General features: G+C 43.9%; 2 protein-coding genes across 4 annotated transcripts in view; both read right to left on the bottom strand.

Moving 5' to 3' along the window:
- Positions 1 to 42,173: 42,173 nt before the first annotated feature.
- On the bottom strand, positions 42,174 to 94,340 carry Tnfrsf11a (TNF receptor superfamily member 11a). The gene is made up of 10 exons (XM_059280207.1): positions 94,323 to 94,340; positions 74,262 to 74,343; positions 72,762 to 72,887; positions 68,856 to 68,999; positions 64,519 to 64,612; positions 62,447 to 62,541; positions 61,308 to 61,421; positions 57,739 to 57,791; positions 54,894 to 55,674; positions 42,174 to 42,684 (listed from the first exon to the last, which is right to left on the bottom strand). The coding sequence occupies exons 1-10, from the start codon at positions 94,338 to 94,340 to the stop codon at positions 42,332 to 42,334; spliced, it is 1,860 nt and encodes a 619-aa protein (XP_059136190.1). The 3' UTR covers positions 42,174 to 42,331.
- A 34,919-nt stretch (positions 94,341 to 129,259) lies between these two features.
- Relch (RAB11 binding and LisH domain, coiled-coil and HEAT repeat containing) overlaps positions 129,260 to 144,179 on the bottom strand; it is a 95,405-nt gene continuing 80,485 nt past the window's right edge. For all 3 annotated transcript variants that reach the window (XM_059280082.1, XM_059280083.1, XM_059280080.1), the window contains exons 25-29: positions 143,403 to 143,541; positions 138,592 to 138,708; positions 134,155 to 134,243; positions 133,530 to 133,600; positions 129,260 to 130,925 (exon numbers count right to left, since the gene is read on the bottom strand). In XM_059280082.1, coding sequence (XP_059136065.1) covers positions 130,805 to 130,925; positions 133,530 to 133,600; positions 134,155 to 134,243; positions 138,592 to 138,708; positions 143,403 to 143,541 — 537 coding nt within the window. In that variant the 3' untranslated portion in view covers positions 129,260 to 130,804. The remainder of the gene's footprint in view (positions 130,926 to 133,529; positions 133,601 to 134,154; positions 134,244 to 138,591; positions 138,709 to 143,402; positions 143,542 to 144,179) is intronic.

Raw genomic sequence — 144,179 nt, 5'->3', positions numbered from 1 at the left:
TGCCCATCCCTGTAGTAACTTTTCTCTGCTAGGTCCCTGCCTGTAGCTGCTATACTAAGTAGTGTCAACTGGTAGATGGACACAGCCCAGTCTTCTCGTCACACAGCTCTGCAGGCCTGAGTCTGACATGAAGGTGCCACTGTGGCTGTTCTCTGTCTGGAGAGAGTGTTCATGTCTGTCTCTGTCTCTGTCTCTGTGTTGGTGGCAATCTCTCCTGTTCCTCCAATCTTAGGGGTCACGTGGTGTCCTTAGTGTGTGTTCTCATGGTCTCCCTCTGTGCACATCCGTCTTGGCCTGTGCGTCCCTTCCTCTCTTCTTACAGGACACTGCTCATACTGGATCGGGGTCCACACTCCTCCGGCATGACCTCACCTTAACTTGGTTGCATCAGGAAAGATCCCATTTCCTTCAGAAGAACTGGAGGTTAAGACGTACACATCTGTCCACAAGAAATAGGAAGGGACACGTCACGAGCCACAGGTCCTAACCCGATTACAGTGCAGGTTCCCACATTCCCATTTGTACGGACCACTGTGAACGATAGGCATGCCAGAGGAGAACAATGTCTCACTCTGACCTTGGTTTGATGGCGCAGAAGTATAGATATTTATCATTTATTTTTGTTTTTAAATTACATGTATATATGTGTGTCAGTGTGTGGGGATGTGCACATATGAGTACAGGTGCCCACAGGGTCCAAAAGAGTCTCAGAGTTGGAGTTCCAGGGCAGTCATGAGCTGCCTGACGTGGTTGCTGGGAACCAAACTCAAGTCCTCTGCAAGAACAAAATGCTCTTTTAGCCACTGAGCCACCTCTCAGTCCCCCGAGAGATGCTTTTCCTCAGAAAGGCTGTTGGGGCCTGATATGTTTTGGGGAACACCTTTAGGTTTATATGTCACTAACTTTTTACCTGTTGTGCTTGGCAGGTGTAGAGAAAACAGCTCTACCCCTTTGCTTCTCCTGACACAGAGCCCACTAGAAATGTATTTCCTCTGAGCCCCTTTATCCAGGACTCCTCTTTTGTGGACACATTATCTGTTCAATAGATCGCTCAGTTGAACCTGCTCTAAAGCATGCAACACTCTGACTGCTTACACACTGCAGTCCATGTTGCCTTGTTGCTGAGGGTTTAAGCATGCATGCAACGGTGAGTGCCCTCCTTAGGGAACATGGCACTCTTCCCCAAAAGCGGCAGCTCAAGCATCGCCTGTGACTTGCTGATTATTTCCTTATGCGCAGCTATGGTGCTAGTTGCTTTGTGTGCAATATTTGGTTTAATCCCTGAAATAAACATGGTATAATTTATTATTCCCATTTTACAAAGGAAGAACCTGAGACTTAGGTAACTAGGCATCTTGCCCCAAATTGCAAAGCTTTTTGTAACAGAGCTGGGGTTTAAAATCACATATATGATTATAAAGCTCAAAAATATATTTATTAGTGATTTCTACAGTGACTAACCAATCTCTCTCTCTCTCTCTCTCTCTCTCTCTCTCTCTCTCTCTCTCTCTCTCTCTCTCTGTGTGTGTGTGTGTGTGTGTGTGTGTGAGTGTTGTAGTGTATTATACATGTATGCACCATATTCTCTTGAAACACTGTCTCTCACTGAACCTGTACCTGGGTTTGAGGCAGGCAGGCATAGAAAATAGTTGAGCTTGGGACCCCACTGGGTTTTGGTTGTGTACATAAATTTCCTCTTGTATTAATGCATGGGGCAGCCCAATTCCTTCACCTGCAGGCACTGTGCACACATACACCCTCCAGGCAACACATCTAGCAACCTCAGGGCTTCTCAATCCCCTACCTGCACTGGGCTACATATACTTCCATATATAATCTTCCTCACCCCCAGTGAGAGTCTAACTCGAACAGTTTCTGTTCAAGTGTATTTCCAATGTATGTGGATATGGAAAACAGAAGGGCCCATCCAGCCTCAACTAGTTTTAGGGGTGTGTTCTTCAGTAAACTTTTCAGCAGAATCCTCTGTTGCCTATGCATAATTTGGCACGCAGATGATTAAAATCAGATGCATTCTGGGAAGAGACCTATCCAGTAGGAAAAGTGAATATATGATCTAATCTATCAATCAAAATAGAGAAGCATCCATTCTCTGCCCCTAAGTAACCAAACTCCTCCTGAGCACCAAAAAGAAAGCCTGAATAGAAGCTGGGGACCGGGGATTCTCTCACTCCTGTGGCCCACTATCAGTCTTAACAGTGTGTCTTTTGCAAATCTGTATGAGTTCTTCTTTTCAGTTTCTCAGGTAAGTGGCCCCAAACCTGGAAACACCTGGCCTAGACCCCGACCACTGTAAACAAGCCGGCTACTGGCAAGCCCTAATGGTCTTCCTGTCTGTAGCCCCATCCCTCAACTGCTCTGGGGTTGAGTGCTGGGTATTTGAACTTGGGTCCTCACATACAAGGCCTTGCCTTGCACAGCAAGCCCCCTCACCCACTGAGCCATCTCCAACCCCCTCCCCACTTTTTGTTTCCTGCACCCGTAAACCTCTGGCTTACAAGAAAAGCAACCTAAGTTTAGTTGCGTAAGGAGAATCTAATTCCAGTCAGGGTTTCTATTGCTGCAATGAAACACTCAGACCAAAAGCAGCGTGGGGAGGAAAGGGTTTATTTCACTAACGCGTCCACACAACAGTTCATCGAGAAAAGCAGTTAGGGCAGGAATGTGGAGGTGGTGGAGGAGTGATGTTGGCTGGCTTGCTCCTCATGGATGGCTTCTTCCCGGAGGGGAGGCTTTCTTATAGCTCCGAAGACCACCAGCCCAGAGGTGTCCCCACCAACTATGGGCTGGGCCCTCCCGCATCCCTTATTAAGAAAATGCCCTGTAGCTTGCCTATAGCCCAATCTTACAAAGTCAATTTCTCAGCTGAAGTTCCTTCAACTCTGATAATTATAGCTTTTGTCAATTTGACATGGTCCAAACCCTTTTCAAAAGCCCCATGTTTTTCTGTTGACCACTAGATGGCGCTATGCCAATTTTCTCTCCAAAAGATCTTCAGCCCTTCAAAATAGTTAATGAACTCTTGGTCTGTCTTTGGGCCCTCCAAAGCCCAAATAGACTGCAGAAATAGAATCTGAAGGAGACCAAACAAACACAACTTGGGCTATTGAGTGTTTCTCTGGGCTTTATAAAAAGTAAAATAGTTGCATAGAGATTGTAGATGATAGTGAACCAGCCATTTGCTGATACACAATACAGTTTTAACCCATAAAGAACCATACCAAGGTCGTGGTCATCATCATCACAGGATAATTTATTATTCACTGCAATCCAGGTGAAGCTGTGGTAGATTCTGTAAGTTAATTTCTAGTCTCTACAGACTACAGGCCTGGAGTGTGCGGTCTGTGAGTGTACACTCAACCTTGTTGGACACAGAGATTCATCTACTTACAAACACACATCAATGTCGGCCTCCAAAGCCCTGTCCTGTGTTAAGCATGGTGTATGTACCAATGAACCAAAGGCTGAGGCCCCCTGCGCACACCATGGCCTGTGTTATGGTAAGTATGTTGCAAACATATGATATAGGTCCTGGGAGGGAGGGTGTGTGTGCTCGCATGCATGCATGTGTGTGTGTGTGTGTGTGCTTGCACACACACACACACACACACACACACACACATACACACAATCAGTTCTCATTGCTTGCCAATTCCCTATTACCCTCTTCACAGAAATGAACTCATGATCTCAAAATCAGTGCTTGTGGCTCTTCTGCGTCATTTGAAACGCAGAATGGCTCAATTATGAATCACCTGATGTGCCCAATTCTGTCTTCTCAGTTTACTTTTCAAGCCTTAACTGATTTATCTCTCCAGTCTACTTAGTACCACAGATTTATATTTTTTTTATAATGATTCTGCTGCTTATAGTGCTAAATGCTGTCTCATGAGTCAAAGCCCAGGATGACCGAAATGTGTCTTCTTGAGAAAATATATGTGCCAGAGAAGGCTGGTTGAGGCAGGAGTTAATTGATTAAACTGATTTGATTTACTAGTTCCATGCTAGTGAATTGACAACAGGTATTAAATGAGGAGTCTTTAAAAGGAAAATACACACAAAGTAGGGCTGTGTGTCGACTGTACATGAAGGAAAGCATGACCAAAGGATCACAGAGTCCAACCTGTGCTTCCCTTGGGGCGATGATTTAATATTTGCCAGTCTTCATGGTGACTGATAACTACTGTGACTAGCAAGCATTGACTCTGTGTTTGTGCTTGAGTGCCCCTCAAGTGCATAAATGAGAAGGATTGCAGATGAATGTGAACAGGACTGCCATGGATGTAATATCCCTGTGGCAGCTGGGTGAGCTCTCCAATGAGTCACATGCGCATAGGGAGGAGGAGGGGCCTTATGGAATAAGGTCACTAAACTTGGAAGAAAGAAGTTACTGGATATGGAAGGGAATTTCTGACTGGTAGTCCAAATGCACTGATATTGACATCTTTCATATAAGGCAGGAAGACACAGGTAGAAATAAGGAGAGGAAGGAAGTCAAGAAAGAGTTGGCCAGTTAGAGGTCACAGTCTGCCGTAGCCTGGAAGCTTTCTCTAAGGTTGGCAATATGGAAAATCCCTCCTTTCCCAGCAAAGCTCCCTGCTCTCTACCTGCCCTTATCTGGAGAATGTCCCTGGGCCTGGAGGACTAACCTTATCTAAAAGCTGTCTCTAAGCCTGATTTATCTTTAGCTTGACCCTTGGCATAGATTACTGCTAAGACTTGTGTTAGGAGCTCTGCTGTAGGACCTTCTGCCACATACTAAACCTTGTGATTGGAGTGTGCCACTTGATGTGAATTAGGGTTTGTACTCAGGCTCCCCAAGACTATATATTCTTTATACTCCGGAATAAAATTGAGCTGATTCACTGAAACTTGTCTCCTGGAGGGCTGTCTCAGTTTGTGCTCATGGACCACGTACAAAGCTTTCTGTTTCCCTTTCTGCCTCTTTCCTCTCTCAGACTGATGGCCAACAGGACAAGAGGGAAGGAGGACTGTTATGAAACGGTGTGTGGGAAACCTTGGCGGGTTGGGCCAAGGTGCCCTGGTGGGTGAGGGAGACATGCCATGCAGATGTGGGGGTGGCGGAGGTGGACTGTAGCATGGAGTGGTGGAAAGTTACTCACACCATGCAGATGCATGTCCATGTGGAAAGTTTATTATTAAAGAGGGGTAGGAGAGAGAAGAGGAGAGGAGAGGAGAGAGAGAGAGAGAGGGGGGGGGAAGGAGGAGGAGAAGGAGGAGGAGGTGAAGGAGGAAGAGGAGGAGGAGGACTTTTTTCTTAAAGGGGACTTTACATAAGATGACGTCAGGATGCTGGGTGGGTCTCCAAGGGACAGTTCAGAATACTAACATTCTTCTATTTTTGCTTGTTATAAAAAAGGTGAGTTATGGATAGCGAGTAGGGGAATAAGGGCCCTGAATTCTTGAGACTGCTTCCTGCTGATTTGGGGGTAAAGTGGGAGGGGGAAATTGGAAGTCTGTGTCACACACAGCGGGAGGTGTGAGTGAAGAAGCATTCAGTTAGCTGTCATCATGGAGATCTCTGGCATCTGTTCCTTGAGGGAGCTGGGAAGGCAGCTTGCTAGGAGAAAAATTAGATTGTTGTCATTGGCCTCATGAGCGGGGCTAGCCATGGGAAGAGTGACAACTGCCAGAAAGAGTGGGATGGAGAAGTGCCCTGGGTGTACAGAAGAGGCAAGGGTGAATGAGGCAGACGGAAGAGCAGATACACCCTTCAGTCTGGAGTGGTGGTACCAGCAGTGACGTTCCGTGAGCTTGGGGGGATGGCACGTCAAATTGAGGGATGATGTGTTCAGGAGTACACTTTTGCTGTTTCTCTGGAGGTGGGAAATGCCCCCATTGGCATCCTCTGTTGGTGGTTGGCATCTTCAGAGCTGGTGCAGAGGCTACATATCTGGAGGACCCCCTATTGATTGGCCTTGACACAAGTCTGGCAGGAACCTGTAAGTGCATAAAACAACTGGAACAGATTTGCATCTTTATGTCATAGAAAAAGGCTCTGGTTTTGGGTTAAAAAGGTATGAACATTTTTTAGGCCTCGTTTCAGCCCAATGGAACACATCTTTCAATCTATAACCAGAGGAAATTTACTGAATGGAAGTGGTTTAATGAGTGAAGAAGGAGGAGGGAGGCTTCCCCCCCTCTCTAATGCTAGCCTGTCTCTAAACCTGGGACCAGTAAAGTCCACAGAAATCTTGAAGTTGGGGGACAGAACTGTCAAAACTGGCAAACATCATCAGATCTGAGAAGGATAAGTAAGTGGGCAGAAGTGAGACAGCTTTCCTGTCTTTATATAAACAAACCTTAAAGCTGCTTCTTTTTGTCTAATTCACCAGGAGATACTGAGAGCAGTATTAGCTCTGAGAGAATGAGGCTGTGAATTTTACATAGAGAACTGAGAAGGCAGCTGAAGCAAAGCCTGGTTGTCAGATGGCATCAGAGATCTGAGAAGGATAAATTATACCTGAGTTAGCCATTGAAAGTGACAGAGACTTACCTGCTGGCTACCTAGACAGCCACCCCAGGGTCCTCCATGGTCGTTGAGGGCAGAGGTCTCAGGGCAGCATCAGTCTTTGTCTGCCTGACCTAGACCTGCCAGGCCTCAGAAGATCCGACAGCTGTGGGGTAGGAACTTATGGGAAAGACCAGCCTGCCTTGTCTAGGCAAAAGTGAGGCGATGTGTTCCCACAGTCCTGTTGTCCACGGTCTGAAGAAGGCCCTGCAGCAGTAGAGATTCTTCTGTGCCCATCTCAGTTGCTGGTGCTTCCACTCTGGGGCAAGCTCTGGGTGGAGGCTCTTCTGTGCCCAGCCGTCTTCTTTGGAGGAAATAAGAATGCTGGCAGAAGCCAGCATGTCTCTGTATCATAATAAGCTTTTTAATTAAACATTTTAAATGCCATATTCTGCAGATCTCTGAGCATCTGAGAACTGTCTGTCCATTAGGTGTGAATGATTGACTATTAACTAGTATTCCGTAAGTCTCCAATATGTTAGTAGCTTTCATGAGACTAGGACTCACTGTCTCCTGAGAAGACAAAGAAGAGTGACAGGAAAGATCCCAGGGCCGAATGGAAACAGGAGAAAAAGGACTTATGAGTCAGGGTATGGCCCAACTCTAAGAAAAAGACCCTCTGAGAAAAGAACCCTCTCAGGGGACCAGAAACTCCATCATAGAATATATATCTTGTTTATAAAATATTGTATTTATCAAACATATGCTGTCATTTATTTAAATTCTCTAGAAGCTTGGTGTTGAGCACTTGGCAAAGACATAGGTGTAAATCTCTGTGTTAGCTTTTGTTATCTGAACAGATAAATTTCATACCAATCTAAGATATTTGAAGCTTCTTGTTTCCTTATTTAGAAACAGATAAAATGAACAGAGAGCCCCTTAGGACTAAATGTAGTTTTTTTAAACCTTACTTAACCTCAGTAAAAGATGACTGCCAGCCATGTGGCTGTCTACATCATGATGGGGTCAGAGGAACAAAATCAAATGTTATTTAGGTTTAATTTTGAGAGAATATAAATTAAATCTGGTCATATAGTTTTCCCAGTTAGTTACAGCTTAATGAAATTAGCAAGGACAAGGAGGCTTACATTCTTAAGCCTGAATAGACCTTGAGTAAGGAGAGACATTCTTTAAGCCATTGACAGTGATATCTACATCTGTTACCATTTTAAGGCCCTGTAGTTTTGATCTGATCTTTGAGTACAGCCAGATTATAATTCTGAATAATTTATATAGAAATAATAATTTTTAAGGTCATATCTTAGGTTCTGCATAGAGAAGGTCAAGTGTCTTATCTTAATTGCAAAAACATTTTAGTTAATAAATCTATCAGTTGACAATATTGGGTCCATTTTCCTGGTATATCAATGGGCATTAGGTAGCCATTTTCTCCCCTGTGCCAAGAGTCTACCTTTGACTTAGCCTTTTAGCCTGTTTTGGGAGCAGGGAGCACAGGACAATGTATTCTCTTCCATAACTGCTTCAAGCTGAAATGGGGCACAGGTGGTCAGAGCCCAACAAAACTGAGAGACTAGTCAAAGATAAGGAGGGAATGTAGGCAATGGGACATTAACCAGAAGCATCTAATTTGACCCAACTGGAAACAAGGAGCATTCATATTGGCTGGCTTGGTCCATATCAGCTTTCAGTAATTCCATGGCTCACAGGTTGAAGTTAGTAGCCGATGCCTGGATGTGTCAGTCAGCTAAATGGAAGCCTGCTGAAACAGATATAAAGACAAGAGTTAAAATTCATGAACTTATTTGGAACTTTTAGGCCCATGGTCTTAGTAATTGGGAAGGGGGGAGGCCAGGAGAGGAGAGAGGAGAGAGGAGAGAGGAGAGAGGAGAGAGGAGGGGAGAGGGGAGAGAGGAGAGAGGAGAGAGGAGAGAGGAGAGAGGAGAGAGGAGAGGGGAGAGGGGAGAGGGGAGAGAGGAGAGAGGAGAGAGGAGAGGGGAGAGGGGAGGGAGGAGAGAGGAGAGAGGAGAGAGGAGAGAGGAGAGAGGAGGGAGGAGAGAGGAGAGAGGAGAGAGGAGAGGGGAGAGGGGAGAGAGGAGAGAGGAGAGGGGAGAGAGGAGAGAGGAGAGAGGAGAGGGGAGAGAGGAGAGAGGAGAGAGGAGAGAGGAGAGAGGAGAGAGGAGAGAGGAGAGGGGAGAGAGGAGAGAGGAGAGAGGAGAGGGGAGAGAGGAGAGAGGAGAGGGGAGAGAGGAGAGAGGAGAGAGGAGAGGGGAGAGGGGAGGGAGGAGAGAGGAGGGAGGAGAGAGGAGAGAGGAGAGAGGAGAGAGGAGGGAGGAGAGAGGAGAGAGGAGAGAGGAGAGGGGAGAGAGGAGAGAGGAGAGAGGAGAGGAGAGAGGGGAGAGAGAGAAGAGAGAGGGGGAAGGGGTTTCTTCTTAAAGGGGACTTTACATAAGATGATATTAGGACGCTGGGCAGGTCCCCAAGGGGCGGTTCAGAATACTAACAAGGTCCCCCACAGGAAAACTGTTTTCCCTCACTACAAGCACCCACAGAGCTGAGGGGAGGGAGGAGCACACTGCCCATCTCTAAGGTGAATGAGAAAGGTCAATTGCATCACCGTAGGTTTTGGGACTGACCTTTAGAGAAGGTAAAAATTTCAGAAATAATTTCCTCATGATTTTTCGCCCATTGTCTGTTTCTCTACCCTAACCAGAACTACATTGCCTTGATAACTACAAAAGTATTTCTCATCAGATTTGGAAATGGAGTGGAGAATTGGGGTGTGTGAGTGGCTTCCTTCCCACAGAGCCCACGTGGGAGAAGAAGGTAAGAAACGTCAGCTAGACAATTCCTAGAGCTCTCCAACGAGAAACAAGAGCACTCCTTTAACATCTAGATATGGTTCCAAGATGCATAGTGTCCAAGGTCAATGGCACCCAGCTATTCAAAAACACTCAGAACTGGAGCCAGGTACGGTTGGCACACGCCTTTAATCCCTTCACTCAGGGCAGAGGCAGGTGGATCTCTGTTGAGTTTGAAGGCAGCCTGGTCTACAGAGTGAGTTCCAGGACTGCCAGGGCTAGACAGAGAAACCCTGTCTTGAAAAGCAAAACAAAACAAAAGCCACACGGAACTGGACCTCTAAGAACCGCTTGAGGAAGCTCTCTTGATCAGGAATTATGAAAAATGTTGAGACCAACCTAAAGGACTCTATTTTCCCACCGGAGTCCGGGAACCAGGAAGACGACTCACAGGCTGGAGGAAAGTAGCGTGTAAATACCTAACATGGAACCACTCAATAATGCTTTTGTTCTCTATCGGGAAAATGATCTTCTTACTGAGAAAGTATAATAAAAAGAAGCTTAGAGAGATGTGAAACCAGAGAGGAAGCCCTGCAGCTTTAACATTCTGATAAATGCCGAGATAGTGAGAACAGTCTGACAGAGCTCAGTGGGGGTGGGGGTGGGGGGTGGGAGCCAGCGCAGCGGAGGAAGCAGGGCACCACAGGAGAAGAGGCGCATCTCCAAACGGTCTGATGTCTGAAGAACAGAGGCAGGTAGAACCTGGGAAGGCTAGACAAGTTGATGGTTTTTCCTGGCTAAATATTGGAACCATTAAGCAGTTGTAGGTATAAGCCTTAAGAGTGGGTGAGGTGGCGCACTCCTTTAATCCCAGCACTCGGGAGGCAGAGCCAGGAGGATCTCTGTGAGTTCGAGGCCAGCCCGGTCTAGAGAGTGAGTTCCAAGACAGGCTCCAAAGCTGCTACACAGAGAAACCCTATCTCAAAAAACCAAAAAAAAAAAAAAAAAAAAAAAAAAAGAAGAAAAAAAAGAGTGGGTGGTACCAAGATAAACACATTTTGTCTTTTTGTGTGATTACTACTAGAGTGGAGGTTCAAAGAGACCATGTCTGTGGATAGGGAAACACGAAATGGATAACTTCATGTTATAGGCACGTGTTGAGCAGTACCTGACTTGGAGCATAGACAAACTGACAGTATTGGGCCTTCCCAGTTCTAAAACACAGGAAAATCAATGCTATATGAATTCTGAGCAGGAGGCTGAGAAGTTGAAAATTTTCAATGATTGTGTTTGATGGTGGACATACATAGAGAGGCCTGATCTTGATGGTGGGCGTACATAGAGAGGCCTGATCTTGATGGTGGGCGTGCATAGAGAGGCCTGATCTTGATGGTGGGCATACACAGAGATGCCTGTTCTTGATGGTGGACATACATAGAGATGCCTGTTCTTGATGGTGGACATACATAGAGAGGCCTGATCTTGATGGTGGACATACATAGAGAGGCCTGATCTTGATGGTGGGCATACACAGAGATGCCTGTTCTTGATGGTGGACATACATAAAGATGCCTGTTCTTGATGGTGGGCGTACATAAAGATGCCTGTTCTTGATGGTGGACGTACATAGAGAGGCCTGTTCTTGATGGTGGACGTACATAGAGAGGCCTGTTCTTGATGGTGGGCGTGCATAGAGAGGCCTGATCTTGATGGTGGGCGTGCATAGAGAGGCCTGTTCTTGATGGTGGGCGTACATAAAGATGCCTGTTCTTGATGGTGGACGTACATAGAGAGGCCTGTTCTTGATGGTGGACGTACATAGAGAGGCCTGTTCTTGATGGTGGGCGTGCATAGAGAGGCTTGATCTTGATGGTGGGCGTGCATAGAGAGGCCTGTGCTCCTGAGTGACTCCACGAGATGAAATCCAGGAATCTCACCGAATCTGCTCAAAGCAGGTGCTGGTATGTCACAGCAGCGCTGCTCTACAGCCAAACAAAAGAGGAGCAGGGTGGGGAGACAGCTTAATGGGCAATGTGCTCGTCAGACAGGCATGAGGCCCTCGGCTTGGGTCCACATTAAAGGCTAAGCGTGGCTGTGTCTATCCATCCCCCACAGCTCGCAGGAAGAGGGGGGATGGAGAGAGGCAGAGCTCCAGTCCCGTGAACTCCAGCTCCAGCGACAAGCGCCTGTCTCAAACAACAAGACCAGGGAGATTGCTCAGAAGTTCAGACCTGTCAGAGGACCAAAGCCTGGATCCCAGCACCCACATTAGTTCACAAAATCACCTGTAACTCCAGCTCCAAGATATCTGTCATCCTTCTTCTGACCTCAATGTGTACCTGTACACACATGCACGTGTACATGCACCTACACACACATGTAATATATTTCAAAGCATTTGAAAATATAAGGGAGAGAACAATAAAAGACGACACTTGATGTTGATCACCAGCCTCCACATGTGTGCACACACACAGACATACAGCTGTACATACGTGTGCACATACATACACCACAGACACATACACAAAGGGAAACAGCTCAAGTGTTCAGTGGGTGAATGGGTTAAAAATGTGGCACAGTCACATTTTAGGAGGAAATATACATTTTGTCATTTGTAAATGCCTCCTAATGAAAGAACAGCGAAGAGAAAATGTGCTATATCCATATAATGGGATACGCTTTTGCAATAAGAAGGAGTGAAAAGATGTGCTCTAAAACACTGATCCATTTTCAAAATGGTTTTCACCCAGAGAAGAAAGCCATGGAAGACTGCACGGTCCTAGGAACAGATAGATTTAGGGAGAACAGAGGATCTGGGGTGGCCGAGGTAGGTGGAGGGTCATGGTAGTAGAAGCATGCCTCTTTGGGAGTGATGAACAGTTTCAAGTTGAAGGCGGCAATGGCTGTATGCCTGTGTGAGCATATAACCCCGACCATATTGCACTTTACATGTATGTGTAGGTTATCCGGCGTGTGGACTTCATCTCAGCACACTTCCTTAGTGGCGAGCTGCCGGCGGAAACATACTGAACAACTGCAGTGTGATCTCTCTGGTCCCATGGAGGAGGTTCCATTGATGTATGTGTTTCCTCACCAGCCTGCCACGTTATATCCTTGAAGAACAGAACTGAGTTGTCCTCTTTCTACTTCCAGCCGCCAGCACAGTTCTTAGCCCGGGAGATCGTTCCTAAGTGTGGTGGAGAAGCAATTCCTGAGCGAGTGCTTTCTGTAAACACACGCCATTGGCTGCTTCTGTAAAGGGGAGGGCTCACACAAAAGACCCACAGTCTGGGCCGGTGAGATGGCTCAGTGTGTAAAGGAACTTGACAACCTGTGTTTGATTCCAGGGACCTACACAGTAAAGGATTCACACAAATTGTTCTCTGACCTCCACACAGCAACACTGCACACACTCATGTATGTGCAAGCACACACAGAAATAGATAAAATATATATATATATATAATTAGAAAACAGTTTTAAGACGCACTTTACAATGTTAAAGTGCTAAATTTTATCAAAATTAAACAAAATAATTGACAGTTTCATTTTTTCAAACACTTTTTTCATTGTTGAAATACAAACAGATTACACAAACAACGTGCAGACATTCCTTCTGTGTGGGCAGGGAGAGAAAGGACTTTCCAAAGTAAATTCACATGGTTTCAACCAAAGTTATGATGTCTTTTTGCTGCTTCATCTTTTGCTATCAAGCACTAGAGTCTCATGATTTCATCAAGGGCCTCTGAGTCCAGAATTTGATTCAATTTTATTAAAGAACATCCCCTGACTACTTGATGGGTATGGATGCCTCTGTTGGCAGTCAATGGCAGATGTTGCTTAAGAAGGCTCTTTGAAGCATCTTGTTTCTCATTTTTTGTTTTTGCTTTGGTGAAAGAGTGTATATTTAGAATTATCCAGCTGGACTCATTTTAGATGATCCCAATTTTATTGGCAACATCCAGAGCATCATAATCAGGAGCCGGCCCAACACATGCCTTCTCCTCTCCATCAGCCTCATGAGGGTGTTGACTTTGGCCACATCAATGTCATAGTTTCTTCATAGCCTATTCCATCTGTTGCTTGTCGGCCTCAACATCCACAGTGAACATCCACAGCATGTTGTTGTCTTCTGTCTTCTTCAGGGCTGACTCAGAGGTCAGGGGGAGTTGGATGATGGCATAGTGGCCAAGCTTGTTTCTCCTGGGCGCACTCTTTCCAGACTATTTGGGCTGCCTCCAGAGCCGCAGTCGTGGGCCGTCGGAAGGTGGGTGACATGCAGATCTTCTTGTGGCTGAGGATGCCTTTCAGCACTGCCTTCTTGGCTTTCAAGGCCTTTGCTTTGGCTTCAGCTTTGGGAGGGGCAGGAGCTTCCTTCTTTGCTTTCGGCAAAAAGGCAAAGTATCTTGTTTTATGAATGGTGGATATTCCATTTTCATGAGCTCATCCTGCCTCAGCTACTCTGAATGAAGACTTAACCATTCAAGTCCATCTGTAAGAGGGAAAGCAACTCCCTATCAATATGCAGCATGGCCAGGGAGCAAGTTTTCTTCTTTGACAGTCCAATGGTGTTACATCCAAAGGAGTCCTTTCTTAGTATATGGGTTGCAGTTCATGTGTGGAGAGGGAGATAAATCTTCACTGAAGTGCTATTTTTCACTTCTCAGAGAAGCAAAACCCAAAAGTGGAGTAACATACTCTTGGCTGGTGGGATGCTCCATAGTGCAGGCCTCTCAGAGAGTTTGGAAATAGCTAGCAAAATTACATGCACTGCCTTCTGGTTCAGCATTCTCACCACTAGGAATCACTTCCAAAAATTATCCTCTCAAAAATAAGACAGGCATGCACACTAGGACTTTCCTGCTGACGTGGAGAGTGTTAAAGACCAGGAATAGCCCAGTCTCCTCAGCAGGGGGCTGGCTGAATGAAGGAAAGCTCACCACCATGTACTAGAGCACCCTGAGTGAAGTTCTCTGTGTACTGACGTGGAGTGAGAGTCATTTCCAAGTGCAGCCCAAGTACAGGAAGTGTGTATGACGGGAAAAGCACACACGTCTGCTTGCTTTTGTAAAAAATAATTAAATAAATGAGAAATTACTGTAGGGAAAAAAATACAACAGAGAGAATGTGATAGACATCGCAGGATTTTCTGAAGTGACCTTGTTTTGCAGTGTGTGTTAATACTTCAAAGCACAATTAAATAAAAATATTTTTAAAAATACAAAATATACATGCATACATACATACATACACATGCACACATGAATACATACACACAAAAGAAGCAAAAAATCTGTAGTCTTAATTTGACTTATAAATATCAATATGAACTCATACTCATATAGTGTTTTAAATATTTCTTAGTTTTCTTCACTAAGAGACCTAAAAATAATGATCGTGAATGGCCAACTCATGAAGAATAGTCACAGGGCCCAGACTGCTCTTTAAATTCTATTTCACATGCATGGGATGAAGGCTTCTGAGGAGTGACTCATTATCTTCAGAGATAGGAGCTGTGCAAAGTAACTGGGCAATATCAAAGGCTCTGTTTAAAAAACACAGGAGGGAAGGGAAAAGCCCAACATGCTAAGAAGAGACTATTTGACTATCAAGTGGAGGAGGAGGAAGAGGAGGAGGAAGAGGAGGAGGAGGAAGAGGAGGAGGAGGAGGAGGAGGAAGAGGAGGAGGCTGTGGCAGCCTACAAGGCTGGAAAGATGGCTTACCAGGCAAGAGTGCTTGCTGCTCTTGCAGAAGACTCAGGTTCAGTTCCCAGCACCTGCATCAGGTGTTTCACAAACACCTGTAACTCCAGCTCCAGGAGATCTCAACAAAGGCATCTGTTGGTACACACGTATGTGTTCAGGGGCATATATGTGCATAAAATAAAAATAAATCAATTTATGTTAAAATCCATGTGTTTATTTAAAAGCTTAGTCATCTTAGGAGGTGGCTAGGGTAGGTACCCCCTCATTATTTTAAAAACTGGTAAGTAAGGAAAAGAGTCAACTATTTACCCTACCTTCTCTGTGTAAATGACACCTCCAAGGAGCAAAACATTTAGGAAAGGCTATTCTATGTAGGAGAACACCTGTTAAGATTTACAAAAGGAATGAGCCTTACAGAAAATAGAGGACCAAGAAATATGCTCAATGACACTGAGCGACAATCTCTTCAGAACTGTGGGAAATATACAGGACAGCTGACCCAGTGGTATTGTTTTTATTTACTGTTTATTAATTGTACAAGGTGATCATTTTCATTATGACAGTTCCATGCACGCATACAATGTACTTTGATTGTATTCATCCCTCGACTGTCCTCTTCTCCTTCCATCTTCTGCGCCATTTCTGCTTCCACATCTGTTTGTTGTTTGTTTTGGCTTGGTTTTTTTGTTTTTTGAGACAAGGTTTCTCTATGTAGCCTTGGCTGTCCTGGAACTTGCTCTATAGTCCAGCCTGGCCTGGAACTCACAGAGATCTGCCTGCCTCTGCCTCCTCAGTGCTGGGATTAAAGGTGTGTGCCACTGTTACCTGGCTTTTAAAATGAGGTTTGTTTGTTTTTTAAGGTTTGTTTATTTTATGTGCATTGATGTTTTACCTGCGTGTATGTCCGTGTGAGGGCATCAGATTTCATGGAACTGGAGTTACAGACGGTTGTGAGCTGCCATGTGGATGCTAGAAATTGAACCCAGGTCCTCTGCAAGAGCAGTCAGTGCTCTTAACCACTGAGCAATCTCTCCAGCCCATTTCCACATCTTAATAGTCTCCTTCTCCTTTCGTGTCCTTTCTGACTTTCCACACACTCTACATATGAAAGGGAAAAAAATGTTCAGCACTGGTCTTTGTGAGTCTGGCTTATTTCACTGAACATGATCTCAGTTCCAAGCATATAACATGATTTTGTTCTTCATGACTGAATAAAACTCTGTTGTGTATACAGATCTCATTTTCTTTACCCATTAGTTATAGGACATGTAAGACTAATATTTGTTCATTCTCTCTCTCTCTCTCTCTCTCTCTCTCTCTCTCTCTCTCTCTCTCTCTCTCTCTGTGTGTGTGTGTGTGTGTGTGTGTGTGTGTGTGTGTGCATATGAATATGGTGTATGTACACTTATGTGTGCAGCTATGGGCACCCATGGATATGTGTATATGGAGGCCAGGGGAGGGCATCAGGTGCCCTCATCTACAACTCTCCATGTATTCCCTTGAAGTATGGTCTCTCTTAAGATTTGAAGTTCCTTGTCTTTCCTGCTAAGCTGGCAGCCCCAACCATCCTCCTGTCTCCACCCTCCCCTTCTCCACTCAGAGTGCCAGGTTTTCAGGCTCTTGAAAGATCACAGCTAGCTTGTTATGTAGATGATGGGATCTGAACTTAGGCCTTTATGGTTGTACAGTAAGTGCTCTCTGCCACTGAGTCACATATCCAGCCATAGAACCATTATTCCTTAATAAATAAACATCAAGACAAGAAAAAAAGTGGGATGGGGTATATAGAACAAAGCCTACTGAAAAGGCATACCAGCTGAACGCAAAGTGTGAATCTATCTTATTTTGGGTTCTATGCTGGATACACTGTTAACTACTGATAAGAAATTAGTGATATCTCAGCAATAATTATCTGACGATAAAGAGTTGTTAATATTTTGTATGTGATTATGACATTGTGATTTTTTTAAGTGGCTTTGTCTTTGGAGATGCAAATGAAAATGTTGTTTAGATGAAATTATATGTGGGATTGTCTGAGTTAAGGTTTCTATTGCTGTGAAGAGACATCATGACCACATTCCTTATAAAGGAAAACATTTCACTGGACTGGCTTACAGTTCCAGAGGTTTAGTCCATTATCATCTCGGCAGGACACGGTGCTATGCAGGCAGACATGGTGCTGGAGAAGGAGCCCAGAGTCCTACAACTTGATCTTCAGGCAACGGAAGGAAAAACTGTCACACTGGCCAGACTTGAGCTTATAAGACCTCAAAGCCTGCCTCCACAGTGACACACTTCCTCCAACAACCTCATGCAACAAGGCTACATCTCCTAAAAATGCCACTCCCTCTGGGCCAATCATTCAAACTCATGAGTCTATGGAGGACATACCTATTCAAACTATCACAGGGATTTTCTTTAAAATGACCTATTAGTGCTCAGCAGTTACGAGTGTGGATTGCTCTTGTGGAGGACAGGAGTTTGGTTCCAATACCCATGTTGGGGTGTTTACAACCATCTTTAATTCCAGCTCCATGCACACCTGCACATGTATGTCCACACTCACACAAATAAAAAATAAAATCTTAAAATAATGTGTCAGTGATGAAGAGAAGTTGCTAAAGTACAGAACAAATGAGACTGGTCAAGTGTGAGTAATCAGGCTTGGCTGACATCATCAGAGGGACTCTATGTTATTTTACTATGTTACTTTTCTATGTTATAGGCTCTAAGTTAGAAGGTTTCTTAAGGAAACGTAATGAACATTAGCTTTTCTTTTTCATGATTCCCAAGAATTTTCCTGGAATATTACTTAATGCTCCTGAGACCATGCTTGTCCCTGAATCTGTAATAATAAATCAACCTATGACCAAGCCATCTTTCATTCCTGCTTCTAAAGCTTAGAGTCTAAAGTGTTTCATGTCCATTGAAAACATGTTTCATTTTCTAACCTAGAGACAAAAAACACTTTGTTTACTGCTGTGGGTCTTCAAAGACTCCAGCTGAGTGGAGTTATTTGAACCAGGAGGCTTCTTGTTGCAAAGTCAAGAGTGATACCTCTTGCCAGGTAGAAGCACAAATATGTTTTGGCTCCCCAAGAGACTTGTCAGCATGGCTCCTGAACATAGTCAGCTGAACCTTTGTCCAGTCCCTTGGCACTGAGTTCAGACAGTCCTTGAACCCAGTGGGGCAGCCTGGAGTCTCAGGGTGCTGAGTCACTCTATGTCACTGAACATGCTTGATACTCCGCCTGGAATCGATCTGCAATGAGTGAGATGTTTGCCCCTTGTCCTCATTTCATTTTCGTTGATGTGATAAAATATCCAGACGAAAATCAGCTTTGGGAGAAGGGTTTGTGCCACGTCACAGTTCCGGGTTACTGTCCACCACTGTGGAGAAGTCTCAGCAGCAGGAGCTTGAGGCAGCTGCTCAAGAGGATTCAGTCACAAGCAGAGAAATAAATGCTCTCCTGTTGTCTGGACTCGGCTTGGTTTCCCCACTCTAAGGATAATTTTATTTTTAAGTATGTGTATTTCTTTTGGGGGAGGACATGTTCGTGTGAGTGCTGGTGCCCCTGGAGGACAGATGAGCATGTCAGATCCCTAGAACTGGAGTTCCAGGTGGTTGTGAACTATTTGATTGCTGGGAATTGAACTTGGTCCTCCTCGAGTTAACTCTTAACCAGTGAGCCATCTCTCCAGCCCTCTTGCCCCGTCCTTACATAGTCCAGGATCTATCTTTAGCTATATGTTAATATATAAGTATTAGGTTCCAGCAGCTGTGACATGACCTCCATTTACCCAGACTTGCTGTACTCAGCTTCCTGTCTGTAACAAATACCTGAGATAGTGTGGCAAGAGACAATTTATTTTGGCTTGTAGCCTTAGGGATCTCAGTCCGTGATTGGCAGCCATGTCGCTTTGGACCTGTGGAGCACATGATGACTAGAGTGTTTGGTGGAGCAAAATCACTTACATCATGGCCAGACAGTAAAGGAGAGCCAGGGGAGGCCTGGTGTCCCACAGTCCCCTTGAGGGCATACCACTGGTGACCTGAAAAGCCCCACCTCTTATAAGCTCCACCATCCCCTTGGGCTGGAGACTAATTTTATAATACATTGACTAGGGGGTGCATTTACCCCAATCCTAACAGCTTACCTATCCCACACATGCACACATACCTCTCTCTCATGAAGATATTATGGTCCAGATCTGGGTTTTACATTTTAACATTAAAATACAAAATTCATTTTCTCAGTGACATAGGCCTCATTTCAAGTGCTTAGTAGCATCTGCAACCTGTGGTGACAATGGGGACAACAGACAGCATTACAGTATTCCCACCACCTCAGCTCAGTCTGTAGGACTGCTCTGGTCTGGAAGCTTGCTCCCAGCCTTGACAGTATTCCCAGGCTTTCACATGTATCCTAGCTGGCATAACTTCCTGTTTTAGCCTAAAGAAGTGAAGTCCCACTGACATCACACTGGCCTCACCACCCTCTGTGCCAGTGTCTGAGTGTGATGTCCACATTTGCCAACCGTGATGGTTAATGTCAATAGACTACTTGATTAAGGAATGTTAAGGTATTAATTCAGGCACACCTTTGGGGGTGTCTCTTGGGTGTTTCCAGAGAGGTTTAACTAAGCAGGGGAAACTCATATGGGTGGCGCCATCCCCTAGGCTGAATAACAAGAAAGGGAACTGAGCACCAGCACCCCTCTCTCTGCTCCATGACTGTGGATGCAGGGTGATGAACGGCTTCTCCTTTGCTACTCCTTCTCCACCACCATGGACCATCTCTCCTCAGGCCATGAGCTGAAACAGATCTGCTCTTCTCAGTTGCCTTTTGTCAGGTATTGGTCCCAACAACGAGAAAAGAAACTGATACACAAGTGTGATGTAGAGGGCTGGACTTTCCTTCTTACCTGGTCGCTCTGCTGACTTGTTGTGAGTTTCATATGTTATGCCCTGTGTTTCTTTATCACAGTCACAGTGGTGAATGAAAACTGTCAAAGTGAGAAGAAAAATACACAAATACTAAAGAGATATTTGAGAGATGTCCACTGAGGTACAGTGGCTGATATGGCCAGTTTCTTATGTCTGGTTATTAGGCAGATGTGGATAACAACTTGGTTGTTAGTGATAATATAAATTATGATATCAATAATGTATTGGCAAGAATCACAGGAAGTTGACATGTGCTAGGGTCACTGTAGCCAACAGAATTGATTTAATCCTCTATAGCTTGACAATGAAGTAAACTGGAAATGAAGGAGACTTTGCCCAGTTAAGATTTCAGTCCCAGGGTAGGAAAGCTGTGGTTGCACTTTGGTCTGCAGTTGGCTGGTTGTTGGTTCTGTGTCTCCCCAGGAAGCATGTCAGACTGCAGAGATGATAACTTAGTGTGGTGCTGGGGCTTCTGGGGGCTCACCAGGGCCTCTGGAAACACAGTGTGTTAAGTATGGTTGTGTACACTTGTAATCCTGGAATTTAGGAAGCAGAGGCAGGAGGATTGCTGTAGACCTGAGGCAGCTTGTGAAGTCCAGGCCTCCTGGGGAGCAGAGGCAGGAGGATTGCTGTAGATCTGAGGCCAGTTTGTGAAACCTAGGCCCGGGGAAGCAGGGGCAGGAGTGAAGGGTTTAAATTTTCCCGTTTTTATCATTGAATTTAGGTTTCAGTTCTCTGAGAGGGGCAAACAGGTGTCTCTCCCCATTAATTAATTTATCAACAAATGACATTCTGGGATAAGGGAGAGGGCATGAACAAGGCCTGAGTCAACCCCACAATGTCTCAAGGACCATTCCTGCAACCCTCTTGAAACTTACCCAAGTACGTCCAAAGATAAACCTCAGCCAGCTAAAAGCATACTAATGTAACTGCTGCTTGCTTAACCAATTATGTTTGAGATGACCTAACGTCCCTAAATCCCCCAGCTGTGCTTAAAAGGAGCCTGTAAGCTCCTCTCAGGGTCGTTGCCATTTTGTACAGGCGAAGGACGCCGCATGCATGCTGGAATGTCAATAAACGTTCTTTGCTCTTGCATCCTATTAAAGTCTGGGATCTTTCTCCAGCATTTCCTCTGAACCTTATGGGAGGCCAGTTTGTAAAATCCAGGATTACCATAGCTCTGGGGCAGCTTGTGAAGTCCAGGCCTCCTGGGGAACAGAAGGAAACTTGCCCCGGAAGATCAGAAATTGTCACAGAAGAGTGCATTATGTTCTTGCCCAGGCAATTCACAGAAAAACTCCACCAATGACACTTCTGAGAGATTGCTTTTCTTTAAGAAAAGCCTTTTTAAGAAGGTTTGCCCAGGCAGGCATGGTGGTGTATGCCTTTAATATCAGAACCCAGGAGGCAGAGGCAGGTGAATCCCTGAGTTGGAGGCCAGCCTGGTCTACAGAGCGAGTTCTAGGACAGCCAAGGGCTACACAGAGAAACCTTGTCTCAGAGAGAGAGAGAGAGAGAGAGAGAGAGAGAGAGAGAGAGAGAGAGCGCGAGCAAAGAAAGGGAAAGGAAAGAAAAACGTTTGCTTAAGGAGCCAGAATTTCCCTGAAAAAAAAATTACAGAATATTCCTGGCACATGTTTGACATTCCAGCACACGCTAACCTTGGTAACTAATAGTTAGAATACATCATCTTACACAGGAAGGTGCATGCTTTATGACTTTCAATTAATATTCAGAAATATGACTGGTGTGGAAATGAAAAGATTTGAGCAGAAGCAATTGTGGAGCCCTTGAAAAGTGCAGTTGAGAAAATATACTGAGATGATTGGAACATGAATTATGAAATTACCTTCCAGCTTGACATTTGAGGAATCTCTTATAGTCAAACATTCCAAAAGAAAGGACATCTCTTATTAGATTAAAAGACCAGAATCAGGGCAAAAGTATGACATGAATTGGAGCAAGAAAGAAGTCTTAGCAGGTGCAGCTCTTGGTTGACCTTTGGCATCAAGGTAAATTCTTCCCGGCAAGGTCTTGGGTCTTTTGTGAGGTGGGAGACTGCGGGAGGATAGGGACATAGGATTATGCACTCATTCTTTTAATTAATTCTTTATCCAACTGATTATGTCTGTGGGAGGCTGGAGTTCTCTACCCTCTCACAGCCTTCCTTTCCTTCTCTGTCCCGGCAGGAAGGGGGTCTTGGAAAGACAGCATGTAGTAGGTAGCCATTCCAGCTTTGATCTGAAAGTTCCAACCCCCATTGAGGCTTAGGTAACTGTCACGCCTACAAGGCGGGGCCAAGAGAGGGCCCTGAAGACCCGAGATCCAGATGTGCGTGCTCTCTCTGTTCCTGGACCCTGGACGGTGGAGGTAGACCTAGCAGAGTTCTCCAGAGAACACCGCCCGGAACACCGCCCGGACTGTGACACCGCCGGCTGGACTGTGACACACCTTCCCCAGACCCTGCAACCTACCTATCCCTTCATTTGTAAGTTACGCCACTAATAAACCTCCCTTTTAACTAAGTGGAGTGTCCTTAATAATTTCACCAGTAACAGCAAGCTAGGTAGAGGGCCCTTTGAGGAAGGCACCAAGGAGTCCATGAAGAAGAGTTCTTGGGGAGGGGTAGCTGAGAGAAAAGAGAGCAAAAATCTCATTGGCTGCTGAGGGCCAATCACGGATTCCCAGTGCTTCAGGGAGTTACTGTGCTGACTCCAGGATTTTCATTCCCCCACCCCCACCCCTGCCCAGAGCCTTAGAAGCTTTCCATGCAGGTGTTTTTCAGCAACTTCCTGTAAGAACTGTCTACTGGAAAGCCTCACAACTGACTGTATGGACACCGCAGAGAAAACCTGAAGCCTGATGAGAGAAAGAAGCGAAATGCCCACTCCCTGCTTCCTGCCAGGCACTGCCTGGGAGCCTTCACTTTTCTCCACAGATGTTTTGGAGCTAGGTCGTAATCTTAGTAAATGTGCTTGCTGTGGTAGGTAGCAAGTGGGTCCTTGATGTCCACAGTTGTGTTAGCCTTGGGTTACTGTAACCAAGTACTTGCCGTAATTGACTTACATGACAAAAGAGTTGTTTGGGCTCATGACTTTGGAGCTTCCATCCTAAGATCCGGTACACCCATTTTTCTGGTTTCTACTGGACGAGCCAAGTGGCAATGACAGGGGACGTAGGATGGTGTGGACTGCTGACTTCGTGACCAGAGAGTGCAAGAAAGTGGGAAAAGCTGGGGCCCGTAGTATCCATGAAGAGATGTTCTCAATGACCCAAAGACATCCCATTAGACCCCACTTTCAAAGGTTCTGCTACCTTCCAATAATGCCACCCAGGCCAACAAATTTTTTTTTCCTTTTAAAGATTCATTTTTCTTATTTCTTTTGTGTGCATGCATGCATGCCACAGTGCATATGTGGGGGCCAGAGCACAACTTGGGAGAGTCAGTCATCTCCTTCCACCATGTGGGTCTCCAGGAATGACGGGAACTCAAATCTTGCAGCTTGGTGGCCAGCGCCCACCCACTGAGCCATCCCACTGGCCTGGAATAACGTTTTCTGTCCCCAAGATAACCTGGGTCCTGCAGGACAGTCACTCTTTTGGGAGCCTGATGGGAAGGGGTTCTAGGAAAAGATTGAACTAGGACTCTCGGGGTGGACAGGTGATTGATCCTGGCTGAACTGGGGAGCCTCGGTGTAATTGCTAATGCTCTTTGCAGTGAGGGAAGGGAGTGGGAGAATTAGTGAAGACAGTAGAGTTGAAGTGATGTGAGGTTAGCTTTGAAGGTGGAGGAAGTGCCAAGCCAAGAGAGGTAGACAGCCCTGGAAGCTCAGAAGGACCTGAGAAGAAGCAGGGCCCTGCTGGTCCCTCAGGCTTGCAGCAAGCACTTCCCCTTGAGTTCAGCCCGGGAGACACACTGTAGATATCTAACCTCTACAACTATAAAATAATACAGGAGTGCTATTTTAGGCCACTAAGTCTGGTCATTTTGTTACAGAACAGGAACAGGCTGGCTATCAGCCAGATGAGGCTATGTTCAAATCCCTGACAAATTCAAAATATTGGTCTAGTGAGCTGACTCAGCAGGGAAGGGCATTTGCTGCCAAGCCTGATGACCACAAGCCGGAGGGAGAAAGAAAAGTGACCCCTCCAGGTTGTCCTCTGACCTCTACGATCAATACGGAAGAGCTGGCCCCACAGCCGAGGAATGACATCTCAGGGTGGTGAAAAGGGCAGCCTGTCCAGCCCAAAGAGCTGATAGCTCTCCTAATTTACACACCAAAGTTATCAGTGTGTGGGCAGCTGAGTCCTACTGACTCGACTCTATACCACGGCCTCCCTCAAATAAAAACAAATATTAAAGTGTCTCAAAAGCTCTCTCAGAAGGAACCTGGGGACTGGTCCCAAATTTATTGATACCACAAAATAAATAGTTCATGGGTGATGACTCCACAAAACATATGCTGGTAATCTGTTTCTTTCTTTGTTCTCTCTTTGTCTCTCTGTCTCTGTCTGTCTGTCTCTCTCTGTCTCTCTCGCTCTCTCTGTCTCTCTGTCTCTGTCTCTGTCTCTCTCTCCCTCTCTCTCTCTGGTTTATGCATATGTGTGCACATGTGGAGACCAAAGGTCAACACGGCTGTCTTCCTCAGTTACTTTCCACCCTAGTTTTTGAGACAGAACCTCTTCACTGAACGTGAAGTTGGCTGTTTTGCCCACAGCTGTCTGGTCAGGAGCCCCTGGGGTCTGCCTGTCTCTGCCCTGAGTGCTGGGGTCACAGGAGCCTGCAGCAATGCCTACCCTTCACATGGGAGCTGGAATCAGAGCTTAGGGTACCGTGCTCATACAGCAGGCACTTAGCTCTCCGAGCAATCTCCCCAGCTCCCTGGAAAGTTCTGAACTAAACACACACAACTATGTGGAAATGTACCCGGCCAGCCCAGTGTTTCCAGTTCCGTTAGAGTTAATGACCCTAAAGAAGGAAGTGCTTGGTATTTTCCTGACTGTGCTCAAGTGGACCCCTCCCTTAGAACCCTTCCTCGTGGCCACCACCCAAGAAAATGCCATGGCAAGATTTAATTATTAATGACTACACAAGGAAGAACAGACTTAGAATATGGAAGTCTCCACCACGTGGCCAGAGTGCATCAAGGAGGGCTAGGCTTAGTAAATCAAAGTATGAAGACCAGATCAGTCTAGAGCTCAGAGGAATGAGAAATTGTTTTATTTTATAATATTCGCAACATAAAAATACTAAAAATGTAGCAGTTCTTCTGAAAATCCATTGGGCCATCTTGAATTTTCCTGGGAACTCTAGTGAGGGAAGCCTTTTTAGAGGGCTCTTTCTGATTGTTGGGGAGGCAACTGTGGAGTGTTGGGAAGACGATAAATGCTGGAGTTAAGCACATCTGGAAGGACTTTGGGTCTGACACCTTGACTGGAACCATGGCTCACTTTACCTGTCTGACCCTTGGTTCCACAGCTTTCTTGGTAGCCCTCTATAAGATTACATTTGAAGATTCACGAAACAGATTCTAGTGCTCAAGTGAGCACATAGTAGTTGCTTAAGAAAAATGTCGGTTCCATCCCATCGTTCTGTTATTCCTCTTTTTAAAATATTTGTTTAGTGTATGTTTGTGTTTATGATTTGTGCACGTTTGCATCAGGGGCATGCGTGGAGGTCAGAGAACAATCTTGGGTTCATTGCCTTCAACCCTTTTTAGAAGATGCATGCACCAGGTAGCTGGCCCTTGAGCCTGGGGGCGGGGGGTCTCCTGCCTCTGTGTCTCATCTCTTGCTGCAGGGGTGATGGGATCATGGGCTTGCATGGCTGTATCCTTTCACAGGTTTTTCTGGGTGTACACTTAGCTTGTCAGGCTCGCACAGCGGGCTTCTGCCTGTTGATCGTCTCCCCTGCTGGGGTCAGCCACTGAGAAAATGGGTCAGTTTTCTGGAACCTCGGTGGAGACAGTGACTAGTTTAGCCTTTTGTACAGCTCTCCTCTTCTGCCCTCAATCTGTAGGGCTCTTCAGCAGCTCCTAACTGAGCTGACAAATAAACTGTCCTTACTCCCCGCAGGGCCTTTCAGCTACTCAACACTTCAAGAGGCCACACTGGGGAGAATAAACCCAAAGGCCTTGCTCGACCTAGTACTCCAGACACTCCACAGTTTGGGTTGAGACAGTGAGCTGAAATCCTCACAGAAAAACCTAGTCTTCATTTGTAAAGTCTGATTTTACGTCGTTTAGTTCACTGGGCAGCAGGTCAGGGAGGGTGGAGGAGCCCTGCCCAGGGCACTGGCCTCCTCAGAATCATTCACTGTCCCACTATTGCTGAGTATGTTTTCATTTTATTTTCAGTTTCCCAGGCTAGTGAAGAACTGTGGACCGATGCTCCAAAGATGCCGTGCTTCAAGCTGTGAGCATTAGTCTTCAGGTTGGTTTACAGAATTATGTTTGTTACCAAGACAATTCTCTAGTTTTGCTACATTTGGGCCAATGCTAATTACTTAAAATTACTTGGTAATATGCCTGTATTGACTGAAACACAGAATCGGTTTGTTTAGGCTCTGAGGGAGCTGGAGGGAAATTTGAGGCAACTCACTGTGCTGATTGTCCATATGTCATTTTAAAAGCAGATAGTGTATCATATAGACAGATAACTTAAAACAAAAACAAGGCATTTCCTAGAAGAGAAATGAGACCAGCCCAAGTTTGCCATTGTTCTAATCATGGCTTTGTTTTTCCCCAGAGCACAGGAATCTTCATTTAGTTTTTTCAAAGCAGTATTAAGGAAGTGGAACATTTCCTGTTAATGAAAAAACAGCCTAATTTAAATGTTTAAAAATACTCTGGATCAGTTGCTATCCTATCTAGTGGTGTAACAAGGATATTGTCTGGAAGACTAACAAGAAGGAAAAAGATGTCACTTAAGGGCACAGTTCCACGAATTACCCCAAAGAATACTTTATCTCTTTACTCATTTCTTTAGATTGCTGTGAAGCCCATTTCTATGCTTCCTCACTTCTAGGAGACAAAACGATACCAACTCCACCCATCATTAGCAACTGTGATGGCTGTTTTCAGTCGTTTATAGGAATTTCCAGTTGCTGGGAGGATATGGGGCAATCAGACCTCTCCTGCATGGCTATTGTAAACTGGATGTTTGACCCCTCCCCCCCAAATTTCCAGTTGAAACCTCACCCCAAGGTGAGCGATGGTATCAGAAAGTGGGGCCTTGGGGAAATGACTGGATTACGAGATGACTGGACTATGAATGGGATTAGTGCCCCTATGAAGCAGGCCTGATGGGATAGCCTGGTTCCTTTCATTGTGTGAGGACACAGCAAGAGCTGCACAGTCTGTGACCCACAGGAGCACTGTATGGTCCCAACCCAACCAACCCAATCACCCTACCCAGCCCAAACAATCCACTCAATCCTGTCTTGGACTTCTGTGGTGGTTTGAATCAAAATGGGCCCTATAAGTTCATAGGAAGTGGCACTATTGGGAGGTGTGGCCTATTTGGAGTAGGTGTGATATAGCCGGATGTTTCTGTGGTCTTGCCCAGCCCTGAGGTCCAGACAAATCTCTCCCATACGAGGTCCTGCAGCCGCTTATAAAATAATTACTCAGAGGCTTATATTAGTTACGAACTGCATGGCCTCTGGCTTAAGCTTCTTGCTAGCTAGCTCTTATAACTTAACTCAACCCATTTCTATTAATCTATGTCTTGCCATGTAGCTTTGTGGCTTACAGATACTTTCACATCTTGCTGGCGGCAGTTTGCAGGAGAAGTTTCCCCCACTCTCCTTTCTTCTTCTGTCTCTTCAGTTCGAATGCATCACCTAATTCTGCCTTGCCATTGGCCAAACAGCTTTATTTATCAACCAATCAGAGCAACACAAATTCACAGTGTACAGAAAGACATCGTACAACAGTGTGGCCTTGTTGGAGAAAATATGTCACTGGGTATCTTAGTTAGGGTTTCTATTGCTGTGAAGAGACACCATGACCATGGCAACTCCTATAAAGGAAAACATGTAATTGTGGTAGCTAACAGTTTCAAAGGTTCACTCCATTATCATCATGGGGGGAAAAAGAGTGGTGTGCAGGCAGACGTGGTGCTGGCTACATCATGATCAGAAGGCAACAGGAAGTGGACTGTGATACTGAGAGAAGATTGATAGAAGAACTCAAAGCCCACCCCCATAGTGACACACTTCCTTCAACAAGGCCGCACCTACTTCAAGAAGGCCATACCTACTCCAACAAGGCCACATCTCCCAATAGTGTCACTTCCTTTGGGGGCCATTTTCTTTCAAACCACCACACTGGTGGTGGACTTTGGGGTTTCAGAAGGCCAAGCCAGGCCCAGTATCATTCTCCTCCTGTTTCCTGCCAATCTGGATGTAGAACTCTCAGCTACATCTCCAGTACCATATCTGCCTGCATGCTGCCATGCTTCCCACCAAGACAATAATGAACTTAAACTCCAAACTTTAAGCCAGCCTTAATTAAATGTTTTCCTTTACAAGAGTTGTTATGGTCATGGTGTCTTTTCACAGCAATAAAACCCTGACTAAGACAACTTTCCAGACTCTAGAACTGCGAGAAATAAATTTTTATTGCTTATAAACCACTGAGTGAAGTTTGAGTACAGAAATTTAAATTTCAGATGTAGTTACTAGAAAATTTAACTTTCATTAGATAATTTTTTAAACTTCAGTTTTATGAAACAAGCAAACAAAAAAATGCACCCAGACTGTGGCATGTTGTTCTGGCAGCTCGAAGGACCAGAGCAAACAATCTATTGTTCCTACTCCTGGGCACACCTGCCCGCACAGAAGCGTGCAGGAATGTTGAAAACAGTCTTGTTATAAGTACCTTAAACTGAAGTAACCCTAATGCAGCCAGACTCACGAACAGATAAACAAACCACACAATGAGGCCAGGGTGAGGGGAGCAAACTGACCTCAAACAACACTACTAGGTAATAAAACTGACACAAGTAAGAGATAACATGCAAAACACACACACTGCATTAAGTGAAAAGAGCCAGGCCCAGGCGGCCACATTCTATCTGAAGAGCATGGGCAAAGCCAAGCCACAGAAACAGAGAACAGAACACTACTGCCAGATGTGGAGGTAGAGGAGCCAGCTGACTACCAAGGAGCAGGAAGGAACGTTCTACAGTGATGGATTGTCCTGTCTTGCCTTGGTGCTGCTAGGACTCCATATATTAGTCAGAATCCACAGAAGTGCAGACCTTAAAAAGGCAAATTTTACTATATGTAAATGATACTGACTCAGTAAAAGTGATTTTTTAAAAATGAGTCATTTTGAGACCTCGTGGGTATTATTGCAATGCTAAGTAAGCTTTCGCTAGAAGGCCTCATGTACCAGATATGGTGACACACACCTTTAATCCCAGAGCTCAGGAAGCAAAACCAGGCAGATCTTTATACGTTTGAGGCCAGCCTGGTCTACATAGCTGAGTACCAGGCCAGCCAAAGCTACATAGTGAGATCTTGTCTCAAAAAAACAAAAATTAAAATAAAATAAAACACTTGATATAAACAGGATTGGGGAAGGCATATCTATGGAGGAGGGGGACAGTTCCTCCTCCGCTTTGTAAAAGACCATCCACTCTATGGCTCCTTTGCCTGCTTGAGTGTGAGATAGGGCCTGTGGTTGACAGAGACCCATGGCCGACTACAGCGTTTGGTAGATGTTCTCCATACTGTGGACATCTGTCCACTGTCCACATCAACCATGTATGCTTGGGTACAATGGGTCACTCAGGCAACCACTAGGCTTGTATTTGTTTTCTTGATTTTAAAGAGCTCTTCTCTTATGGCTGTTCTTCACATGTGATAGCTCTTCTGAAGTCCACAAGGCCCCGAAGCACACAGCCAGCAGCATGCAGTAACAGGTCAACACCTCTCAGCTGTTACGAGCAGGGCCACACCCCTTTTGTTATTGCACATGGACCCACACTTGACCTGGGTGCTGAAAAGGGGGAAATCCATCTCATCTTTTTTATAGAAATGAATTTTGAGAGCAATCGTCAGGAGTCCTTGTCTGTAGCGCAAGATTGTTTTTTTTTTTCTGTTGTTGTTGATTTTCTCTTATTTCCAGTCTTAGATATGGTTTCTATTGCTGTGATGAAACACCATGACCAAAGCAAAGGTTTGGGGAAGAAAAGGTTTATTTGGTTTACACTTTCACATTACTGTTCATCATTGAAGGAAGTCAGGACAGGAACCTGTAGGCAGGAGCTGAAGCAGAGGCCATGGAGGGGTGCTGCTGACTGGCTTGCTCTTCATGGTTTGCTCAGCCTGCTTTCTTATAGAACCTAGGACCGCCAGCCCAGGGATGGCTCTACCCACAACGGGCTGGGGCTGGGGCTGGGCCCTCCCCCATCAATCACTAACTGGGAAAATGCCTTACAGACCTGCCTACAACCTGACTTAATGGAGCGTTTTCTCAGTTGAGGTTCCCTCCTTTCAGGTGACTTTGGCTTGTCTCGTGTTGGCATTTCCTGTCCCCTGAAGCGTCCCTGGTTCTCACTTTCCTTTTGGGCCTTTTGGAGATCTCCTGGGATAGAACTGTTCCCATAAACAGTTTTCTAGAATGATCACAGTCGTAGTCCTCCTGACCTAAAATGCTCCATGTGGGAACTCAGGAGCGGCGGTGATGGGGCGGGACCCCCGTCTGTCAGCTCACTGCTTGATTTGTCTTAAAGGATCTTGCAATCATCTTATGTTTCAGTCTGCTCTGTGTTATCTTCTTCACAGACACTGCCTTGCCCTCACCTGCATGAGACCTCTTTAGTTTTTGTTTTCATTTGCTGACCTGGTCATTCAGCTCTCAAATCTTTCCTTCAAACCATTGTGGCTGTGAGTGAACTTTGGTCAGTGTGTGAAACTCAGTGAGAAATCATATGCTGGGGACCTCAACCAGTCAACAAGATTGTCAGATTCCATCACTATGACAAAATCCCTGGAATAAACAAGCTCACTGGGAGCTTTTTTGACCTGTGGTTCCAAGGTCTTGGGCCGCAGCTGGTTGGCTTCATTGATTTGAACTGGAAGCAAAGCATATTATGATGGTGGTAGGCGAATGTCGTCAATAGGATATGCTTATGTCATGATCTCTGGGAAAGAGTAGAAACAAGATTTACCCTTTAATAGCATGCCCTGAGTGATCACATCCTCCCAATAATCCACTCAGCTATGAACTCAAAGTGGATTAATCTGCTAATGAAGTTAGCACCATTGTGATGAAGTCACCTCAATGTCACTGTGTGAGGACCCAACTTTGAACACATAGGCCTTTGAGGAACATTTCTTATCCAAGCTATAGAGGGATTGGAGAGCATTGCTGAAGGCTTTGGAATATCATTTGCATTCAGTCATTCATCATGTATTGACTGAACATGGACATATATGGAGTGCTGAGGGGCCTGCTGAGTGTGGTGACAGCTGCATCTGCTGTGGTGGCCGGTTTGTGGCCACACAGTGCTCTAAAATATAAACTTACCATTATAATCTGGAATTCATTTTGTTAAGGGAAAGTTCCTGCATCACTGTGCTCTGTAACGGTCCTGATCTGGTCTGTGGGAGAGAAGGTGGATGCCCTGCAAAGTATCTGACCTTTGGATTTAACTGGTGAAGAAGACTGTAATCAGAGAAAATGGCATTTCTCCTGAGGTGGGAGAGAAGACCAATGCCATGGACGGTGAGGGGAGTTGGGTGAGATGTAGCCATGGGTGAAGGGTCACATGCATACTGTATAGTTTGGTGTGTGTTCCAAAGGCAGTGGAGAGTGATGGAGTTTGAGGCGGGAATGATATGATGGGTTTCATTCTCATTTTATATTTTCAAGAACACACACTCTTGCTCTTGGCTCTCTTGGCTCTCTTGGCTCTCTTGGCTCTCTTTGGGTCCCTTTCTTGCCCTGTTTGTCTCTCACTCTCCCCGCTCTCTCCTCTCATGGCACAGTTCAGTCTGCCGGCCATTTTCAGTCTACTGTTTTCTCTCCCTGCTGTGGACTCTTCCAGATGCCTCTGGATGTTCTCTCCCTCATGTCTACAATAGAAACCTTCTCTTCAACAACACAAGAAAACAATACATACTCTTGGGAGCAGTGCTGTGACCATACGCAGAATGTTCTGATCCTTCCTTTCCTCTCATCTACCCATCTCTGGCCCGGTCTACTTCACTTCTTCAGTTTTCCTGTAAGCACAGAGCCTGCAGATATGGCATTACTTGTATCTAATGCTTCTGTTCTAGTCATCAGAACCCTTGCTAAGTCCACAGGGCACATGTTCTCCTTTTAAATGCCCAGAAGGCAAAGAAAGACTGATGACCACAGCTGTCCTCCAGCTGTGGCCTCTGGTGTCTGCTGAACACCTACTTATCCCTAGACCCGTATGGACACTTACCTGCAGCCAAGGGGAGGCCTGGCCTCCAGAGCTACAACCCCACTGACCTCACTGATCTGCCATGGTCTGCCAAACTGAGTCAGGGGTGGCCTGTCAGTGGTGGCCTGAAGCTCTTTTTTTAGACAGAGTCTCTCTATGTAGCCTTTACTGTCCTGGAACTCCCTGTGTAGATCAGGCTGGCCTCAAACCTATGGGGATCCATCTAACTCTGTGTCCTGAGTGCTGGTAAAGTCATGCACAACCAAGCCTGGCTTAGGGATCCTCTTGAGTGAGAACTCCTGGCCTTGCATACAGTCTGCTCTTCACATCCCCCCACACTATCTCTGCAGACCAAGGTGGCAACTATGGTGTTGTTTTTTTTTTGACAGGATACAGAATCTCCCTTCATGTCTCAGGCCTATGAGAATCAACTACTTTCAGATCTATGTGACCAAACAAGCTTTCTCATGGTATCAAAACTGAGACCAAGGCCATTCACTTTGTCCATTTTCAGGTTTAGAGAAGGATACCACTTGGATTTAATTTTATTTTTCCTTCATCTATCACCATCTTATTATACTATCAATATATAGAACAGTGAAATGAGAAAATCATAAAGGACATGTCATGCTTCATTGACCAACAAAAGACTTTTATATCAACATGTTCGTTACAAACTCACAGGTCACCACAAACAGATGAGTCTCTGAGAAGGGTGAGTTCCACGTCTCAGAGATGGTTACAGACTGTGCAATTCCACAGAGCAAGCAGAGCTCTAGGCTGTAAAAGAGGTTTAATTGTGGAAATATTTACTCTAAAAATATAACCTACTGGAGCATGCATCCTGGAACATAAATTTCTAAAGAATGAAAAATTGTAAAGTTTTAGTTTTTCCTAATAGTGAACATTTGCAAAATGTACTAAAACCCTTGAATTTGCTTTTCCATGGTTTCTTTGTCTCCAAAATGGACAAGGTTTGATTCCCTGGCAACTCTGCCTCTGGGTGCAGATCCTGGTCGCCCTAGCTCTTTCCTTCAGCCTTTCCTTCTGGTCCATCTCCATCCCTCTGTGACATTCACGGACCCACAGACCTTGTAGCACTCTCTACAAGGGACCCTGTAGCCACCACACTTACCTAGGATCCAGAATAGGTGACAGAAGCCAAAGAACAGAGTACCCACCACCAAAGACAAGGCCAGATAACCACACCAAGAAACATTTAAAGTATTGCAATTCCAGATGCTGAGATCCTGGCATAAAAACACAAATGTGATCGGTCAAGACAACATGCCTCCTCCAGAAAGCCATCAACTCCACTGCAATAGACTGCAATCACTGCAATTTAGCTGAAACACAAGAGAAGGACTTCAAAATAGCAATTACGAGTATGCTCAAGGACCTTAAGGAGGACATAAGTCCCTCAATGAAGACTATGAAGGCATAAACAGTGTAATACAATTATGAAAACATATTAAGACATGAAAGTAGAAACAGAATCACTAAAAAAAAAAAACTGAAATAAAACCAGAATTGAAAAACTTATGATGTCAAACAAAACCCTCAGAGTCTTACCAACAGTGTACGAGACAAGGAAGAGAGAATCTCAGGCACTGAAGACAAGTGGAAGGGATGGGTAGCAGTCAAAGCAAATGGTTAATCTAAAAAGAAAAAACTCAGGCAAAAATATCCAGAAAATCTGAGACACTATGAAAATACCAAACCTATGAATTATAAAGATAGAAGGAGGAGAAGAAATCCAGGTCAAAGACATGGGATATATTTTCAACAAAATGATAGTAGAAAAATTGTTCACTCTAAAGAAGGAGGTGTCTATCAAAAAAAGAAGCATACAAAACACCAAATAGACAGGACCAGAAAAGAAACTACTCATGACACATAATAATCAAAACACTAAATTATAGAACATAGAAAGGATATTAAAAGCTACAAGGGATAAAGACCAAGTAACATATAAAACAAAAACATCACAGCTATTGCCAAGGCTGTTAGTTGTTCTCTGCAACCTGAGGGTAAGGAGGCCCTATTGCCGAGCACAACCCTTACATGTCTCAGTAAACACAGAGAAGCTGAGCTACTGCCTAGCTAGCTTCATCCCTCCTGACAAGCATTCACGGTATTGGAAGATGCTCTACAGGCTACTGGAGAAGAAAGCCAGTCATCAGCATTACCCAGCTACTAGCCCTGTGAGCTCAACCGTGACCTGCCTGCAGCTGTACTGGTACAAGAGGCACAGATTTGATGGAAGAAACCAACCACTGCTAAACCAGCACTGCGAAAGTGGCCAAGAACCTGAGACTAGATAGGTCACCTGCCTAGGGAGAAACTTTATACTAATATTTGCTAAAGGAACATAGCAATGAAATGACTCCTGGTGACATACTGCTATACCCACAGATCACTCAACCCATCCACACCGAGAAGTTTCTTTCTGCAGTAGAGGGAATCAGCATGGAGACTCACAACGGACAGCGTGCAGAGAGTGAAAGGCTGTGGAGTACTTTTTTCTGAATGTGAAGTTCCTCAAATACCTCCCCCAGGGCTCAGGGGACTATGTGAAAGAAGATGTAGAAAGATTGTAAAAGCCAAAGCATGACTCCAAGGAGACGGTGTCTCCAGATACAGCAGGACTGATGCATGCATGAAGTTGCCACAGCTGTGGAAGCATGCACAGGACCTGCACAGGTTGAAGCCACACCGGGGTCCCAGCAGTGAGAGGAGGAAATGGACACGGGGTTCCCCCGCTAACCAGGGAGCCTTTTAAATTGATACCCACTGGCAAAGGGAAAATCAGTTTTCTCCAGTGGCGTCTCAGTGTGTACATCAACCACACTCCAGGGCAGGCCCATGCCCAGGAGCAACTGCCCAACACAAAACAAACTCAGTGGCATTTTTGTGGGCTTTTTTTTTTTTTTTTTTTTTTTTACTCATTTTGCTTTGTTTGGACATTTTTTGTTTTATTGGTCTTTTGCTTGTTTGTTTTGATTTTTTAAAATCTTTTTTAAAAGTTATTTATTTTTATTTTATGTGCATTGGTGTTTTGCCATGGGTGTCAGGTCCCCTGGAACTGGAGTTACAGACAGTTGTGAGCTGCCCTGTGGGTTCTGGGAATTGAACCCCGGTTTTCTGAAAGAGCTCTGCTCTTAACCACTGAGCCATCCCTCCAGCCTCAAAGGACTATTTTGGTCCAGGAAGGATTTTTATTTTTCATTCTTTTTTTTAAAAAAAAAAATTATTTATTTATTTATTTGTTTGTTTGTTTGTTTATATGAGTGCTCTATCTGCATGTATACCTTTATGCCAAAAGAGGGTGCTGGGAATTGAACTCTAGACATCTGGAAGAACAGCGAGTGCTCTTAACCATGGAGCCATCTCTCCAGCTCCTTGTTTTGTTTTTTTCTGGAGAACACAAAGTTGGCTTGGTAGGATTGGAGAGGAACTGGGGGAAGAGAAAATGACTGAAATTTTTTTTTCAATAAAAAAATAGACAAGTTTTACAAACATGTACTTTTGTATTCAGTAAATAAGAGGACTTTCAAAGGTCACCAAGAAGGGCTGGAGAGATAGCTCGGCTGGCACGATGCACGAACACACACACAAAGTCAGCAGGAAAACAAGTCAGCACAGCTTAAAGATCTGAACACACTTCACCCAGTTTAGGGATAAAGATGGCCGGGCAGGGCAAGCACATGAAAATACACCAAGTCCAAGCCTGCAAGTTAGAGCATACTCAGATACAATATGTCAATTAGAACGACGAGTATAAAAACAAACACCCAAAGGCCTGACAATGTGAGTGCTAAGGAGAATGTGGAGCAACCCAGCCTCTCATTGTTGCTGATGGGAATGCCAAATCCTACAGACACCGGAAAATAGTTTGAGGTTTCTTAAAAAGTAGAATACAACGGCCACGTGACATCACTATCTCACTCCTGATGCTTACCCAAGAGAAATGAAATCCCATTCCATGTCCACAACAGTTTTTAGAGTTAGACAATTATTGGTAATTGTCTCCAACAGAAAAGAACTTTAAATGTCAGTGAGTAAATGTCTAGCCATACAAAAGCTTATGATATCAACTTGGATGGCTGGCAGCAGCACTGTCTGGAAGAAGTCGAGCTCAAATGGCTTCCGGCTACACCCATCCATAGTAAAAGTGCTCAAATGGTCCAGCTACACCCATCCATAGTGCAGGAACAGAGAACACGGGGTTGTCAGTGGCATGGGGCAGGCAGGGGGTCTCACTCAAGGGAGATAGGGTGCAGGGGTGCTGAAAACATCCTGCATCTTGTTTGCAATGGTGCTAAGCACACAACCACACTTTGTCAGAACTCATAAGGCTATAACTAAAAAGGATGTGCTTCATTTCCATATAAAAAACTCTACAGAAAGCTGATGTTAAAAATGTTATTTTCCACAGATGTGGTAAATAAAAGCCTTAAATATGAATTTTCACAACTTCTTAGCCATTGAAATAGATCACAAAAATCAGTGAAAATGAATCTGGGCCACTCCTCTGCCCCTGAAGGTAGCCTTCAAGAACCTCATCATGAGAATGTGGGTTTTCTTGTAATTTTTGTGTTCACAAAGCTTTTGCATCCTGCCTCCTTGCTCTTGGGAGACCAAGAGCTTAGGTACAGTGACAGCTTTGTGTAGGGGTTTGTGGGGTGTGTGTGTGTAAGAGGATGCCTGGATGCCATTCTCCAGGGGCTATCTACCTTTCTAAGGCTGGGTCTTTCATTTGAAGTCTGAACTTACCAGGTCGGCGAGGCTGGCTGACCAGTGATTTCAGGGTTTGGCCTGTCTCTGCCTCCCCAGCCCTATGATAACAAGAGCACACTCCTGGCTTTATTCTGCATAGGTTCTGGGGATGGGACTCATGCATGCAAGGTAAGCACTTTATCCAGAATCCCAACACACACTGGAAGCTTTGATTGGACTCTAATGTCCTCACACAGTGATTTGGTTCGCTAGTGTAACCTCTTCTGAGCTGATGGTCAATTTACTATTCTTCCTGAACTTGGAGCGAAAACTTATATGAAAACAACACAGTCTTTCAGCCTCATGTGGGTATTCACTCTCCTTGCAGGTCTTTAGCTATGACAGAAAGACCAATAGGGACCATTTTAACTGTTGGCTCTCAGGACAAGATAATATGAAATTAAGCAGACAACCTCTATGCTGTCAGCAGCAGGTGACAGCGTTTGGGTGAGGTGTCATGGTCTTGCCAACTGTTTGTGGAAAGGTGTATCCCTCTGTTCCAGTTTCAGAAATGGATAGGTGTCTGTGGTGGGTAGCAGAGCTCAACCCAAGTATGTGGTCTGACTCAGGAAATGGCATGAAGTATGCATGGCTTCCAAGTCTAGAAGATGCCAGTCATCAAGAGGGACACCAAGAGAACTGCGGCAACTTGGATAGGGTGTGGCTGCACTTCATCTCAGGTTCTCCCCACACCCACTGGACTGATGTCTCCCCCCAGCACAAACAGAAAGTGAGGCATGTTCATGAGATGAAGCTTCAGTGAGGCCTGATTGGAAATGTCAGCCTGTTCCATCACGTAGACAAAAGTGATCATGTTACCAGCTCTTTAGCCAGAAAGAAGCTACAAGTTACAGGACAGATGATTTTACCTTCTGTACCATTGATAATCTTGAAGTTTTTTTCTCATTTCCTTTAACTTGAGAAGCATTTCTGTATATTAAATTTACTAACAGGAATTGAAAGTATACTTTTGGCCAACAATGACCCCAGATAACTGTAGGTAAGGAGAAAGAGAGAGACAGTCAGGCTCAGAAAAGCCATGGGAAGCCATGGCGGAGGGTGTCAATAGACACTGAGGTCTTGCAGGTGACTCCATCACCTTAGGAATGTGGAAAGGCAGTTTCTTGGGGTGGCTTCCATATGTCTGTTGTCAAGGATTCCAGGACTCACTGAGCTCAGCTTCCCTGATGTCAGCTAAACTCTTGCTGAGCCTACCCCTGGACGCTCCCATCATCCAGTGTCAAGTCCCACCTCTTTTCTGGTATGGCTTTAGCAGTGGGAGGTAGCCTGTTCATCATCACTGCCCTAGGGCCCAGGAAGTCCACAGACAACCCCTTTCCAGCAGCTTCCTTTGGCAGTCCCTCCACTCAGGTCCTGGCTCTCCAGCTCTCTGTGTCTCCTTTCTCTCACCCCAGGGCCCAAACATTAAAAGCATCCTATATAAAAGCAGCCCTTTATCCCCAACTGCAAAGCAAGTTATACAACTCGTATTTAGTGCTCCCTATAGCTCCTCACAGTCAATAGACAATGAGTGGGAGGTCACATGCCATCAGACCACCAAAGAACAAACATTTCAACAACTCATTTCTCCCACTATAGACAGACCTCTGCTCGAGTTCATCCCTTTTGCCAAGCATGTCACAAAGAGCTGGTTTAAAACTGGGGAGATACCATGACGAGTAAGGTGACCTGCTGATGTCCCACGCAACCTAAGTCAGAAGCTCATTTATTAGTAAAAGGGGGACCTGTAGGGCCCTGACCCCCGTTTTGGGTAACTGTTGCCTTGCTTGCTGACCTTGACCTTGATATCCTCCTTATGCTAATTCCCTCCCGGGTTTCAACCTCCTGAATGCTTAAGGGAAGTTCCTTGTCTGTATATCCTACATAATGGGTGTTAACAGCTTAGATGCAAGATTGTAAAACATTGGTAGTGAACGAACTTCTGCCCTCCAGGGTTCTCCATTGTGCTGTAAACCTGTATTTAAGACCTCCTCCCAGCCAGGCAGCGGGGCAGCGGTGCACGCCTTTAATCCCAGCACTCGAGAGGCAGAGGCAGGTGGATCTCTGTGAGTTCGAGGCCAGCCTGGTCTACAGAGTGAGTTCCAGGAAAGGCACAAAGCTACACAGTAAAACCCTGTCTCGAAAAAAACCAAAAATAAATAAATAAATAAATAAATAAATAAATAAATAAATAAATAAGTAAGTAAGTAAAACCTGGGGAGATAGCTCAGTTGGTATACACAAGCATGTGAACCTGAGTTCTACTTGCAGGGCACCTGTGAAACCAGACGTGGTACCATGGGCTTGTAATCTTAGTGCTGTAGAATGGATTTCTGGGGCTTGCTGACTCACTAGCCAGCCTAGCTGAATCAGCCAGGTCCAGGTCAGTGAGAGATCCTGTCTAAAGCTACAAAGTGGACAGCATCCTTAGGAACAACATCAGACCACCTTGGCTTTGAACTCACAGAGATCCATCTGATTCTGTGTTGGGATTAAAGGAGTGTGTGTGGTGATATATTGTGTACCTTCATAAAATTTGCCTGAAGATCAGAGAACAGAACGAGCCACTAGATTAAACATAGAGGCCAGGCAGAGGTGGCACACACCTTTAATCCTAGCACTGGGGGCACAGAGATCCGTTTGGATCTCTGTGAATTCAAAGCCACCCTGGACTACATGAGGTTGACTCAGCCTAGGAGAGAAACAGAGCCAGTGGTGGCACACACCTTTAATCCCAGTACTTGGGAAGCACACATGCCTTTAATGGCTGGGTAGAGAAAGATATATAAGGCATGAGGAGACAGGAACTAGAAGCCTTTTGGGCAAGGAACCTTATTCAGCTAGAGGCCTATTGGCTGAGGCTTTTCAGTTGAGGACTCAGAGGATTCGTAGGGTTGGTGAGGTGACACATGGCTGTGGCTTGTTCCTTTGTCTCTCTGGTCTTTCAACATTTACCCCAATATCAGGCTCTGGGTTTTTTATTAAAAGACTGATTTACGATTCAAGCAATAGGAGTGTGCCATCATGCCTGGCTGGATCATAGTTTTTGTAATCTTTGTTTTAACAAGACATGAAAAATAATCTTTTATGAACAAATAAAGGTTTAATAGTCTCTTTACATTGAAATAATTTTTCATTATATTGTTTATATTTGTCACAAACATTTTGACTACACACATGCATATATCTATCTTCATTATGTATTTCCTATCATTTGATTGGCTTTGAGCGAATATAACAACATTAGCAGGGATCAATGTGGGGAACCGTGTTACCCCTCCCCCAAAGTAGATTCTTAATGCCGGTGGCACTTTTGATTTTAGGGGTTCAAGGTACTTTAACTTCCCTGAAGCATCCTTTTGCTATCTCGGGTTGGAAAATGATGTTAAACTGTCATTATTGGCTTTGTTGGGGGAAATGGAAGCACAAAGGCGAAGTGGGCGCAGAGAGGTGACACAGTCGTGGTGGATGTGGTCTTACCTCTGCATCCTACTTTGTGGAGTTTATTTGATACATCCCATACCAAAAGGTATACTGGTTTTGTTGAATTAGTAACATCTCTCTTTGGAAGGATACTAACAGAATTGCATCATTCCAACACTGTAGTTATTTTCTGCAGTTCTTTATGTTAGTGAAAGAGCTCCATAAATTTCAGAGCCATTCTCTACTTTTGCATTAAAAATCACAATCAGCTGCTGTGACCCCAGAGAGACTGCAGTCGGGAGGAGGAAACCAGTGATAGATGGGCCTTCTGTTCAGCTGGGCATTCACGGCTGTACAGTGACCATTATCAACATGCTTCTAACCCCCCCCAGATTACAATACCGTGAAATTTGCTTCAGTGATCCCACTTTTCCTCAGGATCTGAGAGCCAGTACTCACGATAAAAACCACCCAGTGGCTGTTTTCCGTCTTAAACTGCTTCCTTGCAAAAGGACCCAGGCCAAAAGAAAACCACCTGGAGGATAATTCATTTTCTTATATTCACATCATGGAAACTTGACTTGTAATTTATTTTGTGTGTGTATATGCACAAGTGTGCAGTTGCCTGTGGAGGCCAGAGGGGGACATGGGATCCCCTGGAGCTGGAGTTAGAAGTGGTTGTGAGCAGCCCAGGAGGGGGCTGGGCATTGAACTCAGACTCTTCAGTCTTCTTCACCAAAACCCTCTCTGTAGATCTCCTGGTTTGTGATTTAAATGCATGAGCGACACACACACACACACACACACACACACACACACACACACACTCACTCACTCATGGAGGATTGTTTTTTACTTCTATTTTGGAAGGAAAGAGGGTCTACTGCCTGAACACATTTCTGACATTCTTATGCAGAAAGAGATATGCAAATTAGCATGTCAACTTTATTCATTCTTTCTGGAAATTCCCGGGCATCTTCCTTTTTTCTTTGGCCCCATGTCCTATTCACCTTTTCCACCTTTTCTAGACAGCTAATCATTTAAAAATAAGAACGCCAAACCACAAAAGCTAGGATTTCTTGAGATTTAGTGGCCAAGTACCTGTTACCCTGGCAAAAACAAAAAAGGTAGGAGACAAGGCCACACCCTGAACTTAGTTCTCCAGGATCTATACAGGCTGGTAACCTTGCTTGTTGTTGTTGGGGGTGAGGCCTTCCTTCTTTTGAGAAAAATTGAGACACAGAATATTTCCAGAAAATAAAAGTCTCTCTACTCATTTCTTGCACTTCACTGCCCAGCTTTACACATCTGGCCTTTTCTGAAAGTGCTTAGAGGACACTGGCAAAAGCCATCACCAGACCACTGTAGGACGGAGTGCAAAATAACGTAAAGGAGACAGCACCTTCAGAATTGTCATGAAAACCCTTAAATAGTCAAGATAGAAAGAAAAAGGAGAAAGTATCGAGAAGCACACTACAAAAGCAAGTGAAATATAAATACGGGGCTGGGGTACAGACCTCAGTAAGGTAGGATACCAACACTGAAAAAAAAAAAAAAAGGCGGGGAGCAAACTGAAGGACACCGGGTGGTGTGAGTCAGAGGAGAGAGGCACAGGAGGAAGTGAGAGGTGGGCTCCACCACCACCACGCCAGCAGCCCGCACCTGTCACAGGTGCGCAGTGGCTAGCCACAACACATCTGTTTGGGGAAAGGCAATGGTGCCCAGCGCCCAGGGCAAGCAGGTCATTCTGTGCAGTGTCCCGACCCCCGGGTACGGGGTGAGGCCTGCACCCCACCCTGCTCCTGAACTGGCCGCGATGTCCCGTCCTTCGTCCGGGAAGCGCCTTGCTCCTGCAGCCCTGCCCCGGTGGCGCGCGTGTCTGGGAAGCCCGGCGCCGTGCCAGCAAAGGAGTCTCTGCTCGCCAGCGTCTCCTCCTGCACCGGGCGGCCCACCGGCTCCGGCTCGGGCTCCGGCTCCGCAGGGCCCGGGCCTTCCTGCGAGGTCTGGCTGACGTACACCACGATGATGTCGCCCTTGAAGTTCATCACTTGCCCGCTGGAGATGAAAGTGGAATTGCTGTTTCCCGTCACGTTCCCTACAAGGGACAGAACATAGAGAAGCTGCATCAGGGACTACAGGATGGCATTTGGAAAGCTTGGATCACCTTAGCGGGCCACAGGGGCGCGGGAGGAAAAAGTGAAGAGATGGTAATGGATGCAAGCCTATGGGTCATTCTTGTGTTTCATCTTCTCATACCTCATGGGGATCCCACACAACTCCAGGACACGGGCAGGAGAACCCACCTGGATTCTGGAATCTAGACAACATTCAGTTGGAGAGAAGCGGAAAGGAAGAGGAGGAAGAAAGCTTCTGGGGTGGGGATAGAATAGTAGCAGAGGAAAAGAGAGGAAAGGGAAGTACAGGCGGTGGCCCAGCTGAACGGACCTATTCACTGGAGTAACTGAGGCATCGCCTTCACACCCACTTCCAAAAGGATCTTGATGTCTCAGCCCTGCAGGATGACCATGGAGCTAAGTGGGTTCAGAGTTTAGTGGACGTTAATAAAATTCAGTTTCTCTCCTCTAAAGGGGGAGGGGGCGCAGCAGTTCTATAATTCCTTGGTGGATAACTGGAAGTGATCAGTCTCAGATTAATAAAACTTTGGGCAAGCAGGAAGTCTAACAGACTTCAGGAACGTGTTTCCTTTTATTATTATTCTTTCATTTAAAGATCTAATTCCCAGAAATCTCCCAGGTGGAAAAAAGCTGCCCAAACCCCCAGCATTCAGCATCACAACAGAACCTTTTGGTCTGTTCAGGGGACGTGAAAGTGGTCTCCAGTACTCACCATTCACACCTATCTTCTGCTGTGAACCAGCTCAACAGTAATTATACAAATACGATGAAGTTTCATCACCCTCCCTGAGTGAAGTTTCCCCAAATTTAGAAGGTCTTTTTTAGACAGTGACTATTGTGCTATGGGCAGCCAGGAAACTCATTTAGGGTTGCCTTCCTCCTGCAGGTGGGTTACCTCCTGAGAAGCCAGTGTGGAGCCACAGTGAAAAGCCCATGGGAAGATAAAGATTTTAAATGTGAGCAACAAATCCAAAGACACAAAGGTCTGTGATTCCTGCTGTTCCCCCACAGGGTAGGTAGCTTCAGGAACTTATCCCTCCCTACACACACACACACACACACACACACACCACCACCACCACCACCACCACCAACAACAACAACAACAGCAACAACAACAACATCAGGGAGCCTAGCTTGTGTTTCTGCCTCCCTGCTCACTCAGAAGTGTGCACTAAACAGACGTCATCTACGACTTTTTCTTGCACCTGTTGTTAGTTCTCATCTGTTTTTACCAGATAAACTCATTAGAGGAAAGTCAAGCAGGAAACCAAGGTAACACATACATGTCGTAAATGTTTCATTCTAACTAAATGCATGCCATATGTATTTAATAAAATCGGTAATTGTGAGTTGCTTTGAAGTATGGCTTTCCTGGGTACAGTCATTCTACTGTTTTATTATGACATCATTTACCGCTTTTGTTCTTTGATATGTTAAACCACAGAGGGCCTCTCTAGCTAGTGCAGGACTGATTTTTAATTCTGGATTTAATCTCATCTCTTCTTTCTGCTTGTCAGAAGTCATACTTAGATTTGTCTGGTGGTGTCATGGTACACGGGATTTATTTACCATTTACATGTTTATCTTCCAACAAATCAGTACGATGAGGCCACCTTGTTTATTTCTCCTTTGTCAGGATCTTAGTTCATCTGAGCCCAGTAAAAACCTGAGCTTTCTTGTCATCCCACACACAAAAAATGTGTAACATTTTGCATCTTGAGCATTTCACTCTAAGCCATTTCACCTTAACAAATTTATCCTGATAGTACGTAGTATCCTAAAAATCCTAACATACACTCTTGTGTTCCATTTTTGATTTCAGTGTGGGACTCAATCCCTTTAGCTCACAGAACATAGTTAAACAATCCACAATCATTTGCTTCATAGAATAATGAATGTCATTCTTGGGAGGCATGGGTCAGGCAGAAGGAACAAACAAAGACCTTTTAAATTGCAGACAGCGAGTTAAAAAAAAAAAGTTACCTAGAAAGAGAAAGAGATTATCAACGTTATTTGTCAGGTTTTTTGGGGTTTTTTTGTTTGTTTGTTTTAATCAAAGGCTTGAGTTATGGGCCAGCATGATGACTCAGGGTAAAAGCATTCTTCCAAGCCTGATGACCTGAGCTCAATCCTCAAATCCTGTGATGCAAGGAGAGTACCAAACTGCCCTGAGAATTGTCCTCTGATGTCCACATTTACACTGTAGCATGTGTGCATCCACCACATACATCACACACACACACTACATAAAATAAAAACGTAAAGGAATGATTTATGACACAAACAATCTTTGATCAAGTTCACCAGGCGAAAATTTGTGGGAATCAACTAATACAGACTAAACTTTAAAAAAAATAATCCGAGGGCTGGAGAGATGGCTCAGCAGCTAGGGGTACCGGCTGCTCTTCCAGAGGACCCAGGTTCAGTGCCAGCACCCACAGGCAGCTCACACCTGTCTGTGAAGAACCCCAGTTCCAAGGCTTCTGACACCCCCACACAGACATACATGCAGGTGAAAACATCAGTGAAAATAAAATAAAAATAATAATAATGAAGAGAAACTTTAAAAAATCTTACTGATTTGCCAGTACGTAAAAGGCAGAAGGATGCCACTGTGGACGCGTCACCTGCACACCTGCCAGGGCCACATGCACAGAAGACTTTGCTACCATCACCACCTTGAGATTCCTATTAATTTTTACACCAAGTGTACTGCACTTTTGTTCTTCAGTAGGCTCTGCTAATTATGTCAGTGGTCCCGAGATGCTGTGTGGTAAGACCACAGATGCTCTGATTTAGTATCGCTGTTTTAGGAGGTAACATCTAATAAGATGGCCGTATTTCAATATTGCACAAGTGTTTGCCAATCTAATTTTCTCTATCAGTGAACTAGACACTCAATAAGACAGTGGATTGTAGATATCTGTTGATAACCCCACTCTCTTATTCTCTGTCTGTATTTCCCTAGGCTAGCCCCAAACTCTTTACACAGCTGAAGGTGCCCTTGAACTTCTGACCTTCTAGCCTCTATCCTGTGTGCTGAGGCGGCAGGCTTGCTGTGGCCACAGGCATGTACCACTCTGCCTGGTTTTATAGTGCTGTGCATTCAACCCGGGGCTTTGTGCAAGCCAGGCAAACACTCTGCCATCTGAGCTATGTCTCCAGCCCCATTGCTCTTAAAACACAGACCTAAGATACGTTTTCCTGATGTTTAAGCCTCTTGCCACTTGCTGGAGAACTCGCAGGAACTTTCTGGTGATGGAGAATTGAGTCTGCACCTCTGGGAATGGGTCTACACAGTGTGTCAATCAGATCTTCAATGTTTTGATACAGTGTTTGGCTTAGTTTCTTTAAAGCAGTGTGAGAATGAAAGATTATTTCTGAAGACCTGAGTGCAGACACCTAGAGTTTGCTCCCCCAATCTTGCCCAGCCCTCTCATCTACTTCAAATCCAATGGCAAGGTATTTTTAGCAACTCATTCTTTGAATAGTACCAAAGCTTTCAATAGTTTTTATAGCAATAATCCCCTTGCCTATCAAACTTACTATTTTTTGAAAGCAAATATAACAGTTAGGCCCTAAAGTACAATGAGATCAGCTCACACTCGCAGTCCTGGGAACATGCATGGGTTCTAGTAAGCACGGCCTTTCACTGGTGGGAGCAGGTGTGGTGTGTGGCGCGTGGTGTGTGTTTGTGTTGTGATTGTGCACGGGTGTCTATACATGACTATGCATGTGTGTGTGCACATAAAGGACAGGTTGATGCTGGGTTCCGATTGCCTTACTTTTCACATTGTTTCTCTCCCCTGCTGGCCGTTGCCAGGGTTACCGACGTGTGCTGCTGCACCCTGATTTTACGTGTGTGTTGGGGATCTGGACTCAGGTCCTCATCCCTGTATGACAAGTGCTTTGCCAAGTGAACCACCTCCCTAGCCCCTAAAGCCTGTGTTTCTTCAGAGGCCTGGTGCTTTTACAGAAGACTCATGAATCCTCCAGGAGTACAAGCAAAGTGAGGCCTGTCCTTCCCCTTGCCTGCCTTTCTCCTGCAGGGCTTCCTTCTCACATCCACTTTAGGCTGATTGTATTTATAATGAAAGGTGGTGGGAAGCATGTGAGAGAAAGAATCAACGTCAGGGAAAACAGAAGCTTCCAGAGACAACTGGAAGGAGAAAACTGTCCCAGGTCTGCTAGCCGTCACTTACTGCACATCCTATTCCTGCCTATGGAAACTTCTGGACCTGGCTTGGCCTGGTCACTGCACCTCACGGAGCCAGAGTAGCCAATTCACCCAGACTTGTATTTCCTCGTACTCTATGGAGCAGCAAGCCCTTTCCAAGGCAGAGTAATCCAATAAAATCCATGCCACGGGCACCGATTTCAGAGGTGATAGCTTGGTGCTTTAAGGCATAAGCTTCACCGTTGGATTATGGTTGCACTGCTTACTAGCTTCATGATCCTGGATGAAGAACTTACTCCACAGGACTTCTGGAAGTAATTAAGATAATACATGCAAAGTTCTTAGTACATGGTAATGAAAAGCTCTCCATGTGTGCACTGAATGTATGCACAGATAATATGTGGGTGGGTGCACATATGGAGGCCAGAGTCAAGTGCCTTCACACTCCACTTGATTTTATGAGACGGTGTTTCTCACTGAACCTGGAGCTCACTGGTTGGACTGGCTGGACAGGGAGCTCCTAGGGTCCACCTGTCTCCATGTACCAGCGTTAGGATTACAGTTATACACTGCCACATATGGCTTTTTAAGTGAGTGCTGGGATCCACTTGACACTGAGCCGTCTCCTTAGCCCCTAGTAATGAGTGTGTGTCACTGATGGGACTGTAAGCTTTAGGTGGTCTCAAATGCTGTCTGAATGCGATGGAGCTGGTAAACAGTATTTGAAGGCTACTCAAAATTAGGACTTTAAAGCCTGAATGACGTGGAGAAGTTTTTTTACATTTAAAATGGGTTAGTTGACTTAACACTAATTTAATGGGACTTAGCTAGATAAACATTCAGATATCACGACAGTGTTAAAAATGGCACCAAAACAATGGGAATAATGAACAAATGATCAGCTTCATTCTAGTCAGAAAGATGTTTACACTGTACTAAATCTACGCTTTACACAGAAGGCTCTTTCTATATTTCCTTTTAGAAAATGCCTTTCTCGGGCAGAAAGAATAGGTTGGTTCTGAGAAAACACTTCCTGGCAGAATTTGCATGCTTAAGCAAGGGAATGCACTCCTTTCTTCTCAGAAGCATATTATGTTGTTTAAGATGCATATCATATGAATATTAAATCACAAGAGGCATGCCAGATAAGACTACCAAATTGTCATGGAGATTTCTCCATGACGAGAACTAAAAATATACACGAATAACCTCAAACATTTTCTATTTCACCCATGTGCTCCTCATGCGGCTTTCCTTTTTATGGCATTGCAAGTTCCGGTTCAAGCATTTGGGAGAAATGGAGCATGTGATACACGGGAAGGAAGTAATGTATAATAGTTCCATTCTGAATCATGCTAAGAATTATTTAGAGGTCTTATGGAGCAAACCCTTCCCAAACGTGGCCTGTTGGCTCAGAACAGAAGATAGCACTAAAGAAAAATATGATCACATTTTTCTTTTTTCCACTTTCATATGTGTGTGTAGTATGTATGTGTATATGCATGTATTTGCATGTATGTAAGCACATATATACGGGTATGGGTGGGTGTGCATGTGTGCAGGGTACGTGGAGGCCCGAGGTTGATGCTGAGTCTCTGAGAAGGGTGATTGAGAATATCACTCTTCCACCTCGCACATGGAGGCAGAGACTCTCAGTCAAACCCAGCACTTGCTTATATGGCTAGTCTTGCTTGCTTTGGGGATCCTCTGTCTTTGCTTTCTGGGCCTGGAATTACATGCAGACTTCCACATGAACCTGGTGTTTATGTGGGTCTGGGAATCTGAACTCTGGTCCTCACACTTGTGCTGATGTGTTTTAAACACTGAGACATCTGACAAGACCAATTTTTTCACATATATATTTTGAAATAATGTGTTGACTTTTAATATTAATGAATGCCAGATATTACTGGCAAGTAAATTATAAAATGCCAATTTTAACTTGAAGCTTCAGGGCCCAATAACTCCTTATTATCTACTTTATGATACTTAGATCAAAGGGGAACTCAAGTTGGTGGCTGACATGTGTTGACAGTGAGCGACATGAGAAACAGAGAGCTGTCCTTGCCACTGCAGGGAGGGAAAAGGAGCAAAATTTGGACAGGAAAACCTTTCCCCACCCTTTCAGGATGGAAATGTCTTTCCTAAAGTGGCTCAGGGATGGGGATGAAGATGAGAAAGGCCGGCAGGTGTCTTCCTCCTCCAGTGCCCTGGGCACCCAGGACTCTGCTAGGGAGGGTCTGGACTAATGGTTACAGCAGCTTGACTTTGCTCTGCTCTTTCTGGTTCTACTACCTGGTGCAGGTAGAAGTGTCCAGGATGGTCAGGGCCAGTTCTTCAGTCCCCTTCTCCCCTCGTTTCCAAGAGCAGACCATAGACATGGGTGGCTGAGAATCCATTGGTAAACATGGAAATGATAATTTCCTGTTCATGTGTTTATTGTGTCTAAACAAATGAGCATAAAAATAGATGTTCATGGATTTACAGAGACCAAGCCACCTTTGGAGATACTCAAAAGCAGAAGGCTGAGAAACTAATGAGAATTCCTAATGACTGCTTGTGGCTGCTGGCAAGGTTAACCCTCACTGTCACCTTGACTGGGTTTAGAATTGCCTAGGACTCCAGATCACATCTGGATGTGTTGGTGGAAGCACCTCCAGAGTGGATTAACTGAGAGTGAAAGGTCCTAAATGTGGGTAGCACCAACTCACAGTAGTGGGGGGTGGGGGGGGGCAGATGGAACAGAACGGCAAAGGAGAGGACCATCAAGCTGTGGTCATGTGACGCAAACTGATCCACCCCGCCACACCTTCCCCAACATGCCAGACTGAGCCATGAGACATAAACCTTCCCCCCTCTGAGCTGCTTCTGTCAGGTATTTGCATAGTAACATGAAAGATAACTAATGCATTGCTGACGGGTTGCTGATACAGGCTGTGATAGTTATCTAGGCTTGGTGAGAAAAGCCAGCATCATGACAAACAGGCCACAGATTCAGCAGCCAGGCTGCAGAAGGACTTCACTTCTGAAATGATAGGTTCTTCTTACATTCCTTATCATCAGTCCATTCTTATTTTCAAAGCTCCAGACACTCCATAAAAGTTTGGTAGGAAAGAACATGGAGCTGAAGTCTATCAAGAAGTGTTGGTGTCCTGTAAACAAGCAACCCGCTCCAGCTCAGAAATGGTTAAATGAAATGGATGATTTTGGAAGCTGAAGCCAAGTGACAGGTCAGCAGAAGACACAGTAAACACAAGCAGCTGTTATCTTTTCTCTAGAATATCAACTCACTAGCAGGACAGTGAAAATTCTCCTAACTCCCTGTAGGAGGGTGTGGTGTCTGGACAAGATGGCCCCCATAGGCTTATATGTTTAAATGCTTGATTCCCAGTTAGTGTAACTATTTAGAAAGGATTAGGAGGTGTGGTTTTCTTGAAGGAGGTGTGTTACTGGGAGTGGGCTTTGAGGTTTCAAAAGCCCAAGCCAGGCCCAGCCTCTCTCTTGCTATATTTCTGCCTCCTGCTTGTAGATCAGGATGCAAGCTCTCAGTTTCTGCTCTACATCGTGCCTACTTGCCACCATGCTGATTATGGACTAACTCTCTGAAACCATAAGCAAATCCCCAATTAAATGCTTCCTTGCATGAGTTGCCTTGGTCATGGTGTCTCATCACAGCACTAGAACAGTGACTAAGAGGGAAGCTGGTACCAGGGACTGAGGTATTACCATGATGGGCCTGACCAGGCTATTTGGAGGGTTAGTAACACTGGGAACTTTGGACTAGAAATTTGATTGAATGCTGTAACTGGGGTTAATGGGCTTTCCTAGTAGGAACTTGGAAGACACTAGTGTTGAGAGCAAATATGGAGGCCCAACTGCAGAGGTTTCAGATGGTAACAATATTAGTGGCTAGGGTACAGACTATTCTTGCTGAATTGCGGCAAGGAATGTGGATGCTTTATGCCCTTGTCCTAAAAGTCTGTTGGAGACAAAATGGAAGAGCTTTAGGTTAATGTCATTAGCAGTGGAGCTTTCGAGACAGCCTAGTATTGACTGTGTCCTGTGGTTATTAACGGTCACTCTTATGCAAATCTATAATGAAAAAGAGCAAGCAAGGCAAAAAGAAATACAAAACATACAGTTTGAAAAGAAAAAGAGAACCAGGAAATGTAACGTAACGCTGGATCCCAGTCTTGTACTCAAGGAAATGAGAAGTCTAAAAGAAAGGCCAGATGCTTAGTGGAATAAATAGAGTGGTGCCCTCAGGGCAAGACCCCACCCAGCTAAGCTTGTGAAAAGAACAGGCCTAAGGAGTTATTTGTTCCTAAAGAGAGCTACAACAAAGAAAATCCTGTGCAAATATAACTTAAGGATAAGGGAGTTTCCAGCTCCAGTAAGCAGCTAAACTTGGCCATTGCAGCCACACAGTTCTGGAATTGAGAGTGTAGGTGTAAAGGGGTCGTGGAATCTTCCTCCATGGTTACATAGGCCACGTGGTAGGGGAGTCCCTGACTAGGGACCAAAGAGGCCACTGTGTGAAGCTGTGAAGGTGAACTCTGGATTTCATTGGAGATCCATGGGATATCTGCGAGGAGAGCTGCACAGAGGGTGTTGAACCAGCCCCAGAAAAAGGGGTATTGCAGTCAACAAAGCTGGAAAGAGTGGGGGAACCAGAGCTGTCAAACTCTGACATCAGACATGGAGCTCCAAGATCTGGAGTTTGCCCTGTTGGGTTTCAGTCTTGCTTTGGTCCAGTATGTCCTCAATATGACTTCTTTTTTTTTCCTCTTAGAGGGGGGGAGTTACAATTAAGACATCATCTTGAGTCTCAGAAGAAACTTAGGCCTTTTTTTTTTTTTTTTTTTTTTTCTGAGACACGGTTTTTCTGTGTAGCCCTAGCAGACCAGGCTGGCCTCAAACTTATAAAGATCTGCCTGACTCTGCCTCCCAAGTGCTGGTATTAAAGGCATGTGCCAACACCACCCAGTGAGACTTTGGACCTTTAAACAGGTATAAGACTGTGAAAGACCTCAGGTACTTTGAAGTTTGACCTAACACACTTTGCATTATGATAGGGATACAAGTCTATGGGGACCAGGAAGTGTAATGTGGTGGTTTGAATAATAATGGCCCCAGAAGCTCACATATTTGAATGTTTGGTTCACATTTGGTGGATTGTTTAGTAAGAATTGGAGATGCCACCTTGTCAGCGAAGGTGTGGCTTTGTCCAAGGAGAAATGTCACTAGGGGTGGGCTTTTAGGTTCCAAAAGCCTGTGCCAGGCCCAGCCTCTGCCTCCTGCCTATAGATTGGCTCTCAGCTGCTGCTCCAGTATCTGCCTGCTTCCCGCCATGCTTCCCGCCATGATTACGGAAACTCTGGAACTGTAGCAAGCCCCCAATCAAATGCTTCCTTTTATAAATTGCCTTGGTCACAGTGTCTCTTCGCAGCAATGAACTAGAAATTAAGATTGTTACTAATGGGATTGTAACTAAGGGAACCATCATGAGCCCAGAATTAAGCATCACTTAAGAATTAAGGCCTGGTTGTTTAAGACACAGTGTAAAGCATGCTTCCCTTTTACTGGTCTCTGTTACTAATTCTTACTGCTTGTTAAGAGGCAGAGCATCACTAGAGTAGACTTAACCACGAGGAGTATTTTTTCAGGTTGTCTCTATTTGTGGAACTCTTGGAACAGCTATTCCTGTTTTGTGAAAGGCTGGCAGCATATGCTGGAGATTGGCTCAGCAGGAAGAGTCACTTGCTGCCAGCCAGAGGTTGATCCCCGAGACTCACACAGTGGAAGGAGAGAACAGATTGCCAAAAACTGACTTCTACACAAGAGTCATGGTGCATGTGCACACACTTGCACACACACACACACACACTAAATAAAATTAGTTTTGTTTTTTTTTAAAAAAGATGGCATGGTACTCTTTCCTCCAGAAGTCCCCAGCTACAATCATTTCCTCAGAAACCACTTGATTTGGCTATCAGGTTAAGTAAACAGAATAATACCCTGGCATAAGATCTAAAGTCCCAGGAGAAGAGGCTACCTCCTTTAAGTACTGAGAGCATGATGCCTTGTAGGAGGGTGGGCGCAGGTCCCCAAGCATCATCACCCACTTTCACACACATTTTAGAGTACGAACTATGACAGTTTGAAAAAGCTAAGAATATATTACTTTGACCATAAGGACTGTTTGTGTAGAAGTAATTATGGAGAGCATGGGATGGCCTTAAAAATCAATCTGGCTGCTGCATCTCCTCAGGCGAGAATTAATTTGGCCTGCTAGTGGTGATGAGCTGGCTGGCTCTGCTGGTGTTCTGCATGGCTAAGCATCAGACATGGAAACAGCAGCGTCAACTTTTTGCAAATTAGCACTGTCTGTTGATGACACGTGATAGTCTTTTCCTCTACGCCTAGCTGTTCAATACTCAAGGGGTATATCACAGATACACATGACTATTGTTTTTGCTCTGATAGGAGGACAAAGTTTGGCTTTGGGCTTCCAAATTCTTTCTCCCTCCATGCCCCACACCATGCACACATTTTCTTTAACGCTCTAGAAGAGTCTTGAAGAGGAAAACCAGATCAGTTCTCTCAGAACGTCTCCTCTCCTTCAATCTGACAGCTGAGATTCAAACAGTGTGTTTACAGCAGACCACCACCTCAGAGGCAGGAAGGCACACTGTTCTACCAATCAAGCCAGGAACCTATATTACCTAGTGGCCCAAACAGTCTGTGCTTTAGGGTTCTATCTGACCCCTCCAGGTTGTAAAATGCAGATGCTGGCACCACTTGCAGGCCCAACCAAGAGCCAGGAAAGGAAGGCACCTCTGGTGAGGGTACCCCACATGGGCTTGGTTTCCTGAGTCCATTCTCCCTTCCTTCCTTCCTTCCTTCCTTCCTTCCTTCCTTCCTTCCTTCCTTCCTTCCTTCCTTCCTTCCTTCCTCTCCTTCTGAGAGGGGGGCGGATTCTGAGAAGCTTCTGAAGTGGTACTTACCCATCTATTCATTTTTTTCTTCTGGAGAATGTTTACAGTTTCTAAAAGAATCTCAGTGAACTCCCTGCCTCTGACCAGGCTAATAATACCCAGAGGACACCCTGTCAGTTGCTAAGTCCTCTATACTACATAGTTTTTTAACAGATGGTGTTCTACCCTCAGGCAAGAAAAAAGTCATAATATTATCATTGGTGGGCTGTTTGTGTTCAGCAATGTTGCAGCAATAAATCTCAATAATGATGCTAAATTGTAAATTATCATCTGGATTTTATAAATATATTAAATGTGGTGGTTATAAAAGGGGCTTTTCTTATAAAGTAACAAAAGACACTTTTACTGTATCATCAACTTGCTACTTAATAATTAAGGAGCAACTAAACAGTTGTTTGTCCTGAGATTTAGAAGCCTGGGTTTCTTTTACCCAGCCCTCCCCAAATACGAGGGAACACCATGATTCAGTCACTCCTAAAATGACTGTTGACTTTGTCTTTCAGGGTTTGGTCCTGCGGTTGGAGTGCTAACCACAACCCCAACCTTGAGAAGCCTGAAGGCGGAGGGCTCAGGCCTGCCTAAGGCGGCAGCAGCCTCCCTGGGGGATGATGTCATGACAACAGTCAGCACAGAGAGAACCTAAAGCCCCTGTAAAGACACTTAGCAGAGGGCTGGACATTTGCTCAGTTGGTAGAATGCTCGGCCAACACATATGAAGCCCCAGTAAACCAGGTGTGACATCTTATACTTGTAAGTCCAGTATTTGAGAGATGGAACAGAAGGAGAAGGAGTTCAAAGTCATCCTAGCCATGTATAGTGAGTTTGGGGCCAGCCTGGGCTACGAGAGACCCTGTATCAATTCCGAAAGGAGTCGGGCTGTGTCTCTCCTGTTGGTTTTCTGTTCTCCGGAAAATTGTGAAACACACCTCTGAAACCTTTACCCAAGATGGGCCCTTCTGCTCAAAAGCAGGAGCCCAGGAAGGTTACTTACCAGACGCAGGTGGCTGGTCACTGGGGGAATTCCCAGACCCTGAGGCTCCCCTCTCCGAGCTTGGAATCTTTACATCAGCCCTGTCCTGGGGCTGCTCTCCTGCCTCTGCCATACTGGCGGCTGCTTCGCCGGGAAGGCCCATGCTGTAGGCACACTGGGGCAATGGTCCACATTTCAGAGAACCCATTAGGGGCTCATGGTCCTCCCCAGGCGTGTTCCCACAGCCTGTGTAGCCATCTGTTGAGCTGGAGCTGGCCACCCAGGGCAGGCAACCGTCACCCTCTATTTCTTTTCTCAAGTACTTTTCAGAGGACGAAGGAGTACAATCAGTCCTGCATGGAGGCTCCGTGAAGCTGCAGCCTTCTGAATCAACCGTGCTCTCAGTCCCTGTGAAACACTGGCTTAAACTGTCATTCTCCCCCACTTCCAGAGGCTCCTGGAAAGGGGGTGTGGATCTGCTTCCAGGCTGGATCAGGAACAGGGAACCATCAGGCAGCTGTGAGGGCCGGTCTGTGTACTCATCCTCTGTGGGAATCTTCCTTGAGAGGTCCCCCTGGGTCTCAACTTCGCTGACCAGTGTGAACATCCTGGCATCTCCACCCTCTGCACAGGACCCGCCGGCTGCACACACAGGCCCACGGACCCCAGTACCATCTTCCAGACAGCACATGTTTTCTGGAAGCATCTTCTCCTCCAGAGACATTAGCAAGCCGCCTTCGCACACTTCTCGTTGACTGGAGGTTGCTGAGTGGGCACCAACACAACAGTCACCTGAGGACTCCTGGGGGTGTGAATTCAGAATATCCAGAGTTATTACAACATGGTTGCCTGACCACTGCTGAAAAGTGTTGATATGAACAGTTTCCACCTTGACAAGTACAGGTGGCCCATACTCTATGGCTTTATTTATGCTGTTTAAAATTACAGAGTATGAGAGAAGTCTAGAAAGGACACAAACAGAAATGACTGGATCTCGACTGAGATGAATAGTATCTGCACACTAGACAAGTGAAGAGATAATCCAAGTAACACCTGAACACATCTGTCTGTGACAAAACAATGACAACATGCCCAGGTGCTGGATTCCAGTCAGTGGCTCGGTTTGTAGTGTGCTTTAGTTCTGCGTGTTCTACAATTGGGCGAACAAGCAAGCTTATCAGGGTGAGAGGACTCAGGTGTAATGCTGGGAAGGGAAGATCCAAGCAGGAAAGGGAGAGATTGTTGGCATTCTGGCCCTCCCACTGGGGACCTGCCTGCGTCCTGATGTAAATCCTCCTTTGAGGAAAGACCCCTCCCTTCGCCTTCCTCTCCTCCTTCCTCCCTTTCTCACCATGAGGTGTGCACACCTCTGCTTTTCCTCCTTCTCTTTCTTCTTCTCTCCCTCTTTCCCTTCCTCACACTTTCTCCCTCTCTATTATAATAAACTTCCACGTGGATGCCGTGCCTGGGGTGTGAGTGACTTCCCACCGTGCCACACCACCCACCCACCACTCTGCATGGTGTGTTTCCCTCTCCCGCCCTCCCTCATCCACCAGGGCACCTCGGCCCAACCCGCCAAGACCTCCCACACACCCTATCTTTACAGAGGTGAGAGCGGATCCTGTGGAGTTGGAGCTGAACTATAGAAACCAGTCTAAGGTCTGCAGTTGATATATTTTATACTTAAAACAGATGTAAAGGACAAACTAGAATAAGTAGCATTTTAATATCAAATGTGGATTGGAAAATAGTTGAGTCACTGTTCAGTTTTGGTTGTTTAGTTTTGGACTTTTGAGACAGGGTCTTATGTAACTGAGGCTGGCCTTATTGGGGAGTATAGGATGACTCTGAACTTCTGATCCTCCTGCCTCTACCTCCCCGGTGCCTGGATTATAGACAAGTTTATTCTCTGCTGGCCGTCATCTCAGGGTTTTGTGCCTGCTAGGCTAGCACTTCACTTTTTCAACTGAGCTACACGCTCAGTGCCACATTTGAATGAATGTATATATTCATTCATTCATTCATTTATTCATTTACTTACTTTAGAGGAGAGAGTGAGTGGAACATGAGCATTCATTGCTTTCTTCTTTTTAAAAAGATTTATTAAATCTGAGTCTAGTTATCCTAACTGGCCGGAAAAGGGCATGGAATCCCTTTGAGCTACAGTTGTGGGCTGTAACCACTGTGGTTGTGAGCTGCCTAGCGTGAGTGCTGAGAACTGAACTTAGGCCCTCTGGAAGAGAAGGACATGCTCTAAAGCACTGAGCCATCGCTCCAGTCTGTTTTGGTTTTGTTATTTTTTCATTTTGGTAAATTTACTGTTTGACAAAGACTATTTATTCTTAAGGAATGTACATTTAGATATTTAGGAACAGAGGAATACAGCATCTCCATTCACTCTAAAATAATTCCAGACACACTTGATTCACATACAGAATAGATCCCTGTGATAAAGTGTAAGCTACTGATGGATTTGGGCATCAGGCATCAGGCCTTTCACTGTAATAGTCTTAATATTTTACAATAATTTTTGAAATTATGACAAAGGAGAAGATTAATTAAATAACTACAGAGTAAAAGCAAGTCATCGATGCTTCCTCCTAGGAATCTGCCTAGGTGATCAAGGTCAGTTCTAAAAATACGTGCACAGAGACAACAGAATTGGAATAAAGACCATTCAGTGTCCAGCCTGGGGTCAGGGAAGGGGTGGGAATGGGGCGTGATGAAGACAAAGGGCGCTGACTTATTCAACAGGGATCGGTTCTGGAGGAGGTTTCACTGCCTGGCAGGCAGTGTGCTCCACAGTCAGTCAGTTACAGCTCTGGAGGCCACAGCAGGACTTAGAGGAGGCAGTAAACACGTTCACCTTATTTCCACTTAGGCTGCTGCAAGCGTCATTGGCCCAGTTCCACAAATTAGCTGGAAAAAAAAAAAGAAAGATAAGAACTTCATGTTATGATTTCTACTTACTTTGATATAAATTTTAATTTTAGATATTTAACTTATACGGCATGGTGTTATAAGGTAAATACAGATGGCACAGTGGTCACTACAACAAAACAGATTAACTTATCCATCACGTCACATGGTGATTTGTATGTGGCAAGAAGAGCTAAAATCAACTCTATTAGCAAACCTTCTCATCAGTACAATTTTCTTCTCTGGGTGTGTTTATCCTATACATCTGCTACTGTAGCCTTTGACCTACCTCTCCCCGTTTCCTTCCTCCTGCCCCTGCTCATCACTGTTTCATTCTCTTCTTCTGTGTATTTGACTTTCTCCCATTTTAGATAATTCTACATAAACATACCCACTCTAAGTGTTACGGTAAGGTATTAACATTCCTGAGCCAAAGTATTTGATTATAATTCACTCAGGGCTGGGGTGAGGGTCCGAGGCAGAAAGCTTGTCTGGCATGCACAAAGCTCTGGGGTCCCTCTCAGTGCGGGGTGCAACAGGAATAGTATATGGCTCAGCGGTACAGTACTTGCTTAACAAAAGCAAAGACCTGGGTTTGATCTCCAGCACAGGAGTGGGAGTCAACCACACAATTAATAAATTAACTGATTTAAATGCTCTGAAGGCATCTTACTTTTGAACAAAAGCAGAACTTGCTGATCTCTAGAGAGAAAAACCCTGTTAGTTTTTGCCAACTTGACACAAACCTAAGCACCTAGGAAGAGGGGCCTTCAACTGGAGGAACTGTCTCCATCAGACTGGCCTTGATTGCTGATTGATGTGGGAGGGAGGGCCTAGTCTATTGTGAGCAATGCCATCCCTGGGCAGGAGGGCCTGGGCTGTCTAAGACAGGTAGCTGAGGAGATGGAAAGATTGCTCTGCAGTTAAGAACACTGTCTGCTCTTCCAGATGACCTGGGTTCAATTCCCATCACCTACATGTAGGCTCACAATCATCTATAACTCTAGCCCCACAGGATCCAATGCCTTCTTCTGGCTTCTGAGGGTAGCAGGCATGCATGTGGTACACAGACTTACACGTAGACCAAACACCCATGCACATAAAATAAAATTTAAAAGACGTTAAAAAGAAAGGTAGCTAAGCAAGCCATGGGAAACAAGCCAATAAGCAGCACTCCTCCATGGCCTCTGCTTCAGTTCTGCCTCCAGGTTCCTGGCTTGAGCTCCTGCCCGGATTTCTGGACTGTAAAGTGTAAGGTGTAAAGACAAGCAAACAAATGCCTCTTCTTTCTATGTTACTTTTGGTCATGGTGTTTATCATAGCAACAGAAGCCAAACTAGGACCCGTGAATACTCCATTGAATACCTATGGATACAGCTGGGTCTGCCATGATGCTGTTAGACTACAGGCATTCTCATTCCCTTCGAAATGTTATTGTGCACTTGAGAAGCAAAATTACCAAGAGGGGGATGAAGAAGGTGTATCTGTGACAATAATATGCAAAGATAAAGTTTTATTCCATAACTCATGAAAATCCAACGTTTTCTTTACTATGAACATGGAAGTCAGGAGCTGCAGATTCTTGGGGTTTTGTTTTTGCTTGAATGTGATGTGCATGTATGTATGTAGGCTTGCATATATGTGTGCTGTGCATGCATGTGCATATGCATGTCCATAGGTGTGTGCCTGTTCATGGTGTGCCTGTTCGTGTGGTGTGTGTGTGTGTGTGTGTGTGTGTGTGTGTGTGTGTGTGTGTGTGTGTTTGACACCAGGCATCTTCATGAGTCACTCTCCACCTTATACATTGAGGCAGGATATCTCACTTAAACCCAAGGCTCACTAGAACAGATAATCTAGCTAGCCATCTTGCTCAAGGGATGCCCTTCTAATCTCTGTAGCCTCAAGTGCTGGGATCACAGGTGGGAAGTGAGGAAGCACACTTCACAGGACACCCTGTGAATAATTCCTACTATATACTTTGACAAAGTGTGGATTCTCCATTTTCTTCAAGCTTCCTCCACTGATTCATTGTCTGAACCTCTGGATTACAAACCCTTGGCTTCTGTGGACTTGAACTTCTCTCTCCCCTTCTCTTCTGCTCCTACTCCCTCTGCCCCCCCCCAAAACTTACATTGTCTTTCTCCTCCTATCTTTCTTCTCCCTACCCCCATCATCCAGGGCTGAGGATCACACCCAAGGCTTTTCTTATGCTAGGCAAGCACTTTACCACTGGGCTATAGCCCCAGCCCCTGGACTTTTGGTTTTAAACACAGGATCTCCCTATGTTGCCCAGACTGGCCTTGAACCTCTCCTGCCTCTGCCCTCTGAGCACCAAGACTGCAAGTGTGTGGCTCAACAAGGTGTATTTTGCTTGTTGAACCTCAGTTTGACCCCAAAACACACTTAAAGGTGAAAAGAGAGAACCAACTCCACAAAATTGTCCTTTGGCTTCCACACGTGTGTCATGGCACATGCACCCTACATACATCATGAACACACAATAAGCAAAAGTTTTAAAGATGATTATGATATATTTGAAAAAAAAAAACTAAGGAAGTCTGGCATCTCTTCACTAAAAAACACACTTCTTTTAGCAGTGTCATATAAAAGTCAAACATGATGTGATGTTTAAAACACTATCTACCTTTTTGCAGATATCCCCAAGAAATGAAGTAACATTGGTTTCTCTATTTTTAAAAAAAACCCTAAATTCCAAAAATTCAAAGTCATCTATTTTCATAGTTTTAGATTCACATTTCAAAACAGTACTCCAATCAAAACTCCCCCATCTAGGCATTTATCTGAGCATTTGTCTGTACTGGATGGGTGCGTCCACAGGGGACACTACAGGGGTGGCGATAAGCCCCGGTGTGTCAGTGATGCACAGAGATACAGTGTGGGCTCCCAGCAGTGACACAGGAGCAATTTCAGAAAGACCGAATGTTGTTTACCCATTCACAGACAGACACAATGTCGTCCTTTGGTTCTGGTCGTTATTGTTGCTAGATGAGAACAAAGACTCAGACACCACGGTGCTTGTCTTAGGGTGCAGATATACTTTACTTGATGAACCCAAGTTTGACCCCCAAAACTCACTTAAAGGTCAAATTCCACAAAGTTTCTCTCTGACGTCTACATGTCCACTGTGGCTCATACACCCACGCATACATCATGGATACACATAATAATCAAAAATGTTATTTTATTTATTTATTTTTATGTGCATTGGTGTTTTGCCTGCATATGTGTCTGTGTGAGGGTGTCGGGTTCCCTGGAACTGGAGTTAAGACAGTTGTGAGCTGCCATGTGGTGGGGGCTGGGAACTGAACCCAGGTCCTCAGGAAGAGCCACCAATGCTCTTAATCACTGAGCTACCACCCTAGTCTCACAAGTGAGAGATTTAAAAAGCAGATTCCATGACAGTCAGGGACAATATTCTCGTCTCCTATGATGCCTTCATGGAAAGTACTCGTATTCTCCCAGGCCACCCTTCAGATGCCACCGTGGACACAATACCTGTCAACGCTTTCCCTCCCTTCCGGTAGTAAACGCCAAAGACGACGGCGGCGACTAGCACCACAGAGATGAAGAGGAGCAGAATGATGAGACTGGGCAAGTAAATCTGGACTTCTGTGGGGAGAAAACACAGTATGAAGATCATTTCATTTTACCAAGAGATGATAAAGTCCTGTAAATCCATCCCAAGAATCAAGGATGTGGGTGTCTAGGTACCCAGAAGTGGAGAGCTCTCAATCCGGAAGTGCAGAGAGGTCCCAGCTGTTAGAGGACACTCTTCAAAGCTTAACCCACCCTGCTCAGGGGCCTTCCCTCCAGGTGAGGCCAGCCCAGGCCCAATGTCCTATCTCTGCTTGAGAATAAGTTGAATGCCATCCACCAGGCTGGGTCATCCTGGTTCATCTCTCTGAGTCTGTCGTTCACCACCTGCTCTTCTTGTTCACAGCCTTACTGTTGTTCTGTGACCTGGTTCTCTGCATGTTAGAAAGGTCTTTCCCCAGGCTGCTTGTTTCTGAGGTGCAGTCCACCACAGGGCCACCCACCTAAAGCAGCCAGATCGAAGCCTCTGCTAGCCAGTGGCTTTCTGTCAAGCTTTCAAAACCATATTTAGATTAGCTTGATCTACAAATGCTCACAGATAATCACAGCCAGATCTAACAAGTGGCTTTATTTGGCTTGATCAAAATCTCCACATGGCAGCTCACAACTGTCTGCAACTCCAGTAGCAGAGGATCTTATGCCCTCTTGTGGCCTCCTTGAGCAATGCACACAGGTGGTGCACATAGATGTAGTCAACATATCCATACACATAAAATAAAAAGAGAATAAATCTTTTAAGCAAATAAAATGCTAATGAAAAAAAAATAATACCAAGACAATCGTGGACAGAATTAATTGAAAAGCACAAATGAATCCCTGTGACTACAGCTTGTCATTCTGGAGAGACCACCCTGGGGCCATGTGCCTCCCACAGCAGCTTGTCATTCTGGAGAGACCACCCTGGAGTCATGTACCTCCCACAGCAGCTTGTCATTCTAGAGAGACCACCCTGGGGTCATGTGCCTCCCACAGCAACTTGTCATTCTGCAGAGACCACCCCAGGGCCATGTGCCACCCCACAGGTATGCTCGCCGCCGTACCCTGGGGTGGTTTTCTCAATGTCAGAGAAGAGTTGCAGACCACATCAGATTTCTTCGTCCCTGGGTGTGCTTCTATCCTTCCAAGGAGGGTACAGCTGTGAGGAAAAAGCAGGCAATGGCTGTGGATAAATACTTTTGATTTTAAAAACCAAACGAAGGAAATGTCATACTGAACTAGACTGGCAGCTCCTTCAGGAAGGGAAGCCATATCTGTCTGGATGCTTGAACCCCCCACCTTGCCATGGGGAGCAGAAGCCCTCAGAGGTGGATGGATCGCTTGGGGAACACTCCAAGAGCTACTGAGAACACAGCAGGCAAGAGTGAAGAAGGACTTCAAGTGCGGACAGAGTTTTGATGAGCGCAATTCTGAAGACGAAAAATACCATCTTCTCAACACAAAACCTGAATAAAACGCCTTGGGAAACAGTGTTTAGTAAGAACCTACTGAGCCACATGTGGTGGTATACACTGTGATCCTGACAGTCGGGTACTAGGAGGCATAATGAGACCCTGTCTGAAAACAGTGAGTGATGGGAACAGGAGAAGCAGATGCAGCTTGTGGGATGGGTAATGTGAGCTTTTTAAAAATAAAGAATATATTTGGAACTGAAGACTCATTGCACTTATCACTAGTATTAGACAGCAGGATGCAAAGAGAAGCCTAGGAGCTTGTTCCATGTAACTCATGGGAGGTGCTATACTATACGTTAGTCAAGCGTCCCTAACCAAAATCCAACAGTCAAAATGGGGAAGTTTTAGAACACTGACATGAAATCTCAATTAGGAAATCAGACATCATGAAACTTTGTTTCACTCATAAAAATAATTTAGAGTGTGTAATTGTCTTCGGGTTCTGTGTATAAGGTATACATGAGAGACAAAACAATGCTGTGTTTAGACCTGGCATCCTTCCCCCAAAGTTCTCAGTACACATCTAAAAGTATGCCAGAACCTGAAATAAATCTGAAACATTTCCCAAGCATTTGGGTAAGGGATGCTCAGTCCGTATACCACACTGTCTCTACAAAGCTTATCTCGGCAGAAAACTCAGAACTGTTCACATGGCCGTCAGTAGGAACTTAGTGAGGAGGTGGTGGTACGTTTCCCCAGTGAGGTACCCGGCGGCTGTAAGAAGCCACAGAGATTCCCATTTCAGTGTAGGAAAAAATCATCAGGTAACTTTGTATGTGCAAAGCCCTGGGTTCCTCCTCAGCAGCAAAAATAATAAATAAACTAGAAATTAAAATATCGATGAAACAGGATGATCATGGATGGGATAAAATCAAAGGCGCAGATGGACTTCTGTTATTTGGCTTGTAAAGAGCTTCAGGATTGTACAAGAAAATCCAAAGCATTTACAGTGTACACACACTTACACAGACAGGGGCCACCTATATGCACACACTTCCAGATGAGCAAGCCGGTGATGATGGGAAGTAAGAGTGGTGAGTGACAGGCGATACATGGCTTAACTCAAGCTGGGGACATAGCTCAGTCACAGAGGATCTGCCTAGCATATCTGGAGGCCTTACAACCCACCTGCAGCAGCCCACCTCTGCCCCAGACAAAGAAGTCATAAACAACTTTTAACTAAATAAAGTCAGGTAAAGAAAAAAGAAGCTGGAGCTGAAGGTCATATATTTCTGAATCTAAGAAGTGGCACAAAGCTCTGACATACGCCGGGTCCAACTGCGAGCTTGCCAGACTCACTCCCTACTACGCCATGGACAGACTTTCCAAGAGGAGGCTAACCTGATACACTCAACCCACCTTCCGCCCCGAGCTGCTGAGGCTGACCAGTCTAAACCCGCCTTCCACCTGGAGCTGCTGAGGCTGACCAGTCTAAACCCGCCTTCCACCTGGAGCTGCTGAAGGTGACCCCGCCTTCTGCCCGGAGCTGCTGAGGGTGACCCGTCCAAACCCGCCTTCCACCTGGAGCTGCTGAGGGTGACCCCGCCTTCCTCCCGGAGCTGCTGAGACTGACCAGTCTAAACCCGCCTTCCACCCAGAGCTGCTGAGGCTGACAGGTCTAAACATGAACAGGTCCTTGGGCTTCTGCAATGGTCACTTACTTGGTCCAGGGTCTGCATTTGTCCGTGGATGAAAAGACATCTGAGAAGAAGCCGAGGAGGCAGGGTGTGCACACCGTGTCCATGTTGAGCTGCACTGTCACACACACATACAAAAAAAAAAAAAAAAAAAAAAAAAAGCCAACAGATAAAAGCAAGGCGACACTTAGAGATCGGCCAGGACGGTGTCCCTGAAGCATTATACCCATCTTCCCTGTGTCTGCCTGGCCATCTGTATCTCCTGCCTTCAGCTCCTCCAGGCTCGGGTGGAGGAAGTGCTTACAGAATTATGTTCAGAAACTGGCTTCACATCAGGCCAGTGAGATTACATCTGATGTCCAGCTAAGTCCAACTCGGCCTGATCTTTTACTGTTCAGAACCACTGTCTTGGGCTTCAACACATTTCTCCGTCAGTGTTGTGTGACTAAATTTTGCTGTCTTGCTATTTCCAGCCTTCATGGCTGCATCAGCTTTCATCTGCAGGTCCCATCTCTGTCTTTGAGGGAAATGTGTCCTTCCAAAGCCAAGATATCTCATTACTCCAAAATCGGCAGGGGGTGGGAGGTGTGCGGGATTAATACTTGAAACATTTCTGGTCTCAAGATATGGGTTATACGACACTATTCACTACAGAAGTTATTATTTCAAAAGCCAGAATAGCTGAAATGCCTGTCAGCTGCTGACTTATTAAATACATGATGGTACACTGCACAGTGAAATGATCAGCTTCATTTCACCAGGCTAAGGCATGGTAACTACACTTTTCCCCCCTCAGAGGAACTTCGTAAGTCTCTCCCTCCTAAACCAATGATTGGTGTCGAGTTTTTCTACCATGCCTGACATAACTACCTTATGCCTTTTATGCCTAGGGCCTCTGCTGTGATTGCTCATAGCACAGAAGTAGCTATAGACAATATGTGAAGCAAATGGATTGGACTGTGTCCTAAGAAAACATAAATGCAAATGACAATATAATAGGATCTTGCCTTCATCCACAGTACTCAGAGCAGAAGCTGATCTTGGCTAGTTAGTTTGATTCAGCTCTTAGATTTCTCCTAAGCTAAATTAGCAACATAAGAGATGCTAATTTAGCACGTGGCGATTTGGTAGGCACAAACGAACAATACTGACTACAGTGTGAAACCAACATCAGTCCATTGGCTGGTGTCAAGCCTGCAAATGACTGTTGAAATTAGTAGAACTTCAACATTTTATTTTCATGAATACAGACCTAAAATAAGAAATTAAATTTCTTGGTACATGCCTGATAGGAAGTATATGTTTGATTTCTGTAATTTGGCAATAAATAAGATACATTGCCACAGTAATCAGGCAGTGTGACTAGCTAGGAAACAATTCTAACAGTGCCAGGATCATTGATTAACTAACATTAATTGAAACAACATTTTAAAAGATGAACACAGGGGCTAGAGTTTGTTTCCCAGCACCCACATCAGTCAGCTTACAGCTGCCTGTAATGCCCAGCTCCACGGATCCATTCAAGATCTCTGGCCTCCTCTGGCACTAGCATACACACACACACACACACACACACACACACACATACACACACATACACACACACACACACACACACACACACACACACACACACACAGAGTTTTGTTTTGTTTTTTTAAGATGAACAAAGCGTGAGATAAAGGTGCTTGACCCCAGGTCTGATGACCTGAGTTTAGTTCCTGGAACCCACATGATGAAGGGAGAAAACCAACTCCCACAAGTTGTCTGACCTCCACAAATGGGCTGTGGCATGTACACACACACACACACACACACACACACACACACACACACTAAATAAAGCTAAAAAATTAAAAATAACAGAGTAATGCAATCTAGAAGATTCTGAGAAGGGTTCAGGGACATCACTTTCCACACACCTGACTTTTACGTGATTCTTGTTAACTCTGACCCACTAGCAGTATCCTGAAGGCTTCTTTTCCTTCTCCCTTCCATAACCAGGCTTCTCACACTAACACAAGAACTTACACTTCTATCTGCCACACTAGGTTTTATTCGGCACTGGGGACCAAATCCAGGGCTCTGTGCATGCTAAGTGAGTGTTGTACGAACTGACTAAGACATCCCCAGCCTTAAGAATGAATCCGTTTACCTCATATCCACCTCCTGTCAAAAATGTATCATTTCCAAGGGTTCAAGGCAGAGAGAACTGTTAGGTCTCAAACCCGGGACAAAATCTAACAGGTGCCTGTTAACAGATCAGAGCTAATGCTGGCCGCCAGCAGTTTCTCCCAGCATCCTTCTGTCCCTTATCTGTTACTTGGTCCTCCTGGCTAGCACGCCTCACCCCCTACTCTGAACTCTCCAGCCCAGAGGCTGGGCTGCCCTTCCCCCAGAGGCTCTTCCCTATATTTTTCAGTCATTTTGGCTACATCGGCCCCTTTTTACCCTTTTACCCCTGTCACCTCTAGGTCTCCGCTCTCCTCTCCCCCTTCTCCTCACATGGCATGGCTCAGGGTCATGTTCACTGTGCTCTCCCAGACAGATGTCTCTGCCTCTGACTATACGCTCCCTCATATCTACAATAAACCTCCTCCACCATGCCTAGGAACAGTCACGCCCTCCTTTTTATTAACATCTTCCAGAAATCATAAAGGCAGCGCCCTAGTTTACAAAGGTGGTAAATTGGTGGCTAAACCGGGCCCTGTCTAATCTGGGAGCAGAATTTGGTGGGAGCTGACCATGGTAGAGAGTTGACTTTTCTGAGAGCGCATGTGCAGGTGAGTCAGCGTGCTGACGCAGAGGCCCACCGCATCGGTCAGATACCTTCTTCCACGTGGATTCAAATGAACAACATTCTAGTTTTCCCAGCCCTGTCCACGTATGCTGGCTGTAAAGTCATGTCTTCAAGTGAACGACTGGCAAGCAAAAGCAACCGTGTGTTGCACCCTGGAAACCTGCTTTGAGACACTTCCGAGAGGCTGGGAGCGTGAAGGGCTCTCAGAAGCACTTTCACAAGTCGAGAGCATTTCTGCTTCTTTGCTTTCAACAAAGCTGAAGGACACAATGGGGAGTTCTCAGATGACAGAACATTAAAAATAGCCCCAACTTCACATCACTTTGTGAGCGAGGATGTCGCTCAGAAGGTGCTGGGGTGGGGGTAAGTGTTCCTCAGCAGCTACATTAACAGCTCAGAAAGTGAACTAGAGTGAACTCTGTGTGCTAACTTGTAACACTGGTGATATAGTCAGCCCAAATATGAACATCGGGGACAATCCTACTCTAAATTCAAGAGCTGTGAACTTTCCTAACTCTAAGAGTTTAAAAAACATACGTTCTTGTGGTCAATTATACAGTAACGAGCATGGTGACAGGTCAGACCGGAAAAAAAAAAAAAACCTCATTTCACCCTGCGAACCCAAGTCAATTTAAGCTCTTTGTTGTTGTTGTTTTAACGTATTTCAAATTAGTCCTTACTCTTATATGAAAGGTTATGAAGTGGTGGTTGGGAACGGCTTTCCAAACGAAGAGAAGGAGGTAATGCTGTGTGGATGAACACTAGCAAAGAGAAGCAAGCCGGTGAACGTTCCAACAGCCGGGTTAAGTAGTGGTGGGGACAGAACCGCTTTCACAGTCCAGTGACTGTGGTGGAGGTCAGAAGAACTCTGGTGTCTGTCTTCAGGGGTTTTGTGTTAGTCCAAGTCTCTCAGGAGCCTGAAGCTTTGCCTGGGTTAGCTGGCCAGCCTGCTCTGGGGATCCACGTGTCCTGGCTCCCCCTCTTGTTGGAGCTAGGATTAGCTTTTAAATGTGGGTTCTTGGTATCGCACTTAGGTTTTCAAGCTTATGAAGCACCACGCACTTTATAGGATGGAGACATCTCCCCAGCCCTCCATTTCCCGCTTTCAAAGTGTTATTGCAGCTATCATTCCTCAAGAGCTAACTAAGTCTTTAGGAACTCTTTAAATTTGAAATGAATATCTGTAGCTATCAATTTACAACGTGTCCAGAGGTGCGTGCCCCCTTCTAAGAGGCTGCAAGCTTTTTAGTGCCTTAGCATTATACTGTTTGTTACTTAGTGGGGACCCTCGGGTTTCAGAGACTGAGGCCCATTGCCACAAAGAGGAGGGGTAAGGGAATTTGGGATGGCTGTCCATGTGCTGTTGAAGCTGGGCTAAACTGGTTTTTAGTCCACTCTGAGGTTCCTCAGAGCCAGCTAGGCTCCCTGGAGCACCCTTGACACAGTCATGACAAAGGGCAGGGGTTAATGGCAGGGCTCTGTAAGAGAGTGCACACACACACACACACACACACACACACACACACACACACACACGCACACGTGCGCATCAGTGCCGTACAAGGATGCTGGGCTTCGAAGCCTGGCGCACACTCCATGTTGCGGCGGCAGCACTCGCAGTCTGTGTTCCAGTGGTAGCCGGCCGTGCATGCGCAGCGCCGTGGGGCCGTGCGGTTGCCAGGGTCCACCGCCACCAGGGCCTTGCCTGCGGGAGACAAGAGACGATCAGCATCAGCGGCCAGCCAGGGGCAGGAGGCACAGACTCACTGTCCACCCAGTGCACGGTCCCCACCCAGCTCCAAACTGCCCGCAGGGCAGCCAGCTGCGTCTGGCCGCCAATAGGGTGACTCACTGGGTTTGAGGAACTCCAGAGTTCCTTCCTGTACTTCCTTGTTGGTAGGGAACCGTCCAACAGACCGATTTCCCCCTAATATCAGGAGCTGTGTGGGCTCGCTAGAGTTTTGTGTTAGTAGGTTTAATTATTTGTGGGATTGCACAGCTGTTCGCAGCTGCTTGATGCTGTTCATTTATTTGTTTGTTTATTGCAAATTCAGACGTCACACAAACTGTTAAGCAAAGTTTAGAAAGACCTAGAGGAGTTTCTGGGGATGTGAGTTCATTCTGAGGTCCTGAAGGGCTCTGGGGTGCTCAGACAAGAGGAGGAAGCACAGAAGCAGGCAGCAGTCTGTCTGTCCTGCTCCGGGTCAGTGTCACATACACAGACACACAGACACACACACACAGACACACACACAGACACACAGACACACACACACAGACACACACACACACACACACACACACACACACACACACACACACACACATCTCTTCCCAATAGATGGAAAGAGCTTGCCTTCTTACTCTAATTTCCCAGCTTCTCTCATTTTTCTTGAATATGGGAACTTAATTATATAGTAAACTGAGTGTCTAGCAGGCACAATCATTCTTGTTGCGCAGAGTCACATGAATTTCCTTGTTCACTACAATTTCTATCGACACTGGAAGTGTATTTGCAGTCATTCCTGGACATGGGTAGGAGTCATTCTACACAGGGGCCTCTGCGTTCGGGTCTCAGCTTTCATACAGAGTGATTTCCTTCCTTCTTCTCTCTGCCTCCCCACCTTCCAGTATAGTACTGGGGATTGAAATGACAACTCGTGCCTTCCAGTCAAGCATTCTCCCATGGAGCTGGGTTCCCAGCCTAAATGCCTGTTCTTGCTGCAGTCTGTCCAATGCACTTTTCTCATTTTTGTGCTCTTATTTGGCGATGTCCTTATTTTAAATGGCCCCACGTGTAGTGCTGTCTTGTGTTCTACATACAAGAAGGCAGTGATGTGCCCTGCCCAGAAAACGTGTGGTATAAAGTCTGTGTAAGTTTGAGTAGTGTGCTGGGTCAGCAACGCCTATGCAGCGAACAGTGAAACACACAGGACAAGGGGGTACGCGGATGTGATGAAGGCCGCTGAGCGGGGGCTCACAGGAGTCTAGGCCGGGATTCGCTTAGGAGCAGTGAGTGATTCCAGACTCACAAACCCAATGGTTGCGGTGACCTCAGAATACAGCTGCTGTGAACAAGGAAACTCAGTCGTACAGGTGTGCACACGCAGGTGACATGAAGTCATAACATTGTTTACATGGCCCAGGTGGCTTACTGGTTAAGAGCCCATAGTTTCCTTGCAGAGCATGAGTTCTATTCCAGGTACCCACATCCTGCAGCTCATTCCTGCCTCTAACTCTAGCTCCAGGGGAATTGGTCTTTTTTTGGGGGGGGGCCTCCTTGGGCACCTGCACACATGTACATACCACCCCCTATCCACATACACATAATTAAAAATAAAAGGAATCTTTAAAAGGTAACAAACAAAAATGGGGGAAAACCACCCTGTGAATGCTGAAAGGCCCCATCTCATCTGGATCTTCTACATGGCTCTTGTACCTTAACTTCCAAGGGGAAGAGAGACAGGGAAAAATCAAACCAGTTTCTTGCTTCATTGTCTCAAGTTATAGCCAATTAAGAAGGGACATTCCTATTTTTATGTTTTTTGACCCAAGCATGAGCCCCATTTGCCCTTGTGCCCACTGCCAAAACCCTTGCAGCACAAAAGGCAGTTGTGCAGAAACGTGTATGTAGTACATGTAAGCACACAGGAGCACACACCACTTTTCTGCAAAATACTACAGGATCCTGTGCAAGTGTAAGTGAATGGGGGTGGCAACAATTTTAGAACAATCTGATGTGTTCAGTGTTCAGCTTTAATTTTGGCAGTAGACAGAATGAATCCTTATTTCCAACAGACAGCAATGAGTCAAGGTCATCAAAGGAAATAAAAAGACTTGATCAGATGCTTGTGCCCAGTGGAGTTTCCACAGTACTTTCTCCAGCCTAAGATCTGCCAGCTGTCTCAAACACATTAGAAGAACAATAGTGTTCAGAAATGCTTATTTCCCAGCTGTGCTCGATTGGGCATATCCTGTGAGGATTAAGTCACCGATAATGGTGCCCCTCAGCACCAGCACTAAATACAGTGTCCCACCAGGGGACAGAGAGATGGCTCACAGGTTAAGAACACTTGCTGCTTTTACAGAGGACCCAAGTTCAGTTCTCACTACCCTCATCAGAGGGATCTGTTGTCCTCTTCTGATCTTGTTGGGTGCAGTGTGTGTGTGTGTGTGTGTGTGTGTGTGTGTGTAAGAACGGCCTGGTCTCATCTCAGAGTGGTGTGATAATCTGACTACCTACAGTGTCTGCAACAAACTGCAGCACCTCAGACACAACTGCATTCATGAATTCACCATGTTGATGCAAATGCTTGAGAGGGGCGGAGGGGCGGATGGGGGGAGGGGCGAGGGGGCGGGGTGGAGGGGGCAGATGGGCAGGGGCACGGAGGGGCGGAGGGGCAGAGGCAGGAAGATGGAGGCCAGGCTACATAGGAAGCCTCTATTTCTAAAAAGCAAGAGTTTGGGGATGTTGCTCAATGGTAGATCATCTGGCCGGAATGTGTAGGCCTTGGAGTTGATCCCCAGAACTGGGGAAAAAAAATATCCAACCCATACTTATCACAGCAAATATTATAAAAATAAAATTCCCAATCTTATTTATCTGCACTATACTATGGATGATACCCTAGCCAAAATAAACCAGGATTCTATCAGCCTTCACAATTTAATGTGCAATACAAGAAATACCAAGGAAAGACTATATAAATGACATCCAGGGGATGCGATCACTAAATCCACACCAGAAGCTCCACCAGAGGAACATGGAAATAGAAAAGAGAGAGAAAAGAATCTCTTAGGGATTCCATGAGACATATTTATGTCTTGATTCCTAAACATAAGCTGTATTTTTAAAAATGGAGCTGCGCATGGAGATAGATTTCTGTAATTTCAGTAGTGAGTTCCAGGCCAACCCAAACTACAGAGTGAGATCCTGTCTCAAAACACATATGTATTATTATCCTGCTCCCCTCCCCAAAATTATGGCAGCCTGGTGAAGCAATAGACTGCAACAATAAAACATTTACTGTTTAGGGGAAAGTTTATAAGTCAAAAGATCAGTTTGAGTCCTGCTTCTCATCTGTTAATCCTGGGGAAGTCAGTCTCAGTCTCAATTTCTCTATCTTTAAAATGGGACAAGTACAGGATTAATTGACACAGACACACTGAACGCTGTGGCAACATTTTGTCAATGGTAAGATGTGTTCACAATTAAAGTGCAACGCATATTCTGGAACAGAAAGATGAAAAATTTTAACCTGAGGTACTGGAGACATAAAACTATGAGCAGAACCTTTCCCTACCGCGTTCAAAGGAAGTGCAGCAGGCTTATTTAACACGCTTCTATGGGACGAATGTAAGGAACAAAAGCTGGATGGTGCATCTGCACACCCCTGTGACGTGTGTCAGGGTGACAGACCCAGGTGCATCTGCACACCCCTGTGATGTGTGTCAGTGTGTGGCCCACCTGCATCACAGACTTTATGCAGCAAACATTTATCTTCTTCATTCCAGCTGTCCAAGTACTCGTCTGGGCCACAGGGCAGACACACACTGTCAGAGGTAGGAGTGCACTTAGAAGACAGGTATCTTCCTTAAACGGAGAAGACAAGGTGTCAATCAAAACCGAAACCATGACAATAAATGTGCTGATCAAAACTAAACAACAAAGCTGGGCATGGTTGCGCACACCTATAATCCCAGCACTCAGGAGGCAGAGGCAGACGGGTCTCTGAGATCCCGGCCAGCCTGGGCTAAGGAACAAGTTCCAGGGCAGCCAGGGCTACACAGAGAAATCCCATCTTGAAAAAACAAAAAGAAAAGAAAGAAAGCTAGACAAGAGCAGACGCTGAGCACGCGTGAGACTCTGGGTTAAACCCCCAGCACTGAATAAAGAAATAAACAGCAATCTGCTGGTCTGGTTTACAGAACCGGATCCAGGAAGCCTTCTAATTCGTGTAATTCGTGAGATGGCGAGATGAGGGCACTCCAGGAGGTGAGCACAGCACCTGGGCTCCTCAGGCCCCTGCTGGCTGAAATACCCTGCCCCAGGTTTGCCATGCCTACTGTTGCTCCTGCCTACGTTTGCTGTGACGAGGTAGTCTCTGTTTGTCTAAAGAAACAACCAATCCACCATCTTTTGCACTCCCAAACTCTGCTGACTGAGAACGCAGGAATTAGGCTGTGCCCTGTAGGACTTGAGGGGTTTGCTGGAATGGCCAAGGGAGGAAGAGGGCTGAGGCAGAGGATTGGTTTTTTCCCCTCCCACCTTCACCATGGGTAACTGGCTCACTGTGTTCTATATGCACTATCAGCTAATAACTAGTTTACCAAGCATTATACACCGGCACGTTTGCACGCATGTGTGCACATATACACATGCACTTGACAAAAACATTGGCTCTGTGTCCTGTACGTTCAAGAGCTATGTGTAACTGAAACATCCAAAGACTGTAGTTATATAGGAACCCAGCTTCTGCTGCCCTCTCTGAGAGAGTGAGGACCCAGCAGGTTGGGACTCCACATGTGGGGAAGGCGGTGGCCAGGCCCCTTTGTGTTCTTTGGCTGGTACATGGGAGAAGGTCTGTCAAGGGTTAAGCAATTCCAGTTTGGTTATTCCAAAATAAGATTTCTGTGCACATATTTTCGAGTGTCAGTTACACTTCATGTTTTACTAGGATGTGATTTTAGGAAACCCTGATGTCTCAGGACAGAAAAAGGATCAGTTTCTGAAATTGGCTTTGATTCATAGGTGATGACATCTATTGAGGGAAAGCGTTCTGTCTTCTGAGTAGCAAACATCATTACATACCACTATCATGAAGGGTCTATGAATTTCTTCCTTCATCTCTTGTAACAGAAAAGGAAGAAAGAAAGAAAGAAAGAAAGAAAGAAAGAAAGAAAGAAAGAAAGAAAGAAAGAAAGGAAGGAAGGAAGGAAGCTAGAAAGCCCTGAGGTGCAGGGGTACCTGGTTCACATTTGCTGCAGCACCGTCCAAGGTGTTCATAATGCCTCTCACGGGTGCATGGAGGAGCAACCTGGAGGGTCACCTGAAAAGAAAAGTGACATCAGGAAGACACTGCACACAAATTATTCCTGGACAGCACAAACAGTGAATGGCTGGGCTGGAGAGACTGCTCAGTGGTTAGGGCTTTGCTGCCAAGGCCGACAACATACAAAGAAAGAGAGAACCAACCTCCAAAGTCTGTCCTCTGACTTTGGTTCATGAGTTCACAAACACACAAAACAAGTTAATATAAGGAAAATGAATTGTCAAGTTGTACTTCTACAAAGTATATGAAAATACTGTAAGATGCTCATGCTACCACCTTCTACATTTTCACTTTCCTAGGCTAGCCCATTTCCCTAAGGATATATAAAACCAACCTTTTAGCACAGGGCTTGACCTGCTTAGACAGTTAAAACACTTTCAGTGACATAGAGTGGTAGGGAGAATTAAAGGGAATTTCCGTGTGTACAGAGAAGGTGAAAATTTCTGCATGAAAGACACTTAAGAAGTTGGCTCCAACCCGTCCCACCTCATCATCTTCCCTGTGGCCACCCCTCCCCACCCCAAAACTCCGGCAGACTCCATAGACCCAGGTACAGTCCACAACAGTCAGAAGAACAGCACCCCCTCCCCTGGACTCCATATTCTGGTCTACAACTTCAGAAGAAGACTTCAGCTTTATCAGAGGCCAGGATGGATCTATGGGCCCAAGGCCCCCAAAACCCTGGTGGAGACACTCTACTGGACCTGAAGACTGGCCAGTCACCACTTAGGCCAGAAGACCAGAGAAGAAACAGAAAACAAAGGAACAAAACACCCATCCAGCAAAGACAAGCACAGGAATCAACACCTAGACCTATAATCATCCCAAATCCAGATGCCTAAACACCAGTGTAAGAACACAATCAATAAAAGAAAGGTCAATATGGCATCACCAGAACCCAGCAAGACCTGAACATTCCAATGCAGCTGAAGCACAAGAAAATAAATTTAAAAATAACTTTATGAAGATGATAGAATCCTTAAAGAAATGAAATGAAAAATCTCTTAATGAAATTGAGGAAAAGACAAACAAAAAATGGAAGAAATCAATAAATCCCTTAAAATTCCAAGAAAGACAAGAAAAAAAAAAACAGGTTCAAGACTTGAAAATGGAAATAAAAGCAATAAAGAAAACAAAAACCAAGGGAATTCTGGAAATGGAAAAATCTAAGAAAGCAAACAGGAACTACAGATGCAGACATTACCAAGAGAATACAAGATAGAAGAGAGAATCTCGGGTGTTTAAGATATGATAGAGGTAATAGATTCATCAGTCAAAGAAAATGTTAAATCTAAAAAATTCCTAACACAAAATATCCAGGAAACCCAGGGCACTAGGAAAAGACCAAATATAAGAAAAATAGGAATAGAAGGAGAAGAATCACAACTCAAAGATTGAGAAAATATACTCAACAAATCATAGAAGAAAAATTTCCCAACCTAAAGAAGGATATACCTATAAAGGTACAAGAAGCTTACAGAACACCAAATAGACTGGACCAGAAAAAAACTCCCCTCACCACATCATAATCAAAACACTAAACATACAGAATAAAAAAAATATTAAAAGCTGCAAAGGAAAAAGGTTAAGTAACATATAAAGGCAGATCTATTAGGATTACACCTGACTTCTCAATGGAGACTGTAAAAGACAGAAGGGCCTGAACAGCTGTCTTGCAGATACTAAGAGACCACAGATACCAGCCCAGTCTCTATACCCAGCAAAACTTTCAATCATAGTAGATGAAGAAAAGAAGATATTTCATGATAAAGTTAAATTTAAACAATACCTGTCCACAAATCCAGTCCTACGAAGGTACTAGAAGGAAAACTCCAACCCAGGGAAGTTAGCTGCACCCACAAAAACAGAGGCAATAGATAATCTCACACCAGCAAAACTCAAAGGAGGAAAACACACACACACAACCACCACCAACAACAACAACAAAAATAACAGGAATTAAAAATCACCAGTCATTAAAATCTCTCAATATCAATGGACTCAATTTGCCAATAAAAAGACATAGGCTAACAGAATGAATACAAAAACAAGATCCATCCTTCTGCTGCATAAAAGAAACACACCTCAACATCTAAGACAGACATTATCTCAGAGTAAAGGGTTAGAAAAAGATTTTCAAATCAAACAGACCTAAGAAGCAAGGTGGTGTAGCTATCCTAATATCTGACAAAATAGACTTCAAACCAAAATTAATAAAAGAGATGGAGAAGGATATTTCATATTCATCAAAAGAAAAATACACCAAGATGATGTCTCAATTCTGAACATACATGCCCCAAATACAAGGGCACCCACATTTGTAAAAGGAACACTACTAAGGCTTAAATCACACATCAAACCCCACACACTATTAGTGGGAGACTTCAACATCCCTCTCTCTCCACTGGACAGGTCTGCCAGACAGAACCTTAACAGAGAAATAAGGGAACTAACAGACATTATGACTCAAATGGACCTAGCAGACATCTATAGAACATTTTACCCAAACACAAAAGAATATATCTTCTTCTCAGCACCTCAGAGAATCTTCTCTAAAATTGATCACATATTTGGTCATAAAGTAAGTCTCAAAAGATACAAAAAAAAATGGAATAACCCCCAGATCTTATTGGATCACCATGGATTAAAGTTAAAATTCAACAGAAATTGAAAAAAGCCTACAAGTTCATGGAAAAATGATTAACTCTCAATAAATCACCACTGGGTCAATGAAGAAATAAATAAATTAAAGACTTCCTAGAATCCAATGAAATTGAATGCACAACACATCCAAACTTATGGGACACTATGAAAGCAGTGGTAAGAGGAAAGTTCATAGCACTAAATGCCTGCATAATGAAGTTGGAGAAATCTCACACTAGTGACTTAACAGCACATCTGAAAGCCCTAGAACAAAAAGAAGCAAAGTCACCTAGGAGGAATAGACGCCAGGAAATAATCAAATTGAGAACTGAAATCAATAAAATAGAAACAAAGAGAACAATACAAAGAATCAATGAAACAAAGTTGGTTCTTTGAAAAAATTGACAAGATAGACAAAACCTATCCAAACTAACCAAAGGGCAGAGAGATAATATCCAAATTAACAAAATCAGAAACAAAAAGGGGGCATAACAGAATATAATGAGGAAATACAGAGAATTAGAAGTCTCCTAACCAAAAAAAGGCCCAGGGCCAGGTGGTTTTACTGCATAATTCTACCAGACTTTTAAAGAAAAACTATACCATACTCTTCAAATTATTCCACAAAATAGAAATAGAAGGAACACTGCCAAATTCTGTTTATGAGGCCAGTCACCCTGATACCCAAACCACACAAAGACCCAACAAAGAAATACAATTACAGACCAATTTTCCTCATGAACATTGATGCAAAAATATTCAATAAAATACTGGAAAACCAAATCCAAGAACACATCAAAAAGATCAAGTAGGCTTCATCCCAGAGATGCAGGGGTGGTTCAACATATGAAAATCTGTTAATTAAAGTCACCATTTAAACAAACTGAAGGAAAAAAAACACATATTCATCTCATTAGATGCTGAAAAAGGCTTTGACAAAATTTAACACTCCTTCATGATAAAAGTCTTGGAGAGATCAGGGATACAAGGAACATACTTAAAACATAATAAATTCAATATACAGCAAGCCTATAGCCAACAGCAAATTAAATGGAAACTCAAAGCAATTCCACTAAAATCAGGAACAAGACAAGGCTAAGGCTGTCCACTCTCTTCATACCTATTCAATATAGTACTTGAAGATCTAGCTAGAGCAATAAGACAACAAAAGGAGATCAAAGGGATAGAAATTGGAAAGGAAGAAGTCAAACATTCACTATTTGCAGATGATATTCTAGTATAGATGAGCAATCCCCAAAATTCTACCAGAGAACTCCTACAGCTGATAAACACCTTTAGTGAAGTGCCTGGATACAAGATTAAAAGAAAAAAATCAGTAGCCTTCCACTAAATAAAGGATATATGGGCTGAGAAAGAAATCAGGAAAACAACATCCTTTACAATAACCACAAATAATATAAAATATCTTGGTGTAACTAAGCAAGCAAGTGAAAGACCTATATGACAAGAACTTCAAGTCTTTGAAGAAAGAAATTGCAGAAGATATCAGACAATGGAAAGATCTCCCATGCTCGTGGATAGGTAGGATTAACATAGTAAAAATGGCCATCTTACCAAGAGCACTCTACAGATTCAAAGTAATCCCCATTAAAATCCCAATATAATTCTTTACAGGCCTTGAAATAACAATACTCAACTTCATATGGAAAAACAATAAACCCAGGATAGTCAAAACAATCCCATATAATAAAAGAACTTCTGGAGGTATCACCATCCCTGATTTCAAGCACTAATACAGAGCTATAGTAATAAAAACTGCATGGTATTGGCATAAAAACAGAGAGTTTGATCAATGAAAGTGAAATGAAGACCCAGACATAAATCCACACACCTATGGACAACTGATTTTTGACAGGAAATCCAATATTATACAATAGAGAAAAGGCAGCATCTTCAACAAATGGTGCTGTCACAATTTGATGTCATCACACAGAAGAATGCAAATAGATCCATATCACCCTGCACAAAACTCAAGTCCAAGTGGATCAATGACCTCAACATAAATCCACTTATACTGAACCTGATAGAAGAGAAAGTGAAAAATAGCTCTGAACACATTGGCACAGGAGGCAGCTTTCTGGACAGAACACCAGTAGTGCAGACGCTAAGATCAACAATTACTAAATGGGACTTCATGAAACTGAAAAGCTTCTGTAAGGCAAAGGACACTGTCAATAGGACAAAACAGTAGCCTTCAGAATGGGAAAAGATCTTCACCAACCCCACATCTGACAGAGGGCTGATCTCCAAAATATATAAAGAACTCAAGAAACTAGAAATCAAAACACCAAATAACACAATTAAAAAATAGGGTTATAGAGCTAAACAGAGAATTCTCGACAGAAGAATCTCAAATGGCTGAGATACACTTAAAGAAATGTTCAACATCCTTAGCCATCAGGAAAATGCAAATCAAAATGACTCTGACACCTGTCAGATCGAAAACATAAATGACAGTTTATGCTGGAGAGGATGTGGAGTAAGGGGAGCACTCCTCCACTGCTGGTGGGAGTGCAAGCTTGTACAGCCACTCTGGAAATCAGTATGGTGATTTCTCAAAATCTAGCTATATCACTCTTGGGAATATACCCAAAGAAGGCTCAATCATACCACAAGGATACTTGCTCAACTATGTTCATATCAGCTTTATTTGTATAGCCAGAACCTGGAAACAACCTAGATGCCCCTCAACCAAAGAATGGATAAATAAAATGTGGTACATTTACACAATGGAGTATCATTCATTGTTCAAAGGAATGACATCAGGAAATTTGAAGGCAAATGGATGGAACTAGAAAAAAAAAATCATCCTGAGTGGGGTAACCCAGACCCAGAAGACAAACACGGAAAGTACTCACTCATAAGTGGATATTATCTATAAAATAAAGGATAAACATGCTACAATACACAGACCTAGAGAAGCTAGGTAACAAGGAAGGCCCAAGGAGGGATGCATGGATCTTCTGGGGAAGGGGAAATAGAAGAGATCTCGTGGGTGGATAGGAGGTGGGTGGACATGGGAACATGAGGGATCTGGTTAGGGGATGAATGGAGGAGGAGAGTACTGAAAGAGATGACTGGAAACGGGGCATTTCAGGGTCAGGTAGAAACCTGGTGCAAGGGAAACTCCCAAGAATCTACAAGGATAAGCAATGGTGGATATGTAACCTGAATTGGCCATCTCCTATTACTAGGTGGGACTTCCTGTGGAGAGACTGGAATGCCAACCTAGCCATACAACCTTTGGCTTGCAGTCAGTCCTGCCTATGGGACGTGTGGGATGCTGAGGGAGGTTAGAGTGGCGTGGATACTGTGGGAGTAGCCAACCAATGACTGGTCCAGCCAGAGACCCATACCCTGAGAGTGAGTCCTCTCCTGACACTACCTGGAGTGCCAGGACCCAGAGCTGAATGGCCCAGAGACCTAGGATAGAACTAAACATGATTGGGAAGAGAAAAAATGTCAACGTAATGATGCCTAATGATATACTGCTATACCCATAGATTGGTGCCTACGTCAATTGTCAGTAGAGAGGCTTCATCCAGTAACTGATGGAAACAGATGAGAGACCCACAGCCAAACACTAGGCTGAGCTCAGGGAATCCTGCTGAAGAGAGGTAGGAAGGAGTTTACGAGCTAGGGGGGTCAAGGTCATTACAAGGGAACACACAGAAACGACTAACCTGGACTCATAGGAGCTCACAGACTCTGGACCGACAGCTAGGGAGCCTGCAGGGGACCGAAGGTAGGCCCTCTACAGATGTGTGACTGTTATGTAGCTTGGTCTGTATGTGGGGCTCCCAGCAGTGGGAGCAGGGGCTGTCCCTAATGCTTTGGCTGCCTTTTAGGAACCTATTCCTCATACTGGGTTGCCTTGCCTAGCCTTAATAAAAGGGGAGGCGCTTAGTCCTACCGCAACTTGATATGCCACGCTTTGTTGATACCCATGGGAGGCCTGTCCCTTTCAGAAGAGAAATGGAGGAGCAGGTTGGGGGAATGAGGCAGTGGGGAGGTGGGGGAGGGAGTGGGAGGAGAGGAGGAAGGGGAAACTATTTTTAGGATGTAAAATAAATGAATAAATGTAGTTAATTTAAAAAAGAAGTGGGCCCCACTTCTCCCGTGTCAGTGGGGATCTGCCCCATGAACTCATACAGGAATGTAATGAGCTGATCACATGATTAAACTGTAGCTCCAGTTTTCCTGATTGGCCCACAGTCAGGACAAATCTCTGTCACCTGCCAGTCCTACAGCCGCTCAGATCCAACCAAGTAAACACAGAGACTTATATTGGTTACAAACTGTATGGCCGTGGAAGGCTTCTTGCTAACTGTTCTTATATCTTAAATTAATCCATTTCCATTAATCTATACCTTGCCACATGGCTCGTGGCTTACCGGGATCTTCACATGCAGCTTGTCATGGTGGCGGCTGGCAGTGTCTCTCTCACCCAGCTTCCTGTTCTCTCATTTCTCCTCTCTGTTAGTCCTGCTTATAATTCCTGCCTAGCCACTGGCCAAACAGTGATTTATTTATTGACCAATCAGCAACACATTTGACATACAGACCATCCCACAGCATTAAACCAGGAGACTCACTGTTGTAAGCTTCCTACGACAGTTAGAGGATGTTTAACATTGCTTACCTTCCAGAATTCCAAAAAAAATTAAAAAGTTAAATCAGCAAAGACTTGGAGGCACTTTGAGGGTTAAGCCTGACCGCCTGTTGCCTGGTGGAGTCCAGCCAAGCTGCTTGCACATTCAGAGAGTTTGTCTCTTTTCCAAGCTTAATGACTTAAACTGAAATGCTCCCTTCATGCTCATGCTATTCCCCAGACGTGGTGCTGTTCGGGGAGTTTGTAGAAACTTGGGGAGTCAGGGCCTAGTTGGTAGAAGTCCATCACCAGCGTAGTCTCTGAAGGTTCTCATTCACTTTCTGCTTCCTGGTCTGCTGATGTAAACACCCTATCACATACTTCTGCCTCCATGAACTGCCCTCTCTGCCATGATGGTGTGATCCCTCTGAAGCCATGGGCCAAAATGAGTCCTTCTTCCTTTGGGTTGTTTCTCTCAGGTAGTGTGTTCATAAAAAAATAAATTTGACTCATACATGTTCCAAATCAGCATGATTCTCACACAACACAAAATGGCCGTGTTCTCTATAATGACCACAGTCTTGGAGCTGTCTCCTTTGACTTTCTCAGTGTGAGAGAGAAGGAGGCAACACACAGTGACAAGCAGTCACGTAAGAAGGAAAACTGAAGAGCCAGACAGAGTTGAACAGATGCCCACACTGCATGTGCACCACGTGGTGTACTTCCTGCCTGCTCCAGATAAGTTGTGGAGTTTAGACTTCAACGTTAAATACACACTCGGGCAGGTGTTATGAAGGCAGATGAGCCTGACCTTAGCAGAGGAAGGCCAGGGGACAGTGAGCTCAGGACATGGACATCAGTCAGATTAGGATGTAGATACTGGGAACTGGAGGGAGGGAGGCAGATGGGTCAAGGACAACTTTGTAAACAAGGTGATCAGTTTAGACACAGAAAGGTCCAAGAGGTGAGGACGATATGAGACCGTTAGTAAGAACAGAGTCAGTGTTAGAAGAGGAAAAGTGGGAGACAAGCCTGGCAAGAGACGCCACTCATGCAGCAGTGGTATAACTGCCATGGACGCAACCCACCATGGTCTGACTGGATTAGAGAGAGCACAGGCTTTAGGGAGAACCCACAATTTTGTTTTGTTAAATGGACATGTGTTTAAAACTTCCTTCTAAACATTCACTTTTGTTGTTTTGGTTTTTGGTTTTTTTTCAAGACAGGGTTTCTTTGTGTAGCCTTGGCCATCCTGGAACTCACTCTGTAGATCAGGTAGGCCTTGAACTCAGAGATCTGCCTGCTTCTGTCTCCCAAGTATTGGGATTAAAAGCATATGCCACCACCACCCAGCCAAACATTCCTGTTTATACCCCTATATTTGGACTGCTCTCAGCCTTCCTCAGAGAGGCATCTTATTGCAAAAGACAACAGCTAATGAAGAGACTCATACCTGGTTGCAATATCAAGATTAAGGGATGGTAGGAAATACTAAGCTCTAAATGGGATATCTATGTCACCCCTTCCGAGGATCAGGGGACATCATAGAAAATGTGGGGGGAGAGGGACAGACATGAAAGAGCCAGAGAATGAGGAGGTATGTTGCAAAAGACGTCTTCTGGACATGATGTAGCCATCTCACTCATGAACTCACTGTAGCTATGGCTGCCCACACAAGACCTGCAGAAGACTGGGCCTGGCAAAGGTTCATCAGGGGAAGGGAAGGGCTTATGAGGCCCCTCCCTCCCTGAGAGTCAATGGTGGCTAGAGAAGAGAGTCACTTTCTTTAAGGGTGAAGTCACTGTTAAGGTGCCCATGTTCTAGTAACTTCCTGCCTATGTCCATGCAGGCAACTGTAATGAAACTTAGTGGGTCACATACACAAAGAAACGCATGAACGTAGGCTGGGTGCTTGTTAGGAAAAAATCGAGTGTTCTGTGTGGCAGGGAGGGTGGATGAAAGGGGATAATGATGGGGTAAAAATGACTGAAATCCATTATATGTGTGCATGAAACGATCAAAGAATTTTTAAAAAGGATGGGAGATAAGAACAAAGACAGTTATCCTTGGTCAAGATCAAAACCAAGGAGAGTTTATCTGCCTCTAAGTCAGCTTAGAAGAAAAATGTGAAGGTCATAAGACTTGGAAGGCATGATCTTAATGCCTTAATTATGGAAGAAGTTTTGTAAAGACTTCTGGCCTGGCATGTGGAACCAGGGAACACAGTGGCTGGGCTCCATGAGGAAGTCCCATGCAGTTACTAGAGGGACTGTGAGAAGACGCCTGTACATAGACTTGCTTCTTGGACCTGTCTTCACTCTCCTGGATGTAAGGTTCCATGAGCTGGGCGTCCCCACACATTCGCCTGGTGGTGGGGCCTCAGGGAACACAGCAAGCCCAGCAGAGCTTAGCAGGAACAACCGAGAAGAGATCTCCACAGTTCTCCATTGGGCCCCCTTGTTCTTTCTTACAGGATTCCACTTCCCTGGAGGGAGCTGTGGTTCTTTTCTAGTCTCAGTGGCCCTTGTAAGGGAGACAAGCAGAGGCAAAGAGCAAAACTGGATGTGGCTGATGCAGACTTCATCTGACAGGATTTGTCTGAGCCTAAGGATGTGAACACTCGTGAGCACGGATGACAAAGACAGATGTGTGGGCGGGCTGCACTTCAGACAACAAATGTTATCAATAGCTTCTGACCCATTAAGAAAGCAGCAATGGTGTCTGCCAGATAAGCACACACTGCCTGGGTGACACTCACAGAAAGGTACTTTTTAGGGGAATTTGACAGAAGAGCTGAAATAACTGCTCGGAAGCACTGTGCCTGTGCAGCCTGGGCTTTGGACCACTGAGCCTCATCCCGCTGAATACGTGGAGTACTTGCTTGATTCCACCTCCAGGAGGTAACTGATTATCTCTGCAGCCAGGCCCAGGTCTAGCTCAGGCTTTATCTCTCTCCCCCCTTCCCCCCCCCCACCCCTCACACACACACACAAATCACCGCTCTCCGAAGTCCCTACCTGACACAGATCTTTACAAGTTATTCCTTCAAACCCATTTCTCCTCCCAAGCACTTGCCTTTCTACAGCTCTGTATCCACAGAGTTTCTCTCAAAACTGAGGTATCACATAATTCTCACATCATAAACATAACCATTTAAAGACTACCAGACATGATTTTAGTATATCCCCACAGGCATATAGGCATCACTGCTGTCCAATCCTAGAACATGTTTTTCCTATGTAGCCCTAGCTAGCCTGGAACTTGCTATCAGGCTGGCCTTTAATTCACAGAGATTTGCCTGCCTCTTCCTCTTGAGTATTTGGATTAAAGGCATGCACTACTTCACCCAGCTAACCTGACACACTTTTATTTTTATTTAGTGTGTGTGTGTGTGTGTGTGTGTGTGTGTGTGTGTGTGTGTGTTGTGTACAAGTGACTTCCCGTTAAACACCTGGGTCCCTGCTCTACCTGCCATGGCCTCTCCTTTTGCCTACAGGACTCTATTTCTGACCTCACCATCTGACCACTGGCTGCCCTGCCCATCAGCAGTAGGCAAGAGTCCACCCACCCACTCAGGACCCCTCCCACCAGCCCTACCCTTCTCTCTGGCTGTCCAGAACCAGGGCAGGACTCAAGTACTCCTGGTAGCCAAGTGGCAGCTATTGTTACTGGTTGTGATGCTATTGAAGTCAGAGACTGATAAAAGCATTTTCCTGATGAAGTGTGATTTGAGGAAGCCCCAGGGAATGGCAGGCAAGTGGCTGCTGATGTTAACAGCCTGACACAGCTGTGTCTTCCTCAGGTACAAGGGCAGGCCTTGGGAAGCAGCTTTTTCCAGATGACCCCAGACCAGAGCTTTAGGAGCTCAGCTGCTTTCATGAAGCTGATCAATCCTGACTACATTGGAAATGCTCGTTCCTTGAGGAGGGATACAGTCCTGTGTGTGATGGAGTGAAGAGATACATCTAAAGGCTTGGGGAACAGTCTCCTCCCACTTCTGCTCACCTATGGCCCCCCAACCCCAACATAGCCAGTGTTTGTTTGTTTGGGGCACACCCTTCTGGAAGTCAAGAAGAACTGTGACTCATTTGAGAGATAGACACATCAGAATCACTGCCTTAGGGACCAAGTCTGTTTGCAGTGAGTTGTATTGGGGGTATTTGGGGGGAATATAAACTGACCTGTCATTCTTAGAAATCTAAAAAAAAAAAAAAAAAAAAAAAAACTCCAAACCACCAGGCAGTGTATTGAGAAGGCCCTACTACATTTTAATTAATAAGCTAGAAAATTCTATTTGGTTCACAAATAAACATCTACTAACCTTAAAAAAAATTCTGGCCCTGACTTCACAAGAAATATTAGAGTCTACTAAACATCTCCACATGGGGCCTCCCATGGCAAGGTGGTGTGTTGTGCTTAGGGTTTCCTGTCTTGTTCCCACGTCTTCTTTGGTTTGTATGCTTTTGTTTCAGAGCAGACAGGCCAGTATTTGGCTTAACCACTGACAGACTCTTCCAGAAGAAATATGTCCACAGTCTATACAAGGCTTGGGAAGAGATAATAAATTATAATTAAGTTTTTTGGGGCCACAAGGTGTACAGGTGGTTGTTGCCAAGCCTGATAACTTAAGTTTGATTTCCAGGACCCATGTGGAAGAAAGAGAACTCCTGCAAGTTGTCCTCCCTCTTTCTCTTCTCTCTCTCCCTCTCTCTCTCTCTCTCTCTCTCACACACACACACACACACACACACATACACACACATACACACACATACACACGCGCATACACGCGCGCGCATGCACATACCACATACATACACCACACATACACATATACGTGCATGCACACACCATACACATACACATACACACACCACACACAGGCATACACACACACTAAAGAAGTGTAATAAACATTTTTTATAAATCTTTGTAGATCTATGTTCCTCTGCAATAAAACAAAAAGCTGAAGAAATGTGTTTCTGTCTCCAAACCAGGAGAACCTCTGTGTAGAATCCTGAAGAAAAGCTGTCTGTACTGTAGGGGAGGTCATGATGTGTACTAAAATTGCTTCCCTGCTCCAGTGAGAATTAGCACTGGTACAGAACAATGCAGGAGCTCTCTCTGTCAAGTCAGGGGAAAAGAACCTTGTCCAGGACCAACGGGGGCTTTCCATAGAGTGTATTTTTATAAAATGTCATTGTCTGTGACTATATTTGAGAGTTTGGTCATAATTTCAGAAAGGATGGCATCAAATTTCTAAATGTTATAGTAGAAGTAAATCATGCGGGGTTTTTTTGGTGAGAAACTATTAAGTGAGAAAGCAACACTTTGCTTCATAGTCCTCCTAGCCTTGTGGGGGGTGGAGGGGTGGGGAGCCTGTCATAGGCTGGTGAGGGTCCATGCCCAGAACCAACACAAAGGTGGCGGGAGAGGCCTGACACCACAGAATTATCCTCTGAATTCCATGCCTGAGCAATGAACCCTCCACATCATACACACAAAAATAATAAATAAAAGTTTAAACAAATCCTCTCTAGGCACTCCTGGGAACAGAATACAAGCCAGTCACTAGTGGCTGCACCCAGACACTGTGAGAATTCTCCACTACCAATGGCTCACTCTGAGAAAGGACTTCCCTCTGAACCACCTAGTCCCTAGAAGTAAACAAACCAACACAGTCAGCGTTTAAAGATCTGAGCAACCTACAAACAAATGCTGTTGCTTCTTTGTTTGAGACAGGGTCCTTTTAGCCCTGACTAGTCTGGAACTCACTATGTAGACTAGGCTGGCCTGGAACTCACGGAGCTCTGCCTGCCTCTGCTCCCCACATGGTGAGAAGAACAACAAACAAGCTGTTCTCATTCCTCATTCCTTTTTTTCCTCCACCGGCTGAGGAGAGGCTAGGAGGGCCAGTGTTTCCCTCACAAGCAGTTCTATTGATGAGCCAGCACACAGACCCTTCAACTGAGACAGTCAGGGTGGCCTTCCAGGATTGCCTTCTCCTCGGCCGGCCGCTTCCTCTCGGAGCTTCCCCCGGCCTCCTCTGTGTTATGTAGCTTTCTGGTTTGTTGCTGTGTCTTCCTGATTGTTCTGTGCAGTGCTGGAGATGGAGCCCAGCCTCTGGAAGGTCAGACAGGCGCTCATCAACAGGCTACATCCAGCCCTGACTTGTTCTGCTCCATCAGGTGTCTAGGGGTGGAAGGGCGGACCCCACCATCATGTTTCCTGGTTAAATGTTCTCAAAAGGAAATGGAAACAGCACTGGGGTCTTTGTAGCCCAGAACTCAGATAGGATCAGTTTTTCCAGCAAAAAAAAAAAAAAAAAAAAAACAAAAACTGAAACACTGGCAGACATCAAGTTTGACCAGATGAAATGAAGAGACTGTGGCTGAAGAATTCACAATGGAGCAGGGGCATGGTGACTGAGGCCTGGTCAGAGGGTCTCCAAGGGCAGGCTTGGTGGTTCTTGGAATGGGACTTTCAGTTTGCTCTGGACAGAACAACACCCGGTGTTACATTTCTACAATTCAAGGATCAAAAAGCCAAAAACTAAAAAAAAATTCTAAATGTGCACAGCACTGCTCACAATTCTGCCCATCATGCTGCACTGAGTCAGGTGCAATAATCCATGGCAGTGACCGTCCAGAAATGGAAAGCCCTCTCCAGTAGACGGTGGGAACAGGATTGCTTAACAGCTATCATGTTGGACCCGATTGCCACAGAGGGGTGTTTCCTTACTCACCTGAGCAGAACTAGCAGGTATAAATTACCTCCACCCACCCCTTCCGAGAGGACAAAGCATAGGAAAGAAAAGGCCCCATGCACTTGCTTCCTTTAACAGGGTCCCAGCAGACAGGGGCTGCAGACAGGATTCAGGAGCACACCGGGCTGTGACCTGCCTCCCCGAGATCCTCACAAGTGGCTTGAATCACTTCTGTAGTTTTGAGCCTGGGGTTCAGTGAGTTGCGCGAGAGTACTTGGGTGTGGGCGAGAGCTTACCTAGTACATCTGCTGATAAAGCCGCTGCTAGATTCTATCTGCCCTTGCTCTTGTTAAGTAGGACATTGATTGAGTTATGACCAGATGCCTGTCTAGACATTCTCACTTTAAATAAACCGTTTAAGTCCATTTTCAGTCTTACAGATGTGGAAAAAATAGAAGACTCGCTTTTCCTTTGTACAAACAAAAACTGCATTTCACATATCCGAAGAGCATTGAAGAGGCGTCCATGGAAACCATGCCATGAACCTAAGACACCGTGAGGACAGGGAAGCATTTGGAGATCACCAGTGCACCCCATGTACCGCTCTGCGCGTGTTGTCCCCACCTGAGAGACCACCGAGTTACAGAGCCTTTCAGGAACATGGAGCCCCAGGTTATACCAGCTGGTGCAGGGGAGAAACCACAGAAAAGTGGATTCAGAGAGAGCTGGGCTGTGATTGGCACAGTGGTAGGAGTGCGCTAGCCTAACGCGGCAAACTTCTGGCTTCCATCCACAGTATGACAAACACCAAAACAATAGAGAATTAAACTGCTCCCAGAGTATTCAAATATAATCCATTTCAAATAAGCACATTTCTACCCACAGCTCTGGGATGAAAATCTCCTACCCAAGGGTAACTCACGTATTTTTGTTAAGTACAATATGAAAAGATAGGTTTAGTTTCCTTGAGATGGTTGTGAAGAGAGTCATGACCCTCACAAACCCTGTAATTACCCTGATCCTGAAAGACTTGGGCATTTGGAAATGCCTTTGAGGAATGTGTGTCCAGGGCTGACCTTCAAGACTCCAGCTTGAAGGTGTTGCATCCCAGCTGGGCAGCTCCTACTGGTGTTACTAACCATAAAGATGAAGCATTCCCTCCCCACATACACACCATTCTGTAGAGGGCCTGGGCATTGTTTACATACTTTTTCTACAGTAACAGGAAAAGGCCATTTTGTTGTTATGGTTGCTTTGTTTTTGTTTTTGTTTTTTTTCATTTAATTTTGTTTTTTCTGTCTGAGGTTGGTCTCGTCTGGGTCTAACCAGAGAGCACCCTCTCTTAAAATTTGTTACCATCATGCCATCATGCGACTGTGGTGAGCTCCCAGTGTTGACTGGAATTGTGATTAAATAACAAGCCTGTCTCTGCCCTCCCAAAACATTTAGCACCAGATAGACACAGGGCACAAGGGCAGAAAAGAAAGCTAGTATAGAGCCTTCACAAGAGCCAAACACTGCAAAGGTCCCCAAATTCAGTTCCTACTAAGGGTACAAGGGGAAGAAGGAGAAGCATGGTCCAGGCACCTGATTGGAATCCAAACCCTCCCTGGTACGTAAGTGCTGGAAGCCGGAGGACAGAAACGGATGCTGGTGGAGAAGGACTCACAGAGGAGGCCACCCACACCCTGCACGGGGAGAGGAAGGGCTGGGGCAGAGGGAAGAAGGAGAAGGAAAGAAGAATGAGATGTGGCACAGGAAGACAGACACAGGGCTTAGCCTGGGCCAGCGAGCTCTCACCTGGGGAAGAGAATACACAGGATACTCCAGGGAGGGGCAGCAAAGGCAACATGGGGGGAGGGAGAGTCTCCTCTTTTGAGTGACTCCATGAATCACATGGTAAAGGCTGCTGGGCCGCAGCAGGCAGTAGGAAGGTGGCCGGTCCTCCTGGACAAGTGGAACTGGGATCACGAGCTCCAACAGAGAGGCCGGCTGGACAGAGCAAACATTCCAGCAGTAATGGCTGCCTCTCACTGTGAAGTGCAGGAGTCCGCTCTTCATGTTTGTCTATCCGTTGGCGTCACTACTTATAAAGATGGGTCACTACTCTCTTGACCCTAAGAAAACCCTACAAACTCATGCAAACACCAAGAGGTTCAAATCTTCATGTTCACGTTAAGAACACCCATGAAACTGCTCAGACTATCAAGGGTATGGTTATCTGAAAAGCCACCAAAAATCTGTAAGATGTGACTTAAAAAAATTAATGTGTAGCTGGGCATGGTGGCACACGCCTTTAATTCCATCACTTGGGAGGCAGAGTCAGGTGGATCTCTGTGAGTTCCAGGCCAGCCTGGTCTACAATGTGAGTTCCAGGATAGCCAAAGCTACTCAGAGAAACCCTGTCCTCCCAAAAAAGCCAAGTGAGTCAATCCGGTGTTACAGTGGTGGAGCTGGGAGGTGTGACCGCACCAAGCAGTGGGGTTACACACAGGGCTGCTGGCCTCTCAAGCATGCTGAATTGCTGCTGCACATGTTTAAGAATGCAGAGAATGACGCGGAACTTAAAGGTTTAGATGTAGATTATGCAGTCACTACGTAAGTGAACGTACAGAGCTCACGGCGGGATTGACTCACATGTGCCCTCCCCCGCCACAGTGAGACGGTCCTACTGGAAAGGAACACGTGTTCCTAAGCCATGAGACGGGGGTTGCACAGAAGAAAAATACATTCCAGAGAAACTGAAAAAAAAAAAAAGGGCAATAAACTCAGCATAAAGTAAATGCAAATAAAGTTTTTTTAAAGTTTATCATGATGAAATAAAATATTTGAATTGTCATTTTTAACCATTTGAAGTGCACAGTTATTGTCACAAATTATAACCCCAACAGTATGCAACTATTACTTTTGACTTTTCCCAGAACATTCTCATCCTCCCAAACAGAACCACTGTAACCATAAAGTAACGCTTCCTCATTCCTTTTCTACCTGCCTCGGAACATCTGGCTGACCTCCACAGAAGTGGAAACACACAATGTTTGTCCTTTTGTGTGTGGCTTGTGTCACTCAGCATATTTTCAAGGCTTGTCCACATTGTATCATGTAACTTCATGTTAGTGACTGAATAATATTCTACCAAATGGATATACCACAGTCTGTTTACCCACCTATCTGCTGATGGATATTTGGGCTGTTTCTACACTTTGGCTATAGTCAGCAATGCTTTGAAGAACAATGGCACACAAGTATAGTCAGTGTGTTTGAAATCTTTTGGGAGGATACCTGGAAATCACGTGGTAATTCTCGGTTTAGATTTCTGAAGAGTTCCCACAGGGACTATCCCACTTTACATCACACCAGCAAGGTTCAAGAGTTCCAGTTTCCCCACGGCTTCAGTGATTTGTTTTTGTTATTTTCCGCTATTGTTTTATAACAGCCATATGTGTTGTTCTAGTCTGCTTTTGTTGCTGTGATAAACACCACGACCAAAAGCAACTTGGGGGAGGAAGGGAGTTTATTTCAGCTTATAACTCCTGAAGTCACAGTTCATCATAAAGAGAAGCCAAGGCAGGCACTCAAGGCATAGAAGAATAATGCTGTTTATGGCTTGCTCTCTGGCTCACCCACAAGCTTATGCTCCGCTCCCTTTGCCATATAGCCCAGCTGCTTAGAGATGGTGTCATCCATGGTGGCATTCAATCACCAGTCAAAACAATCTCTCACAGACACAGTCATAGACAACCTAATCCAGCCAATTCTTCTGTTGAGGCTCTCCTCCCCAGCGGACTCCAGATCATGTTAATTAGACAATAAAACTAAGCAGCACTATCCACGCTTTGTCAGCTTGACACACATACACATCACTGTTAACACACCTTTACTTTTGTGGCCTCAAGACCTCATGTTGATATCCTAATACAATGCAACACAACTTTGGAAGTCTCACAGTCTTTAAAAAATTCAACATTTAGAAAAGTCTAAAAATCTCTTTAAGAATCCAAAGTCTCTCAATTGAGGACTGCTTAAAATTAAAAAACAAATCAAAACAAACAAATCACATACTTTCTTATTCAAAATGGGAAAAAAGGCATAAAAATGATTAGATTTAAGCAAAACCATAATCCAGCAGTGTGAACTAAAACTCCAACATCTGGAACTCACTCATGACCTTCTGGGCTCCAAAGGGCAGATGCCTCAGTTCCCCAGCACTTCCTACTGCAGGACACACAGCTTGACTCACAGCTCAGCTCTACTCCATCCACCATCCTTGGCAGATAGCCCATGATCCTAGCATCTTCAGTATCCTGGAGTCTCCACTACAGCCAAGGCTGCACCTTCACCAGAGGCCTCCCCGATCTCTCTTCATTGACTGTATATCAGGAATGTATGCTTTTGATTTTAGATCATACTAGCTGTTGCCATCACCCTGAATATCACAGGCAAGTCGGGTCCTTTTCATTACCAGGCAAGGAATCACTGGTTTGAAGGTGCTTGGTTCCTGCCAAAAGTCATTTGAGGCTTAATTCTCCAATATAACTCCCCTCATGGGAGGAGGGTGAGTCCTGGCAGTTTTTGTGAAGATGTTAACACTGGTTCCAAAAGTGGTTTGGGTCTTATGGGAACAGATTAGTTCTCAAGTGAGAAAGTTGTTACAAAAGCAAAGGCTACCTCTTCTGGGTCTCTCCGTTCCTTTCCTGCTGTGAGCCTCCTCTGAAGTCACTTGACATTCACTGCTTTGGAGCACTCCTGGCTGTGGGATGCCATCTACAAGGCTGGGATACACCAGGGGGCACTTGTCATGCTAGTGAGACTTTCTAGCAACCAAAACCATGAACCAAGTGAATCTTTTTCCTTATAAGGTTCCTAGCCTCAAGCATTTCCTTGGAGCAACACAAAATAGACTAAGATGATTTGCCACAGAATTTTAAAATATTACTACTAATCATGACAAAACACATAACACAAAATCTTTTATCGCAACTATTTTGCCAAAATGTTTTCATGAAATATATAACATGCACAGAAAAAAATCTGATAAAGATCATATTTGAATTTAAAAAATAAATCCTTACAAAGAGTTACTGCAGCCTACTAAAGGTCTCAACACAGTGTGGTGACGTGAGTGAGAATGGCTTCCATAGGCTCATGTTTGAACGCCTGGTTCCCAGTTGGCGGAACTGTTTGGGAAGGATTAGGAGGCGTGGACTTATTGGAGGAGGTGTGTCAATGAGGTGGACTCTGAGATTTCCGAAGCCTACCCATTCCATTTGGCTCTCTCTGCCTCATGGTTGTTGTCTCATCATGTAAGCTCTCAGCTACTGCTCCAGCACCATGCCTGTCTACCTGCTGATGCTCCCCACCATGACGGTCATGGACTCATCCTCTGAAACTGTCAGCAAGCTCCCAGTTAAATGCTTTCCTTTATAAGTCTTGGTCATGGTGCTTTATCACAGTAGCAGAAAAGTAGCTAAGACACACAGTCGACATTTTGCTAACCTATTGGTTTTATACATTACTTTGAGAGCTGCATTTTTTGGACCCATCAGCATCCTTGCCCTGGACTACTCTGACTCCAAATATGCTACTTGAAAGAAAAAGAGTGACAGGACCTTATCGAAGATCTATTGATTTGGCTCTTTCTTTCTGTCTTATACTCTTTACAATGCTTTTATTATCTCTTCTCCTCACAAGTAAAATAAATGGCTCAAGGGAAAATGAAGAAATCCTGGCAGTTCCAAACTTTCAGTGTAAGTTCTTTGTCTTCCAGAGAGACAATGAGTGGAAAAGACAGCTTGTGGAGGGTGGCTTCCTAAGCACGCTGATCAGGAGCCTGGGCTTGAGTTTCAATCGACATGGTTTCCAGGGCTCCGTGAGTGCTCCTTTATTCCCCCAGTTAAGAGCCTACCTTTCCTTCCATTCTTCGGTTGTTTTCTTTAATATTTTATTTGAGATAAAGACTGTTTTTCCTGTGCAGTAAAAAGCAATGTCTTCTACGGTTGGCTTTTGGGAGCTCACCGGCCCGTTCACGCCCATGACGCATCTAGGCTGTGCTTCCATTCTAGGGAATGCATCAAGTTGCTGAGGCCCCAGGTTCTCAAAGGGGCCAAGGAAAGGGCTGTCCCGCCTGTCCACCACCGCTGCTGCTCCTGGGCTCAGGGTGAAATTCAGACCTCCTCCAATGTGTGGATGGTCACATGAAATTCACAAAGTGGTAGGTTCTGATCCAGTAGGTTTGGGGGAGACCTGAGACTCTGTGTTTCTAAACCGATGGTCTGAATGGCAAGGTCAGGATGACATCAAAGACAAATACAAAGGCCAGCCTCTCCAGACCCCCAGCGCCAAGCACACCTGCTCGGCCTTGCCTCTAGTCAGGCCTTGCACTTTATCCTAGCAGCCTGGCCAGGGCTCTTGATCTAGAACACAGTCTGGCCTCTCATCCCGACATTTCTCCTGCCTTTCTCAACCTTCCAGATTCATATCAGCTTCTGGGTTGAGGTGTGACATTGCTCATCTTCATCCTTGTGTTTAACTCGGCTCTCCCTGCACCTAGCTTGTTGTACGCTAGGGCTGGCGGTCTAACCCACTGGGATTTCTCCCGCTGTAGTTCGTTTGCAAGTCTACAATTGCTTTTCAGCTGTTTACCCCTCCTGGTAAACTGTGAGCCTGGGCTAGCCCCTCAGCACTCCATTTCTCCTGAAGCCATTAAGATAGCCCCAAAGCCCCAAAGTATTCTCCCTGGGTCACTCCTACTCACATCCTGACTCCACACCATGCTGACCACCCCAACGCACCCAGAATCTGGGTACGTACATGTCTGCTGATATAAAGGACCAAGCGTCCATGTAATACCGTGGCTCTCAATCTTCCGAATGCTGCGACCCTTTAACACAGTTCCTCATGTGATGACCCGCAGCCACAAAATTATTTTCATTGCTACTTCATAACTGTAATTTTGCTACTGTTAGGAATCATAATGTAGATATCTGATATGCAGTCCTGTGAAAGGCTCATTCGACCCCCCAAAAGGGTCACAACGCAGAGGTTGAGGACCACTGATGTAATAGCTGCTGAGAGACTTCTACCATCCTTGGATGCAGGCATCCTTTACACTGAACAGGACTAAGAACGAATTGGCCCTTATTAAAAACCTACTGTGTGCGAGGCAGTATACTAAAGACAGGTTTCCTCAGTTTTCTGCATCTTCACAAGCAAGATGGCAACTTGCTCAAACGGTGAGTAATTCCTGGGCTGGACAGTGCTCCACTAGCCAATCAATGAACACCTCTCCAAAGCTTCACTACGAGCTCCCATCTTTCCTTTACAGAACACCTTGACTGTGTCCCACTGCTTTGCATCAAGTTCACATCCCAAGTATAAACTTGCAAAGACTCATCAATTTTGGGCAAACTCAGAGATCCCCTGGGGGAAGAGAGCTACAAAACTCAGTTTAGCACTCTCTGCTAGGGCCTGAAGCCTCTTTAGTAATGGGCCAGCACACCGAGCTGTCTGCTTGTCACGTGGGCCAGGAATGGACAGCCAGCCCCGGGCTCGGACTGTAACCTGTACACCACACACTTACTCTTAGCACAGAGGAGCTGGGTCTCCAGTTCTGCCCCCCTCACCCAAAAGGACAGATCTGTACAGTTAAGCTCACTATGTGTTCTGGGACTTTGGCCATTTATAATTTTTACACATAGATTGGGCCCCAATATCTTGGTCATCAGGATTCTCTCTGGTAAAACCTGGCTGTTGAGAAGGGGACAACATTTTTGTAGTCTTGTCTTTTCAATTTTAAATTCTGTGACCATTAGAAATGAATGGTTGAGTTTTGAGGCACAGTTGTGTTCGAGTCCAGACATGGCCCCAGTGGACTTGATTTCTCTGTCTACATCTCACCCTTCACCATTAAATTTCCAGTCACTCTGTAACACCCCATTATCATCCTCACTGGCATCACCCGTTACCCAGAGAGCTGAGCTTAAGACAGAGTGACCCAGAATATTCTCTGTGTCTGTCTGTCTGTCTGTCTCTGTCTCTGTCTCTGTCACACACACACACACACACACACACACACACACACACACACACTCCTACTACCTGTGAAATGCCTTTCAAGGAACTAAGACAAAATGTCAGTGATGGATGACACTGTACACGCTACACAGACATCAAGACAGAGCCTAGAGGTTTGGGTCAAGGGAGATAAATTAGTTATGTTTTATCATTATTTTGAACAAAATATCTTACAGAACAACTCAAGGGAGGAAAGATTCTTTGTCCCTCATAGTTCAGAGGTCCTTTGAGGCTGGGAAGGCATGGTGCAACACAGCTGTCAGCCTGGCTTGTGGTGGGACAGGGACTGTGGTTCCCAACGTAGAATGTGCTGCCACATTCAGGGAGTGCCCTTCCTCTGCTATCTCTCTGGAACTTCTCTCGTCAGTGCCTATCAACAGGCCTGACATTCTAAACCCAGTCAGATTGTCAATGAAGAGCAACGATCTCAGGCTGTGTACTCAAATTCACTGTAACTGTAAGACAAAGGAAAATGTAATTTAACTTCCTCCAGAAGCTCATGATCCCAAGCATTTACCCTCTGACAGGAGGCTGGGCTGAGGTCCCAGATCCAACCCCAAGCAGTGGAAGTAGATAACTGCAAGCGTGTGTATGGGGTGGGGTGGGGGAGGGAGGCACAGGGCTCATACAGCGTCGCCACAGGTGACTTAGTCTCTGAGTGTGGAGGGAATGTGGCAGGTGCAGGCCGTGGCAGCAGGGCAAAGTCATTATGGTTCACAGCTGCTTCTGGGGTTGGGGGGCAGAGAGGAATCGGGGTCCCTTGCCTGAGGAAGTAGCAGGGAGGATTCAGTGAGTCACACTTCTTTTCCTTCTGAGTCAGGGATAGACTGGAACATAGGGCCGGGGCTGAAGGCACACTGCGTCCCTTCTGTCTCTATGTCTTATGTCTTCTACGTACCTTCTGCCATAAAAGGGGCATTTTCATTTCTGCTCATCCACACATCCAGAAAACCTTCAATAAACACGCTCTCTACTAGACAACACAGATCCCACAAATGCAGACGGGTGGAAGTGTCTTCCAGAACACCGACAAGCTCGATTCTGTCTGGTCATTCTGGGAGAGAGGTGTGTGTGTGTGTGTGTGTGTGTGTGTGTGTGTGTGTGTGTGTACACAGGTGCATGTGGAAGCCAGGGGTTGACACTGGATGTCTTCCTTGATCACTTTCCATTTTTATTTAATTTTGATTAAAGATTTGTTTGTGTATATATGCTACCACACGTGTGTGAGTGTGCATGTGGGCACACACACTTATATGTATGCCCAGAGGCCAGGAGAAGGTGTCACACGTGTTCTTCCATCACTCTCCACCTATTCCTTGGGGATGTCTTTCCCTGAACCCCAGACTCACATTTTCTCAGCCAGACTGGAAGGCAGCAAGTTCCGACAATCCTCCTGAGTCCAGGGCCACAATGCGGCTGAGGTCAGAGCTGTGCAGGAGCTGCCTGGCTTGTTATGTGGTGCTGGTCCTCACGATTACTCAGGAAGGACTCCTGGAGTCATGGCTCCCGTTCCCACCCTGAGTTTTTGAGACAGGATCCCTCACAGATCCTGAAGCTCAGTGGTTGACTAGATCACCAGGCCACCCCTGGGATCCTTCTCTCTGCATCCGTAGAAGTTAGGTTACAGGCAAATGCCACCACGCTCTGCTTTGTATATGGGGACAAGGGGTCAGAACTTAGGTCCTCTGCGGGCTTGCACCACTCCGGGAGGCCTCTCTGCATTACAGAGAGCTGTGCAAGGTGTTCACCTGAGGGGTTAAATTCATGGCCACTTCCCTGAGGAGTTCTACCTTTGCTCCTTGCCAGTTTCTTAACCTGTGTATGCCTCAGTTTCCTTATCTTCCTGGCAAGTGAGTGGGTGAGACAGAGAAAGCCAGTACATGAGTGACTCGGAGGAGGGGTCAGAAGTGCCAAGTGCTTCCAGTTAGTTCAGTAGTCACATGCTGTTGTTAGCACAAACCTTTTCAGGAAAGCCAGGGTCTATCACAGCAGCTCCCTACCTTGATCAGAACTGCTAGAAGAAAGTGAAGAACCACAGGTGGCTGGAACCCACCCTACAGCTTCTGAATCAGGTGTGAGTTTCAGGAAGAACACAGTTGGGAGAATTCCTTTTACACAGGCAGAATCCCACTGCCTGGTGTGTACAACCTGCTAGAACTCGGACCCACAGTCCTTCCTCCACTGTGTAGCTCCTACCAAACCCAGTCCCTCTCTCTGACTAGGCAGTCAGACACCAGACAAGATATTTCTCAGGTGTGCTCTGCTGGTCTCCCCGCCACCCTTCCCATCCCTTCTCCCTCCCGACCCCTCAGAAGCCATGCCTGAGAACTGGGTCAATGTGCTGCTCCATTAGTTTTTGTCAACTTTACACAAACTAGAGTCATCCTGGAGCCTCAGTGAGGACTTGCTTTCCTCAGATTGGCCTGTGGGCATGTCTGTGGGGACATCTTCTTGATTAATGATGGATGTGGGATGACCCAGCTCTCCGTGGATGGTGTCGCCCCTGGGCAGGGTGAGCAAGCCACAGCTAGCAAGCCAGGAAGCAGCACTCCTCCAAGTAAGCCTTGACTTCTTCCCTCAATGACTGTGGCTGGATGGGTATGTCAAATAAGCCCTTTCTCCTCCAAGATGCTGTTGGTCTAACTGTTCTATCACAGCAAGAGCAACCAAATTAGGAGAATCCAACACCAAATCCCAAGTCTCTTCTTCAAAGCCATCCTTCTCTGTGCTCCTGGTGTTTCTCAGATCGGGAGGAAGAGCAGCAGGGTGGTCCTGGGTTCTGGGGTGGGGGTTCAAAAGTGGCTGCATCCTGATTCCCATCCTTTCCGCAATACCCTGGGGAGCTTTAGTTCTACCAATAAGTATTAATTGAGTGTCAACTACCTTGAAGGGGAAAAAAGCTTACCAAGAGGTTCAAAACACTAGCATGGCCAACCTGGGATAGGGAAGTTGTGGGTGAATAACCTTGAACAATAAAAATGTTAACATAAAGAAGACGCTGACCCACCAGCCTTTGCATCCATTAAAGAACAAATTTGAGGAAGAGGGATCAAATGGAGATATGTTGGAGCTAGACATGCTTTAGGGAAGTTCCCAGCACTGGGAATGTTTAAACAATGACACGGGTTGGTGAGGGCGGATGTGAATAACTTCACCAAGCTTTAAACAGCTTGTCTGAGTCTGAAGCTAAGTGGCTTGGAAACGGGTTTGGCAACTGCTGAGTTATAAGCCAGACCTTCCAAGTTGGGTGTGAACTACATTAGAAGGAGTAAAAGAGGTTCTGGGAGATGGCTCGGTGGGTCAGTGCTCGCTGCAGGAGCATGAAGACCAGGGTTCAGAGCTCAGCACCAAGTAACAAAGCCAGGCGGGGCCTCACCTGCCTGTGCCTTCAGCCCTGTGTAAGCTGAGAGGAACTGCCTGGGCCTGCTAACCAACCCAGCCCAGGTTACCTGAGAAACTCTTGTTTCAAAAGAAGAAGGTGGGGACTGACAGAATAGGACATTCAATGTTGTCCTCTCGCCTGCACACGCACATACATGTGTGTGTGTACCACATACATATACATCACACTCACACAAAAAGGAAAACTAAAAAAGTAAAACAAGAATGAAATTATCAAGACTATAGGGAAGTGGTCCAGTTCCCACTTGGAAGACAGGACAAAAACCCTGGCCAGGCCAAGCCTGCTCCGCTTGCAGGCTTCAGGCTGCAGGCCATGCCACACCCCATTTCCCTACTTGCTCAGTTTAGGCTGCACATTCACCAAAAGCTAGTTTTTCTTCCTCATTCTTGATGGAAAGCCTTCAGATGTCTGCTGGTGCAAGGAAGCGGCCCTGTGCTCCCCCACTAGTCAGCTCTTCCTGAAGCTTGGAAACCTGATGGCTCAGTCTTTGCCAAGGACTTCCATGATACCTGCTGGCCTGGGAATTTTTTTCTTGGTGGAATCTAGGAGGGGCTAGGCAGAGAGGAAAGCAACAGCAACCTGCCAGGAAAGTGATTACACAATCCAGAAGTTCGGGTCCAATATAAACACTGTGTCTTTAGGAGGCAGGCGATCTCTCCGAGGCTGGTGAGGGAGGCCATGGGTCAGGTCACACCTGTTGGGATGCTGTGCCCTTGGGAGATCATGTGCTGCTGCTTATCTCTGTCTCTTCAGCGGGTTTCAGAGCAGGCCTTTCATCCTGGTTGTCTCATCACAAAATACCTCTAGGGCAGGAAATGGCTCTGTCAATCCCAGAACACCCGTGTGCCCCAGACTAGCCCCTGGGCCTTTAGAATGTTTACCCCCACACTGGGGAAACGCAGTTCTACTTTGAGTAAGCTACAATTCAACACTTAAACTTCAGCCCTTCCCTCCCCTTTTTTTAAGGAAAAGTCTGTTTTCACACGAACCTGAAAAAGACTTTGATTTGAACCAAGCAATTTCCTTGGTAAATTGTGAAATATATAATCCAAGTGGCGCCATGTTGCCCTGGCCTCGGCTCTGCCTCTCTGCTGTTTCAGTAGCTCTGAGGGTCGCCTCCTTTGCCATCCGCACCTCAGGCATGGCCAGCAGCTCGGAAACTGCCCTTGCATTCAACTCCTCTCACGGTTGCCCTGACCTGATTTGAGCCTTTTCTGGCTCTTCCTTGAACCAAGGCAGAGGCCTCTTTGCTGGCCCACACCAGCCCTGGCTGCTCCTCGCCTTGACACCCAAATCTGATCACGTCTCTCTCCAGATCACATGTTAGCAGGATTATATCTGAACTACTCTGTTTGTACTTAAAGCCTGACTGCCTGCTCATGCCTTCTCTCCCTGCCCAACACCCTTGAATCCCCAATGGTGAAAACACTCCACTAATGGGCCTCCTGCAGTTCCTGGCCACCCCAGAAGTCAGGCTAACTGCCACCTCTCCTCCCTGGCCCCACAGGCAATCTCTCTGGACACTTTGGGTTGGGAAACTCCACAATGAAAATGCCCCCACTGTTTTCAGGTGACCAGAATTCCGGTCTCCTAAGGCTGGGGACACTAGCCTTTGTTCACTCTCTTTTAGTCTGTTATGTGTCAAAATGGTAGGGGGTGTTGATCTTGCTGTAATAAGTGCTTGCATTTAACACTTTTCCCCCTCACTGCTCACAGATGAGTACCCTGTGTTGCATGCAGCAGCCCCCAGCAATCAAAGGCTGAAGATTGATGGCAGCCAACAGAACAAAAGCAGACATCACGTTGTCATCACGCAGCAGAAAAGAATGTGTTCCCACCTGCTGACTGAGGCTTCTTTGGGCTGCTTGTCCAGAGGGAATGGGAACATGCCGCTGTGGGAAACAGCATGGTCAGCCCCCGCTCTGGTGACACGGGCGAACTGCGAGTATTGGGAGAGGGAGGTGGGGAGGGGTGGAGTTGAGGAGAGTAGGGGTAGGGGGATAGGGCCTGGAAGGCAGCGCTGGCAGGAAACACACTTTGTTCATCTCTCAGAATCAGGACAGAAAACGCCCACAGGACTTCCAACTTCAAAGCACCTGACCAGCTTCGGAGGAGCGCAGCCTGTTGGCAGAAGCCCACAGCCCCTTCCTGGTTCCTCCAGCCTCAGTGTTTGTGGGCAGACAATACGAGCCAAACTTAAACTGTCTTTCTAGACGTCTAGCGGTGGATACTCAAGCACCCAGAGGGAATCCTACAGCAGACGTGGGCAAGTGTACAACCTCACGAAGAAAAAAGTGCCCAGGACAGAAGCCTACCCCCAGCCAGCGATACACAGTGGCAGAGCTAGGGACTCCAGGCTCAAAGGCAACTGGATGACTGGATGCCCTTGTAGGTGAAGACAGGAAGCTGCAGGAAGCAGGAGAGAAGCCACCAGCTCTTGGGAGGCCAGGGGAAATGCCTAGGGCATGAAATAGCTGGACAGCCGAGGGCTATCAGGGTAGGGCACACATGTCAGGGGGCAAACAGTACAGACGTTCTTACAGTCCACCAGACATCCGAGGTGGGAAAATTGCTCAGTTTTCCCCTATGCACTCCAAAAACAAGAAAATTCAATGAGGGACTTATTTTCTGACAGTTCCACTGCAGATAAAACTCACTCTACACCTTCTCAAATCAGCACTCTCTACAAGAGACCTGAGTCTGGAACTCCCCTTTCCAGGGCCTCATAAAACAGTGATTTATTGACCTTCAGAGACACAACTTTATTGTTATCATTTTCCTGGTGTAGGAACAACTGCCGGGTAGATAATAAAAAGGCAAGCTCACGTCCCGATGGAAGCGGAGAATGATCCTATCACAGACAATCTAGGAGGCCAAAAGGAAGGGAGAGGAGAAGTATCTTAAATCCTATAAACTCAAGATCTGGAAGCTTGTGAGTGTGTGTCCATGTTCTCAAACAAAAGCTAATCCATACCCAGGTCTCGCAGCTGAAATGAGAAGGTGTGGCATGGAGCACAAACGTAGCCGCACCCTAGGGGATTTCCTTGGAGGGGTCCCCCATAGGCTTTTCCAGGGCCTACTTGCTCATTAGTCTGCTTTACCACCTCAGTAAGGGCCATGTCTGAGTTATCTCAAAACTATAAAAGTTTAGTACCTCATCTGTTTGGCACGTTTCCTGAACTCAGGGCCTTCTGCTAATCTGTAAGGTCATAAACACTGGTGGTTTCTCATTGGCAAGATCCCTTTATGTCTAAACCACACACACCGTCCCCTGACCTAGAAAGCTTTCTTCCTCACCCACCTCTTGGATTGTTTCTTCTCTGAAGCTTGCTTTCCCTGTCCTTCAAAGACTACTTGAGAAAACTCTTCTTCCCAAAGCAGCTGCCTCCCTTCTCCCCCACCACACTTTTTACCCCATACTTCTTTACCACCACCACAGTCTCCCACTGTCTTTGCCCTCCGGCTCTAACCTGCGCAGATCCAATTATGCATTTGCCCTGTTTCCAAACAGCATGCTTTACACTCTGGAAATGTGCATTGATGGTAACAGCTCTGAAGGCTTAGGTAACCTGATGGATGTATGCATAGTTATCTCAATGACAACTGAATAGCCAAACTATCAACATAGAAACTTAAAACTTTTTAAAGGCATATTTTCATTAGCTCTGAAACCAAATTCAGTTGCAATTACAGGCAGACAGATATAAGACAGCAGGGACTTCTGCTGGGGAGGCTGGATACAAACAGGGCACCCAAGAGCACCCAGGGTCACCTGAGTGGAAATGGTTGATACAGAAGTCTGTGTATGATCCAAATGCATACAATTAATGCTCAGTGTGAATCTTCACTGTTGTAGTGCCATGATAACTTGAATTTTAGTAGCACATATTGCCAAGAGACTTATTAGGAAACAATAAAATATCCTCTTGGGCAGTGAAATGGCTCACCAGGCAAACATACTTGCCACTATGCTTGCTGATCTGAGTGAGCTCCCTCTGCGGACCCACCAGGTGGAAGGACAGAGCTGATTCCCAGGTAGCTTATCTTCTGACCTAGTGGTGCTCAACCTTCCTAATACTGCTACCCTTTAATACAATTCCTTATTGTGTGCTGACCCCAACCATAAAATTATTTTCATTGCTACTTCATAATTATAATTTTGCTGCTGTTTTGAATCGTAATGTAAATATTTGATATGTGGGACATCTAATGTGCAGGACATCAGATATGCAACCCCTCCCTGCAAAAGGGTCATCCAACCCACAAAGGGGTTGAGGCCCACAAGCTGAGAACTGCTCCCTGTGAGTCTGACCTCTAACCCATACCTCACAAATAGTTTTTTTAATGTTTTGTGTTACAAATAAAAATTGTATGTAATTAAAATGGCTTAAGAAAAGCAGAAGGGAAATAGACATTAGAGAGGATGAGTGTATAAGATCAACTTATACCACATACGCTCGGTCCATTGTGCCCACAAATTTTGCACACAATTCAAGCAACTGCTGATCAAAGTCACAATTTAAAACCTGTCACCATGCTGAACATGAAGCAACTTTTATGTAATTATTCACTAAGTAAGACAGCAGAGCAAGCAACCCATGCAGCATGCACACTTGTCGTCCGGCGATGAGAAAAGCGTCTGAGGTTGGGGATGTAGCTCAGCGGTGGAATGAAGGCTTTTCACGTACTAGGCTCTGGGTTCCATCCCCAGCACAGTCAAGAACACATTCAGCACGTGCATGCATACAAACATACATACAAAATATGAGAGGTGCCGGCTTGTTCCAAACGCTCTGCTGTTTTGTTACTGGAATCAAATGTGTGTGCTTTTTCTCTTTTTTCCTTTTCGCTGTGTGGTCAGGCGGGTTTTTCCTAGGCAGCTAGCTGTTCACTGAAGACCCAGTTTTTTGTTCAAATGAGGCAGCTCTGTCTGACCTGTTGAACACTTCATTAAGCAACAATTGAAGTGCTTAAAGCAATCAATTCCATTAGGTCCTTGTGCCTTGACCTCAGCCACATGAAGAGACCCATTCTGCTGGGAACCTTTACTAAAGTTCTGCTCCAACCTCGAACACATTTGCACCGTTTCTGTTCTGATTCAGCTAAGCGGGCTTCTTCCTCTCTCCTCACCCCAAACACAGCTAGGTCTCCCAGGGCAGTGACATTCACAGAAGCCTAAGACTGTTTTAACAGGAGAGAGAGAATCTAAAACTGTTGAGCCAAGAAACCTCACCGACCTTTTCCCTTCCCTCAGAGGCACTCCCAAAAGCACTAGACGTTTCCAGTGAAGCGTTGATGTACAGGTTCCGCTGCTCTGAACAGCTGGGTCCACCAGGATAGACAAGAACATTTGGCTGCACGCTTTGGATGGCTACCACACTGAATGATGTGGTAAAGAAATCACTCCTGGGAACACCAACAGAACCCCTATGTTGCCAGCAGCCCAAGCTCTTTATCACACACTAGCGGCTCCTTAGTGTAGGGGCAGAGGATGGACCCTGAGGGGGTTCAGGGACCTGGGAGCGCTTCATGAGTGGAGATTTGGCTGTGTGGAGGGGATTCTCCACAACTAACTTTCGCCTCCTCCTCTAGACAGCTGGTGGTGCCTGAAGAGGCCCAGAAAGACCCTAGCCCCTGAGTACTGCATACTCCTGTAACCTCTTATTTCCATCACCATGCCCCAGACCCATCACAGGAAGACTGCGAGGCTTGTTCCTGGCACCAATAATGGCTCGAGGCGCACCATTACCCTAGTTTCTCCCATTACAAGGACATATTTCATCCTAACATGGTCAAAGGTTTCTAAGCACAAGCAATTCCTGCGTGTCCACGAGCTGTTTGTACAGAGGGAGGAAAAGGAAGACACGAAAAGGAAAGTGTGTCACCTTTGCCGAAGAAACTTCCAAATTCTACCGTTCTGCACACTCAGGACATCCCTCCTACACCTCTCCACCCTCGCTGGGGAGATGGAAGGAAAACTAAGATAGGGGAAGGTGTGAAGGCCAAGTCAGGGATTCTGCTCTCCCAGGGACTCACACGAATTGAAAGCAGACCCCCCAGGGGAGCAGTCTTTAGGAAGAGATCACTAACAAGGTCTGTGGATACGATCTCACTGAGTGTCACAGAGATCCGGGTTAGCTACAGGCGGAGGTGCCTAGTAGGTGCACCCTAGTAGGTGAGAACCAAGGTACCACCAGAGCTCCGCGCTCCGCAGATCCCCTGTCCGGGTGTCGGGGTCCCGCAAACCTCCTCCTTCCAAGCCCCAGAATCCCTCCAGTGGTGTTTCCCTCGCTCCACGTTCCAGCGGGGGTCCCCGCACCTGTCCCCACCCACCCGACCCCCTAGTCTCGGCTGGCCAGGAGAACTGAACCTTGAGGGCCGGCGGGAGACGGCGGTGCGAGTCCTTACCTGCAGCGGGACGAGCAGCACGCAGATCGCCAGCAGCAGCGCGGATAGCGGGCGGCGCCGCCGGGCGCGCGGGGCCATGGCGCGGTGCGGGCCGGCTGGGCGCGCGGCCTCTGTGGCCCCGCGGGCGCCACCGCCCTCCGCCCGCCCGGCCCCGCCCCGCCAGGCCCCGCCCCGCGCGCCCGCCAGGCCCCGCCCCGCGCGCCCGGCCCCGCCCCTGCCCCTGCCCCGCCGCCCGCGTCCGCCAGGGGGTGCCGGAGCGTGGACTGCTGGGGCGCGGGGCGCGGATGGCTTTGACATTCCACGCGCGCTCCAGACATGCTCTGGGCTCCGCCCCGGTGTCCTCAGGCACTGAACTCTGGGGGTGCAGCCTCCCGCGAGCAGGCCCTAGATAACCCCGCCAAGGTTGCCCTTCACCCTCACTGGACCCCGCCTTGCTGCTTTGGGCCTTGCGCTGAGCCCGGCCAGACCAGGATGCAGAAGGTGCATCCCTGTTGGGGTTCCCTTGACTATAGTTGAAGAATCTACACACTATAGTGTCCAGGGTTCCCCGAGACCTCCTTTACACAACCATAGTCTTTCCCTTATCCTGGCTGCCTCCAACAGCAGCTTCCTCTTGGCTCTCCTCGAGGTCACCGCGCCTGTCTCTGACCCTCACCCACTCTGCCACCCTGAGCAAGCTTCCCAGCTAGACCCTTGGCACCATGCTTGATGAAGCCCTTCACCAGATCCGCCGTCTCTAACACAGGACTAGTTTAAAGTCTGGGATGCAGCGATCCTGTTGTGTTTGTGGCTTCTTATTACTGGTTTCGGGTTTATGTTCCTCCAAATTCCAGGTCAGTGTTGGCTACTCTGGTACACTCCTGCCCCTGTGTAGAACTGTGAGACAAAGATCCTTGTCTCCAGTCAATAGAAACCCTGTTTTCAATTCCTTGGGTTCCAGAACCATCCCGCCAGCTATTGCCCACCATGTTAATGACTTTCTGTGTACTTCTGAGAAAACTGGACGTTTCTAACAAGAAGACTGGATTCGTCTACTATTCCTTTCAGTTCTGTCAGCTTTTCACGCCCTTGAGGCTCCTTAGAGCATAGAGATTTAGGATTATGTCTTGGTAAATTAACCTTTTATCACAACTACAAGTCCTTCTTGATCCAAGGTAGAATTCCACATTCTGGTCTGCTTTACACTTCGAGGTAGCCGTGTCACGACAACAGACCCAGGGTTGGCCGTCAGCACCATCCTATCGGAGCATTTACGCCACGTACATTTGTGACCACCATATATGGTGAATTGGAATTGCTAATTTTTTCTATTTGTTACATCTTTATTCCATTTTTATTCTTGAATTCCTTTGGGTTACTTTAAAACAATCCTTATTTATGCATAGCAATACAAATCGTGTGTTAAATAATGATACAGTAGAATGATTTGATATGATTTTCAGACAGAAGAGAAAGGGGGAAAATTTTCAGGTTACAAAACCCTTCCCCAGAGAACAATCTTTTGGGTTACTTTTAAGGATTCTATTTTGTCCCCCATCATTAGCATACTTTATGCTTATCCTTGTTTAATTGTGTGTGTGTGTGTGTGTGTGTATGTGTGTGTGTGTTCATGTGCATGTGTGCATATTGGAGGCCAGAGGTCAATGTTGAGTGTCTTGTCTTTTTTTTTTTTTTTGAGACATGGTCTCTCACTGAACCAGGACCTCACTAATTCTGCTAGACTGACTGGCCAGTAAGCCCTAGGGATACCCTCTATCTCCTCACAATACTTGCTTGATTTTAAATTCCCTGCTGTGTAGCTTAGTTGGTTCACTATCCAGTAGCTTTTACGTTTCCTGGAAATTAATCTTTGTGTGTTGCCTTAAAAAATTAAAAAATAAAAAATATTTAGTGAAGTAATCCCATGTCTAGGAGTTTAACATATTAACACACAGAGGGAGGGCACAGAACTATTTACTATAGCATTCTGATAAAACCACACATGGGGGAAAAATGTGAATATCAGTAGAGAAAGGTGTGGCAATACCATGCTTTATCATAGTTTGTAATATTTAAAAAAAACTGTTCATGTTTTTTGGAAGGATTTCCTCACAGAATGTTGGAGAAGCAACTTACAGAGCAATTCCACCTGTTTGTAAACAACCACAACAATGGTGATTTTATTTATAGCAGTGAGGGGCATTTCTGTGGGATCAACAGCAACTGCTGAGTGTAAACAGAGGCAGACTGAGTGAAGCATTTATTCACCACAGCAGCCTCGAGAAGAGGTCTACAGCTGAGGAAAGAGGCCACAGAGCCTCAGAACTGCCTACGGTCTGGGGAACAAAGGGCAGAACTGCCTCACTAGGGAGCCGATTTTTAATATCAAGTGGGTTGTACAGGGGAAAAAGAAAGTCATAACTTTAATTTTGATGTTTTAAAAGTGCAGATGCTCCTTGTTTGATGATGTGGTTACATGAATGTAGCAAGCTTTCTTGTCGGACTATCTTTACCACATGGATGTTTAATATTAATTATGAAACTTTGGCTTTAGCTTAGGCTTTTTTTTCCAAATAGCTCTTATAACTTAAATTAACCTGTCTCTATTAATCTACATTCTGCCATGTGGCTTGGTTACCTCTGCTCTGTATTGTATGTCCTACTTTTTCAGAGTCTGACAAAATCCTAGATTTCTCCTCCTCTTCCTTTCTCTTCCCTGAAATCCCACCTATTCTCTTCTGCCTATCTATTGGCCATTCAGTTCTTTATTAAACCAATCAGGAGGTGCCTTAGACAGAGACACATCTTTACAGTGTACACAAATATTCCACAGAAGTATGTCTTCAACACATGAAGGTGAACCCAGGAGTTGAAAATAATTCAGGCAACTGGCCAGATGTCGTAGCCCAGGAACACCTTACACCGCAGAGTGCTGCTGGCTCCCATCCTGCTCCCAGCTGAGTGGGAGCTCTGGTTCTGCTACTGCTAGCACCATAAGAGGAGAACACACCATACATTCTGAGTCAGGAGGAGGATCAGGATCCAACATTCTCAGCACGGTTTGGTGGATGCTATTATTCTGGTGCTGTGACAAAGATGGAAAAGTGGAGTTTATTCTAAATCAGGAACCAACTGAACTTACACTGAGGGAAAAGTTCTTTTACAACTTTCAAAAGGTATTTTTACCTTATTTATGGATATGTGTATATACTTGCTAAGTTTTATGTGTAACACGTGTGCAAGTGCTCATGGAGTCCAGAAGATAGTGCTGGATCCCGTGGAACTGGATTGCAGGCGGTTGTTAGCAGCCTGATGTGGGTGCTGGGAACCCACAGCCAGGCTCCTGTGCAAGACCAGTGATCCCTCCTAACCGCTGAGCCCTCTCTCCAGCCCTCGCAGTTTGTCCTTTTAGGCAGGGTCTCATGATGTAGTCCTGGCTAGCCTGGAACTGAATGTGTAGCCCAGGCTGGCCTCAAACTTACAGAGATCTACTTGCCTCTGCCTCTTGAGTGCTGGGTCACAAAGGTGTACACCACGGTCTCCTGAGCTGTCTCCTCTTCCCACACCTACGTTCCCATCTACCTAAATTCAAGGAAAGGGGACCGAAGATGGACACCGGTTCTTCCCAAACAACCAGAGTTCAAGGAACTGTAGTTTATCATCAACACTTTGGGGTTTCCAATCTGCTAGGGCCAAGGACCCTTACAAAGCTGAGATCTGAAGAACTGACTCATCATTTGCACTGAGATCTCAGGTCAGACATGGGTTAATGTGGGGAGACTCCCGCTGCCTTCTCCCCGCTTCCTACCATCGTCACGGCCAACCGGTAGTCAGATACATCACCCGGACGTAAAGGAGAAGGCACTGTTTTTGAAAAGGAAAATGATTTAATAGAAGAAAAATTTAAAAAGTTGATCCCCTTCGTGTGCTCCCTACTCTGTCCCTTTCTTCTCCACTATTACCTGTTTCTGGTGTCCACTGAGGGTCTAGGCAGGCTCCCCCTTTCTTCTTTCTTCCCCATTATACCTCGTTTCTGAGGTGCACAAGGCTTGGCTTCCCTTCTGTCCCTTTCTTCCCCAATATCGGCCCTTTTCTGAGGTGCACCGGGAGGCTAGGCTCCCGTATGTTCGTGATTGATGACTCTCTTTGGAGGTGGGGCTTTGGTGTTCTTTCAGAGTTGGTCCTCTTGGTATTGTCACATATCTGATTTGTAGCCCACTGAGAGAACAGGAAAAGTGCTCTCTCCCAGACTCCTCTAGTGATTTCTTAGGCCTCTCCTTCTCTTGTCTTTTACTGAGAGAGAGAGAGAGAGAGAGAGAGAGAGAGAGAGAGAGAGAGAGAGAGAGAGAGAGAGAGAAGAAAAAGAAAAGCAAAGGCACTTCTGTGTCTGCCCCACCCCCAAGATAGGGTCTGACATGTAGTGAGAGATTGGCAACCAAATGCTGGGCTGGAAAACCACACACACACACAGCTACTCTTGCATTTTTACATAGCAGTAGCGTAGACTTGGTTAGCAGATGTTAAAACCCTAAGAGAGTATAGGGACAGCCACAAGAAGTGTGGGTAAAGTACTACTGAGTTGTCTAACCTGTGTTATCTTGGATGTGGAGACAGGCTTTCTGGAAAGAGCAGTGGTGGACAGACTGGATGAGACAGATTCTGAGAAAAGGAACTGACTAGCGAGAGAAGGTACTTTTCATTGTGGCACTTTAGAAATACCAAGGCTTGCTCCTGGCACGTTTCCAGCATTGCCCTCTTCTATTTTCAAATAAGATTAAGGGACTGAAAACTTCTGCTTGGAAAGCCCCAGAGGTGAGTGTGCTCGTTTTGGAAGCACGTTCGAAAAGTAGAAAGCCCACATAACATGTTGCATCTACCAACATGGTTTTAAGAATTAAATCGCTTTAAAGGATTTGTTTTGATTTTACAAAACCACCCCTCAAATGTTTTATATGCATTAATGTATTAATATTCATCAAAATCAGTGTGAGAATCTCATCTTTCACTTTTCCTTTTTGAGGCAGGGTTCTACTGTGTAGCTCTGGCTGGGGTGGAAGACCAGGCTGGCCTCAAACTCAAAGAGATCTTCCTGTGATGGGACTAAAGGTGTATGACATCATACCTGGCATGTCTTTCTTGTACATAGCATTGTTATGAGAAACATGAACCTAATTATTTCTAATGCTTTCCTAAATACTCTGAAGAACACACAAAATTATAGCAAGGGCAACGGCTGATCACTTATCTAACCACTTCAAATGCTATTTCTGAGTTAAAGGACCAAGTGTAGGGGCTGGAGAGATGACTCTGAGAGTAAGAGCACTTACTGCTCACACAGAGGACCCAGGGTCTGGTTCCCAATGCCTATGTCAGGCAACTCATAACCATCGGGAACTTCAGCTCCCAGAGATCCAAGCCCCTCGTCTGGCCTCCAGAGGTACCCGCTATTACAAACACAGCCCCCTCCACACCTATACAGAAGTAAACAACTTTTTAAAGGACATAAGTTTGTAAGTACACACATAACTAAATTTTGGTTCTTTGAAAGCCGTGTTTAATATATTTTAAACAAACACTTCTTTGTATCAAAGTCAAATGTTTCCAATTTTAAGAATGCAATGTGCCCCAGCCAAGAATGGATTGACTCATTGAAATGGGAAGACAAAGGAGGGTGCAGATGGGGACTCAGGCTTATGACGGCAGGACTTACGGACAGTGTACACAGAACTTTGGAAAGCCCCGCTTGTGCATTACCTCTAGTTTTCAGAACCAGAAAGGTAAAGTAAGAATGCACATATTAATTTTGGTTTTGTGGATAGCTTGTAGCTATTAAATTACATTTGAAGAGGACTTCATTTAATCCCCAGGAGACGGAACCATTCTTTAATTGTTTGTAAATGTTGGGGACAATAAGCAGTAATTGTGAATTTATTTTTTAAATGGTAACATTAAATATAGCTGCAGTTAGTGGGCACGAAACCAAAGAAAATGCATGTAAGATGTTTTTACTACCTACAATATAAATTTATTCTATTTAAAACACTCTTAAAATATAAGTTATCAATTTATCAGTATTGATTCAAGAAAAACCAAGATGTAATGTCTTCCCATATACCCCAGCATAATAGGAACTATTGAGCAGTACAGAAGGGGCAGATGCGGTGTTCAAAACAAATAGGTTTCTATTTTGTATGAGTAAAACTAGTTACCTTCTCACACTTTTTGGATATTTTGTGATAAACTTAACAGTTTTCAGTAGATGATGGATATGAGTGGTATGTCCTCTTCCCGCCCCCAACTCTGCCATATTTGCAGGTGGCTGTAGATCCTTTAACAGAAGTCCAAGTTCTCCAGCTGATCATGCTTAGACTGGCCTCTGTAAGTACCTATTTAGTCTGATGTGTGTGTGTGTGTGTGTGTGTGTGTGTGTGTGTGTGTGTGTGCGCACACGCACGCTTACATTGGTGTATGTGTGTGTAGTGTATGCATACATGCCCATATGTGCCAATGAAGGACAGAGAAGGTGACCTGACTATCACTCTGCACCTTACTCGTTTGAGACAGGTTCTCTCACTGAACATTGGGCTGGGATAGCAGATGGGATAGCCCCGGCAATCAGCTTGCCCAGGACTGAGGATTTGAACACAGGTCCTCATACTTGGACTGTGAGTGATCTTACCCACTAAGTTAGATCCTGAGCCCTATGGATGACTGTTTTGAGTTTTATATTTATTCTCTCTCCCTCCTTCCCCCACCACCTTTTTCTGTTTTTGTGTATTCCCACACATACAACAGCATGCATATAAAGGTCAGAGGACAACCTTCAAGGATTGGCTCTATCTTTCTACCTTTACCTGGGTCATGGGTATTGAACTAAGTTTATCAGGCCTGGTGGCAAGTGCCTTCACCCAATGAGCCATGATGCCTGCCCGAGGATGACTATTGTTAATGAAACTTTTATTGACATCTAACATAATGTCAACAGCTTAATGGATTATCAGAAAATAAAATCCACTTGTAGCCGGCATGCAAATCATAACTAGACTACTGCCAGCACTTCAGGCACCATTCACGCTCTCTTTTGTTGTAGTCTTGAGGAAGGGGCCTTAAGGTTTTATAGAAAGACATCAAATATCAGATTGACAGAAAGTCATGTCTACAAACAGCAAAACTATACCATTTGAACGAATGGACTTTCAAGTTCATCTATGCTCACTTTTGTACTCCCTTTTTGTTTTGTTTTGAGACAGAGCCTCACTATGTAGCTCAGGATGGCCCAAACTCATAATCCCTCTGAGCCAGCATCTTGAGTTCTGGGGTCATAGTTATGTGCTACTGTGTCTAGCCAGATTAGATTTAAAATTATATCATTGATTATGTTTGCCTTTGGACTTGATTTAAACAGTCTGTAATGAAGTATTATTTTTAGTATGCCTTTTGTTCAATATATTTGTGAGATTCATCTGAGCTATTACTGTACAATGTTGCAGTAGCATTATGTTGTTACTGAGGCTGCTAGGGTTAATTTTAATTTAGGGCTTTCAGGGATTATGCTGCTATGAAGATCGGTGGGTATATATGTTGAATTTTAATAGGTACTCCTTGTTCTCCTGAGTGGTCTAAGTTTCATTCCTCTCAGACATGCATGAGGGGCTGGTTGCACATGCTGCCACACCCTAACAACACTTGGCACCATTGGACTGTGTAGGTGTTCAGTATTTTATCTTCTTGTCATTGGGGATTGTTGTAGAATATTAGTTAAGATGTATTACATTTGTTTATGCTATGGAACATTTGTTTAATGATGCAAAGATGTGTTGCATTCTTTTATGTTGCATTTGTTTAACTCTGTGAAGCTGTGTTACTTTGCCTGTTTAAAACACCTGATTGGTCTAATAAAGAGTGGAACGGCCAATAGTGAGGCAGGAGAAAGGACAGGTGTAGCTAGCAGGCAGAGAGAATAAATAGGAGGAGAAATCTGGGAAGAGATGATCAAGGAGTGAGAAAAGGAGAGGAGGACATCAGGGGCCTACCACCCAGCTACACAGCAAGCATGGAATAAGAAGTAAAGAAACATATACATACAGAAATAGAAAAAGTCTAGAGGCAAAAGATAGATGGGATAACTAAAGTTAAGAAAAGCTGGCTAGGGCTGGAGAGATGGCTCAGCAGTTAAGAGCACTGGCTGTTCTTCCGGAGGTCCTGAGTGCAATTCCCAGCAACCACATGGTGGCTCCCAACCATCTATAATGAGATCTGGCGCCCTCTTCTGGCATGCAGGCAGAATACTGTATACATAATAAATTTTATAAAAAGAAAAGAAAAGCTGGCTAGAAATAAGAGAAGCTAAGACCAGGAATTCACAAGAAAGAATAAGCCTCTGAGATTTATTTGGGAGCTGGGTGGTGGGCCCCTCAAAGACCAAAAAGGAAAAAAAAAATACAGAGCATCTATTGTTTTAATGATGTGTTATCTTTTGTTAATTTTGGGGTCATCTGAATATTCTCTTCTGTAAGTTGTTGGTTCAAGCCTCATCCCCCCTTTTTCTTTGATATCTGGTCTTCATTATGGATTTGTGAGACTTCTCTATATATAGTTGGATACAAATCCTTGGTTGATTAAAGATAGTACAAATACATTGTCATGTTCTGTGGATTTGCTTTTTTTAATCTTTCACTAGTATTTTTTGAAAATAACTTCTCCAATTTATAAATCTTTTTTTCTTCTTGTAATCAGTTCTTGGGTGTGGTGGTTTGAATGAAAATGGCCCCCATATGACCATAAGGAATGGTATTATTAGGAGGTGTGGCCTTGTTGAAGTAGGTGTGGACTTGTTGGAGAAAGTGTGTCACTGTAGGGCTGGGCTTTGAGGTTTCAGAAGCTCAAGCCAGGCCCAATGTCTCTCTTTTTCTTTTCCTGCTGCCTGTGGTTTCAGATGTAGAACTCTCAGTTCCTTCTCCAGCACCATGTCTGCCTGCATGCTGCCATGCTTTCCACCATGAGGACAATGGACAAAACCTCTAAACTGTAAGCCAGCCCCAATTAAATGTTTTCCTTTATAAGAGTTGCTGTAGGGCTGGAGAGATGGCTCAGTGGTTAAGAGCACCGACTGCTCTTCCAGAGGTCCTGAGTTCAATTCCCAGCAACCACATGGTGGCTCACAACCATCTGTAATGAGATCTGGTGCCCTCTTCTGGCCTGCAGGGACACATGCAGGCAGAATACTGTATACATAATAAATAAAAATAAATCTTTAAAAAAAAAAAAAGAGTTGCTGTAGTCATGATGTCTCTTCACAGCAATAAAACACTTAATTAAGATATTGGGTTATATTAGGAAGTTTAAGACCTAATTCAAGATATTGACCCTTGTTAATTTTAGAAGCTTTACTGTGTCCCTTTTGAAATCTACCTCTGTAACCTACCAGAGTTCATTTTCCCTCAGTCTGAGTATCACCTGATGTAGTAGCAATGGAAAGAACAGACTGTTTGGACCACTTGGCTGTATTAGCCAGAAGTGTCCACTTATATGTAGGTCTATTTCTGGATTCTTTTTACAACTGTGAAAGTAATCTTATCATTTGACATCACTAGGAATTCAGCTTTGCTTTTCAAGATTTTTTTATTCTTCTTGGTCATTTGAATTTCCAAATGTGTTTTGAAACATTTTGTGAGTTTCCACAAGAACACTCAGGGCTTCATTTGGGACTGGATTGTAATATATGAATCATAAATAGATAAAATGGAGTCTTCTGCCGGGCGATGGTGGCACACACCTTTAATCCCAGCACTCGGGAGGCAGAGGCAGGCAGATCTCTGTGAGTTCGAGGCCAGCCTGGTCTACAAAGTGAGTTCCAGGAAAGGCACAAAACTACAGAGAAACCCTGTCTCGAAAAACCAAAAAAAAAAAAGAAAAAATGGAGTCTTCTCAGATGTAGACAGATGTTTCCTGTCCTGACCACCCAGTCCCAAATAAACACATAGAGGCTTGTATGAATTATAAATATTCAGCCAATAGCTCTGGCTTATCACTAACTAGCTCTTCCATTTTAAGTTAACCTATATTCCTTATTTATTCTCTGCCATGTTGTAGTACATTTATTAGCATGGCATGATCATCTCCTGCTCCCTCTGCATTTGGCTGGCAACTCTTGTCTCTGTCTTTCTCCTTCCCATCATTCTTAGTTTGGCCGCCCCTCTTATACTTCCTGCCTGGGTACTGGCCAATCAGAGTTTTATTAAACCAATTTGAGTGACAAATTGTCACTCAAGAGGATTATTCCACAGCATTTCTCCCTTTTTGTCTAATTAAAAAGGAAGGTTTTAACTTTAACATAATAAGATTATATACAATAAAAATAGTTATCAAGTAAGAATTACAGTTATAATAACCAGTCTAGTTTGTATTTGACAAAATCAGAGAAAACATTTAATTATCCATCCTATCTTGGTGAGTCCAAAGTTTTATATCTAATTTACCCTTTTATCATAACTAAGAAAAATTATAACTATGACTATCTAGTCTTCAACTTCATCAAAGACACCAGAAGGATGAAATGTTACCTAATGACAGGGACATCAGGCTGTCACCCAAAGTTTCTCTGCAATGTTGGGGCATCCATCTTTGGCCTACAGGCCTAGCATATCTGACAGACTTTTCTGTGAAGTGAGAATGTTGAAGGACCATCCTACTTTGTCTTGGCAAAGTTCAGCAGGAGCCTTTTTAGTGTCCTGCTGGTCTAGTTTGTACTGTAACTGTCAGCAATTGAGGCAAGGGCAGTTTCTTTGTCCATATGGCTAGCTTTTGCAATAAAAAAACCAAACTCCATATGGAGTTTCTTTGATGCCCATCATTTTCTCTGGAGTACATTGGTGCTGCCAGGACCAGATGTGTCATGAAAAGTCTAAGTTATTAAAACATTTTAAATGTCATAATCTGTAGGTCTTTGAAATGTTTAAAGATTACCTATCTATCTGAAATACATCTCTGTATGACCTTGAAAGTATATCTAACATGACTATAAGTTATTAATGACTATTAATCTGTATTTCTTAATTACACATTACATTTTAAAGTGAGCTGCACAAACACAATACTTTAAACAAGAGTAGAAATAAACATACAGTATAACAAAATTAACTTTAAATTTGTATCAATAAACCAAAATCCATACAATGTAAAATATTTAAGATTAATAGTTATTGTTTGGATTACAGTAGATTCCATAATCTACCCTTTTATCCTATCATTTCTATACGCCTTTTCTTTTTAGAATGAGATCCCTGAACTAATCTCCTTTGTTTAGCTTTTTTTCTGATCATTTCCAATAACAACTTGTAATGAATCCCCTTAAATGATAATAAACATACATAGCCCCCCCTTTTTTGGAATGTAGGCATAGTTCTCTAGACTACTTCCTACTGATTGGAAAGCACTAGTAATCTTTGGATCCTGAGAAAATTTAAGATAATTGTTAAGTCTTGGCTGTAGTATTCTGTGAGGCTGGATCACCTGGGCCATCATTTTCATTGGTCTCTGGTTGCCTTGCTCTGAAAATATATAAACTTTTAAAGGTAACATACATATCTGTATTTGTACAAGTGTAGACTGTACATTGAACACAAGTCAGTTAAAGATGATTTTTTGTTATTTGTTTGAGAAGGTAAAATATACATCACGTGTCTTGTAGTTCTTTTAGGTTTATTTCTTTATGTTTGTAGCCAAGATTTTAAGGGGATCTTCCTCAATCAAACCTGATTTTCCTTAACCAAGAATGAATCTATAGCCTCTCATTTGTGGTAGAAACAAAGTATAACTTGTCCCCCAAAGTAACATATCTTTTGACTTAAATTTTGAAGTCAAGATGTTTTTAAAATATATAGGTTGGTTTAATCTATAAATTTTCATAATCCAATGTGTCTTAGTAGCCAAAAAATTCAAAGACAACACAATAATATACAGGATACAGGCTCTATGTGTATTTTCCATCTTTACATGGCTTATTATATTTTTTATTACTCTATTTTTTAAAGGAAATTTTCTACCCTTTTTCTTTTCTCTTCCAAGCCTACATATATTTTTTAAACCACTCTGTAACCCATTTAGAGTTTTTTCTGTCTGAGCTGTCTTTACTGTGTATCTGTAACCTTTTCTGTCTGTAAGAGCAAAAACCCTAGACCTGCCATACAGCATGTTGGTGGAGCTTGTGCTGATAGCTTAAGCTCACAGGCAGCAGCTGAGAGAAGCCTCTCTGTACTGCAGCCTGTGTGGAACTGTGGGAACTTGCCATGTGCTCAGCTCATGGTTGGTGACTGGCTCCGTCTTGCAGGCAACTGTCAGGAGATGCATCTCCACACTGAATGAGACTGTGAGACTAGAAAGCTACATCTGGCTCAATTGTTTGTGTGTTTGGAAGCTTCTTTTAAGCTTTTTTTAGATTTTGTGTGGAAATTTTGGCCCCACATTGGGTGCCATATGTAGATGGGCATTTCCTGTTCCAACCACCCAGTCCCAAATAAACACACAGAAGTTTATAAATTATAAATTCTCAGCCCATAGTTCAGGTTTATTATTAACTAGCTCTTACATTTTAAGTTAACCTGTATTCTTTATTTATACTCTGTCACATGGTGGTATCTTTATTAGCATGACACATTCATCTCCTGCTCCCTCTGCATCTGGTTTGTGACTCTTGACTCTGCCCTTCTCTTTCCCATCATTCATAGTTTGATTGCCCCACCTATATACTTCCTGTCTGGATACTGGCCAATCAGAATTTTATTATACCAATTTCAGTGACAAATCTTTACAGTGTACAAGAGGATTATTCCATAGCACTAAGACACAAACATAATTCTATCAATTTATGCCCTAAAATTCTCTCAATATCTTGGAATTTTCTGCACAAAGGTTTATTCATTTTTCACTAGATTTTTCTGTTTTTAAGGTATTCTAGCTGGGTGTGGAGGCACATGCCTGTAATCCCACTACATGGGAGACTGAGCTTGGAGGATTGTAAGTGTGAGTCCAGCCTTGGCTATCTAGTGAGACCCTATCTCAAAAAACAAAAAAGCACTAAAAATCATTGATAGTATTTTACTAGTTTATTGATGTTATATAGAAATACAACTGATGTTTTTGTATTGACTTTTTATCTAGTAAATTTTGTTTAGATTTATTATTAATTACATGTCTGAGATGTTTATGAATTGTTTTTTATTTTGTTTTGTTTTTTTGAGATGGATTTCTCTGTGTAGCCCTGGCTATCCTGGAACTTACTCTGTAGACTAGATTGGTCTCAAACTCAGAGATCTGCCTCCCTCTGCCACTAATGTGCTGGTTTTAAAGACATGTACCACCACCACCTTGCTAATTTATGAGATTCTTAATGTATATAATTGTACTGTGAATGATGATTGTACTAACCAAGATCATGTGCATAATGTTGAGTAAAAGTAGAACATGAAGTACACTAAATCCTTTGTGCAGAAATGTATTCATGTGCCAGTGCATGCATACAAGGTGTGATTGTGAGGCCAGAGGATACTATCAGGTGTCATTTTTGAGACACAATCTTTCATTTGCTTATAATCCACAAGTAGGCTAGGCTGGCTAGTTGGTGAGCCCCAGAAATTCACCTAGATCCACCTTCCCAGCAAGGGGATTACACACACACACACACACACACACACACACACACACACACACACACATTATCAGGTCCAATGCTTTCTATGTAGGTCCTGGGGACTGAACTCAGGTTTTCAATCCACTACGCAAGGCAAGCATTTTATTAACCCTAGCTCTTTAATTCCCTCCTGATCTCCACATTTGCCCTGTAAGTATGGCACTTACTACAGGTGTTTGGGATATAATCTTAATTGAAATAAGGAACTCTCTTTTGTTTGCTGAATTTTTTTTCATAGATTTTTTTTATTAAGTATTTTTGGAGCCTCTGTTGAAACCACATATATTCTGCTAATACTGTGAATTTCAAAGTGAAATTGGCACTGAATCTCTTGAATGAATTCAACATAGTGAAATTTACCCTGCCACATGCTGGCAGGGGACTGCATTGCCTGATGGGTTACTTATGCTTAGCCCACGAGCTTGGGTGACCCTGACTGCTGTTTGTCTTTCCCAATTGGTTTTTCTTAGGTTTTGTTACCTGGATTTTGGTGACATAGGACTGTGACATAAATGATGTTTGAAAGGATTTTTAAAAATGATACTTTTCACTCCTCAAATATCTGGTAGTATTCACCAATAAACAGTGGTGGTGACTTATTTATTATCTCTCTCTCTATTTATTTTGTGGTGTGGATTTAAAATAAGAGTCCAGTTTTACTTTTTTAAAGTTTTTTTTTTAATGTACATTGGTGTTTGCCTGCATGTGTGTCTCTGTGAGGGTGTCAGGTCTCCTGGAACTGGAGTTGCAGACAGGGATGAGCCGCCATGTGGGTGCTGCCAACTGAACCCAGGTCCTCAGTGCTCTTACACTGAGCCATTTCTCCACTCTCAAGAGTTCCAGTTTTAAACAGATAAATAACACTTAAAATTTGTTTTTCCCATGTTAGTTTCAATGTTTTTCAAAAAAACTGAAACATGTCTATTCTTCCTAAACCTTCTAATTCATTACCATGAAGTCATTCATGATGTTTCACCTCATACTTTAAGGTTTATAGAAATATTTCATTTCTAATATTCATAATTTATGCCTTTACTTTTTGATGCCTTGCTGGAGTTTAATCAATTTTGTTAATTCTGACAAATTACCAATTTCCAGCTTTGTTAATCTCTACTGTGTGCTTTTGTTTTCTGGTTCATTAGCTTTCTCAAATGCTTGAAGTAACAAAGTGACTTTGAGCAATTCAGATTTTCTAACCTATGTACCTAAAACTACATGCATATTTTATTGTACTATTGTGTTAGCTCTAACTTCTAAGCTTTGATGTATTGAGTTTTTATTATTTAATAAAAGTATTTTTCTGGTCCTATTGTTCTTTCTTCCTTAGCCTTTTATTTCTTACTAACTTAATTCCTTTGTGGTCAGAGAAAATAGTCAGTGGAATCTCAATTTTTTGAAACTTGTCAAGAGTTTACTCAGTGGCCCAGCAAATAATCAGCTTTGGTAAGTGTTCCATGCACAATTGACATTTTTTTTTACAGTTCCTGGGGACAGAGGCCTTTGTAAGATGTCAAATTTATAACTGTTGTTCACATGTCTTAGGTCATTATTGACCATTGTCTTAGAGTTTCATTGCTATGAAGAGACAATATGACCATGGCAACTCTTATAAGGGAAAACATTTAATTGGGGTGGCTTACAGTTCAGAGGTTTAGTCCATTATCATCATGGCAGGACATTGTGGTGTGCAGGCAGACATGGTGCTGGCTACATCTTGAGAAGGCAACAGAAAGTGGACTCTCTTACTGGGAGTGCTTGAGCATATATAAGACGTCAAAGCCTACCTCCACAGTGACATACTTCCTTCAACAAAACCATACCTACTCCAACAAGGCCATGCCTCCTAATAGTGCCACTCCCTTTGGGGAACATTTTCTTTCAAACCACCATGACTGCTAAACTGTTCTGAGAGAAGTGGGTTAAAATCACTAAGTCCTAAAATGGAGTAATATGTCCTCTTGCTTCAGTTTTTGATTCAGTATATTTTGAAACTGTCAAATACAAGTTGAGCATTTTATCATCTAATATTCGATTTTTCCCCTCTATAAGTTCCATGTTCTTTGCACTAGGACCCTTAACTTCTTTAAGTCTGATGCATAGTAGTGTTCTTGATTTTCAGTTTGAGATAGGGTTTCACTATGTAGCCCTGGTTGGCCTGCAACTCACTATGTAGAGCAGGTTGAACTCAGAGCTCAACCTGCCTCTGCCTCCTGAGTCCTGGCTACTTGACCTTATCACCATTGGGGTAACCCAGAAGCTTTAATGCAGCAACTCCTGTTCCATCTCATCAGACTCATGTGTAGTTTCTATTGGGCAGATATTTTAAGTCATGTAATTCACTGTCAAGTTCATCCCCTCCAGGTTCATTTCCTTTCATATGGCATTTCACTTAGCTAGTGGCATTGGTTTTGTTTGGAGGAGTCTGTGGTATGTTTTGATTTATGTTTTTCTTAATTCCCCATCATTTTTATTTTTTAATGCAGAAATCAAACTCTGGCCCTTGCACATGCTAGGCAAGTGGTTTACCACTGATCACCACTCCACCCCTTGCCTTCACTTTAAGAGTTTTTGGTGAATAGGGAATTTTAAAGGCAGGTACTTTCTCCCACCTTTCTAAATAAATCCTCCCTTTGCTGTCTGCTGTGTCACTACTGGACTTCCTACTGACTTTGTCATAGGATTTCAGCAGCTTTAGCATACATGAACCATCTTGTATCCGTCCTGTTCATTGCACTTCTCTCATGAAATAGTTTGCTCCCTTCTCTTCTCTTTCTGCTCCTTGACCCTCATCCTTTCTCTTTTGCTTCAGTCTTTTAAAATGCACTCCAACCTGCATGTTCTTCTTTGGCATTCCTGTAGTGCGCACTCTCTGCGATACTATGTAACTTGCTAATAGATCTTCTGTCCGTGTTTCTCAGCCTGTAGGTAGTGACCCCCTTGAGGTCGAATCACCCTTTCACAACAGTTGCAGTTATTTACATTACAATTCATAACAATAGAATAATTAGTTATGAAGTAGCAATGAAAATAATATTATGGTTGGGAGTCCACCACAACACGAGAAACTTATTAAAGAGTCACAGCATTAGGAAAGTTGAGAACAACTGTTCATTTTAGTAATTCTGATAGTGGGCTCTTTTATAAACTGGCTTAAATTATTTTCATACCCTAGTGTCTGGTTTATTTTCTATGGTATAAACAGTAATTCACTGACTGATATTCAGTATAAGATCTGGAATGGAGGCATGGGTGATATGGTTTTGTTTCTGACTAGGCAGTAAATAGTTAGGAGTAGATATTAACCCACTTGGGAACCTTCAGGTTCACAGGTAGATTAAAATGACTCAGTTTGTATTTAATGAGAAATTTTTCTTGGACTTCAGTGTCAATGGAGCTTGCTGGATGATAAGTCTTGCCACTACCAGGAACTGCAGAGGAATCTAAGGGATTGTTTTATTTGAATGCTGACAAGTTGGAGGGTTTTATGGGTGCCACAGAGAAGACACATTCTGTTACTCATTACAATAGCAGTAAGCAGTTCCCTGAATTACACAGGGTAAGGTAAAGCAGGGCATGTACCTTACAGAACAGGAACTGGAGCATAGGGAAGTCAGGTTTTTAACTACAGGCAGAGCCTGCCTGACCTTTGTCCTGGAAGGAGACTTTATTATACTAGGCAGAATGCCAATCTTCTCTTCCTTCTGGAGAACAATACTATCTTCCAAGACAGTATCTGTTGCAGAAGCATCTGTGGAACAGACTAGAAAACAGGCAGCTGTCTCTGCATGTAAGCACTCTAAGAACTTGAGACCTGTGAAGAATTGTCGCCCAACAACAGATACAGATGATCCTAATTAGCTTACTTCACTTTTGAATATAAACAAATAGCTAAGAGTGACCAGATGTTTGAGGAAACAGTTAATGTGAAATAAAGATGGCAAACATAAAATAATACTGAAGAAAACAGATAATAAAATGGAAAATTACAAACAATTCTAGTTAAAATCCTCAAAGAAAATAAAGATTGTTTTTGTAGTACTAAAACAAGAACTCTGGGGAAAAATGATCAATGAACACAAAAGGGCTTTGGAATGAACATAATTTCTAAAAGAAAAAAAAGACAAAAGGTAACCTTCAGAAATTTTCTTTCAGAAAATACAATATTGAGAGAAGTAAACAATTATGAAAAACAGGTTCTGTGAGGGACTTCTACTTTTTCTCCAACATGTGTTCATTTAAAAAAAGATTTATTTTTATTTTATATATCTGGGTATTGTTTTGTCTGCATGTATGTCTGTGCACTATGTGTGTGCAGTGTCTGCCAACACCAGAAGATGTGTCAGATCCTCTGGAACTGCAGTTACAGATGTTTGTGAACCTCCATGTGGGTGCTGAGAATCGAACCTGGGTCCCCTGGGAAGGGCAGCCAATGCTCTTAGCATCTGAATCTCCAGTCAGAGATTCACTTCTTATAAAGATTCACTTCTTATAAAGCCTTAGTAAATGGGTAGAGGTCCCAGCAATAACATACAAGAAAATCCAACCAACCAAAAACACTCAAAAAATCATATTGGTGCTGCAACATTACTTTGATACTTCAGAACACAAATATTAAAGAGAAGACCTGAACCAGGGTTGACAAAGGAAAAACACAAATAGAAACAAACTAGGATCTTAGATCTCCAGGTTGACTAGGGGTAGGCTCACCCTAACCTTGTTTACTTCCATCTCCAGATGTGTATGTACATTAACCTGAGCTCTTATCCTTGGCCACTGAACATCTTTTAAAGTTAAGTTCATTTCTGATCCTTCCCTGTCACTTGCTTGGTCCATGGAAAGCCATCCTGTCTTTGGAGAACCACCTTCATGCATAACCTCTCTTTAGGTTATTTTCTACATCACATTCTAAGTGACTTCTGGCTACCCTGAAGATGTCATCTCACTTGGTTTCAATTGTTTTCGCAAGCTTCTGTGTTTTAGAACGTGGAGGCAGAATGACTGTGTCATTTGCTTTCCATTTCTGCTTCCACAAGACACATCCCTCCACTTCGCTCACCTAAATATTCTCATTACACTTGTCTTTTTTAATTGAGAGCTCATATTTCCCCCCTCCTACATTCACTCCAGTATCTCATTCTGTCTTTATCTAGTTTGGATTCTATAGCCATCACTTTACATAATTCTTCTCAGTACTTTTAACGTCCTATTTTGCACATGGAAAATCAGCTTAGGCTACGCCTTATTTCTGCACCTCTTGGGAACAGCCGATCTTGTTAATTGTTTTAAACAATTGTGCTAAGTAGCTTCTTTAAATTTCACAATTCTTATTTTCAAGTGGGCTTTGTAAATTGTTGGCAGGCCTATAGTTCTTCCACAAATACACTCTGCCATTTTTGAAGGTTACTATTTTAAAATTCTTTCATAAGCTTCCAATATTTCCTATAGGTCAGACAAGCTAATGTCTGCTTCAGACTTCACTGAGAAAATAGAAGGGATTATGTGGAAACCCCCTAATATTCCTACCAGTCACCTGCAGTTTCTGCCCTCTTAGCATCCTTTCCTATCTCAATAGGGCAGTGCCTCTGTGTGTGAATCTCACTGCTTTCTCAAGGGTTTCAGCCTCATACTTACTGTCCCTGGCTGTTGTTTCATTCTCAGTCAGCCTCGGGTCACCACAGTACCAATACTACAGCTCCTGTTCAGGCCAAATTTTCTTGAAAGACTGTGTAGTAGGATTTTTCTTTGGGCTGCTAGCTCACAAATAATGGAATGGAGACTTATTATGAAAGCTTGGCCTTAGACTAGGCTTGTCCCACTAGCTCTTATAACTTAAAGTAACCCATTTACTTTAATCTACATTCTGTCTAGTGGCTTGTTACTGTTGTTCCCGTTTTGTGAAACCCCCAGAGAACACCAAGGAGCTGGTTTCTGATGCAAGAACATAAGGGTCTTTTTATTGTCAGGTTCGAACCTGGGCCACCCCCAGGCAGATGGAGGGAAATGTGGCAGCAGTGGGCCCAGGGGTAGAGTTTTTATAGGGAAAAACCACAAGCTGGGAATTACACACTTTGGCATCTTGGGATTGGGTAGAACGGATATGGGGCAAGGTGATTTTTTTTTGAAACTATTGGTCTAGACTTTCAGTGTGAAACCACAACTTGCTGAGCGGGATTATCTGGGCTGCTCAGCAGTATTATCTGAATATCTTTAAAGGCTATAAACCACAGACAGAATATCTTCAGAAGCATACTGCCCTGTTATCTGTTTGAGTTGTCATAGCACATTCCTGAGGTCCTTCCTGGAGGTGGTCTAAGATGGTGGCCCTTCCCTAAGATAGAGTCTGTACTGCCCATGCTGATTCTTCTGCATCTGGCTGGTGACTCCGCCTTCTTCTTCCCAGAGTTCTCTGCCTGGAAGTCCTGCCTATACCTCCTGCCTAGCTATTGGCAGTTCAGCTTTTTATTACACCAACCACAGCAATACATTTTCAAACATTGTACAAATATCCCACAAGACTGTTAGCAACATGAATGCCTCTCCTTAGCATGTGCCCATCACATTTGTACTCCCAGCAGTTCCCTTAAACTACCTACTTCATCAGCAACGCTTCCAGTGGCTTCAGTAACTTCTGTCCACCAACAGTAGCCATGGATGCACCTGAGAAGTCCTTCCTTGCAACACTATTTGCTTGCATGATGCCAGTATTGCTTTCCCTCCTGCCTCATTATCCTCTTCTGCTTTTGCTCTGCTGGAATTTCTAAGTGTGATTCCCAGGGTTGCTTTAGATCCTCTTTTCCACAGTAATTCATCCCGGAAATAGGAGTGACTATGTCTGGCTCTGACCTCTCCTGAGATGCAGGTGCAGCTAGCTCACTTATTGAATGACATTTTCATCCACAACTCTGACATAGGTTTAACAAATGCAAAACAGAATTACATTTGAACTCAAGCTCCTTTGCTTGAGTTCGCCTCATTACTGTCCTTACCCACCATTCATTCAGCAACTCCTGCCAGGCCCCTCTATCCATGCTGGTCTTTTAGTCCTCCCAGCTCTTTATGCCACCTTATGCCCCATGCACTTACGGTTCTTCTCTCTTCCCTTTTCACATAGCCAAAGCTTATTTTTGGCTAGTTTCAGGCAAAATATCAATTCAAAGAAGTCAAAGTAAGCAGCCATTCTAGTGATAACAATCCTTCCTAAGCCTTCCTGTCAACCTGTTCTTCCTTGCCCTTCACAGGCTTGGTGAGGATGGGCTGTGTCAGGCTGTTTACTATCTCTATGCAGACTAGGCACTTGGTGACACTGTCAGACTTGTCATTACTGCAAGAAATATGTGAGAGAAACAATTTAAAATCTTTCTTAGGTCCACAACTTGTATATAGAGACAGGCACTCCTACCATTCAAATATTTCCTGTATTTTAGAAGAACTTAAAATCAATGCTATCATTTGTAAAGAATTCACACTTTACAAGCCACCCCCACCATCATGTTTAGTCTTAATGATAGATAAGACAGTTAAAAGAATAAGGAAGAGGAGGAGCTCCCGGAGTCCAATCGACTAGAGAGAGGGGGGATTCTATGAGCAAGAGATATCAAGACCATGATTGGAAAAAGTACACAGACAACTAGCCAAACTAGTGGAAACACATGAACTGTGAACCAATAGCTGAGGAGCCCCCATGGTACTGGACTAGGCCCTCTGGATAAGTGAGACAGTTGTTTAGCTTGAACTGTTTAGGGGGCCCCCAGGCAGTGAGAGTGGGACCTGTCCTTAGTGCATGAGCTGGCTTTTTGGAACCTAGTGCCTATGCTGAGATACTTTGCTCAGCCTTGGTGCAGGGAGGAGGGCTTGGACCTGCCTCAACTGAATGTACCAGGCTCTGCAGACTACCAGGGGAAACCTTGCCATGGAGGAGGTGGGATTGGAGGGTGGGTTGGGGGGGGAGGCTGGTGGGTGGGAGGAGGGAGGACAGGGGATTCCGTGGTTGATATGTAAAACAAATAGAAAAATCTCTTAAAAAAAATAAAAAAATAAGGGAGTCTCACTTGAGATATACTGTATGGCTTGCCATCTGTTTCCCTCTAAAAATATTATTTAAATAGATGGCTCCATTGATAAAAATTGTAACAGAAATATATTAGTCTACTCTCCCTATCCATGGATTTCATAACTATGAATTGAAAATTTTTCACAAAAACTGTCTCTATCAAGCAGCTTTATTTTTGATACTTGTAGTAGCCCCCAAATAATAAACTTTAAAACTGTAGTCCTTGGTAAGTCAACTGCACTCCAGTGGAAGACTGTTACACATCCAAGACTGTATGGCAGCACAAACTGGACTGATGGGTTTATTAGTTAGAACCATCCAACCAAACAAAAACAACCAACCAAAAAACCAACAAACCAAACGAAAACCAACCAACCATACAACTAAACAAAACCAACCAACCAACCAAACAAACAAAAATCAACCAAACAAAAAACCAACAAACCAAACGAAAATCAACCTACCAACCAACTAAACAAAACCAACCAACCAACCAAAAATCAAAAACAAAAAACCAACAAACCAAACGAAAACCAACCAACCAACCAATCAAAGAACCAACCAACCGAACAAAAACCAACCAAACAAAAAACCAACCAACTGAACAAAAAACAACCAACCAACGAAACCTAACCAATCAAACAAAAAATCAACAAACCAAACAAAAACCAACCAACCAACAGAACAAAAACCAACCAACCAAAAACCAACCAACTGAACAAAAACCAACCAGACAAACAAACAAACAAACAAAAAAACCCAATCAATCAAACAAACAAAAAACCAATCAAACAAAACCAAGCCAACCAAACAAAACCCCACAAAGCTGGGACAATAGGGAGAGAGAGATGGGCATGGAAGGACTTTGGGGGTACATGATCAAAGCACATTGTTGAAATTCTCAAAGAACTAATAAAATATTACAAGAGAAATTATTTCTTTCCCCCAAATAATATTATAAACAACAAAGCATTTATACTGTACTAGGCATTGTAAGCAATCTAAAAATGCCTTAAGGAACATGGAAGGATAATGTTAGGCTATCCTACACACCAGGCCACATGGGCACTCAGGCATCTGTAGAATTTTGTCATCTGCCCTGATTCTTGGCACGATTTCCAGATAATTGGGGGCTCTGTATCTACTCATCTGGTAACAAACAGACAGATATTCCACTACAGCTCAGAGCAGAGTATAAACATTTCTTTAGAATTACGTCTGAAATGCATTAGTTTTAGACCACCACAATCCTTTTTAGTAAAAATAAACTAGAATAGAGAATTTATAGAGATTAGATTTCTAATTTTTGTATGTATACAGTGTTTCAAAATGAAAACAAAATACACAACCAAAACAAGTATGCAAAAACATTTTATTTATAACAGATCAACGTTTTGACATGAAAGGTAGCCACTTTCAACTTCTCAGGAATGCCTAGAATCCAACAGTTCAGAAAGACTATTCAATAATTTCACTATAGGTAAAAGAAATAAACGGCTTTGCCTAAGGCAAACACTAATTTATAAGCTTTGACTGTGTGGGAAAGCTAGCTTTCCCAGGAAGTGAATGTAATTCAGGTGTATTAAAGTCAATTTATACAACAAATATGAGAATCATCTATATTCATCAACTTTGTAAAATGAGAATTCTTTTTTATCAAAATAATTCATTTTTCGAAAAGGCCTCACATTAACCCCTTAAACCAGTCACTCCTTTCCTATGTGCAGCACCCTTCCTACCTCTCTGTGTCACTGTGTAGACAACCACCAAATTCCAGTGGAACTCTCTGTCAACATAAGACTATATAGAAAACACCAATGGGGAACAGCCACTGAATTTAAGGGACCAGGCGGTGACTAACCAATAATAACGTAACCAATGCCACTTTTAGTTTAGAAGGGAAAAAGGAATCTCCAAAGTCCCTACACTTTTTAGTCCTTCTCAGACTAGATGAAAAGGTAAACTGCAAAATTTAAATAATCATAAAGCATCCTAAAATGTGTTATAGGAAATAGGTGTAAAATTTCAGACTTCAATCATATTTTCTTGTGTATTTCAACTGGGGACAAATGATCATTAGCTCTTCTCAGTACATTTATTTTTGAGCATTTAAATCGAGTACAATTGTGAAATTCACCCTGGCTACTCCTCACCATGCTCAAGTGCTGTTTCTCCTCAGGTAATACCATTGTATGCTCTAAATGTTGAGAGGCTAAACAGCACTTAAAGGATTTTCAAGAGAGATGTGAAATGTTTTAAGCCTCATTATCTACTTATTGTAGGATCTGCATTCAAATTCACCACAGCAGTCTCAAGTACTGTGTGAAAGGAATGCATATGATCCCTACAGAACACACAAACTGAAGTCCAAAAGGCACAGAGTAATGCTGGTGGCTCTTTCTAGTCAGTTAAGAAATAATAAAAAGTCTGCATTATTCTTTCATAATTTAAATACTTAAGGAATCTCCACTTTTATTACTTTATAACAATGACTTCAAATTTACATTATTTTAAGTACCATTGTAATAGCTTAGAGTATAATACAGATATTTGCGAATATCCCATTCAAAAATAAAAATTAAAAAAACAAAACCAAAAAACCCCTCTTCACTATACATATATATATATATTATATATAAAAGTTATTCTCAAAAATAAGAACATAGAATAGGGACTTGGTACAGATCATTAAATCAAGTTTCTATTACCACAGTTATAATTCCTAAACCAACAGATACACAGCAACAATCAAAAGCAGTGCAAATATCTTTGGAGGTTAGGATAAAATGATAACACAAGAACATAAGCTCAGGAAATAAAAAGGAAAGCGCTTCAAGTACAAGGAGCCAGTCTGCTTGAGGTCCACCTTAGTGTTCGCTGGGGCTCCCTTCCTGTTTCTACTTCTTCCTCTGAAACACATTGGCCAGCATGGCACCTGAGGTTGTCAACTGGCCCATTTTGTTCAAAAATTTGGTCTTTGTGTCTTCACTCACTAAACTTGCAGCAATTGACATCGAGCTAGAAAAGAAAATTTAAAATGAATGTAAAGCAACTAAAAATTTAAGACGCAGCACATGTATGGAAGTCAGAGGGCAACTGTGGTTTTCTCCCTCCACCACCTGGGCCATAGACATGGCGGTAGGTGCCTTAACTTGCTGAGCCATTCTGGGGGCACTCAAGTTTTTCATTTGTTAGTAACATATCATCTTTACGTCACACAAAGGAAATGGAGATTTGTGAAGAGGAATTTTTATGTGTCACCTAGGATTTGGTATTTTACATGACAAGCAGCAACAGTTAAGATCACACATGGTTGAGGACAGAATCTAGGCTCTACTTTCTAGCTGTGATGCCTTGAAGAAGCTGCTTCTCTATACAATGAGTCTGCTTCAGAGGCCTATTGGGATGACACAAATGCAAAGTGGGAGGCCCATGAGAGCACTCTACATGTGTTAGCAGTTCAATGGTTGTTCTTTTGCCTGCGTGTTTTGTTCTACAGGAGTTATCCATCTTCTTTTGAGACAGATTTACTGATCTGGCTAGGCTGGCTGGACATGAAGCCTAAGGGATCCTCCTGTCTCCTTGGAGCTAGAAATGTAAGAATGTACCACCAGGTCCTTAAAAAAACAGAAAACAAAACAGAAACCAGGGTTCTGGGGATTAAACTCAGGCCGTCATGCTAGCATAGCAAGCATTTTACTGACTGAGCTATCCTCCTAGCCTTGGGTAGCTGTTCTTTTAACTCTGATCTAATATTATTGCTTCATTCAATAGTTGAATCTTTTTTTTTGTTTTTGTTTTTGTTTTTTGTTTTTAGAGACAGGGTTTCACTGTGTAGCCTTGGTTGTCCTGGAACTCACTTTGCGGATCAGGCTGTCCTTGAACTTACGGAGATCCATTTGCCTCTGCCTCCCAAGTGCTGGGATTAAAGGCATGTGCCACCACTGTCCAGCCACTTCATTCAATTTTTACAGCAAGTCTAGAACACCGGTATTACCTATTTCCCAAATGAGCAAATTAAATTACAGTGAGTTTTGCACTGTGATAACAATCCTATTCCTTTTTTGAGGTGTGTGTGTGTTCTGAACAACTAGTTGTATTACTTTCAATTAACTGTCTTCAAATTCATTTCTTCTTTCCTTTTCAGCAGCCTAGTGTGCAGGAAGTAAACACAATCTGAATGACTATGAAAGATTGCTTATTATCACACTACTTAACAGGAAGAGAACCCTGATCAAGCACAATTTTTTCAGTGCCCCAACAAGCGTCCTGCAATAGACAGGAAACCAGCTTCCTGCCTTGTGGTTTTGATCAAGAAACTCTAGATCTTACAGGCTCTATCTCCTTGTCCAAAGAACACAGCTTGCAGTTTCTACTGTAAAATGTCCCGAGGATTAAATAAGGAAACGCGTATGAACAAGTCAAGGGCAATGTGTGGCAAGCTGCAAGTGCTCAACTTGCCTCATTTTAGAATTAATTTATTTTTCAGATGGACATGGTAGTGTACACTGGCAATCCCAGGACAGAGTCAGAGCCAAGGCTAAACAGTGGAGTGGGTGGGGAAGCTCTCTTGTCATCATAGGAGGTTAAGAAACGTTCATAATACTTTACAGAGGCAAGAAACTTATTATGTGTACTGACTTCAGGGAGGAGTATGAGCTGTGTGTGTGTGTCAGTGTGCGCGTGCAAACATGTATATGTGCCTATTTGTATGTGTGAGAACTCATGACTGATAAAATTAAATGTTTATTTTTGATAGTCAGCTTTAAAGGAAATTGTGCTTGAGCTTAATTTATGATCAAGTTAGTCAAAACCTTAATTTTTCATTGAAAATAATAGTATATGAACCCATACGTAAATTATTCCCATTTTGAATGTTCAACATTCTAACTTGAACTGAATCCCGAATTCACTGAATCTTTGAGTTCTATCTTGTTTGGCTGGAACATCCCCCACATTTGAAAGCTCCTGTCACAAATTTATGGGTACTATTTATTTGACTGGTAAAGTTCAGTCCAGTAGCACAACAGAAGTGTCTGTGGGGACTGGAGAGGCGACTCAGCAAGTGAGGCCCCTGTCATCAAGCCTGACACCCCAAGTTTAATCCCAGGACCCACATGGCAGAAAGAGTACTGACTCCTGCAAGTCTTCCTCAGATCCTCACGTGTGTGCCATCGCATACCTGTGCCCCTCACCACACACACGCACGCACGCACACACAGACACAGACGCTATCTCTAGGCTGCACAGAATATTGAGGGAAGGTAAAAGCACAGGGTAGAGATCTGAATCTTAAAGTCCCCATGTATTTTTTCACCACTGAAAAAGCTGACGTGAATAATTGTCTTTTTTTTTTTTTTTTTTTGACAGAATTTCACTATGTAGCCCTGGCTGTCCCAGACCTCACTATGCATACTACTCTGGCCTTAAACTCACAGAGATCTGTCTGCCTCTGCCTCACAAGTGCTGGGATTAAAGGTACGCACCACCCATGCCTGACTTGAATAATTTTGTCTTCCAAATAAGTGATTACAAAATAACACAAAATAAAACATTGTACCCAGACAAATTTAGACAGAGAAATTCAGGTTAATAAGCCTTAAAAAAGAATAAATGTCTTACCCTTGAGGCTCCTGGACAGTCTTGTTTTCTACTTTTTGTTCACATTCTTTTATCATGGAACTTAAAATAACCTGATTAGAAAAGTCACTTTAGTGAAATACAGTTAACATTGTCAAATACTATAAACCACAGTTGAAAACATTCTAAAAACCTGAGGAGGATAGAGTGTTAGGGACTCTGGGAAGAGACTGGGCCAAGGCTCTGACATGTAAGCAGGCTTAAGTGCCGATAGTGTGGAAGTCAGCTGTAGGCAGAGTGCTGGAATGAAATAACGCTAGAAGACATCGAGTTAGAAATAGGTGGTAGGCAGGGAAAGAACTGAACTGAAGGAAGTTAGTGGTCAAAGACAGTTCCATACAACAGATAAAATATCCCACAGGTATTTTCAGATTACATTCTCCTGTAACAAGTGAAGGAGAGTGTGTTATCCCTACTTCAATGTCAAAGATGCTAAAGAACCTGCTGAAGTATTACAACTAGTAAATGAACTCACAAAATAATGCCAAGCTAGACTTAAACAGTGTTAAGCATGGCTGTCACAATCAAGCCTTACACAGGGAGAAGAGTGTGTGTGTAGGAGATGCTGAATCCCATGAACCTGGTGCTGCTAGTCACAGGCACTTACCTCATGTTCTGGAGACAGATGTTCCATGTCAGTCCGTAAACATCTAAGGCCGGGTAAAAAGTGATTTACCATTAAATCCTCGGAAATGACTGAGGAAAGGTAGTTAAGGAAAAGAAAAACCAAAAAAACAAACAACAACAACAACAACAACAACAACAACAAAAACCAAACAGGGGCCATCAGAGAAGCGATCACATAGAAAGAAGCCTCTTAGTGCCTAGGCCCAGCAAACACTCAGGAGTCAGGCTTCCTTCACAGATGGCACCTTTGTGGGGAAAGTTGATACCAAGACCCACCTAGGTACATTCTTACACATCTATTTATGTTGGTGTTATCTCTAACATGCCATAATTTAATTAAATAATATAAATAAGGACTATGTGCATTAAATTATGTAATCTAATGCTAAATTAAGTGAGTTCTAAACATGAAAGGTAATAAAACATTTCCAGCAGGGTAGGGAAAAGGCTCAGTTGATAAGTGCTTGCTGCATAAGCATGAAGATCTGAGCTTGAACCTCAGAACTGGTGCAATGGTGTGCCCGCAATCCTAGCACCAGGGAGGTGGAGACAGGAGGAAACCTGGGAAACATGCTGTCTTCAAAATTAAGGTGGACTGTTCCCGAGGAACAACACCTGAGGTTGACCTCTGGACTTTACATGCATGTACGCACTTGCACACACTAAAATATTTTCATGACAGCTAAGTTGAAAGTTATGTAAAAAACTGATAAAGGCAAGTTGCTCATAACATTACTATTTGTTATGTGTAAGACAATTACAAAAGATTGGGGTCATGCAGAAATTTAGAAAAAGGATCTACATTTATTATCAGAAATGCTTGGGATCCTCTTTAGAGACCCACTGTACACTATAGACGTGCTTGACCTGAGGATGGCACTCACCTATAACCCTCATGTAAGAAACAGCTCAGCCAGTGACAACGAACTTGTATACTATTTAGAGTAAGTAACTTGTCTAAGGCATACATATTTTTCCTGCTTTCTTTTTTAATTAAAATAATTTTATTTTGCATATGGATTTTTGCCTGCATGTATGACTGCATACTACTTGTGTGCCTGGCGTCTGCAGAAGCCAGAAAGGTACATGAGACGTGAGCCACCATCTGGGTGCTGGGACTTGAACACAGATTGTCTGCAGAGCAGCCAGTGTCTAAACCAAGCCATCTCTCCAGTCATGTGGTTTGTTTTTTTTAAACAACTTACTTTCTTGTTTGAGTTTCTCAAGACTGGGTTTCTCTGTGTAGCCCTGTCTGTCCTGAAACTTACTTTGTACATCAGGCTGGCCTTGAGCTCACAGAGATCTGCTTGCCTCTGCCTCCCAAGTGCTGGGATTAAAAGTACACACCTCCACTGCCCAGCTAAAATGACTTTCTACTGGTCCAGAATGAAGCAAACAGAGTCTTTGCTGTATACTCAGTTTACTTTAGGTCCCGGTCATCTTTGAGTTTTAGTTGATTATCTCCACATTTAAAAGAATAGAAAAATCAGATACATTTTTCAAGAAAATAATTCATCTTATAAATCCACATCAATTCTGGAATACTCTTACTATAGCTCTGGTTTAATACTGCACCATGTGCAAGTGAAAAACAAAGTAAATGAGTTCCTTTATAAAAACTGGCTTAATTTAAAAAATTACCATGAACTTCATTAAGAAAAAAAGGAATGTAACATATTATCACCTCCTTGAAAACAGTTACAATGCTCACAAACAAAGCTCCTATAATGCATAACTTATAAATTCAATAGGTATTAAAAATATACATGGGGCCTGCAAGATGGCTCAAGTGAGTCAAAGCACCTGTTCACAAACTTGAGGTGAACTGAGTTCCATCGTTGACAATGGCATGAAGGTGGGAGAGAATCAACTCTGGAAAGTTGTCCTCTGACTTCCACGTGTGCATGTGCTGTCATGTACATACATACATACATACACACACACAATTTAAAAATATACACGATACAGAGGGCTCCAGCCTAATTATTATACAGTCTTGTTTTCTAGATACTGGGAAAGTACCTCCAAGATATAACTGTGGGTGACCTTTGGATTAGTAGAGTGATATAATGAAACATGGGCATGGAGGCTCAAGACAGTCATACTTACAGAAATAGGGAAGTTAGTCTTTCTACGCACAATGAAGACTACCTTTTACTCATAAAATCAAACAATCTTTTAAGGACTGGAAATATGCATATCATTCAGTCCTATCTGATACTAAAACCACCTTTACCTCAGTGGTAAATGGTCAAATACCTCTGTCTAGAAGAAGACATTCAGGGTTTTATAAGTCACATTCCTGAATTTTAGATAGATCTATAATACAGTTTCTTTCTAAACAAAACCTGTCTCTGTCCTTTATATACACACTCTGTGACCTTCCTACTACATAACTTCCTTTTAAATACATCAACGTTAATGTTACCCAACATTAACCAATGGCCTCCATGTGCATCCAGATGCATTTATTCATCTCTCCTTGCCACACACCTTGTCAAATTTTCTCATCACTCCTAAGCCATCTACTCTCTAGCTTGAACATTCTTTAATATCTTTTAAGCTTGTCATGACATGTTATGACAAGTTGTTACATGGAACTTTCCTATGTCAGTTCTGAAAGGAAGCCACATTCTAATCAGCTCTTGCAGAACAGACCTGGGCAATGGGACTTTAGTAGTGATTGCACTCTTGACTCAAGCAAGGTGTGCGTCATACACGACTGAATACTTGAATAGGAGCTACTCTAAGATGGCTCTTCTGCTTCTTGTCCGGGAAAGGGACTTTTTATTTTATTTATTCTAGCAATAGTTTGTGCATACTGAAACACTTGTTTTTTCACTTGTAATTTCTCTGTATAAATTTCTATGTACTTCAGAAACCACTGCTTTTCTTATTTAGAAATTTTGTTTTATAGAGCTAAAGTTGTCCTTGGACTTTTCCCTTTTCCTTGAGGCATATTCTGTTATAAACTGTTATTTAATATAGATTACACATGAGTTTTGCTTAACTTCTAACAAACACTTTCAGAGCTGAGTTTCTAATTTTCACACCATCATAGCTCTCTTGCCAGGGTCCTGTCACTTCTTCATAAGAAGATTCCTCCTTGACAACTCAGAACAGCAGTTCCTCATCTACTTCCTCTATCTTCTCTGTTGAAAATCCAACAAGATGATCAGGAGTGACAGCGACTTCTGCTTTTACTGGAACAAAATTTATAAAGGACATGGATACTTAAGTCATCCAACTAAAATATTAGATCCCTGCTGACTATATAACTGATATTATCAAAAGCATGGCTTACATCATTGATATAAATAGGTCATTTGTAATCAATCCTCAAAATAAAATGAACTCAGCAATGCACCCTACTTTCTAAGTTTTAATTTCCAGAGGGACATACAGCTCCCCAACAGACAGCTTTTCCAACTTAATTTATTCTGAACAAAAGCAACCCTCCATGGTTACATTCCAGTTTAAAAAAAAAAGTCCAGTAACAGTGAGTGTCTGTGGCACTCTAGAACATATTTATATTATTTGAAATGACCTGTTCCCTCTGCTGAGGACCTGGCATACAACACAGAATCATGGTACTCTAAAACTCTTCCTGAAACCTGCTTTCCCCTACGAATCACTAGGAAGCTTAATTACCTTTTGTTTTTTTTTGGGGGGGGGCGCATGATGATAATTCTCTAATTATTTGTTTAACATGTACTTCCTTGGTTCTATTGAGAATTCAGCCTTCCACCCTTCCCAATCTCTTAGTTCCCTTTCTTGACCTCTTCTGTTTTTTATTGAGAGCCAGAGGCTAGAGTTCACTTGGCCCATCTTCACTTCCTTCCTAGTTTTATTTTACTAAACATAGTACAGTGAGACTGTTCAATAGGACAGTTAAAGCTCTACGTTCGAGTTCAGTTTTGCTTTTAACTATGGAAAGCAGAAGTTGTCACTAAAGTCTTTAAGTCTTAGCTTAATCATTTAAACTGTTATCTAGTGGTTGATATTGGCCTCAAGGATGTTTTTCTCCCAGTTGTTACTAGAGATGACTACCATGTTGGCCCTGAACTTCTCCAGAGAGTGACATTTCTCTAAGAGAAATTCATAGTATTCCACTCGATAAATTAAACATTCTTTGCAAAATCCAATACCAGAACATAAAAGCCTAGATTCATTCTGCCCTGCATTTCTTGCTCATTGTATAGTAAATCTCAGGGTAGGAAATTCATCAGGGCTTTCAAATTATAAAATATAAACAGAGGATTGAAAACTACCTTTAAAAATTATGAGATGGCTAGAGTAAAACAGGTATGGCAAAGGTGAACCAAAACTTTCAAAAAAGTCCACTCGATGTTCACAGCTGGGTTTATTATACGATGGGTTACACACAGGCGGCCACAGTCCAACACGTCAAGGATACAGCAACAGGACAGTGCACTGTAGGCTTCAAAGAGATGGACTGCGATGTCCAGCCTTTTTGAATCCACGATCTGTAAGTTGTTCACCAAGGCTAATTTATGTAAATGTGGTATAACAACTGAAAAAGGAAAAAAGAAATTGTTAATTTTATCCCAATCACGTGTACACAACTCATACTTTACAACATATAATTATTATTTTAAATTTATAAGAATTCATTTTAATGCTGGATGCTTTCAAACATTTACCCCCATCCTCTGTTTGCTCTTTCTTCTTAGGCAAGAACGTATGCTTTTCCAAATAAGTGATTTGTGATTTGAGAAATATATAACACTACCACTACTGTCTAGTTCTGAGGACCATTTACAGATGATCTCACCTCACCTCCCAATCTCCCAAATAGAAAAACAATAAACAAATGAACCAAGACACATAGCTTAGATGCACTATGACGTAGTTGTAGACATAAGTTTCCTCATGAAAAGATTACTACTGCTGTTACACAAAAGGTACATGCATTATCCCTTTTCAATAATAAATTATTTCACTTCCCCACAATATCACAAGTGTCTTCGGTTTCTCCAAATTGTAGCAAACCCACTGTTAAATAGTACTCTGAATCATTTCCGGTCACTGAGGGGTAGAACAGCCTCACAGAATAGGGTGAAACTTTAAAGACAGTGCCTGTTTACGAATGCAATGCTTAGGAAACAATAAGCAAGTGAGTAGCAGCAGTCATCCTGGATGCCCAAGATTTTTTTTTTTAACTGAGCATAGACTCCCCAGAAAAGCAGCTTTTTGCAGGAATGGCTTCAGAGTCAGTGACTGTTTATCTGAATGCTTTCTCTTCTTGCTTGGTTATAGAACACAGCCCTCTGGCAGCTGTAGTGACCTCTTTCTTATTTACAGTAAGTCTGTGAAGTAAATGTATGTCTTCTGAAAGAACTGTGTCCTAACACACACAGGCTGCAAGGACAGTTTCCATGCTTATCACTAAGCAATGACAAAACCCCCAACAAAACAACTAACAATGTCCATTTTGAGGGGTCTTTCGCATGTTGGCTCACACCTATGATCCCAGCACTACATAGGCAGAAGCAGGAAGATTTACAGTTCGAGGCCCATCTAGGCTATAGGAAGCCCCTCTTAAAGAGGGAAAAGAAAACAAACAACAAATAACAGCAACAAAACAATTCTAAGCCAAATCAAAAGAATAACAATAACAATTAAGAAGGACTCTATGGGCTGGAGAGAGGTAAGAACACTTGTTGCTTTTGCAGAGGACCCAGGTTCTGTTCACAGCACCCACTTGGTGACTCACAATCATTCACAATTCCACTTCCAGGAGATCTAACATCCTTTGTAGGCACTGTACACTTGTGGTACACATACATACATGCATGCAAAATACTCATACATACAAAATGGAAATTAAAAAAGAGGGCTCAAGAAATAATTTGAAGGCCAACCCACTCAAGAACCACATTTTGTTGTTTTGCCTGAGTTTCACTGGTCTGCTGAGACCCCCAAGGTAAATAAAAAGTAAAATAAGAAAGGCGACTCAATTTTTCTAAGACTCTTTTCTCTTTTCTGCCATCATTCCCAAATCTCTGACTTTTCCTTTTTCTGAGAAATCCAAAACCATACCACATAATACACCTTAAAACTGCCTCATCAGCAGACAAATCTATACAAAGTAACTTCAGTTCTAAAGTTGGGCATGGTAGTGCACACCTATAATCTAGACATTCAGGAGGATTAGGCAGGAGGATCATACAAAGAGGCTACCCAGCACAAGATGCTTTCTTTAAAACAACAGCAACAACAAATTCTGAAATGACAATAAAACTCAGATAAAGGCCACAAAATCAGAGCTGTGGAGAGGGCTCATTATAAACCCAGCACCTGTGTAAAAAGTCAAGTATGGTCTGGGGCCCCAGGGCTGGGGATGGAGACAGGGCAGGCTCCCTGGCCAGCCAGCCAGTCCAGCTGAGTCTGTGAGCTCCAGGTTCAGTGAGAGATCATGTTTCAAAATAATAATAAAAATAATAAAGAATATATTCTAGAGTAGTCTAGAGGTAGTTAATAAAAATAAGGATTTTCCTAATTCTCAAGAAGACAAAAATTTTCTACAGAAGCCAATTATTTCATTATATGTGTATTATCCTAGGCTACTGTCTCTATACTAATTAATTCACTTAATTAGTAACTCATCAGATGAGTTTAAATGATTAAAGACAGTAGAATATTAAATATCAAAAGAATATTTAATAACCTGGGTGGGAATAATTCTAAAACTCATCTTCAATGGGAAAGAAAAATGGGAAAGACACAACATCTAAAAAGCCTTTTTATACAAGGTTGATTAGGCAAAGATTTAAAACAGCAAATAAAGATAAATAAATAGAACTTAAAAATTAGATTTTAGGAAGCTTTCAAATAAGATCCTGGGGCAGATATAACAGTCAAAGCAAAGGGATTTTGTTTTTGGTTTTTTTTTTTGTTTGTTTTTGTAAATGAACTTGGACCTGAAGTAAACACAGATCACCTGTGCTGCAATCTCAGCGTTTGGGAGGCTGAGACAAGAGACTGTCATTAGTTCAGGGGCAGGTAGACAATGGGAACAAACCCAAACCAAAGCAGATTTACTTGAGCCTTTAGAAAGGCTCTAATGCATGACGGAACATTCTCAGCAACCACGACAAGGAGCTGGATATAAGAACTAAATAATGTTCTAGATAAAACCACCAGTGTTTAAGACAGATAGTTTAAAGGGTTATAGTGATGGTTCTGTGGTCAAGCACACTTGCTGCTTATTGTGCAGGACTGGGGTTCGGTTCTCAGCAAACACAGTGGCTCACAGTCACCTGTAACTCCAGTTCCAGGGGATCTGATGTCCCTTTTTGGCTTCCACAAGTACCAGGCTCCCATGCAGGGCAGAATACACACAGGCCACACACACACACACATCCACCACATATATATATATATATGCAGGCCACACACACACACACCAAAACAAGTTTTAAAACAGATGCAAGACCAAAAGGTCTAATGAAAAATTGGGAAATAATAAGGGCTAATGGAAGAACTAATGTTAGTTAAGGAACAGAGTGATAAATAATCTAATTATTCCAACTTCTCCACTCTTTTTCTAAACGCTCAAAGAGAATTATCTATAAAGATGGATAGTTAAGAATACTGCATTCTTTCTGATATGGGCTTGATTTCACCATAAGTCCTATTTATAGATTTGACATTAAAATTTTCAAGATAAAGCCCCTTGAGCAGGAAAATAGTTCAAAGTAGGGAGATCAAAAAACTTTTTTCCCCTAAAAATATTTTCAGAAGACATCAGAGACAATGGTTAACTGGGTCTACACCTCTAACTGTTCTTTTTGGGACTACTGGGAGAAAACAAAATCCTGTTCTCTTCTATTACACAATTCTTACGTACTTAAAAGGTAGGTATCAATTGCATCAATAAAACTATCCACAGGAGGTCTATTTCTTAAAGTTCTTAAAAATTCTAAAAACAGACACTGAAATACAGATAATGCCTGCTCTGAGAAATAACCGTGGCCTAGAATTCCTGAGGACAAAGCCTCCATGGACCCATGAAACTAACTGGCTCCATTTCATACTCATGGCAATCCAGACAGTTTCTTCCTCCAAAGCTCCCTTGTGAGTATAAGCATAAGTGAGTATAAGCAAATAGCTTATATAATGATCTACTGGGGACTGAACTCAACAAGATGGCATAAGCCAAAGACCCATTATTACTTACCATATCCCTTAATCCAGGAGCCAGGAGTTACTTTCTCTCCCTCAAAGAAACTATTGTCTCAATGATATCAACTCATCTTCAGAGCTCTGACTAGGATCACATGTAAATGTGGTGTTGTAAAACTAGGACTGCCCATGCTGGTAAGTAAATCAGCAACCTTTTTCTGTGGCTGGGTAACTGATTATGAGAAGGGACTCTCCTGACACTGCTGCTGCCCTCAACAAGCCTTTTGGACACTATAGGCCAAAAAACGACTTACTATTTTTTGTTGATCATTCTGATCTTAAAACTGTTTAAAAAAAAATCAGTCTGGCTGTATAATAAACAGTCTATTAGAGCACACAATTTTTCAGTAGAAACCAAACTGACTTGAGTGGCTAACCTATGACCTTCTAGAAAGCATGTCAAATTGCTAACACTAAGAGGACAGTAAGTATTACAGTGATAATAAATATGCTTTGGGAGTAATGATTTGATGCCACCCACGAAACTGCTATAAATGTTGAGGCCACCGTAAGGAAGAGAATGTAGAAACTAGAGAAAATGAGTTAGTAGATCACTATACAGATCAAAACACTGAAAATTCAAACCAAGTAGTGCTGATAGCACTGATAGTATGCCAAGTAGGATAACTGTGAACTTCCCATAAGAACATGACTAGAAGCACAAAAACATCCTTAAAATGTTGATTAAAAAAATCTCTTAAAACCAGATAGTGGTGGCACATGCCTTTAATCCCAGCACTTGGGAGGCAGGGTGGATCTATGTGACTTCAAGGCCAGGCTGGTCTACAAAGTAAGTTCCAGGACAGCCAGGGCTACACAGAGAAACTCTGTCTCAAAAGTCAAGTAACTATAGGTGGGGAGCTACTCTTCCTGTTTTATTATAACTGGTGTTTAGGAACACAACAGGGATCAATTCCAGGGGAGCTTTTAGAACGTGAGAAATGAAGAGCAGCAAGGCTTTATGCCCAGACAAGCCCCTAGTGATGGAACAAAGCAGGAACAGGTAGAAAGAGGACTTACATTCATCTCGGAACCGGGGTTCTGCATTAGGCCCAACTCTGCCAAATGTTCTGATGACCTCTGTATGCAAAGAATGCTGGTCTTGGTACTGAGGGTCTTCCAGGAAAGAAGCCAACTGCATCTTCACTCTTTCTAGCAACTTAAAATCAGATATAGATTATTAAAAATGGAGTAGTGATGTTAGGGTGAACAGTAAGCATATTAAAAATGGCCTATGGCAGTGGATTCATGCTGTAAAGCCATGATAGTGAAGTCTTCTTACTCAGAAAAGAGCTCACTTTCTGTTTGTGCAGTTAATTCTTAATTTAGATTAACAATACAAAAAAAACTCATAAAAATTAAAAAACAAACAACAAACAAAAAATACCCCCCCCCCCCAAAAACCAACCCAAACCATGTAAGGAAAATTTGGTAAGATTCTGATTTTGTATGTAAATTATAATTCTCAAATCATAGTGTAAGTACCCAGTTATTCACCTCCTGAAAGCAGTGAGTCATAAATGACTTACACTTTACTCACATTTCCCTAAAAGACATTTTATTTTAGGATTTAAGACCATGTTGAAATTCTGCCAAGACTGCAAGCGTTGCAGAAAGATGTGTTCTTTTTCTGTTGCCTTGTCAGTGAAATATACAGCAAAAAAGGGGAAAATATTCTTTCTATAACTACAAATTTAATTTTTATTATAAGAATTATAAGAACCTTATGACAATAAAATTTCATTGAATTTCTTACTTTGGTGGGCAATTATGTCCATTAATCATTTATTTTCTAAT

Source organism: Peromyscus eremicus, chromosome 15 (assembly GCF_949786415.1).
Source record: "Peromyscus eremicus chromosome 15, PerEre_H2_v1, whole genome shotgun sequence".
NCBI lineage: Eukaryota > Metazoa > Chordata > Mammalia > Rodentia > Cricetidae > Peromyscus > Peromyscus eremicus.
The sequence above is the reverse complement of the archived record's forward strand: the minus strand, read 5'-3'. Positions and strand labels throughout refer to the sequence as shown.

Coding starts and splice junctions, on each gene's coding strand:
- Tnfrsf11a (XM_059280207.1), bottom strand. Junction 57,792..61,307: donor GGGAGGGAAAGCGTTGACAG/GTATTGTGTCCA, acceptor TTTTTTTTCCAG/CTAATTTGTGGAACTGGGCC. Junction 42,685..54,893: donor TGACCAGCCACCTGCGTCTG/GTAAGTAACCTT, acceptor TGTCCCTTGTAG/GGAACGTGACGGGAAACAGC.